Genomic DNA, 144,179 nt, shown 5'->3' with positions numbered 1-144,179 from the left:
ACTTTTGTACTTATTTTGATGTTACTATAAGTTCAGTTTTGCCGTGCCATTTTGTAGCCATGCATACCAAACATAGAAAAAAAATTAAGTAGTGTGCATTTTGAAGTTTACAGAAGTGTTTTAGGCAATTCTAGCATAAACAGATGGAATGAAGAAGGTCAGTATAGTAAGCATTGTTTGATTTGGGGAATCAGTAAAAATAAGAGATAGAAAGCATACCCAGGAGCTACACCAACAGATGGAAATCCAAAGCAACTGGGAATGTACTGAAAAGCCACAAGCAGTTTACAAGAATGCAAATTATTGGAGTTACACAAGTACATAGAAATACATATTTCATAACACTGTAGAACAACTAAAAGAAATCCTACCATTTATGATTCAAGAATACCAGAGTTTTTCTACATCTTAATTTAAAATAAAAAGGAGATCTGTAGTCACATCACGCACATTTTTTAATAAAAGCAGCACTGTAATAGTATTACAAACAATATATACTATATATATATACACACACACACACATACATATATTTACACACTCACCCACTGGTCACTTTTTTAGGTACACCTGGTGGTGAAGACTACTTGCTGCAGTTCAAATCGAGCATCAAAATGGGGTAGAAAGGGGATTTAAGTGACTTTAAATGTTGCATGGTTGTTGGTGCCAGATGGGCTGGCCTGAGTATTTAAAAAACGCTGATCTACTGGGATTTTCACGCACAACCATCTCTAGGGTTTACAGAGAATGGTCCAAAAAAGAGAAAATATCCAGTGAGAGGTAGCTGTGTGGACGAAAATGTCTTGTTGATATCAGAGGTCAGAGGAGAATGGGCAGACTGGATTGAGATGATAGAAAGGCAACAGTATCTCAAATAGCCACTTGTTGCAACCATGGTATGCAGAATACCATCTCTGAACTCACAACACGTTGAACCATGGAGCAGATGGGCAACAGCAGCAGAAGACCACACTGGGTGCCACTTCTGTCAGCTTAGAACAGGAAATGGAGGCTACAATTCACACATGCTCACCAAAATTGGATAATAGAAGATTGAAAATGTGATGCCTGGTCTGATGAGTCTCGATTTCAGCTGCGATATTCAGATGGTAAGGTCAAAATTTGGCGTGAACAGCATGAAAGCATGGATCAATCCTGACTTGTATCAACAGTTCATGTATGTGCAGCCAACAAATCTGCAGCAACTGCGTGATTCTATCATGTCTATATTGTTGTGGACCTTTTGAATTATGTCTCAAAAACATGACTTTATCAAGACATAACATTATATGACAAGCAGCTCAGTATAGCCGGATGCTAAGAGTTAATTTTGTCTTGGTTGAACCCTCAAGGATTCTAGTTAAGGAATGGATAGAATGGGGGGAAGTGAGACTTTTCATAAGACAATAAGACTGTTTGGACTGTCAACAAGTACTATTTGTATATTGAGGTTGAGAAGAATGCATATACAAAAAAGTCAAACAGATAGCCAGATAGGACTTCGACTTTCAAACATTTTAACAATAATGAGACGGGAACTCAACTGGTTGAAAGCTTACCCAAACCTTGCAGAGTGTGATGAACCAACAGACCTCTGAAACTATCACAATATACTATTGTCCACCAAGGGTGAAAGCATTAACAGTTGTTTACCATGATTCCAATACAAGAGCCAGGCAAACAGAGAGTTTTTCCCTACACATAGAAAATGTTGATTCTAAAACAAAGAAGTGAAATTCAGGACATTTAAGTCTAAAAATTGACTGTATATAATTACAAAGATATACTACAAAAACATATTATAAATAAGATGTTATAGATTTTACACACCACTAAATATTCAGCAATGGGAACTATATATCACTAACTTGAGTATTGAGATGATGGAAAGTAAGATGTATTATAAACTAGCATTAGTTACATGTCTTATCAGGAAACAAACAGGATGGTATTTCAAGAAGGAATAACTGAAAAAGACGTATATTTGATCCCTGAAATTACCTTAAGATTCCACCCGAGGTATGAGTCATCTCAAATACTCAAATTGTTCTATGATACATGACCGCCACCTGGCGGGCAGGTGAGAAATAGCTTATGTACACACATTTCTCAACTAGCCAATCAAGAAGCCTGGTGGGAAGGTATCTTAGAACAATGGATTTGTGGATATAAAAGCCCTTGTACCTTTAAAAAAAAAAAAAAACCTCATCAAGAAAAAGCTCAAAAAGAAAAACTCATCAAAAGAAAAGACCTCATCAAAAGAAGACCCTGACATCTGAAGAAGATCTCTGCTGAATAACTACTCTTCCATCCTTTCAAACTTCCTAAAACTTTAAATTTCTAAACCTCTAACCTTATAACTTCCTACATTCTCCCATACTGAATATCTATCACTTGCCCTATAATATCAGTCTAAAGGCGTTCCACTGCCAGCTAAATCCACGGGAGAGTTGCCTAGTCTGAATGCCGGGTGCGGTGAGATTGTTTATTTGATTTTGTATTACCTATTTTCTCTGTTGTGTGGAATCATAAAATTACCTTAGTGTATCACAACAAATTTGGGTAGTTAGATATATGTAGAGAGATCCCGTTTTACTGTTAAAAATTGTTTGTTGCCATATTATAATTTTGTTTTTCCATATTTCATAATTTATTGAATATTAATAATCAGAGTATAATATATCAAGGGCCAGCTTCTTGCAATCCTATGGCCACGGCTTGTGAGAATATAACCTTTGAGATACTCGAAATTATTAATTATTAATAAATTTAATAAATAATCAGATCATTTAAAAAATTGTGATATTGATGTAATTAGTTAGAAACCTTATTATTGTGTCTTACATTGGTAGGATATATTTTTGATTGTGTGTACCAATATTCATTTATCACCAGTCTTTTGCGTTTTGTGTTAATATATATATAATTTTTGTACATAAATAAATTTTTATATTTATCTATTATAAGGCAAATTTTGTGTGTATGGTACGAAATCATATTGGCTAAAAGAATTCAAGGTATAATAATAAGTGGTGATCAAATTATCAAGGTGTCCAAATTATTGGTTTACTAAATATTTGCCGTATTTTAACGGCTGGAGGCACTGTAATATTTCATCTAAGGGAAAGGGACACGCCCTTTATAAATAATATATATCCTTACATAAACCACCACAATATGGACCAAAATCTCTGAATGTTTCCAAAATCTTGTTGAATCTATGCCATGAAGAATTAAGGCAGTTCTGAAGGCAAAAGGGGGTCCAACCCAGTAATAGCAAAGTGTACAGTACCTAGTAAAGTGGCAGGTGAGTGTGTGTCTTTATCTGTATGTAATTAATAAATTCACAGATGTGCAACACCTACAGGTGAAACTCAAAAAATTAGAATATTGTGCAAAAGTTCATTTATTTCAGTAATGCAACTTAAAAGGTCAAACTAATATATGAGATAGACTCATTGCATGCAAAGCTTGTCAAAGGATTGTCAGGAAAAGGCCATTCAAAAGTGTTGGGGACTTTCAGAAGGAGTGGACTGAGGTTGGAGTCAGTGCATCAAGAGCCACCACACACAAACAGATCCTGGACATGTTCTTCAAATGTCGTATTCCTTTTCTCAAGCCATTCCTGAACAACAAACAACGTCAGAAGCATCTTACCTGGGCTAAAGAAAAACAAACAAACCAAGGATCCAGAGTATGGAGGAAGAATGGAGAGGCACACACTGCAAGATGCTTGAAGTCCAGTGTGAAGTTTCCACAGTCTGTGTTGATTTGGGGAGCCATGTCATCTGCTGGTGTTAGTCCACTGTGCTTCATTAAGTCCAGGGTCAACACAGCTGTCTACCAGGAGATTTTGGAGCACTTCATGCTTCCTTCCACAGACGAGCTTTATGGGGATGCTGACTTCATTTTCCAGCAGGACTTGGCACCTGCCCACACTGCCAAAAGCACCAAAACCTGGTTCAATGACCGTGGGATTACTGTGCTTGATTGGCCAGCAAACTTGCCTGACCTGAACCCCATAGAGAATCTATGGGGCATTGCCAAGAGAAAGATGAGAGACATGAGACCGAACAATGCAGAAGAGCTGAAGGCCGCTATTGAAGCATCCTGGTCTTGCATAACACCTCAGCAGTGCCACAGGCTGATAGCTTCCATGCCACACCGCATTGAGGCAGTAATTGCTGCAAAAGGGGCCCAAACCAAGTACTGAGTACATATGCATGCTTCTACTTTTCAGAGGTCCGATATTGTTCTATGTACAATCCTTGTTTTATTGATTGCATGTAATATTCTCATTTTCTGAGATTGTGGATTTGGGGTTATTATGAGCTGTAAGCCATAATCATCACAATTATGACAAATCACGGCTTGAACTATCTTGCTTTGCATGTAATGAGTCTATCTCATATATTTCACCTTTTAAGTTGCATTACTGAAATAAATGAACTTTTGCACGATATTCTAATTTTTCGAGTTTCACCTGTGTTTGTCAGGGATCCCGGCCGCTCAGCGTCGCGCGCATGCGCAGATCGCCGACTCTTCCTGGCCGGCGAATACAGAGATCGCGGCGGCGGCCGCACATGCGCAGTAGCGATCGCGGCCGCGCCAATGGAAACTCAGGGCGCCCTATTTAAATCTGCCCTGTGCATTTCCAAAGTGCCGCAAGGTCTTGTTCCTGTTCCTGTGTTCCTGCTAGTACGTTTCCTTGTTGCCAAACTCTGCCTGTTCTGATTTCGCTAACCCTCTCCTGCTCTGACCCCGGCTCGTTCCTGACCATCCCTCTGACCGACTCTCTGTACCACGCTGCCCGCTACCTGTTGAACCTGGCTTGTGACCCCGGCCATTCTCCGCTTGCTCCCTCTGTACCACGCTGCCCGCACGATACCGACCCGGCTAGTCTGACCTCGCTCACTCCTAGCAGTCGTCCGTCCATCCCGCTCGGATCAGGATCTGTCATCCCATCCATCCCGCTCGGATCAGGGTCTGTCATCCCCTTCACAGCAGACTCATCCCGGGCACATACCCTCAGCGGGACCCCTCTGCCACCGCCGGGGGTGCCCAGGGACGCGACCTGGTTCCAGTCTTGCACCAAGTCCATCCCCACCATCAGGGGCTCTGGTGAAAAGGCAGACTGGGACTTAGACTCCGCGTCCTGGGAAACCCCGTGCCGTGGACCACTAGAGATCCCGCTGGGCGGAGCCTGACAGTACCTTGCGGCCATGACTGAGTCTGGAAGGGGAACCTTCCCCCTGGACGATTTGTGCCAACACATTGCCACCCTCACAAAGGGGGTTAGGCTCCTCCAGGAGGGCTATACAGAATTAGGTGACCGTTTGCAGACCTTAGCCACCCCTACCGGGCAGGTTAAAGAGCGCCCTGGGGAAACACTAGTTCTGACATCTGCACCGGAGCCCCGAGTTCCCTTACCGGAACATTTTTTCAGGGATCGAGGTAGATTCAGGAGGTTTCGTATTTCCTGCCAGTTATACTTCGACCTCCAGCCTCGAACGTTCTCATCAGAAACCATAAGGGTCGGGTTCATTATTTCTTTATTACAAGAGGAACCCCAAGCCTGGGCCCACCGACTACTAGAAAACCGAGACCCTCAGTTGGGTTCAGTAACAGCATTTTTTAAAGCGATGGCGCTCTTATATGACGACCCAGATACGGCCACGACGGCCGAAATGTCCCTACGTACCCTAAGGCAAGGTAATCGGGCAGTGGAGGAATATGCCGCCGAATTCAGGCGTTGGGGTGGTGACACCAAATGGAATGAGGCGGCCCTGTCTCACCAATTTCGCATGGGGTTAACCGAACCACTGAAGGACGAGCTGGCCCGAGTTGACATGCCTGAAACTCTTGAGGGCCTAATAACCTTATCTATCCAGATTGACCGCCGGTTGCGGGAACGTAGGAGGGAAAGGTCCAGCCAAGAGCAGGGATCAGCCAGGCGACTTCCAGTCCAGACCAAGTCTCCACGGGTCAACCGGAACCAGGAATTCACGAATACGTCAAATCTCAGGTCAGCAGGATGGGTTCGGTCTCCACTAACGTCTGAGGAGCGCCAGAGGCGTCAGGTAAACCGGCTTTGTTTTTATTGTGGGGAGGCGGGCCATATAGTACATACCTGCCCTGCCAAGAGGAGGAGGTTTCCTGCGATATTTTCCACGGTTACTCCTAAGGTTAAGAACGACACCAGTTATCTAGCAGTATCTATCTCCTTGCAGCTGCCAGGGAGAACTGTGGTAACTACCGCAATTATAGACTCTGGAGCATGTAGTTGCTTCATAGATCTGGATTTCGCAGCTCAGCAGCAGATTCCTTTACAGTCAAAGGAGACAGGGTTAAATATCTTCTTAGCTGACGGGTCCCAAATTAGGTCAGGGGTAGTGGACCGTGAAACTCCACCTATTTTTACTACCGTGGCCAACCATCACCAGGAGCTTCTCCGCCTGGATGCCATCGCATCCCCCCTGTTTCCGGTGATCTTGGGCCTCCCTTGGTTACAAGCCCATGACCCGCAGATTAATTGGAAGTCTGGCTCAGTTCACTTCACGTCATCCTATTGCCAGCAGCATTGCCTCCCTAGTGCGTCTCCGGCACCGCAGGCTTTGCTCTGTCTGGATATGGAGGCAGAATTGGCTCAAGCCATTCCTTTAGCCTACCATAGTTATTTAGATGTATTCAGTAAGCGGGGGGCAGAGGTCCTGCCCCCGCACCGAACATATGACTGCCCGATTGATTTGCTCCCAGGCTCGGAGATACCTTTTGGGCGAATATTTCCGTTAACTGAACGGGAATTAGGGGTTCTAAAGGAGTATATTGACGAGAGTCTCCGCAAGGGGTTTATTCGGCCCTCCACTTCACCAGCTGGGGCTGGTATCTTTTTTGTGGAAAAAAAAGACAAATCCCTACGACCCTGTGTAGACTACCGAGACCTGAACAAAGTAACTGTCAAGAATCGTTACCCGCTACCTCTAGTCCCTGAGCTCTTTCAGGGATTAAAGTCAGCTTCTATCTTTACTAAACTGGACCTGAGGGGAGCATACAATCTAGTCCGCATCAGAGAGGGGGATGAGTGGAAAACAGCATTCCGCACTAGATTCGGGCATTTTGAATACTTGGTCATGCCCTTCGGCCTATGCAACGCGCCCGCCACTTTCCAACACTTCATTAATGATGTATTTAGGGACTATCTGGACATCTTTGTTGTCGTATACCTAGAGGACATCTTGATCTTTTCCCCATCCTTAGAGGTCCATAGGGGGCATGTGAGGTACGTTTTGGAACGACTCCGCCAACACGGTCTATATGCTAAGGCAGACAAGTGCTGCTTTGAGCAGCATAGCATTTCCTTTTTGGGTCTGACCATTTCCACTACAGGTATAGCCATGGATCCCCAAAAGGTGTCAGCTATCTTAGATTGGCCTATACCCACTGACAAGAAGGCGGTCCAACGATTCATAGGCTTCGCAAACTTCTATAGAAAGTTCATTAAGAACTTTTCAGGTTTAGTTTCCCCGATTACTCAGTTAACCAGACAGGGGGTCTGTTTCCAGTGGACACCAGAAGCGCAGGAAGCGTTTACCACTTTAAAGAGGTTATTCACTGAGGCCCCTATCCTGAGCCATCCTGACTCATCTATGCCCTATATCCTGGAGGTGGATGCGTCTGAAAACGCAGTGGGGGCGATTTTGTCGCAGAGGAAGGGCGTTAAAGAGCTCATGCACCCAGTGGCCTTTTTCTCTAGAAAACTGACTTCCGCAGAAAGGAATTACGATATTGGGGACCGGGAGCTTCTAGCAATCAAGGTGGCACTAGAGGAATGGAGGTATTTATTAGAAGGGGCAGTACACCCAATATTGATATTCACAGATCACAAAAACCTGGAATATTTGAGGACAGCAAAGCGCTTGAGACCACGTCAGGCTAGGTGGGCACTTTTTTTTTCGCGATTTGCTTTTCACATTACCTATAGACCAGGATCAAAGAATACTAAGCCCGACGCGCTTTCCCGTATGTTCGGGGACCCTGAAGAGACGCCCCGACCCGACACAATCTTGTCCTCAGGGAACTTTTTGATCCTACAATCTGAGCTCCGCTCCAGACTGCAGACCGCATCCATAGGCATGCCAGGCACACCCGGTATTTCCTTAGTGAATCGGGAGGGGCTTCTTTGGAAAGAAGGCCAGATTGTAGTTCCCGAGGAGACCCGTACCTTGGTACTTGGATACTGCCACGACCACCCGTTAGCGGGACATTTTGGAATACGCAAGACCCTGGAACTATTGCAACGCACCTTTTGGTGGCCCACTATGGCCAGGGATTGCGAGAAATATGTTAAGACTTGCACTGTGTGCCAGAGGAATAAAACTACCAGAAACAAGGCCTGGGGCCTATTACGCCCACTACCAATACCTGACAGACCTTGGAGCATGATCTCCGTTGACTTTATTGTAGAGCTTCCCCCCTCCCAGGAACACACAGCAATCTTTGTGATCGTAGACCGGTTGTCCAAGATGGCTCATTTTGTACCCTTAAAGGACACACCGACAGCCCATGAGACCGCACAGGTTTTTATCAGGGAGGTGGTAAGACTCCACGGAATCCCCAAGGATATTGTGTCAGATAGGGGGGTTCAGTTTACGTCTTGATTTTGGAAAGCTCTATGTGAGACGCTTGGGATTAAACTGTCATTGTCCTCTGCATATCACCCACAAACAAACGGCCAGACAGAACGAACGAATCAGACACTTGAACAGTACCTCAGATGCTACACTACCTTCCTCCAAGACGACTGGTTGACCCTCCTGCCGCTAGCGGAGTTCGCCTATAATAACGCGAGTCATTCTGCTACAGGCCAGGCTCCTTTTTTCGCAAATTATGGGTTCCACCCCACTTTTTTGCCGGATTTGATTCCGGAAGTCACGGTTCCGGCTACGCAGGACATGCTGAGCTTTTTATCCTCTAATAGCAAATTGCTCCAAGAGGCGATGGCAAAGGCCCAGGAGAGCAATAAGAGGGCTTTTGATAAAAAGAGAAGAGGGGAGTTGAGTTTGCGGCCGGAGGACCAGGTTTGGTTGTCCACCACAAATTTAAAGATGTCCTGCCCATCGAAGAAATTGGCTCCCAAATTCCTGGGTCCATTTCGGGTCAAACGCAGGATCAATGAGGTAGCATACGAGCTCGCTCTGCCTGAATCCATGAAGATTCATCCGGTCTTCCACGTATCCCTACTGAAACCAGCAACTCCAGACCCCTTCCCGGACCGAAGGTCTAAACCACCGGAGGCAGTAAACGTGGATGGGGAGGAGGAATTTGAAGTTGAGGCTATCCTGGATTGTAGGAAAAGGGGAGGCCAGACTCAGTTTATGGTGAAATGGAAAGGGTATGGGGCGGAAGAAAATTCGTGGGAGCCGGCCCAAAATGTGCACGCCCCAAGACTTGTGCAGAGATTTTTTCGGAACCAGGCATTAGGAAGGGGTCGGTTGGGCATCCGGAGGCTGCCCGTAGGAGGGGGGCAATGTCAGGGATCCCGGCCGCTCAGCGTCGCGCGCATGCGCAGATCGCCGACTCTTCCTGGCCGGCGAATACAGAGATCGCAGCGGCGGCCGCGCATGCGCAGTAGCGATCGCGGCCGCGCCAATGGAAACTCAGGGCGCCCTATTTAAATCTGCCCTGTGCATTTCCAAAGTGCCGCAAGGTCTTGTTCCTGTTCCTGTGTTCCTGCTAGTACGTTTCCTTGTTGCCAAACTCTGCCTGTTCTGATTTCGCTGACCCTCTCCTGCTCTGACCCCGGCTCGTTCCTGACCATCCCTCTGACCGACTCTCTGTACCACGCTGCCCGCTACCTGTTGAACCTGGCTTGTGACCCCGGCCATTCTCCGCTTGCTCCCTCTGTACCACGCTGCCCGCACGATACCGACCCGGCTAGTCTGACCTCGCTCACTCCTAGCAGTCGTCCGTCCATCCCGCTCGGATCAGGATCTGTCATCCCATCCATCCCACTCGGATCAGGGTCTGTCATCCCCTTCACAGCAGACTCATCCCGGGCACATACCCTCAGCGGGACCCCTCTGCCACCGCCGGGGGTGCCCAGGGACGCGACCTGGTTCCAGTCTTGCACCAAGTCCATCCCCACCATCAGGGGCTCTGGTGAAAAGGCAGACTGGGACTTAGACTCCGCGTCCTGGGAAACCCCGTGCCGTGGACCACTAGAGATCCCGCTGGGCGGAGCCTGACAGTGTTACTCCAGGTGCAATCCCACCACATACTGGGCTGAAGCTCTCCACATCAAAAGCACCCTGAGTTTAGATTAGATTCAACTTTATTGTCATTGTGCAAAGTACATGTACAGAGCCAATGAAATGCAGTTAGCATCCAGTAATACCATAATCGGTGCAATGAGTAGTGCATTAATGGATGAAATATTCAGTAATGCAATGGTGAATAAAATATACAGTAATGCAATATTGTCTAATGATTAGCTGTTCAATAATTTAACAGCCACAGGGAAAAAAATATTTTTCCGTCTATTTGTACAGGCTCTGAGACACTTGTATCGTTTTCCCAATGGAAGGAGTATGAACAGTCCATGGTTAGGGTGGGAGGCATCATTAATGATGCCCCTCGCCGTTTGTACACAGCGTTTTTTGTAGATATCCTCAAAGGTGGAAAGCTGAACACCAATAATTCGTTGGGTGGTTTTCACCACCCTCTGAAGGGTTTTGCAGTCTGAAGCAGTGCAGCTGCTGTACCACACTAAGATGCAACTTGTGAGGATGCTCTCAATAGTACAATAAACATTCTCCAATATCCTGTAGCACAGATGGGATTTTTTTAGTTTTCCTCAGAAAATATAGGCACTGTTGAAGAATTCAGAGACCAGATGAGATCCTCAGAAATGTTGATTCCAAGAAACTTAAAGCTGTTAACCAGGGGCGGACTGACAACTCATGGGGCCCCTGGACAATCAAATTGGTATGGATCCAGACTAAGTGGCAGACAGCCACTTAAAAGCTGAGCTGAAATCAACAAACAACATCCTTACATGAGTGTCGGGATTGTCCAGGTGAGTCAGAGCAGAATTAAGTACTGTAGAAATGGTGACCTCAGTTCATCTATAGCTGATAATCAAATTGGTATGGATCCAGACTAAGTGGCAGACAGGCTTTAAGATGGATAAGGACCAATCTTTCAAAGCACTTTGCAATGACAGGAGTGAGTGCAACAGGACGAAAATCACCCAAATCTGTTGCATTTGAGTGCTTTGGCACTGGCACAATGGTAGCAGACTTGATGCTAGTGGGAACAATTGACTGGGCCAAAGACAGATTGAAAATATCTGTAAAGACCTCAGCCAGCTTCACTGCACATGCTCTGAGTACACAGCCAGGGATGCCATCAGAGCCAACTGATTTCCATGCATTCACCCTGCCCAATATTGCACACACTTCAGAGGTGGAAAGTGTGAGTGGCTGCTCACCTGGTAACAGGTCAGCTTTGAGCATGGGCTCTGTATTCCCCTTTTCAAAGCGAGCGTAAAAAAGATTGAACTCATCAGGGAGCAAGGCAGAGCTGGTTGAAGGTGTTCTGTTGGGTGAATTGTGGTCAGTAATAACCTGTATTCCTTGCCACATGCATAGGGGATCTGCAGAGTTGAAATATTCCTCAATCTGCTGTTTGTATGTGTAATTTGCCTTACATATTCCCCTCCTCAGATTGGTTCTGGTGACACTGTAAGCCTCCCGGTCTCCAGACCTAAAGACTGTGTTGCGTTCTTTGAGCAGGAGGCAAACCTCCTGGTTCATCCACGGCTTCTGATTGGGAAACACCATGATGTTCTTTTGTGTATTCACCTTATCCACACACCAATTGATGTAATTAAGTTGGTGTAGGTGTTGATATTGGTGACTGAATCAATGGTGGCCTGTGTAGCAAATTTCCTCCAATCTGTATGTGTCAACTGCTGCTGGAGAGTTTTTTTTATGCCCAATTCATGCAAAACTCCACGTAATCCCAAGGGGTTCACATACTTTTTCTTGCAACTGTAGATCAGATGGAACTATGATCGATTATTGTTGCTTCAGTAAGCATTTACAATAATAGAATAAATAACTGGCGTTTCACTTACATAGTTCACCTTTTTTATTAACCAGTGCAGACTCACATAAAAATATAAAATTTTTAAAGATTTAAAGCTCAGTTTTTATATCTGCAATTCAAAGTTATAGAGTATTTTTTACATTTCTAATTATACGTTTACTTTGCAGCAGTTCCAGATGGATTATAAATGTAATTAACACACAATCCAAGGTTGTAAACAGTCTGCAGGTCCCTAAATAACAATTTACTTTGTAGTAGTTCATATAATGATAGTCTTACCACTCTTTGGATCATTCATGTATTTCCTGAAAAGCTCAGTCTCTCCTTCGATTTTCACAGAGGCTCAACAGCGCCTGATCATTAGCGCCAGATACATTGAACAGTTCTCCATTTCTTCAGTTCTAGATACTCAATCTGCACTCAGAAACACTTCACAGCAACTTCAAAGTTCTTATTCATTTTACCATCAACTGAATTAATTAAAAGCATATAACAATATTTACCAATTAAAGTGAAACGTTGGACATAGTGTTGCATTTTGTAATATCAATATTTTATTCAAATCATATTATGCAATTGCAAAGGAGGCTTGTTTTGAAGCCTGCTGGCATTAACCATATAGTATATAAATAATCCACAATATAGGTAGCCAGCAACTCGGGAACTTCTTAATGTACAGTGGGGATCGAAAGTTTGGGCACCCCAGCTAAAAATTTGTATTAATGTGCATAAAGAAGCCAAGGAAAGATGGAAAAATCTCCAAAAGGCATCAAATTACAGATTAGACATTCTTATAATATGTCAACAAAAGTTAGATTTTATTTCCATCATTAACACTTTCAAAATAACAGAAAACAAAAAAATGCCATCTGCAAAAGTTTGGGCACCCTGCAGAATTTATAGCATGCACTGCCCCCTTTGCAAAGCTGAGACCTGCCAGTGTCATGGATTGTTCTCAATCATCGTCTGGGAAGACCAGGTGATGTCAATCACTGTATATCTTTATTGGTACACAAATACAAGATCCACAAAACTAACATGTTTCGGCTTTGCAAAGCCTTCCAAGTATTAAAAAGTGAAAGTTTGATTTCTGATTATTATTCTGTCCCATTACTTTTGGTCCCTTAACAAGTGAGAGGCACATATGCAAACTGTTGTAATTCCTACACCGTTCACCTGATTTAGATGTAAATACCCTCAAATTAAAGCTGACAGTCTTTAGTTAAAGCACATCTTGTTTGTTTCATTTCAAATCCATTGTGGTGGTGTATAGAGCCAAAAATGTTAGAATTGTGTCCATGTCCCAATATTTATGGACCTGACTGTATAGCAATGGCACCCACTAAACTCAAAAGTGGGAGTGTAATAATTAAAAACAATTAAGATAATTACTGACACATGGAGAGAAAAAAACAGAAAAAAAAAAAGAAGGGGGAGTGGGAAGGAAAAAGCAACAATAATAGAATGGAATTATGTAACTCCAAAACAATGAAGCATTTTCAAGAGTGAAAACTGAACAGGGGTTACCAAAATATCTTTTCAAGATTATTTTAAAAAAAGGTTAACATTCAATCTATTGTTTTAACCATGTGGAGACCTGGTCTGAAGAATATGAATCCACGACACCACATGTTGAAGCAAGATGTATCTCCTCCTCTCACAGGTTTCTTAATCTGTTCAATGCTAAAAAAAAAAAGAAAAAAAAAAAAGAATCAAGGTTACCCTGATGCACTTCCCTAAAATGTTTAGATACATTTGTAATATTTTTGTATTACAATTATTGGTATCATTATAATGTTATGAAATCCTGATCTTTAGGGAACGAATTGTGCAAACAACATATTGAACATGGCAAGCGCTACATTCTATAACATACAGTATAATACCATTTTGGTGTTACAATTAATACAATGTTTCAAAGAATAAACATTATCTGTTAAAAAAGATGTCAAAAAAGATGTTACTGTAGTGCTTTTTTTAATGTCTTTTACCTTGATTTTTTTTTTTTTTGCATTGAACGGATTAAGAAACCTGTGAGAGGAGGATACACACATTGCATTTTGCTTCAACGCAAGGTGTGGTCAATTCATATGCTTCAGACCAGGTCTCCACATGGTTTAACCACTTTTCCGCCACCCTATAGCATATAATCTTCTCATGTGTTTATGCAATATGCCTCCTGTGTATCATATACCATCAAGCAAGTGTCCCAAAACAAAAAACAAAAAAAAAATTATATATATATTGTGGGAACTCGCTTCAAAGTGGTAGAGCTTTTAAAACGCACACAGCTACTCGCTTATTTTTCAAGGCCTTTTTGCCCAATTTTATTTAAATGAAAGTTCAAAACAGAACATAAAGCTTCCCACGCAGGGGTATCCACCATCAAACAAAACAATGATTCAGCCTCCTGGCTTACACTCAGCTTGATGTCTGTCTCCTGCAGACTTCTTCAAGAATTATGGCCACTAGCACACAGCTAGTCTCTAGCAGCCCCTTGCTGCTTTTGGCTTCCACCTCTCCTAGGTGAAGCCCACCTGACTCCTGTCTTCCAGGTGGAGCCCTCCTGACTCCTATCTGCGGGGGTGGAGTCCAGAACTCTGGTCATGACTCTATCTAAAGGCCTGCACACACCTGTGCAATCAGTCTCCTGGCCTATCCCAAAACCTGGTCCCAGGATTGGAGATTTCATCCCTCCCAAATCGCTTCGAAATCTCCCGGCTCCAGATCCCAAAACAGACCTTACAAACAAAGGAGGAAAGTGAAAAGCCACTTTCCTCCGTATCAAACACTTACCCTGGAGCCCCTCAACCTGCCTTGTTGAGAATCCAGGGTGACAGATCGCCACACTGTCACATATCCCCCCCCCTTTGCTTTGATCCCGTAGGGGGCAGAACACACAACTTATATCTTCTAGCACCTCTGTGCCAGCTCTCACTTACAGGGGTCCAATCTGGTCTGACCTTACTTTTCCTAAAGGGGAACTCTACCCAATGACTCCTTTGGTGTCTCTCCCCAAACCCCATTGTCACTCTGCTATGGGCTCTAATCAGACCTTGCCTACTCTTTTTCCGGGTGCACTTCCATAAACACTTTCTCTCCTGAGATCTTAACGGGGTCCCCCTGGCCTTTTTATCGACCTTTCTGCCACTTTGCTTTAGGGGCTCAAGTTTCCTAATACCTCTCCCAGTATTACTGTCCCAAGGCTGTAGGGGAACTATTTCTACTGTATTTGTACCAGGACCACCCCCCTGATTTCTTGTACCTCTAGCTATCAAACCTGCATGACTCATCACCACAACATTCAGTTTACCATGAATGGTTATATTCCAGTCAATATTACACCTTTCAATATCTTTTCCAGCATTAGTTAGGACAGTGTCTGTAGAGGACACACACATCATAGGGCAGCCATCACCCACGTGAACCTCACAAAATGCCACTTGGTGTCATGCAATCTGCAGGTGGCTGTCCCACCATTTTAACTTTTTCTACACCACTTGGATCTGTATCCAAACCCGGTACAGATGAGCTCTCTTTTGATCTATTTTGCCAGTTTTCACATACCAATTCTCCCTGTATTTCAGGTGTCTTATCAGAACTGCTACATAAACCTCTTTTTGGCCCAATGACCCTGATTTCTTTATGCATATCCGTTTGAGCCCTGGTCAGGATCTCTGCTGTTCTCTGGTCCATGCTTGGCCCTTCCATCTCATGGGGTTTGTCCAATGGTGCAGTAAACACGCCCTTAACTGACAACTGACCAGCACCATCCTGGACCATAGCAGCAGAAATGCTTCCCACCTGGCTGTTAGGAGGTGAAAGCTTTGACTCATTTTTCATTTCTCCAAAACATTTCTCATCTATCACATTTACAGGTAATCCAGCGGCATACCCTGATACCACTTTTAACACCATCAACAAATTCAGAAATAAACAACTTTCTTGGTCCCGTTTGATCTGTACAGCCAGCCATTCGGTGCTCCACCTAGTGGTACTCCGCAGTACCAGACCATCCGACTGTGGAGGAGACACCTCAATATACATTGGTTGTACATTCCAAAGTTCAAGCATCTCCTTTAATACTTTGGTTACAACCCAACCACTTGACTCTAAACCTAAGACCTTCCTGACCATATTTAGGACACTGGAAATGCTGAGAGACTCACCTGCTGAGACTTGAGAAGTTGAAACTTTTAAAGGGACCTCCTCCAAGCTGGAGGTAACCACATCCTGGTGCTCCACCAGAGCGCTGCCATGTGCTGGGTTTACTCTCAACATCTCAGACTCAGCATCCACAAGCTGCCCCTGATCATTCCCAGTGCCAACATCATTTTGACACTCCATGCCAACATCACTTTTGTGGGTCACAGACAAAGTCTCTGCTGTATGCACGCCCTTATCTATAGGCTGTTCCATAGATCCTCCTGCTGGCACAGCAGAAACAGTGTCCACCTTATTTTGCATAAAAGCCTCATCTAACAACGAGATTAGCCTTTTACCCCAACTATCCCAATCCATTGTATATGTGCTCAATTCACCAGTGCTCCTCAGCACCGATCCACCCGCCCAAGGAGACACATAAGAATAGACGGGCTTAGTTGCAGATCCATTGCACAAATCACTCTGGATCACGTCAGACTTGGGTAACACCTGGTTTCCCACTGCAGGTTGCAATACCTCACATCCACCACTTTGCTCTGGTGGCGCTTCCTGAATTACCCACACACTTGCATTTTTGCCAGGCTGCATTAACCCGCTGTTCACCTGAACACTTTCAGTATTGTTAGGCTGCACCAACACACTCCTATGACAAGGTGCAGTTCCACTCTGCTCCACCAGGGTGACATCGCAGTTGTCCAGGGCAACCTCCGGCTCCAATACACGGAGACCCCTGGAGATGTCTAAGGACACCTGTGCTGTCTTACCACCAGTTGCTATGGGAAATGACCCATCTTTAATTACCGCTTTTGCACTGCAAGAGCTCAGGGTTTTCCCAACAGCAGAACATTTCACAACAAAATCATCAGCATTTGTAGCTCTTGTGGGCTGTACTAGCCTACTACCAACCTGTGACTGGCACACATTAGTGACATCACTTTCTTTTTGAGAACCATGCACAGGTTTTACTTCAACCCCTAACTCCCCACTGTACAAGGCACTGCACAGGGAAAAGTCACTCTCAAAAGCACATTCAGTGGCCCAACTAACTGGGGTCACTCCTACATCAGAATGGACAGTCTCATAACCAGTCCTCAACATGACAGTCTCAGCCATGGTTTTATCACACACAGTCTTACCCACCACAGTAGTAGGTGTCGCCATCTTCATTTGAGTGCGTCGTCCCATAAACGCATCCTCAACTGCACTTTCCTTGGCAACTTTTCCTTTGCCCCAAGGTAAAGTAACAGATGCCACCATAGGCTCCATGGACTCTCTGGCACCCCCTGCAGGCCCAACAGGAACTTTCTCCCTGTTGCCAGAGGCGGTCGCCAACATTTTCAAACAAGAATCTGGGCTTGATGTTGTAGACATTTGCCCAGTATCAGCGGTATTCCAGAGTCTGGGACAGGAAAAGATCCCATGCCCCCACTGACCACATTCCACGCAGGGTATATTTCTACCTTTCTCTTTATTGGGATACTGAGCCACATCTCCAATGCAGCTCCTCCTTCCAGGCACTACTTTTTCTCCGGTCGCCATGGGAGATTGCACTCTCCAAGCAGAACTTTGTTGGCTAACACGCTGTATTGGCTCCTCTTGATGCCACTTGCCGTGATCCTTGTACGACATAGCCCCCCGTACACAGACAGCCCATCTGGCCTCCTCTGTGTTGCTATGGGCCTTCACGCTTGGTCCTGGCCTCTGGTCAGCTCCTCTCCTTGCACATAGCATAGGCTTCTCTCTGCTGGACCAACTCTCAAGCCGTAACACATTCACATTTTTCACAACAGCTACTGGTTTAACTGCAGCAGCGTTGCCATGGGTGACAACACCCCTCTCCCCGGTACGGACATCCTGCAGCTCTCTCCTTGCACTGAAGGTTGGCTTGCTTTCCTCTGTAGGTTGGTTCAATGCTGCCAGATGCCGCTTGCACCAGTCCACAGCAGACTCACCCACATCTAAATTTCCCGGCTTGGCTGGGGCATGCGGTATATAACCCCCTAGCCACAGGGCTCTATCTCTCGGTTCAGCAAACATTGCTTCCTTTTTCTGTTTTGACCGCCCCATCTTTGCAGTCATGCACACGGCAGTGTGTTTCACAGTTCAGCAACACCATGGAACACTGTCTCTTTAAGGCAAAGTCCTTTCCTCTGGCAGGTTCTCCTCACTTGCACACACAGATAGTGCAGACTTATGCCAAACAGTTCATATAGCAAATGAACTTACTTCATCGCAGGGATCTCCAATTCTGCCTGGATCCTCCACCATATGTGGGAACTCGCTTCAACGTGGTAGAGCTTTCAAACGCAAACAGCTACTCGCTTTCTTTTTCAGGGCCTTTTTAGCCCACTTTTATTTAAATGAAAGTTCAAACATAATGCTTCCCACGCAGGGGTATCCACCAACAAAACAAAGATTCAGCCTCCTGGCTTACACACAGTTCAATGTCAGTCTCCTGCAGACTCTTCCCAAATTATAGCCACTAGCACACAGCTAGTCTGGCTTCCACCTGACTCCAAGGCAGAGACCTCCCGTCTGCCGGGGTGGAGCCCTCCTGACTCCTAGCTGCCGGGATGGAGCCCAGAACCCTGGTCCTGACTCTCTCTAAAGGCCTGCACACACCTGTGCAATCAGTCTCCTGGCCTATCCCAAAACCTGGTCCCAGGATTGGAGATTTCATCCCTCCCAGATCTCTTTGAAATCTCCAGGCTCCAGATCCCAAAACAGACCTTACAAACAAAGGAGGAAAGTGAAAAGCCACTTTCCTCCGTATCAAACACTTAGCCTGGAGCCCCTCAACCTGCCTTGTTGAGAATCCTGGGTGACAGATCGCCACACTGTCACAATATATATATATAAATATATTACAGTGTGTGTGTATGTGTGTATATATATATATGTAATAGAGTGACCACACATATTCACTTGGAGCACAGCGGTCTTAAAGGGACAGTTCATCTGCAATTTGATACAAATATATATATATATAATATATATATATATATATATAGTGACAGTGTGGCGATCTGTCACCCTGGATTCTCAACAAGGCAGGTTGAGGGGCTCCAGGGTAAGTGTTTGATACGGAGGAAAGTGGCTTTTCACTTTCCTCCTTTGTTTGTAAGGTCTGTTTTGGGATCTGGAGCCTGGAGATTTTGAAGCGATTTGGGAGGGATGAAATCTCCAATCCTGGGACCAGGTTTTGGGATAGGCCAGGAGACTGATTGCACAGGTGTGTGCAGGCCTTTAGATAGAGTCATGACCAGAGTTCTGGACTCCACCCCCGCAGATAGGAGTCAAGAGGGCTCCACCTGGAAGACAGGAGTCAGGTGGGCTTCACCTAGGAGAGGTGGAAGCCAAAAGCAGCAAGGGGCTGCTAGAGACTAGCTGTGTGCTAGTGGCCATAATTCTTGAAGAAGTCTGCAGGAGACAGACATCAAGCTGAGTGTAAGCCAGGAGGCTGAATCATTGTTTTGTTTGATGGTGGATACCCCTGCGTGGGAAGCTTTATGTTCTGTTTTGAACTTTCATTTAAATAAAATTAGGCAAAAAGGCCTTGAAAAATAAGCGAGTAGCTGTGTGCGTTTTAAAAGCTCTACCACTTTGAAGCGAGTTCCCACAATATATATATAATTTTTTTTTTGTTTTTTGTTTTGGGACACTTGCTTGATGGTATATGATGCACAGGAGGCATATTGCATAAACACATGAGAAGATTTTGGAGCATTTAAGGGACAATTCACCATTATATTATTCATTTGGTATTTGGATACATTATTATTCGGTATATGTAGTTTATCTATATATATATGTGCTGATATTCATTTTATGCAGCACACATTATTGTCACAAAGCACGATTGTATTGTCATATGTATCTTTATTTATTTTAGCACTTTATTATAGTACTGGGCTGCATTTTTTTGATTTAAAACAATAGAATGGATGTTATTTTTTTTTTATTTCAAATGATTTTTATTGAAAAGTTTAAGTACAATACAATATATATCATAAATCAATCATCAATGCGGTTCACAGTTGGGTACATATAAACATCCAGTTAAGGTGATAAAAGGATTCCCCACCAATTGGCTGGGGATGTATGGGCAAAAATCAAGTTTCTTAAAAGGTGCTGTTTGTTTAGTGTGAACCGAACTGGTGTGAGATGTTATAAAAAGTGGAACAGGACAAGGGGGGGGGGGAAGGGGGCACCAGTCTAGGATAAGGGGGTCGGAGGATTATATATTTATGTATATTTTATCAACGTATAAAACAGTTGGGGTTTTGTAACCATCAAGACCATTGGGTATTACATTTATGATAGGAGGAGTTATTGAGAGTCTATCTTCTTTCCATTTCGCATTGGAAGTTCAGGTCCGCTATAAGGGCAGAGAGGGAAGGAGTTGTGGAAGATTTCCATAGTTTAGTGATGTTAAGTTTAGCAGCTGCTAATATGTGGATAACGATGGTTCGGGATTTAGTACTAAATTTGTCAATTCCTACATGGAGGAGTGCAAGGGCAGGATTTAGAGCCACTTGGGCTCCTTCAACTGACGAGATCAAGCGGAAAATGCTATTCCAGTACGATCTTAGGGATTTGCTACATATCTTTGCTAAAAAAATATCCCAAAACGTGTAAATGAATTGGTTTATGTGAAAGTTATAGAGTCTACAAATGGTGGTATATATACTGGAAATGTAATTTTTATACTAGTAATGGTGGCGATCGGTGACTTATAGCAGGACTGCGGTGGGCATTCTGACACTGGGTGGGAACTGACTAACTGCCACTGATATCCCCAGTGACACAAATATAGTAATCCATGCTAATAAAGAACACTGACACTACTAATGACACTGGGCAGGAAGGGGTTAACATCTGGGTTAACAACTGTGTGCTGTGTGTGTTTTACTAGGGAGACATGCTGTTTTGTATCTCTCTGCTGTGCAGAGATACAAAGCAGCATGTCCATGCTAAAATAAAATAACGTAGTGCAGCGCTAAAAATAAATCTGATAAATTGCCTTTATAATATAATAAATTAATTAAAGTTCATGAATATCTGATCATAAAAACTAAAAGTCCCAAAAGTGACAATCGTGATCTGGAGGTGACTACTTCAAAGGTATTTCGGTGCTCGTGCAGATGGAAATAATAAAATTGCGCACTCACTCTAGTGACTAGCATCCCCTCTGAAGAGTTGGGTGCACACGAAACGCATTAGGCGGAGCTGGTTACATCGTGATGTCACGCCGCCGGAGCCTCGTGGAGGTCCAGCGGCCATCTTGGATTAGGGATGGTCAGTCCATGTTTTATTTTGCTGTCATTGCGATTGATGCACCAATTTTATTACTCGTTTTTGGGAAGTAATATCCCTCAATAAATTTTCATCTATATACTACACTATGAGCACCCCTTTCATTTAACTCCTTGGTGGAGTGAATTTATTTGCAAAAGCCCATCTAAGGTCCATCTCAGCACCCAGAGAGGGGATCTCCTGTCTACCAAGGATACTGCATCCACCATACCCTGTAAGGGACCTGGCTGTTTTGGATCAACTTTAAACCCTGGAATCACCCGCTGTGACATCTACCCTTCAGAGGGAGGATTACTTTTCATCCACTCTACCCTGATCCCATTGAGAAGACATCTATATCCATATATATATATATATATATATATATGCACATTAAAATTGTGCATCTGGTGAGTGTGCAAATTTATTATTTCCATCTGCACAAGCACCAAAATACCTTTGAAGTAGTCACCTCCAGATCAGGATTGTCACTTTTGGGACATTTAGTTTTTATGATCAGATATTCATGAACTTTAATTAATTTATTATATTATAAAGGCAATTTATCAGATTTATTTTTAGCGCTGCACTACGTTATTTTATTTTTGATTTTTAGGTTTTATCTGGTTACCTATTGTGTTCAGCTGCTACTTGTAGTGCGCTCACATACTTTTATCTATTGGGCATGTCCATGCTGACAGGCGAGAGACCTGTGTTGTTTACATACAGGTCTCTTCCCTGTCAGCTTTGCCCGATGATCGCCGAGTGCTAACTGGGAATCACCGGCCGGGACCCAGTGATTGGCATCTCTAGCCGCCAATAGTAGCGCAGGTAGAGCGGCTCATGTGCGCTTGTGCACCCTACCTGAAAGTGCAAATCACATATATATATATATATATATATATGTATGTGTGTGTGTGATTTTGTGCAGCCCTTCTGCCCTGTAGCAGTACTTCTGCTATAGGGCAGAGGGCAAGTGGTTAAGGAAATGCACCCTGACCACACTCCAAAACTATTAGGTAAGCGTAGGACATTTCCACCAAATAAGAAGGAATGTGCAGCACCTCTCTTACAATTACCTCACAGCAAAGACCTAATGTTTGCAGGTATATATTTTTAATTTTAGCAGGGACTGGGTACTACTGAGTCATCAGTTTATAACAAGATAGTTGGAGAAGTTTGTTTAATTGGTGGGAAGAAAGTGTCCTGAGTTTCTTTCTTCTGCTCATTATTATGAATTTTGACTTTGAGGATGAGTGTAAGAGTAATTCATACATCATTGAGAGTGTATGCTTGGACTTTGTTTTCTTCCTACAGGTGATTTCAAAGTGGGGTAGTAAGCTCAAAGATCTTACTGGTGGCAGTGAAAAAAGTAGTTGTGTTGATCTCCAATGGTCCATTGGGCACTGCCTAGACCAGGGGTCTGCAACCTTTAAGACATAAAGAGCCACTTGGACCCGTTTCCGAAGGGAAAAAAAGACTGGGAGCCGCAAAACCATTGCAACATTTAAAACAAATCCGACACTGCATATATTGTTTCTTACCTTAATGCAGTGGTGGGCAACCTTTTTTTTCAACTGAGCCAAATCTCGCCAAAACCACGATTGAAATTTATTTTGAGAGCCACATTTTTAAAACTGAAAATACATCCCCCATATAGTAATTCATCCCCCATAGTAATTCATCCCCCATATAGTAATTCATCCCCCATAGTAATTAATCCCCCATAGTAATTAATCCCCCTGTCAGGGCTCCCAGGTATGACCAGAGGTGTGTGACTGAAGCAGGGAAACGCAGACCTCAGATATGTTATAAACAATATAATTTATTAACACTAACAGTACAAACATAAACGCAGTGCAATACTAAAACATAATACAGTGCAAACAAACCAAACCAAACCACCCACAGATAACAGTACATACAAGCAAGCGTCGTCAGGCAGGCCGGGTCAATATCAATTGGGCAGGTAGGTACAGGGGGAGCAAGCAGAGAATGGTCGGGGTCACAGGCCAGGTTCAGCAGGTAGCAAACAGCATAGTACAGAGGGTCAGGCAGAGGGATGGTCCGGGTCACAAGCCAGGGATCAGAACAGGTAGCAAGCAGCGTAGTACAGAGGGTCAGACAGAGGGATGGTCAGGGTCACAAGCCAGGATCAGAGCAGGAGAAGTCAGCAAAGGAACAGAAACAGGATGCAGGACAGATACAGGGCCCAGGACAAACACAACACCAAGGCAGAGTCTGTGGGTCTGGCCATCCCTTAAATACCCCAGCATCATCAGTTACAGGTGTTAGCTGGCTGCAGAGTTGAGTCTCTGATTGCTGGGAACACCCGCTGGCCAGCCCTGGTACTGCAGATCAAAAGGCAGGTGAGTCCCACCATTGCTGGCCAGTCCATTCCTAACAGTACCCCCCCCTCAAGGAGCGGCCTCAGGACGCTCCAAACAGTCCTAGCTGGGCAAAATGTTCCACCGCCCGGGTCTGGCAACTGGCGGGATATCAAAGACTGGCACACCGGGCAGGACTCCGGGCAGCGGCACACCGGGCTGGACTCCGGGCAGAGGCACATCGAGCAGAGGCACACCGGGCAGAGGCACACCGGGCAGAGGCACATCGGGCAGGACTCCGGGCAGAGGCACATCGGGCAGAGGCACATCGGGCAGGACTCCGGGCAGAGGCACACCGGGCAGGACTCCGGGCAGAGGCACACCGGGCAGGACTCCGGGCAGAGGCACACCGGGCAGAGGCACATCGGGCAGGACTCCGGGCAGAGGCACATCGGGCAGGACTCCGGGCAGAGGCACATCGGGCAGGATTCCGGGCAGAGGCACATCGGGCAGGACTCCGGGCAGAGGCACATCGGATTACCAGGCGAAGCAGCAGGCAGCGGGCCACCAGGCGGAGCAGCAGGCACCGGGCCCCCGGGCGGATCGGCAGGCACCGGGCCCCCGGGCGGAGCGGCAGGCACCGGGCCCCCGGGCGGGGCGGCAGGCACCGGGCCCCCGGGCGGAGCGGCAGGCACCGGGCCCCCGGGCGGAGCGGCAGGCACCGTGCCCCCGGGCGGGGCGGCAGGCACCGGGCCCCCAGGCGGGGCGACAGGCACCGGGCCCCCAGGCGGGGCGACAGGCACCGTGCCCCCAGGCGAGGCGACAGGCACCGTGCCCCCAGGCGGGGCGACAGGCACCGTGCCCCCAGGCGCGGCGACAGGCACCGGGCCCCCAGGCGGGGCGACAGGCATCGGGCCCCCAGGAGGGGCGACAGGCATCGGGCCCCCAGGAGGGGCGACAGGCATCGTGCCCCCAGGCGGGGCGACAGGCACCGGGCCCCCAGGCGGGGCGACAGGCACCGTGCCCCCAGGCGGGGCGACAGGCACCGGGCCCCCAGGCGGGGCGACAGGTCTCGGGCCCTCAGGCGGAGCGGCAGGCGCCGGACCCCCAGGCGGAGCGACAGGTCTCGGGCCCTCAGGCGGAGCGGCGGGCGCCGGACCCCCAAGCAGAGCGACAGGTCTCGGGCCCTCAGGCGGAGCGGCGGGCGCCGGACCCCCAAGCGGAGCGACAGGTCTCGGGCCCTCAGGCGGAGCGGCGGGCGCCGGACCCCCAGGCGGAGCGACAGGTCTCGGGCCCTCAGGCGGAGCGGCGGGCGCCGGACCCCCAGGAGGAGCGACAGGTCTCGGGCCCTCAGGCGGAGCGGCGGGCACCGGACCCCCAGATGGAGCGACAGGTCTCGGGCCCCCAGGCGGAGCGGCGGGCACCGAGTCACCAGGCACGACAGTGGGCTCCGAGTCAACTGGTATGACCGCGGGCACTGGGTCAGACATTGGATCGTCTGACCGGACAGCGGGCATCGGGTCACCAGGCATCAGGTCATTTGGCTCGACCGCGGGCACCGCGTCATCTGGCAAGGCAGTGGGCTCCGAGTCAACTGGTATGACCGCGGGCACTGGGTCAGACATTGGATCGTCTGACTGGACAGCGGGCATCGGGTCACCAGGCATCAAGTCATTTGGCTCGACAGCGAGCACCGCGTCATCTGGCAAGGCAGTGGGCTCCGAGTCAACTGGCATGACCGCGGGCACTGGGGCAGACATTGAATCGTCTGGCTGGACAGCGGGCATCGGGTCACCAGGCATCAGGTCATTTCGCTCGACAGCGGGCACCGCGTCATCTGGCAAGGCAGTGGTCTCCGAGTCAACAGGCCCGACAGTGGGCACCGGGTCATCAGGTACCGGATTGTCTGGCTCGACAGCGGGCATCGGGTCATCAGGTATGACAGCGGACACTAGGTCACCAGGCATCAGGTCATTTGGCTTGCCAGCGGGCACCGCGTCATCTGGCAAGGCAGTGGGCACCAAGTCACCAGGTACGACAGCGGGCTCTGAGTCAATTGGCACGACAGCGGGCACCGGATCAGGTACCGGATCATCTGGATCAACAGCGGGCATCGAGTCAACTGGCCTAATAGGATCGTCAGGCTGGATCAGTTCATCATGCTGGGTAGAGGCATTAGGCCGAGTAGAGGCATCAGGCCGAGTAGAAGCATCAGGCCGAGTAGAGGCTTCAGGCCGAGTAGAGGCTTCAGGCCGAGTAGAGGCTTCAGGCCGAGTAGAGGCTTCAGGCCGAGTAGAGGCATCAGGCCGCGTAGAGGCTTCAGGCCGAGTACAGGCATCAGGCCGAGTACAGGCATCAGGCCGAGTACAGGCATCAGGCCGAGTAGAGGCTTCAGGCCGCGTAGAGGCTTCAGGCCGCGTAGAGGCTTCAGGCCGAGTAGAGGCTTCAGGCCGAGTAGAGGCATCAGGCTGCGTACAGGCATCAGTCTGAACCACGGAAGGCAGGTTCACCGGTTTGGATACTGGCAGGATGGTACTGGTTGGAAAGAATTTTCGCTTTTTTCTGGTTTTAACTACTGGAGCACTGCAAGTAAACGCAGGTCTGCAAACGAATGGAGCAGCTGGAGACAGAGAAGAACTGGAGGATGGAACAGGAGAGGGAGCAGTTGCTACAGAGGGCTTTTTTACAGGGTTAAAGGCAGGATAGGTGCAGCGAGTGGGAACAGGGTACTGACATGCGGTAGATAGCCAAGTATACTGGGCTGTAACTGGAGGAGCTGGTGGGAATACAGGAGTAGAGTTAGAAGCAGGACTGGGTCTTTGTAAGCTGACTGAGGCTGGGTGCAACAAATCTGTCCATGTCTGCAGTATGGGTTGAACAAAGCTGAGCTTACACAAAGTCTGTCTGGTCAATGACTGCACTGCGTTTATACAATCTCTTAGTGTCTGTGGTGAACATGTGGAATAACGCTCCAGAAAGTAACCCACATCATCCTCTAATAACCACACCAGGGATTCAACCTGGTCTGCACTAAATGGTGGCAAAAATTCATCCCTGCATTCGGGGGAACCAGATGAAACCAACTCTGCACAAACCTCAATCAATGGCTGCACCTCAGAGAACACTGTGCCCTGATCTACTAGAACATGAGCGAGCCGTATACATTCTAGCAATTCATCCCGGGTATACTCCTTCAGAGTTTGATAAGCATACTCCCTGTCATCAAACACTAGCAGATATAAATACTCAACCTCATCAAGATCCATCCTTCCCATCAACAAGCCAAGATGGCTTCCCTGTGCAGCCACTTCTGGTCAGGATTGGCCTTGGTGTAATGTCAGGGCTCCCAGGTATGACCAGAGGTGTGTGACTGAAGCAGGGAAACGCAGACCTCAGATATGTTATAAACAATATAATTTATTAACACTAACAATACAAACATAAACGCAGTGCAATACTAAAACATAACACAGTGCAAACAAACCAAACCAAACCACCCACAGATAACAGTACATACAAGCAAGCGTCGTCAGGCAGGCCGGGTCAATATCAATTGGGCAGGTAGGTACAGGGGGAGCAAGCAGAGAATGGTCGGGGTCACAGGCCAGGTTCAGCAGGTAGCAAGCAGCATAGTACAGAGGGTCAGGCAGAGGGATGGTCCGGGTCACAAGCCAGGGATCAGAACAGGTAGCAAGCAGCGTAGTACAGAGGGTCAGACAGAGGGATGGTCAGGGTCACAAGCCAGGATCAGAGCAGGAGAAGTCAGCAAAGGAACAGAAACAGGATGCAGGACAGATACAGGGCCCAGGACAAACACAACACCAAGGCAGAGTCTGTGGGTCTGGCCATCCCTTAAATACCCCAGCATCATCAGTTACAGGTGTTAGCTGGCTGCAGAGTTGAGTCTCTGATTGCTGGGAACACCCGCTGGCCAGCCCTGGTACTGCAGATCAAAAGGCAGGTGAGTCCCACCATTGCTGGCCAGTCCATTCCTAACACCCCCATAGTAATTCATCCCCCATAGTAATTCATCCCCCATATAGTAATTCACCCCCCATAGTAATTCATCCCCCATAGTAATTCATCCCCCATATAGTAATCCATCCCCCCCATAGTAATTCATCCCCCATATAGTAATTCATCCCCCAAAGTAATTCATCCCCCATATAGTAATTCACCCCCCATAGTAATTCATCCCCCATATAGTAATTCATCCCCCATATAGTGTTTCATCCCCCCTATAGTATTCATGCCCCATAGTAATTCATCCCCCATATAGTAATTCATCCCCCCTATAGTAATTCATCCCCCATATAGTAATTCATCCCCCCTATAGTAATTCATTCCCCATATTGTGTCAATTCACTTACCTTTGCTCCGCGCGTTCCTCTCGCCGTGTTCCCGCGCTGTTCCGGTCTTCAGGGCGGACTGTGAGAGGAGAGGAGTTCATCACGCTGCCCCGCCTACATCCTGACAGCCAATGTTTGCCACGCTCCGCGGGCCGGATTAAAAGGTCCGCAGGGCCGTAGTTTGCTCATTGCTGGGCTAGCAGTCCTGACTTTTGGGGTGGGAGAGGAGGGAGGGGAGCGGGCGCCCGGCACACAGAAGACACAAAATGTGTAAAGAGGCCGCATGTGGCTCGCGAGCCGCGGCTTGCCGACCACTGAGCTACGGCAACCCTATTGCCTGTCACCTGGTGGGCAGTGTGCTCCGGAGCCGCAGCAAAGGTGAAAAAGAGCCGCATGCGGCTCTGGGGTTGCCGACACCCGGCCTAGACCAATGTCTTTAATGATTTAGAATCAAAATGCTTTCCCTGGGGCATGAACTAAAATAGCAAATCTCTCTAAATCTATTCTAAATCTAAATAGCAAATCTAAGCTTTAGAGAGATAAAGGCCAGAGAACCATTGATACCATCCTAGAGGTATTATTGGGGAAGGATACAAAAACATAATTCCAGACTTATTAAGACAGTCCATTACATCTATTGTATTATATGTTAGAAGTGACTCAATTTCTGAAAAACTTCTATATTGTTTTGGGACCTGGGTAACAAGTTCCTGCATGCCAATAATTTTTCAAGAGGCACTCATACTTTATCTAGTATGCTTTAAAGCCAGTTGAAGACTGTGGACAACCCTGCAGCATTATAATAAAGAACGATATCTGGCAGACCAAACCCTTCAGTGGATTTACTGCATCTGAGGATGGATATTGTAAGCCTGGGCTTTTGTTGAACCATATAAACTAAAACAAATAAGCATTTTTGCTGGTGGAAAAATAACCTCTTCGGGAGCCTAAAATGAATATTCTGTTTTAATAGGAATATCTGTAAATTTTTGTTTATTTAAAAATCTTGCAAACATTCAGCTTGTTATTAAAAAATATTACATAAATACAAAATAAATAAAATTATAATATATACATAAACAAAAACAAGCTTACATCAGTAGATAAGAGCTTTTTTTTTCCAAAAAGCAACATAAATATAACTATATACAAAGAAACATAATTTTATTATCAGTAAACTACTAATTTATGCAAAACAAAACCCTACCTCAACCTAAACACACTGTCAGGCTAAGAAATAAACATTTAACCCATTCATGCAGCCTTTATTAAAAAATCTGATCTTATCAAACTCTAGAGGACATGAAAGGCCAGAAAGAAAAGCTATGCACCCAGAGACTGACAGACAGCTACAAAGACCTGACATTCCTCCACACCTTTGTCCAGGCCTCCCACCGCCACCTGTCCTTCTCAATTTTCCCAACCACACCCAGAATTTTGTGTACCACCACCTTGACAGGAAGGATTTTTTTCTGGAAACCTGACACCAAGTATTCCACATGAAGTAACAAACTACTAAGCTAACTAGAAAAAGTGTCTCAAAATCTAAATCCTGGTAGGGGCTAATGCACTCAGTTGAACATAGCGAATGTGTGAATTCTCAACTCCGCCATGTCCAGCGGCCTCCAATAGAGCCGATGGACCCAGAAAATCTACGACCCCTCCATCAGCTTCCTGCCACCTACTGTACCTCTCCATTTCAAAAGGAAAGCCAAAAGACGTGGTGCCGAAAAGGCAGAACTTAGGCTTTCCTCACTCAGCAACATGGTAGTCATGGCCCAGCATGCTCTTCCATCGCCGGCTGTGTCTGCCTCATCAGGCTGGTCACCTGAGCTCGACTTGGACCTGTGTGAGTGCAATCCCACTCCTGACGCCCCCAGACACCTTTTATTGAGGGAACTGAGCCCTCAGAGAACTCTGTTCTCTGAGGGCTCAGTGATGGACAGGACGATGGGGGAGATCCTAATTAGCCAGGGCAGCCTGCAGACCTCACCTGAGCCTTCCAAGTTACAGTCAGTTCTTCCTTCTGCCGAATATTCCGGTGACCCCATCATCCTGGCCCGCTTTTTTCCTTTACTAGAACAAGGGCTAGAAAAAGTCAGCAATAAGATTACAGTGCAATTAAAGCAAACATTTAGAGATCCTGGAGATTGTATTAATATTGTTGAGTGAAAATTAGATGCGACTGTCCACAGAACAAACCAGAACACAGATCATGTTAGTGACCTTCAGATACAACTTGAAGAAGCTCTGGCAAAAATAGTTGATCTAGAGAATAGATTGTGCCACTACAATTTCCATATAAGGGGGCTCACCGTGTTGGTGACAGATGTTCAGACTGCCACTACTAACCTTTTGACCTCCCTCTTACTGGACTTGCCCACCCATAAGTTTGAATTGGACAGAGCTCACAGAGCTCCCACCACCCGGCACTCTGATGGCCCACCTAGGGACACTATTGTGAAACCTCATTATTACCATGTGAAAGAGCAAGTCTCCCTTCGATCCAACTACTAGGCCATGACATTCAAATTTTTGCAGATGTTTCCCCAGAAACAGTGCAAAAGCACCACGCCTTTAAACCTCTTCTGCTTGCACTTCAAAATAAGGTGATCAAATTCCACTGGTCATTTCTATTTTGCCTAATGTTCTCATACCAGGGGAAATCTTACTCCTTTCTCTACCTTCAATGACAGTGATGCACTTTTCAAACGCCTGGCACTTATCTCAACGTCTCCTTCCGACCTCCCAACACTCCCAATCCTCCGCATCCTTCAACAGGGGCCGACCAGTGTTGAATAGTCCTGTGTCTCTGCTCTGGCAACCAGCAAGAAGCACGAGAAGCTGTTCTCACTATCTAGACCACTATAAAAGCTCCCATTGGACTTTCCAGGCTCTCACCATTATGATGGAAGTCCTCTCTTCTTTCCCATTTTACTGGGTCCCTCGAACAGTTTATCTACATTGGTTATATAGCAGTGTTTTAATTATGTTGATATTTTCTGGCTTACCCAGTTACCCTGGGTTGATTTTCCTCTCTCATATGTGACAGGGTGGTGTTCCCCCAACCATTTTTTAATGCGGAACTATAACATACCATACCAGTATAGCAACATCGGCAACATTGCTCTATTAGTGGATGTTAATACGTCAAGGAATTTATAGCTACACTGTTTCATGGTTACATTTTTTAAGGCTGTATATTGCTTCAAAATAGTGAGCTCAGGCCGTCGCGCCCTATCCTGGTTCCACCTCCACTTTTTTATTTACCTGGATATGGACTCAGATGACTAACACCCTTTCGTGGGTCCATGTTTTTCCTTAAGGCGGTTTACCCGCCCCTATGTGCTAGGTTTATTAACTTCATACTTAGCCTATTGTGTAATGACATTTTTTATCTATTGCAGGAATTAGCCCTTTTAGGGCCACTATTTCTATGCATTTCCATTTCTTGCCTTTTTCTCCTTCTTTCTTCTACCACCCACCTGGGATCCCATTGCCTTCTGTTTGTGATTGATCTGTTTGCCTGCAGAGTATGAAATGTCGGGGTAAGTGATTTCTGCTTCTTTCATGACCATGGCTAGTCCACCTATCGTGAGGCCTGTCTCAATTTTAACACACAATGTCCAAGGTCTTAATTCTCTAAGACCTTTAACTACTTTCGCTCATTTTGAGTGGAAATAGTATTTCTTACAAGAAACTCATGTTCCTACCTCATATCAGCCTACCTTCATACATAAACATTACCCTACCTTTTTATGGCTAATGCTCCGGACAAAACATGGAGAGTTGCAATATGTATTTCTAGACACCTGTCTTACACCATCACAGGTAATTTCCGACCCTGAGGGCAAGTTGCTATTGGTACAGGGTGATTTGGAGGGCTCTAGTCACATTGTCGACATATTACTCCTAATTCAAGTCAATTTGGCTTCTTTCAAATGCTCTTGTGCTCACTATCCCTTCACTTCCAGGGTGTGCTCCTGAAACCCTCCAAAATGGGTACCAAGGTTGCTAAATTATTGCACACACATGATTTGATAGACGTTTGGAGGGAATTTAATGTTTCTGGGAGGGACTACACATTTTTCTTGCACGTCCATTCCACTTATTCAAGGACTGACCACACCCTCACGTCCTAGAGTTACTTACCATTATACCCATCCTCTAAAATTCTGGAAATGGCCTGGTTGGACCATTCTCCTGTCATGTCTCCTTCTCTTCCCTCCATAGCCCAACAACTACCTATTCCTGGTGTCTTAATGAATCACTCCTCAGCAACTCATCCATTTGCCTGGATATAGAATTGCAATTGAATAAATACTTTTCTTTAAATTATCCCATCCATACGTCACCCATGTGCACATGGGCGGTGCACATGGGCAGCACACAAAGTCGCAGTGCGTGGGACTCTGATTCAAATAGCCACCAGATATAAGAAGTTCTATGAATCAACTCTTAAACAAAAAAAAAAGGTTCTGCCTGACTTATTTAAGGCTCACAACCAGGATCCCCGGGTTGACTTACATAGCCAGATAGACGCTGCTAGGCTTGAACTAAGGGGGGTGTTGGTCGGTGTCTGTGGGGGCAGATGATTTTTGTGTTGCCTAGGGCAGCACAAAATCTAAATACACTACTGCTCACAGACATACGGCGGATTAAGTGCGCCGAGCAGTTGAACTTATCTCTCTTTTGCACTATTCTTAGGATGGGGAGGGTTATAGACATGTGATGTTACTATCCCTGGATATATACGTAAGGCATTTGATTCCCTCCTGTGGTCCTACCTCTTTCGGCTACTAGAACAATGGAAATTCGGTCCCAACTTCTTGGCCTCTATCCACGCACTATATAGCAATCTGATCGCACAGATCTCTTTGCGAGGCCATAAATCGGCACCATTTGCTATCTCCTCAGGCACTAGACAGGGATGCCTGCTGTCACCCTTATTGTTTATCATAGCGATAGAGATCCTCGCTATTGCTATCCATCAGCACCTGAATAAACTATGGATCACAAGTGGGGACCAACATCATAAATGTGCACTTTTGCAGATGATCTGCTAGTATTTTTCACTTCACCTCATACTACTCTTCCACACTTACTCTCCTTATTGGACCGCTTTGGTCAGATTTCGGGTCTCTTGGTCATTCAGCCCAAATCTAAAGCCATGAATGTCAATTTATCAGAAACAGTGCATAGAAGCATTGAAACTTAGTTTCCATTTATGTGGCAAACGGCTTCCCTTTCTTATCTTGGAGTTAAGTTAACTCCTCACATTTTGTCTCTCTATAAGGCAAACTACCTCACACCCTACCTATTTTAGTACCAGTGGAGGCCTTAAGACTGTTCCAATCAAAAATTTGTGAAGGGTAGCAGGTTAGCTCAAAACACTATGTACAATCCTAGAGATATGGGAGGACTAAGGGTACCAGATTTTCAGAAATACTATACTGCAGCTCAACTCACTCAGCTCATCCAATTTCATTGTACATGCTATAAACTGGATTGGGTATCTGTAGAAGCCCAATCTTGTTCCCCTGTGCCAATAGACATGGTCCTGTGGCTCTCTTCAAAACACCGAAGGGCAATTATGTGTCCTATGCTATCCCATTTGCTAGCTATATAAAACTTGACATGCAGACGTTGGTCTCTCAGTTTCCCCCACACACCTGTGGCTACTCTCTTTAACAACCCGTTATTTCCACCAGTTATGACACCATTCTGCTGGTGGACAAATAAAGGCCTCTATCGTATAGGACAATTTATAGATCATAAGGAGATATGTTCTGCCTCATACTACATATGGGAGTTGCAGATGCCCCCCTCAGAGAGTTTTCTTAGCACTCTGCAACAGAAGAGTCCTGATATTTGAGTTCGTACACAGTTGGAAAGCAAATGTATACAGGGGACTCTCACGAGGAGCTGCATCTCCATGCTGTATAAATCCTTTGTCTCCCCGTCGTCAAAACTTTCCTACCAAATTGCTTGGGAGAGGGATTTGGGCATGTCTCCTGATGTGACAGAGTGCCAAACATGGTCCATGTGAGTACATAAGGGCATAATGAATGTGGCCCTTGCTGAATCAGGATACAAAGTGCTCACCAGATGGTACTTGGTACCCAAGCATCTTGCTAAAATGCACCCGGGTTCGTCTCCCTCATGTTTTATGGGATGTGGCCAAATAGGCTCAGCTATAAATGTATGGTGGTCTTGAGACATTAACTGGAAGAAAGGGGAGAGGGAGATCTGTATGTACAGTGGTCTCACCCCTTGTTGATGGATTTTACTGGTGCCGCACCCTTTATCGGCAAGGAAAATATGACATCTGTAACATTCAAATATTCAGGTTTACCAGATGATGGCATCAAGATATTCATAAAGAGCCACAAGAAGCCATGACCATTTTAATCCAAAATGGTGTCCCTCCATCAAGGGTGCAGGTGGAAAAACCACATGTCCATAACAAAAAGAAAGCTGAGAAAACAGATCAAATCATCTGAATATTCACTGTGTCCCAGATCCATCCAAACTACACACCTACTCCCCAAACTGATTTTAACATAACCAAATTAGTAATTTGGGACAATAGGGAGGTATTCTATGCATAGACCTCGGCTAGGTACATATTAGAATTAACTCTTTCCAAAACTAATGCACATCCAAATATTTGGCTTTCCAAGATGAAGAAAAAGTATACACACTGAAAACACATCAGATCTCAATGGGGAAAAATATCATGCTTGATATCCATACTGATATGGATGGGGTAATGTATTAGGAACATAAGTATTCCACATAGTTTGTTGGAAATGAAAATTATCAAGCTATAGAGAACTGAATTCAAAGACACCCCAAAAATCAAAGTGAAAAAATGGTTCAGCAGGCTAGTCTATTTTGCTGAAATTTCATTGCAGCAACTCAAAATGGTATATAGTAGTTTGTATAGCCCTCATGTGCTTGTATGCATGCCTGACACCATCGGGGCATGCTCCTAATGAGACAACAGATGGTGTCCTGGGGTATTTCCTCCAAGATCTGAACCAAGGCATCACTGAGCTCCTGGATAGTCTGAGGTGCAACCTGGCGGCGTCGGATGGACCGAGACATGATCTCCCAGAGGTGTTCTATTGGAAAGGGTTAATTTTAATATGTACCTATGCATAGAATACCTCCCTGTTGTCCCGTTTTACTAATTTAGTGTTAAAATCTGTTCCCGGAGTAGGGGTGTAGTTTGGATGGATTTGGGATACTCAGATGATTTCATCTGTTTTCTCAGCTTTTTTTTATTATGGACATGTGGTTTGTCCGCCTGGCCCATCTCTGCACCCTTGATGGAGGGACCCCTTTTTGGATTCAAATGGTCAAATGGTCATGGCTCCTTGTGGATCTTTATGAACATCTTGATGGTATCATCTGGTAAACCTGAATATTGGGTTGTAACAGATGTTATCTTTTCCTGGCATTTTTTGATATGTTGAATGCTTATTCTGGCTTTGTTTACATAATTTTAGAACTATATATTATATCTCCCTGAGGAAGCGAGCTATTGTCCTGCAAAACATGTCAGAGAAATAAATGTCAACTATTCTAGTCAAATCATCTAGGGTTATTTTCTGCAATGTTATGAAATAAGCCTGTTACTTTGCACAAGCTACACATGACTTTTAATATAAGCTATGTGAATGCTCAAAACCCTTAACACAACCGTGGTTTTAACATTGTTCATTAAAGCTTTAACTTTTTATACTTTGAGTATTGACCTTCTTTTTGGTATGATGCCTCTAAAAGCCCCATTCGTTTTTTCAAGTTAGGGTCCATGTGTTTTTCAGTGTATGGTGGTCTTGCCCTAAGGTCCGACAATTTTGAATACAGGTTCACTCATTATTCTACTCCATAACTGTGATTAATATTCCCAAAGACGCTCAGACCACAATACTCAATGAACCTGTGCATAATGTTCCAAGACCCACACAGACCTTGATACATTTCATGTTCCTAGCCACCAAGATAGCAATTGCTACTGCTTGGAAAAGTCCTGTGATTAATTTGGCCTTAATAAAATGGAAGCTAACCTGGATCATGTTACATGAGAAACTAGTTAGTGTTCTAAGGGATAAACAACCTCTGTTTGAAAAAATATGGAATCCCTGGCTATCCTAGCTGCAGGTACCAGACATTTAAGATCGCCATTAAATCGACAGACTTCCTGGATGGGTGTAGACTTCCTTTACTACTCTTTTTTCTTTTCTTTCTTCTCAGCTTTTTCTCTCTCGACTTCCCTATGTGTATTTTTGGTCTGTATTACGGACCTCTACTCAGGGTTCAATAATATAGTCTAGATTATATGGGTGCTCCACCCTCCAGGAGGAATAGAGGATGCTATGCTTAAATTTATTGTAGTGTTATTATCTCCTCTCCCCCTGTTATCTTTTGAATCCCTCATTTTGAGGTAATATCATTCTGGTCACCTATATATAAGACTTACTTCTGTAAACGCCTCATTTTTATCACTGTTTTGGTGCTTTTGTACTGTTTTGTCATTTCAAATTCAATAAAAACATTGCAACAGAAAATCTAAATCCTGGTGAGTCTGAAAGGCCCTGCATAACCACTCCACCCAACTCAAGCAGGGAATGAAAGGGATACCCAGAGCCCATACCCAGAAAAATAGTCCATCATCTCCTCCACCCAACCACACAAAGAGCGATGCTTCAGGTTGCCCTTCACATACAGTCTGCCATGGAAAGAGCACCAGGCCAAATCCTGAAATTTTAAAGGGATTCTCTCCAGATTAATCAAACACAGAACCTCCCTCATTACAGGATCTGGGCAATTCCTCAAAGCTAGTGGCTTGCTAAAGGCAGATTCAACAACCCTCCTCTCCACAGCCTTCCTAGGAAGATACTTAATTTTCTGTGCCATCACTTGCTGCTGCCAAAGCATTTTCAGGCACAGGACAATGTAAGATGGGAGCCTACCATGTCAGACCCTCAGTCTTTTCACTAGGCCACCATTCTCCCAACTTCACAGAAAAGGCCTAAACCATAACTGGAACATACCAACCCACCCAGGCGGAAATGCATAGGGTGGGGCCAGGAGCTAAGTCACCACACACGCCGGGGTTGAGTCTTGTGGATTTGATTGCTGGTGGAGACAATTTAGTTTGCAATTATATGCTAGTTTACTTGTGTCAGTGGAGACACGAACAAATGTGAGTGGTTTTCTGCTTTTTATATGAATAAACTTGGTGAATGGGTTTACGCTATGGAAGCTCCCTTCTTTTTCATTCTATGAGTGAATATGATATATGGGTGTGCTGTTCTGAGAAGCCTCTGGAGACAGAACCACAAGCTGCAGATCGTTACTCCCAGAGCAACAGACTTTTATGCTGGTTTATGATTTGACCAGCATATTGCTATCGTGAGTTTATGTAATCTATTCAGTGGTGAGCACTTTGTTGGTGGTGTCATCAGAATGGTTTAATACTCACAAAGGAAAGGATTTTTTTATTGGTGTATATTTTTATTTTGCATGGACACAAGATTATATGTTAGACTTTGTGGGACATTAGAGAGTGTTTTGAGTTAATTGTTTTACCATCAGCATGATTTATGTTATATAATTCCTTGTACTTTTATATGTGTTTGGACACTTTTTTATTAAGAACATATATGTATATATTTATATAGTAATTAACGTTTGCCCATGACAGATGTGTACTTAATGATTTTAAATTAAATTAAAAATTAACATAAAATAAAAATAAAAAAAGTGAATTGGTAGGCTGCTGCTCTTACAAAGGTATAACCTTCTCCAATAAACAATTTACATATGAAAGCTCTGCCCAAATACAATTGATAAGAAATGGCATACACTAGATAACCATTATACATAAAGTGAAAAAATAAAGTCCTTGATGTGAAATTAATAAACTAATGCATGTGCTTCTTCCACAAACAATAGGTGATTCATGCTCTGTGCTCCCCACCTGTGTGCCCACTAACTCACCAGCTGTATTGGACTCTTATAACGAAACAAGTGTCATTCGTGATTTGGTGGGGCATTTGGAGTTCTCCTGATTTGAATGATGCTTATCATCCTCAATCATCCTGATATCGTAACATAATGTGCATGCAAAGAATGGAGAAAGGCATCCAAATAGCGTGATTCCATTTATTAAATAGAAGTAGATACCGTATTTTTCGCTCCATAAGACGCACCTGACCATAAGACGCACCTAGGTTTTAGAGGCAGAAAACAGGAAAAAAATAATTCTGAACTAATGGACTGCAGACATAGTACAGGAGATGACCAGAGACTGCGGACATAGTACAGGAGATGACCAGAGACTGCGGACAGCACAGGGATGACCAGAGACTGTGGACAGCACAGGGATGACCAGAGATTGCGGACAGCACAGGGATGACCAGAGACTGCGGACAGTACAGGAGATGACTGCTGACCTTTGGGGAGGGGGGGAGCGGGTACCTGAATTTGACAGGTATCCGCTCTTACTTCCGCGGAGTTGTTCTTTGATCTTACCTGTTCCTCTATCCAGCCACACGCTGTCTTCCCGGCTTCTGTAATGTCGGCGCTCGGCATGACAGCCGGGTGCCCAGTGCGCATGAGCGAGAAGCACTTGCGCTTTGTGATTGGTCCGGCGGCTTCTGGGATCTGTCATGTGTCCCAGGTACCGCCTTACCATTCACAAAAAGCACCGCTTCTTGCGCATGCGCACTTGGCACCTGGCTGTCATGCCCAGCGCCCACACTACAGAAGCCGGGAAGACAGCGCACCGCTGGATAGAGGAACAGGTAAGATCAAAGAACAACTCAGCGGAAGTAAGAGCGGGTACCTGTCAAATTCAGGTACCCGCTCCCCACCTCCCCAAAGTTCAGCAGTCATATCCATAAGGTCCCGCTGCAGAGCTGAGCGGCCAGCCCGGTATTCTGACACGGCGGCGGTGGAAATACCGGACCGGCCGCTCCATACTCGCTTCATAAGACACACTGACATTTCCCCCCCCCTTTTTTTTGGGGGAAAAAAGTGCATCTTATGGAGCGAAAAATACGGTACATATATGTTGCACTGACATGTTTCCAGAGTAAAAATAGTATAAATATTGGCTTGGAAAGCAGTACACCGCTTGTGTGCTCCAAACACTGGTAGTGACGTCACTACGGTCCGTACTACACCCACTGGGTGTCCTCAGAGATTTATGATTTGACCAGCATATCGCTATGGTGAGTTTATTTAATGCATTCAGTGATGAGCACTTTGTTGGTGGTGTCATCAGAATGGTTTAATACTCACAAAGGAAAGAATTTGTATGGGTGGACGGTTTTATTTTTCATGGACATGGGAATATCTGTTGGACTTTGTGGGACATTAGATATATATATATATATATATATATATATATATGAGAAGAGGTTATATATGGGAAAGTTCATACATACAGTTGGTTTACACTTTATGAAAGGGTTGGTCACATAATATGATATATTTGCACTGTTATTAGCACATTACACTTTTATTCAGAACGAGACACAGATTAGAGGTAGCTGGGCAAGTTCAGGTAGTGCTGTTTTATTTCTGAGGATCAATCCACCCGGTTGCCTATACCTAAGCCACTCACCTGCCTGGGAAGGTAGGTTACACACCTCTTAACGAGGTTCAGTCTGTTCCCTCATAACAATTGTAAGAAATAGCTGTAGATCTTTGCATATAGACACACTGGCAAAACACAGACAAAGCTGACAAAGAAATACAAGGATGATTCAAGTTTTAATAAGGTAAATCCTTTCCCTGTAAAAGAGTTTCCAATCCTTCTAGCTAGCAACCTTCACATCGGCATCTTGTAGCCTGCTTACCCAATTTGCAAGACCGTAAGAGCTGGGAACAAATTTGATGCCTAAAACTTTAATTTCCTGTTGGGGCTCTGGAAAGGCATCCAGAAGCTCAGAATCTTCACCTTCTTCTCCCATCCAGAAAACTTCACTCTTATCCTAGTTGATCTTTGAGCCACATGCTCACCTCTTCCGCCTCCTCTGTCCCACAGATGAAACAGACACATCATCAGCATAGGCCACGACCCTCAGAAGAGGTTCACCAGGATTTCCTAAAGGCATGCCACACAACGGTCCACTTGCATATAGCAGAGGACTCAAAGGACATCCCTGATGCACACCTAAGCCAACTCCAAAGAGCAGTCTGATCCAACCATTCACAAGCATGAAGCTATCAGCCCCCCTGTATAAATTTTTTAGCCAATTGATAAAGGAACATCTGTAGTAACCTCTAAAGCAGTGGTCTCCAAATTGGCCAGATGTGGCCCTCAGCTTGCCTTTATCTGGCCCTTGGGGCACACTTCCTCCAACTGACACCAACAATGGGGCATAATTCCTGTCGCTGATATTGACAGTTGGGCACTATTCCTACCACTGACTCCATCAATGGGGCACTATACTTCACACTGACACCAATGATGGGACACTATCCCTTCCACTGATACTGACAATGGGGCACTATTCCTCCCACTAATACCAATGATGGGGCTTTGCTGTCATTGACACCAAGGCATTTTCTACTCCCACCAGCCACAGTCCAGTCCCCACCAAGTCTGAAGGACAGTATATTGGCCCTTTGTTTGGAAAGTTTGGAGACGCCTGCTCTAAAGTATGGGATAGCAAGAGGAGCTTTATATTCATATCCAGCATATGTTTATTCTAAAAATTAATTTACCTACAACATATTTTCCATGAATGTCCCATTCTCTTTTTCAACATAGAATATTGATGTTTTTTCTGTACCTATCCTTTCTTGGGAAATTGGAGAGTCTGGTAAAGTTAAAGCATATCTAAACCCCAGAACAAAAACATATATAAATTGCAGTTTACCAGTCAGTAGATTTTGTTGGATATTTGTTTTCTTTTTCAAAATTTTTTCTCTGTATTTTCATCAAGTAATCCTGTGAATACCTTGTCTTTGGGTGGCTGTGCTCTCTCCTCCACTGTATCTCTACAGGAGCTGTGGTTGTCATCCTGCTCTCCCTATATTGCACTACAAATGAGTCTCCCTCTCTTCTATTCCTCTGCATTGCATGGGATTAGAGCATTAGTAGTTTACAGAAGACAGCTTGGAACACAGATAAATATATGTGTGCTTTCAATTCATCTTACAGAAATCATAAGGACATTGCATTTCTGGCAAGACCGACAGGAATTTTCTGTTCATGTTGAAAAATGAAAACTATTGTGACCATCCTATTTAATGATTGGTAAATTGCAATATAGTACTTTTTTTATTTTTGTGTTTAGACATGATTTAATTTTTTTTTTCTACTACTTTCCCACAAGCAGGTAGACCTTCTGTTGGTAGTGAATCTACCCCTATATACTACTGTACTCAAAGATTTGTCAATTTATTAGACACCACTCCCTGTCTGACACAAGGCAAATGCAGCATCTAAGAAACAGAAAATGTACATCCCTACATAAAATTCTTATTCAAACCTTTTATTTTGTGTTTGTTTATTCATTTCAAATTCACCTAAAAAGTTAGATATCTTCTCTAAGACAATATTATAGAACAGTATTCATTGGACATTGGAATGCCTTCCTACCAAACTCATGTACATGATGCTAAAATATGGTCTAAAAAATACTGCTATTCAAATTAATAATAATTAAAAAAAAAAGGAAAAAAATCAAAGAAATCCCAGGATTTATCACTATATTGCAAAAAAGATCTATAAACTAGAACAAGACAAAAAAATTATGCCATTCAGTAATAAAGCACATATACTACAGTACAAGAATGCAATATTTAGATTACGTTTCCTCCTATGTTCTTAGTGCTACGACTACACTATCACTGACAGCTGCCAGTTGCTGCTACCAAATATTTGCAACCATTCTTCATGGTTTTCAATTTTGTGATCACCATGTCAAATACCTCATGCTGATCATATGAAGTTTGTAGTTTGTGAGTAAATAAACCTATATTGCTCAAATGGTCAGTTTATTTCTTTATCAGTGCACTCACTGTGCATAGAAAAATACATTTTAAAGAAGACGCTACAGTGTTAAAAAATTATTTAATACAAGTTTAAAAAGTTAATTTAAAAATGTTTTGGATTAGGGCTCTTGCATGCAGACATATTAAGTGATGTTTATACTCAGGATCTTGTTGACAGAGGGATTCCAAGTAAAATGTTCCATAAAGACCTTGCATAAATGAGCTTAAAGGTGCATAAACATGCAAATGTGTATACATAAGTAAAAATATTCTTCATCTACTTCTAGTTGCCAGTGTTGCAATATATATATATACACACACACACAGTATGTGTGTATTCATAAGTTATAGAACAAATATCTTCATTTGAGGACATGTGTATACACCAGAAGAAAATGCGTTCTGATATTAAATAAACACACGGGACAATTTTACATTTTATTGGATGGATTATTTTTATGTATTGAAGGATCCAGAATAAAGAATTATAATTTTATTTCATACCTTGTTGGTGCTGGACTTTTACTTATGCTATGGCTTTCTATGGTATGCACAACTTTGTATTGGCATAGACTGCTTATTTGCCTCTTCATCCTATAGTAAATATAGTCACGGTTTGTAGCACCATAATTTTTTATTTGGACAGGACAATTTTACACATTTCAAAAATAGATCTACTGTAAAAGTGTCAGAAACCTGGCTATGACCAGAGATGTGTGGATTGACATAGGGAATACCAGGCTTCAGGATTAATGAAAATACCATTTATTTGTGATACACAGTAACAACGCACAGCACAAACAACAACTCAATACAAACACTACACCCAATACAAACAGCAACAAGAGTAGTCAGGCCAGCCGGGGTCATACACGGGAGATCAACCATAGGGAGCAGGGGAAGCCGGGACACAGAGCAGGTAGCAGGTTTAGCAAGAAGCAGGTTTAGCAGGTAACAGGGGCACAAGGACAACACCAAGGCACTGATCGCAGGCCTGGTTGCTGTTTAAATACACCTCCTGCAATCAGCCTCAGGTGATAGCTTGATTGCAGGAGTTGAGATCCTAGCTGCTGAATGGCACTCTCTGGTAGGAGCTGGTACTGCAGCCCACAGAGCAGGTGAGCCACAGCACCACCAGTGGTGAGCCCTTTCCTGACAAAAAGCAAGTATCTTTTATACAGGAAATTTTGTTCCAGAAATATCAGCAACATTTTTACAGCTAAGTGAATGTAACCCTATTTTCCATTAGTCACTCTATAATAATAAGTTTGAGCAGAGTGTAGAAGACTTACAGCACTGCTCAAAAGCCAGACATCATAGAGTTACCCTGCGGGAAAAACAAAGTGGGAGCCAGCCAGCATTTCAACACAATCCAGGAGTGTAAATGTACAAGAAAGATAATTGCCGCTCACACCAGCCCAATAGAATCGGCATGAGTGTTGGCCTCAGCCACTACTCCAGGCACGCCCCCTGACACATTTTGCCCCATCCACCAGGAGTTTGGTCACAGAGCTGGGGAGAATACACAGAGCTGGTTAAGCATGCATTATTGGCTGTGATGAGGAAGTATGAACAGGTGTAAGTGTATAATGCTCTGAAAAGAGTGTATGGTGAAAAAAAATTGAAAGTGAACAAAACAGAAAAGGTAAAAGGTATAAGATAAACACCCAAGGTATATAAAAAAAAAGAGGAAAATACACCCAAGGTATATTAAAAAAAAGAGGAAAATACAGAAAGAATGTAAAAATAAAAAATGAACATGAAAACAGAAGTAAATAAAGATAAAAATGAAAGTGGAAAAATTAATACAAAAATAAGAAAAAAAAAGGAGAAAATAATCAATAGTCCACAAGAATAATAGTCTAATTGATAAAAGAGAAGAGAAGAGTAGATAAATTAAGAAAATAAGAAGTTATAAGGAAAAATAAAAGATAAAAAAAAATAAAAATGAGATGAAGCAAAATGAAAAATCATAATATAGAAATGAATATTGAATATACTGTATGATGCAACCAATGATGATGTGAAAACATAGAATGAACTACTATTATAGAAAAGAATTATACAAATGAGTAGATCTAAATAAAAAATATGTAAGTGTGTCTGTGTAAAATAAGAATTAAAAAAATATATAAAAATCAAAACATATAATAATAAAAAAATGTAAAAACATAGAAGACTTTGTTGTCCTAATCATGGACATCATTTAGGACAAAAAGTAAAATGAAATATAATAAGGAACATTATTATTAGAGATGAGCGAATCGAACCAGGCGAAGTGGAATTCGTTTCGAATATCAGGAAAAATTCGATTCGCATCGAATCCGAATTTTAGCAAACTTCGGGTGCACGAATCAAATTTTTCCCGATCAGCCGGCAAAAGTGTCACTGCAGAGAGCTCCGCTATTTCTGACAGTTCTGACAGTTCATTTACAGCGATTGAAACATTGTATCTATTTGTTTCCATTTAGGATACAGATGTTTTTATTCGGAAATAAATAGATACAATGTTTCAACCGCTGTAAATGTGAAGGAACTGTCAGAGAACTGTCAGAAATAGCGGAGCTCTCTGCAGATACACTTTTTGCTGTACTGGAATACTTCTTCTTTTCATTCTTCTTCTTCTTTTCATTCTTCTTCTTCTTCTTCTTTTCATTCTTTTTTTCATTCTTCTTCTTCTTCTTTTCATTCTTCTTCTTCTTCTTTTCATTCTTCTTTTCATTCTACTTCTTCTTTTCATTCTTCTTTTCATTCTTCTTCTTCTTTTCATTCTTCTTTTCATTCTTCTTCTACTTCTTTTCATTCTTCTTCTTCTTTTCATTCTTCTTCTTCTTCTTTTCATTCTTCTTTTCATTCTTCTTCTTCTTCTTTTCATTCTTCTTCTTCTTTTCATTCTTCTTCTTCTTCTTTTCATTCTTCTTTTCATTCTTCTTCTTCTTCTTCTTCTTTTCATTCTTCTTCTTCTTTTCATTCTTCTTCTTCTTCTTTCCATTCTTCTTCTTCTTCTTTCCATTCTTCTTCTTCTTCTTTTCATTCTTCTTCTTTTCATTCTTCTTCTTCTTTTCATTCTTCTTCTTCTTCTTCTTCTTTTCATTCTTCTTTTCATTCTTCTTCTTCTTCTTTTCATTCTTCTCATTCTTCTTTTCATTCTTCTTTTCATTCTTCTTCTTCTTTTCATTCTTCTTCTTCTTCTTTTCATTCTTCTTCTTCTTTTCATTCTTCTTCTTCTTCTTTTCATTCTTCTTTTCATTCTTCTTCTTCTTTTCATTCTTCTTCTTCTTCTTTTCATTCTTCTTTTCATTCTTCTTCTTCTTCTTTTCATTCTTCTTTTCATTCTTCTTCTTCTTTTCATTCTTCTTCTTTTCATTCTTCTTTTCATTCTTCTTCTTCTTCTTTTCATTCTTCTTTTCATTCTTCTTCTTCTTCTTTTCATTCTTCTTCTTCTTCTTTTCATTCTTCTTCTTCTTCTTTTCATTCTTCTTTTCATTCTTCTTCTTCTTCTTTTCATTCTTCTTTTCATTCTTCTTCTTCTTTTCATTCTTCTTTTCATTCTTCTTCTTTTCATTCTTCTTCTTCTTCTTTTCATTCTTCTTCTTCTTCTTTTCATTCTTCTTCTTTTCATTCTTCTTCTTCTTTTCATTCTTCTTCTTCTCATTCTTCTTCTCATTCTTCTTCTTCTTCTTTTCATTCTTCTTCTTCTTTTCATTCTTCTTCTTCTTTTCATTCTTCTTCTTTTCATTCTTCTTCTTCTTCTTTTCATTCTTCTTTTCATTCTTCTTCTTCTTTTCATTCTTCTTCTTCTTCTTTTCATTCTTCTTTTCATTCTTCTTCTTTTCATTCTTCTTTTCATTCTTCTTCTCAGTTTTCTTTTCATTCTTCTTTTCATTCTTCTTCTCATTCTTCTTTTCATTCTTCTTTTCATTCTTCTTTTCATTCTTCTTCTTCTTCTTTTCATTCTTCTTCTTCTTTTCATTCTTCTTTTCATTCTTCTTCTTCTTTTCATTCTTCTTTTCATTCTTCTTCTTCTTCTTTTCATTCTTCTTCTTCTTCTTTTCATTCTTCTTTTCATTCTTCTTCTTCTTCTTTTCATTCTTCTTTTCATTCTTCTTCTTCTTCTTTTCATTCTTCTTCTTCTTCTTTTCATTCTTCTTTTCATTCTTCTTCTTCTTCTTCTTTTCATTCTTTTCATTCTTCGCATTCTTCTTTTCATTCTTCTTCTCATTTTTCTTTTCATTCTTCTTCTCATTCTTTTCATTCTTCTTTTCATTCTTCTTTTCATTCTTCTTCTCATTCTTCTTCTCATTCTTCTTTTCATTCTTCTTCTTCTTCTTTTCATTCTTCTTCTTCTTCTTTTCATTCTTCTTTTCATTCTTCTTCTTCTTTTCATTCTTCTTCTTTTCATTCTTCTTTTCATTCTTCTTCTTCTTCTTCTTCTTCTTTGTCGTGCCCCGTGACTGCCCAAATGAGTGAAGTGTGCGGTGATTTTAAGATCGACGGCACTCATCTGCATGTCATACTGACTGACAGTATTATTCTTATTATTTTCATTCTTCTTCTTTTCATTCTTCTTCTTTTCATCCTTCTTTTCATTCTTCTTTTCATTCTTCTTCTTCTTCTTCTTTTCATTCTTCTTCTTCTTTTCATTCTTCTTTTCATTCTTCTTCTTTTCATTCTTCTTCTTCTCCTTTTCATTCTTCTTTTCATTCTTCTTCTTCTTCTTTTCATTCTTCTTTTCATTCTTCTTTTCATTCTTCTTCTTCTTCTTTTCATTCTTCTTTTCATTCTTCTTTTCATTCTTCTTCTTCTTTTCATTCTTCTTCTTCTTCTTCTTTTCATTCTTCTTCTTCTTCTTTTCATTCTTCTTCTTCTTCTTTTCATTCTTCTTTTCATTCTTCTTCTTCTTCTTTTCATTCTTCTTCTTTTCATTCTTCTTTTCATTCTTCTTCTTCTTCTTTTCATTCTTCTTCTTCTTCTTTTCATTCTTCTTTTCATTCTTCTTCTTCTTCTTTTCATTCTTCTTTTCATTCTTCTCATTCTTCTTTTCATTCTTCTTTTCATTCTTCTCATTCTTCTTTTCATTCTTCTCATTCTTCTTTTCATTCTTCTCATTCTTCTTTTCATTCTTCTCATTCTTCTTTTCATTCTTCTTTTCATTCTTCTTTTCATTCTTCTTCTTCTTTTCATTCTTCTTCTTCTTCTTTTCATTCTTCTTCTTTTCATTCTTCTTCTTCTTCTTTTCATTCTTCTTTTCATTCTTCTTCTCATTCTTCTTTTCATTCTTCTTCTTTTCATTCTTCTTCTTTTCATTCTTCTTCTTCCTTTCATTCGTCTTTTCATTCTTCTTCTTCTTCTTTTCATTCTTCTTTTCATTCTTCTTCTTCTTCTTTTCATTCTTCTTCTTCTTCTTTTCATTCTTATTTTCATTCTTCTTCTTCTTCTTCTTTTCATTCTTCTTCTTTTCATTCTTCTTCTTCCTTTCATTCGTCTTTTCATTCTTCTTCTTCTTCTTTTCATTCTTCTTTTCATTCTTCTTCTTCTTCTTTTCATTCTTCTTCTTCTTCTTTTCATTCTTATTTTCATTCTTCTTCTTCTTCTTTTCATTCTTCTTCTTCTTTTCATTCTTCTTCTTTTCATTCTTCTTCTTCTTCTTTTCATTCTTCTTCTTTTCATTCTTCTTTTCATTCTTCTTCTTCTTTTCATTCTTCTTCTTCTTTTCATTCTTCTTCTTCTTCTTTTCATTCTTCTTTTCATTCTTCTTCTTCTTCTTTTCATTCTTCTTTTCATTCTTCTTCTTCTTCTTTTCATTCTTCTTCTTCTTCTTTTCATTCTTCTTTTCATTCTTCTTCTTCTTCTTCTTTTCATTCTTCTTTTCATTCTTCTCATTCTTCTTTTCATTCTTCTTTTCATTCTTCTTCTTCTTTTCATTCTTCTTCTTCTTCTTTTCATTCTTCTTTTCATTCTTCTTCTTTTCATTCTTCTTCTTCTTCTTTTCATTCTTCTTTTCATTCTTCTTCTTCTTTTCATTCTTCTTCTTCTTTTCATTCTTCTTTTCATTCTTCTTCTTCTTCTTTTCATTCTTCTTTTCATTATTCTTCTTCTTCTTTTCATTATTCTTTTCATTCTTCTTCTTCTTCTTTTCATTCTTCTTCTTCTTTTCATTCTTCTTTTCATTCTTCTTCTTCTTTTCATTCTTCTTTTCATTCCCCTTCTTCTTTTCATTCTTCTTTTCATTCTTCTTCTTCTTTTCATTCTTCTTCTTCTTCTTTTCATTCTTCTTCTTTTCATTCTTCTTCTTTTCATTCTTCTTCTTCTTTTCATTCTACTTTTCATTCTTCTTTTCATTCTTCTTTTCATTCTTCTTCTTCTTTTCATTCTTCTTTTCATTCTTCTTCTTCTTTTCATTCTTCTTCTTCTTCTTTTCATTCTTCTTTTCATTTTTCTTCTTCTTTTCATTCTTCTTTTCATTCTTCTTCTTCTTCTTTTCATTCTTCCTCTTCTTTTCATTCTTCTTTTCATTCTTCTTCTTCTTCTTTTTATTCTTCTACTTCTTCTTTTCATTCTTATTCTTCTTCTTCTTTTCATTCTTCTTCTTCTTTTCATTCTTCTTTTCATTCTTCTTCTTCTTCTTTTTATTCTTCTTCTTCTTCTTTTCATTCTTATTCTTCTTCTTCTTTTCATTCTTCTTCTTCTTCTTTTCATTCTTCTTTTCATTCTTCTTCTTCTTCTTCTTTTCATTCTTCTTCTTCTTCTTTTCATTCTTCTTTTCATTCTTCTCATTCTTCTTTTCATTCTTCTTTTCATTCTTCTTTTCATTCTTCTTCTCATTCTTTTCATTCTTCTTTTCATTCTTCTTCTCATTCTTCTTTTCATTCTTCTTTTCATTCTTCTTCTTTTCATTCTTCTTCTTTTTCTTTTCATTCTTCTTTTCATTCTTCTTCTTTTCATTCTTCTTCTTCTTTTCATTCTTCTTTTCATTCTTCTTCTTCTTCTTCTTCGTCGTGCCCCGTGACTGCCCAAATGAGTGAAGTGTGCGGTGATTCTAAGATCGACGGCACTCATCTGCATGTCATACTGACTGACAGTATTATTCTTCTTATTTTCATTCTTCTTATTTTCATTCATCTTCTTCTTTTCATTCTTCTTTTCATTCTTCTTCTTTTCATTCTTCTTTTCATTCTTCTTCTTCTTCTTCTTTTCATTCTTCTTCTTCTTCTTTTCATTCTTCTTCTTCTTCTTTTCATTCTTCTTTTCATTCTTCTTCTTTTCATTCTTCTTTTCATTCTTCTTCTTTTCAGTCTTCTTCTCATTCTTCTTCTCATTCTTCTTCTCATTCTTCTTCTCATTCTTCTTCTCATTCTTCTTCTTCTTCTTTTCATTCTTCTTTTCATTCTTCTTCTTCTTCTTTTCATTCTTCTTCTTTTCATTCTTCTTTTCATTCTTCTTCTTCTTTTCATTCTTCTTTTCATTCTTCTTCTTCTTTTCATTCTTCTTCTTCTTCTTTTCATTCTTCTTCTTCTTCTTTTCATTCTTCTTCTTCTTTTCATTCTTCTTTTCATTCTTCTTCTCATTCTTCTTTTCATTCTTCTTCTTCTTCTTTTCATTCTTCTTCTTCTTTTCATTCTTCTTCTTTTCATTCTTCTTCTTCTTTTCATTCTTCTTTTCATTCTTCTTCTTCTTCTTTTCATTCTTCTTCTTCTTTTCATTCTTCTTTTCATTCTTCTTCTTCTTCGTCATGCCCCGTGACTGCCCAAATGAGTGAAGTGTGCGGTGATTCTAAGATCGACGGCACTCATCTGCATGTCATACTGACTGACAGTATTATTTCTCTTCCCCAGCAGACTCCAAGGGCATTTAAATTAAAGGTACAGTGTTCTGCACTAATATAAAGGCTCTCTGAAGCCTAGAAACCCTTTTAATAAGTTAAATTTGCGGCGAATAAATTTGCATCGAATCGAATTTCTCCCGCAAATTCGGCGAATCAGCCGAATCGAATTTTTGAATAATTCGCTCATCTCTAATTATTATAGTTACAATATATCCATGATGATTTTTTCAAATTATCACAAAAAAAATATGAAAGAAAAAATTGCAGAATAGGAACAAAGTAATGACAAAAAAGATCACTGCAGGAAGAGAGGAAAAAGGGGAGGGGGGAGGGAAATGAAGAGGGGTGGAGGGGGGAGGGGTGGGAAAAGGAAAGAGGAGGGGGAAGGGAGAAAGAAGGAAAGGTGAGAGGACTAAGGATAGGGAGGGAAGAGAAGGAAGGAAAGGAGGAAAAAGAAAAAAGAAGCTAATTCATAATAGTGAGTGACATCCCGCACAAAATTAAGTCCCTTTGGGATACGGGTCTCTAATTTAAATATCAGAATACTTTGCTTTGCAGAGGAGGGAAAACTCCTCTGGTGGGGATGTCTACTCATTCTAAGATCTGTAGTTTAAGAGAACTGGTATCTGAATTGTGGTGCAATCTGAATGTTTGGCGATTTTTGTATTTTTATATGTTCTTTTATTGGATATATGATCCTGCATTCTGTCGCAGTGATGTCTCATTGTTAGACCGACATATTAACCTTTACATATTAGACAGGTGATTACTTATATTACATACCAGGTTTGGCAAATAATGAGTGGTTTAGTATGATACTCTTTATTGTTTGTGCAAGACATGACAGTATGAGGATCCCCAGTATATTGACAGCTGGAACAGTGAGTTGCATTACATTTGAAGAAACCCATGGTATGCAACCAAGTGTGTGCAGATTGTTGGGAAAAAAATAAACTTGAAGAAACCATTTTCCATAAGTTCTTGTCCTCCTAGCCACAAACTTCACGTTTGGACAAATTATTTTGTAATCAGGATCACTGTATAATATTGGTAAATAATGAGAGATTATCCATTTTATGCTTTAGTACTTGTTGTTGTATTGTGTTGAGAAAACCAAAGGTGTTGTGACCCCACTCATTGCTCAAAAGGTTCTTTCTAGGTATATTGCTGACTGAGTAGTATGCTTGGTTGACCACGTGTTTGCTATAACCGTGTTCAAGGGAAATTGTTTCCATGATTTTGGCTTCAGTATCAGTCTGTCACGGTCTGGGTCAGGTTCAGAGACCAGTTGCTATAGCAGTGTAAGGCTTACCTGAAACCAGCAGGGTTGGTACACCAGCAGGTCACCCTGGGAAATCACACAGGCTCACCTGAGGTGCGGGGTCTAAGCATTAACTGGTTTTCACCAGAGCTCCTAATGGTGGAGATGGATTTGGCTGCATGTCAATACCAGGTCGCAGATCTCAGGATCACCCCACCAGGGAATGAGCAAGCTGGTAACTGATAGCGGATCAAACAGATTAGGGATAAGCAGAAGCAGAGTCAAACAAGCCAAGGGTCCGTCACAGATGGTAGTGGATGAGGATGAGACAAAATCGTGGTCAGGAACAAGCCAAAGGTTGGTAGCGGAGATATAGACGGCAGCGGGAACAATAAGCAGGATATTGGCTGGTAAGGCACAATAATCTGGCAACCAGGAAGTGCAGAGACATGGCTTTTATAGGAAGTTCATGGGAGGAGCAAGGAGTTCAAGGTTCAAGACAAAACAGGGAAAAGACAGGATCATCCAAAGAATTGTCAAGGGAGCTGCCCAGCATTCCAGGTGGCTCACTGAGAAGAAACACTGTCTCTCACTGCAGAAGGCCCAGGTTCGATTCCAGGCTCTGACACAGTCCTTAGAGCAATTTCTTTTTTTAAACAGGTAAACTGACCCTTCGGAATGGCATGAATGACATGTTGAGGGGGGCACCTGGATGTGTGGAGTATAGAATTTTTGGATGTTGGTATTCCAAATGCTGTTATATTGTGACATTATGTTGTTGAGGAGAGCCATTTAAAGTGATATCCAAGTTTTAAAATGCCAGGCTTTTGTCTACAATGAAGATCAGATCATCTATATAGCAAAAGTATGCTTTTGTAAGATGTCTATAAGCGTTGTGTGTGCTATAGATTAACTTTTCTTTCCAGCTGCCCGTGTAGAGGTTGGCATTTGTGGGTGCAAACCCATTGATGCTCCCTGTTTCTGTAGATAGAACCTCTAGTTAAATAGGAGATAGTTGTGTTTCACTAGGGAGGTAACACTTTCTAAGATAAAACCTTTCATTTCCTGATTTGATGTTGTAAGGCCTGAAGGCCTAAAGTGAGTGGAATACAAGAGTACCATGACTATACATCACAGGTGAGACATTTTAAGTTGTTCTTCCAAGGGAAGTTCTCCAATGTTTGAATGATGTTTTTAGTGTCTCAAACATAGGATGGTAACCAAGTAAGCAAAGGTTCAAGCAGATTATCAATAAGATTTCCCAGGGGTTCTCCGAGGGAGCCAATTCTGGCCACTATGAGCCTTCCCTTTAGAGGGAGTCCAGGTTTATAAGCCTTTGCTAAGTGATGGGAAACCAGAATAACTGGTGATGAATAGAGATGAGCGAATCGAACATGACGAAGTGGAATTCGTTCCGAAGATTTGGAAAAATTCTATTCGCGACGAATCCGAAGATTAGCAAACTTCCATTTTGTCATAGGGTGCTGTATGGCCTCCCATTGCTGCTGCCTCCACCGCCACACTGTGGCTCCACACTCTGGTTTTGGCCCCGTGACTGCCCAAATGAGTGAAGTGTGCGGTGATTCTAAGATCGACGGCACTCATCTGCATGTCATACTGACTGACAGTATTATTTCTCTTCCCCAGCAGACTCCAAGGGCATTTAAATTAAAGGTACAGTGTTCTGCACTAATATAAAGGCTCTCTGAAGCCTAGAAACACCCTTTTTATAAGTTAAATTCGCAGCGAATATATTCGACTCGAAGCTAATTTATTCGGCGAATTCGGCGAATCAGCCGAACCGAATTTTTGAATAATTCTCTCATCTCTAGTGATGAAGGCACTAGTTTTTTGGCTTCATCTGGTTTTAAAACGTAGCTTTTTTCATGATACATTCTAATTTATATTTATTTAACAGGATGGGATCTGTTGTTAGACTTTCATATACTTGTGGATTAGACAGTTGTCGGAGTGCTTCTTGATGGTAATCAACAGCACTACTACCGCACCACCTTTATCAGCTTCTTTGATCGTGACAGTTGAATTAATTTTTAGAGATTGAAGAACTTTTATTTCTTTTTTATTTAAATTAGATCTATAGAGCTTAAAAGACCTCTCTGTATCATCATCAGTCTTCTTCAATAAGCTTCTGAAATAAATCAAGATTTTTGCCTTTGGATTGTACCAGAGAGAAATATGAGTGTTGAGCTGAAAAAATATAAAGAGGGACTAGGGTTTTTATTTTATCAGATGTTAAGAAGCCCAAAAAATCATTGGTGTCAAGAAAACTAGTATCATGTATGAAGCAGAAATCTTGGAAATCAAAATCACTCTGATTGTAGTCAGTAGTGTGTGAGGATTATTGTGAAGAATTTGAAGATTCAGTGTGCAAGAAATGTTTTTTGAGGGTTAAACGATGTGAAAAATTATTAACATCATTTAATGTAGAAACTAAATCAAAATCTTGTGAAGGGGCAACATTTACCCCTCAGAAAGAACAATTTGTTCTATAGTTGATAAAATATGATTAAAATAATTCAAAACTAAATTAGTGAAAGACTGGAGTAATTTTTTGGAGTTCTGGCATTTTTTTCATTCTTTTTATTTTTTTATTTTGGATGAACACTTGTGGCCCCCCTTGCCCTTGGGAGATGGTACTTTTTTGGCTACAGTAAGTCACTATTTTCTGAGAAGGTGTCTTTCAATTTTCTTTTCCTGTCTTTAGTACCAGGCGTGGATGTAGAAGAAGAGGCTGCTGTGGCGTCCCCTTGTGTATCTGAGAGGCTAACCCTCTTTGGATTATGCACTGGTGTAGAAGATGTCCTGAGGGTTGAGTGTTTGGATCTGCCTGAATTTACTGATCTGTTATACAGTCCTGGAATTATCCATCTTTATCATACCCTCCTCGTAGTTTTGTCTCTGAGAAATTTTGACCTTTTGGATTTTATTATGTCTTCTAAGATATTTAAAAATTTTGTCATCTTTGTTACTCTCACATTAGTCTAATTGTGGAACCTGTCCAGATTTTGTTGGCGCTGTGCATTTCATTAGTCAGAGTTGCAAGACATTCTTTTTTGTATTTAACCATAAACTAAATTAATTTGAACAATGTTTAATCTAGGATGGGTCCATCGAGTTCTGAAAGCGTCATCTTCTACCTGCAAGGAAGGATTTTTTTTTTCTATTCTGAGGCCTCTTGGAATCCTTTTCTCTTTTGGATTTTCTACAAGGGATGCAACATCCCACCATAGGCGGGTTTCTGTCGCTACTAACCATTGAAGTTTCTGAAAGGACATTTTATAGACTTCTTTATCATTGATATTTTCAACTGAAAAAAAGTCTTGCTTCTGATATTCTGTTCTATTGTCCTATTTGTTGTGAAATTTGACAAAGAAGGGGATTGTGCTATGGTTTGTTCTATAGATGGTAATGCTAAAACGTATAGACTAGTTATAGAGCATACACTGCTAACAGGAAAAAAATGAGAATTTTTTTTCTAATATGAGGGGTGAAATGTAATGTAATGATATTATATTGTGAATTTTTAGTGAATAAACAAATGAACCCTCCACAACTGTAGCAGAGAACCAAGGCAATATAAGGCCAATAAATGATCAAAAAAAGAAAAAGTGGAACTGTAGTCAAGAAGAACGTAGTTCCTAACTGAGAGTAAGACTAATAATTTTATTATAAGGGTATTGTTGCATTTTAGTTGTTCAAAATCTAGAAGGTTCAAATATCTAGATCCCCCATAATAGACCAATGCTATGAATAATTCCTTGAAGGATCAAATTCAAAGAAGATATTAGTAATATCACTCAAGAAAAATTGATATTAGCATGAAAAGGTAATTACAGGAATTAACAAAACACTGAGTAAGAAAGTATGTTTCAAATTAGTTCATACATGTATTCAGAGTGTGTGTGTGGGATTGCTCTCTGTATTAGGATTAGGAAGGGTTATTCATTCAGAACCTGCATGAGCCTGTTTTTTTACATTAACCTCCCTAGCGGTATTCCCGAGTGTAGCTCGGGGTAAAATGTCAGTACCAAAAGCGGTAACCCCGAGCTACACTCGGGCTTACCATGCAGTGCTGCATAGGGAGTCCCTGCAGAGCTTACTTTGTCCTTCGCTCCCGCGATGTGTCCCCTGCAGTGTCCCCGGCCATCTCCTCCGGCCGATCCGGCTTCTGTGTTTCGGTCCCTGTGACGTCGGGACATACGGGCGCCGCCGGCGGCGGGAAATTTGAAAATTTTAAAAAAAATTTTTCCAAACAAATTTTACATAGTAAAACATTGCTGTTTCAACCCATTTTACATACATTTTGTCCCGAGTGCTTTGTCCTGCGCCCTGCCTGCATTTTGTCTGTTCTTTCTGCCTGGAAACTGAGAAAAGTCCATGGCGTCCAAAAAGCGTCCCTTTAGGTCAAAATCGGTTTTAGACTGGCTAGAGAACAGCGATAGTAAATTAGAACCACTTGCAGAATTCAGTGATAATGATTCGTGGGGGAAATTTGTCATCAGACACTGAAAACGATTTTGCGACTTTGCTCAGTGATGTGCGAACTTGGCGCTCTATTTCAAATTTCAGTGTTTTTGGTTTGATTATATTATTGAATTAAATGTATTATTATTATATTATTATTTTTTATGAATATTTCTTAAATTATAAATTATGACTTCGTGTTTCAAATTTTATCATACCCGGGATGTTTAATAGACTCTTGTTCGGACAGATTTCAGTGAGTTATTCCTAAAAATTACAGCCTACAATAAAAAAACTACATATTTCCATGCAAAATAATGGTACCGCTTTCAGCACCAAAAATCTGAAATAATCATACCGCCAGGGAGGTTAAGAGTTAGGTGACAGATGTTCCAAGTAGGCTAAAGGAGCTTAAAATGTTGTTTTTTTTGCAGTAGTTTTGCTATGTTAGTTGATATGCTCAAAAATGTTCATATATACAAGTCAACAGTTTTGGGCTTTTCAATTTTTCACACTAACCCAGGAACCAAAAAGCTTAGCACTGCTAACAATGCAAAGCAGATGGTGAAAGACTCAAGAACACTATTTGCCCTGAAAGCTTGAGCAAGGTATTTACTAAAACATTACTCAAAATGAGAGTAAAAAAATGTAGTTAGACAAATTATTGACACATAATAATACTGCTAAATTCAGTCTATGTATCTATGCATCAAAGACTTCTGAACATGAAAGGGTTAAAGGTTTTGCCACCTGTATGCCAAGCTTAAATATACATAAGCCTAAAAGAAATTGAATCATATAGACTTACCTAAACAAATATTTAAGGAATTAAATCATGATTTTATGTTATCTCCATAAATCAATTATAATTCTATTAAAAAGCATCCATAAATATTTAACTTTGCTTGCCATACTTCCAATTAACCTAAATAGAAGTAGCTAGTTTTAATCATCCTATAAGCAAAGATGAAATATTGGAAGCTGTTAAATCCAAACGTTAAATTACCAGGACCAAACCTACGCTTGTCATGAACTTTCAAATATATCCCTCTCTATGTAGAAAGCTGCTCTTGGCATTCTCCAACTCCATACGTCTGAGAGGAAACTCTAATCTTAAAGTTGAACTACAGTTGCAAGAAAAAGTATGTGAACCCCTTGGGATTACGTGGAGTTTTGCATGAATTGGGCATAAAATGTGCTCTGAACGTCATCTAAGTCACAACAATAGAAGAACACAGTCTGCTGAACATAATACTACACAAACATTAGATGTTGCCATGGTTTAATTGCACATAACATGTAAACATTCACAGTGCAGGGAGGAAAAAGTATGTGAACCTTTGGACTTAATAACTGGTTGACCCTCCTTTGGCAGCAATAACCTCAACCAAACATTTCCTGTAGTTGCAGATCAGACCTGCACAACGATCTGGAGTAATTTTGGACCACTCCTCTTCACAAAACTGTTTCAGTGTAGCAATATTCTTGGGATGTCTGGTGTGAATCGCTCTCTTAAGGTCATGCCACAGCATATCAATCGGGTTGAGGTCAGGACTCTGACTGGGCCACTCCAGAAGGCGTATTCTGTGCTGTTGCAGCCATTGTTTTGTTGAATTACTTGTATGCTTTGGGTCATTGTCCTGTTGCATCACCCATCCTCTGTGGAGCTTCAGTTGGCGGACAGATGGTCGTACGTTTTCCTGCAAAATGTCTTGATAAACTCTGGAATTCATTTTCCCATCAATGACAACAATCCGTCCAGGCCCTGAGGTAGCAAAGCAGCCCCAAACCATGATGCTCCCTCCGCCATGTTTTACAGTGGGGATGAGGTTTTGATGTTGGTGTGCTGTGCCTTTTTTTCTCCACACCTAGTGTTGTGTGTTCTTCCCAAACAACTCAATCTTGGTTTCATCTGTCCACAGTATATTTTGCCAGTAGTGCTGTGGAACATCCAGGTGCTCTTTTGCAAACTTCAAACGTGCTGTAATATTCTTTTTGGACAGCAATGGCTTCCTCCGTGGTGTCCTCCCATGTACTCCATTCTTCTTTAATGTTTTCCTTATTGTAGATGTGTCAACAAAAATGTTAGCATGTGCCAGAGATTTCTGTAGGTCTTTAGCTGACGCTCTGGGATTCTTCTTTACCTCATGCAGCATTCTGCGCTGTGCTCTTGCAGTCATTTTTACAGGACGACCACGCCTAGGGAGAGTAGCAACAGTGCTAAACTTTCTCCATTTGTAGACAGTCTGTCTTACCGTGGACACATGAACATCAAGGCTTTTGGAGATACTTTTGTAACCCTTTCCAGCTTCATGCAAGTCAACAATTCTTGATCGTAGGTCTTCTGAGAGCTCTTTTCTGCGAGGCATGGTTCACATCAGACAGTGCTTCTTGAAACCAGTAAACCCAAAACAGGTGTGTGTTTTTTAACGGCAGGACAGCTGTCAGCAACACATCCAATATCATCACACTGATTGGAGTCAAGGTTGGCTCACTCCTGGCTCCAATTAGCTCTGGGAGAAGTCATTAAGCTAGGGCCTCACATACTTTTTCCTCCCTGCACTGTGAATGTTTACATGTTATGTGCAATTAAACCATGGAAACATCTAATGTTTGTGTAGTATTATGTTCAGCAGACTGTGTTCTTCTATTGTTGTGACTTAGATGACGTTCAGAGCACATTTTATGCCTAATTCATGCAAAACTCCACGTAATCCCAAGGGGTTCACAAACTTTTTCTTGCAACTGTATAGGCAATAAAAATAATATTGCAGTATTGTACTAACTAAAAAAATTACATTTATTTTAAATTGAAACTTGTTTATACCGTATACCCATATTACTATTTAATATACATCTCTTGTAACTCCTTGCACAGCAACACTAACATTGGGAAAGAGAATGTCAATACTCTCGGCCAATCATGCCCTACTATGTGCACTTGAAAATGTGTCAGTCAGTTACTACTTACATACAGTAGTTACATAGTTGGTAAGGTTGAATAAAGACACCAGTCCATTCAGTTCAACTTGTGTGTGTGTATTTGTGGCAATATCCCTGTATATTGTGTTTCCTAAGATGCCCATCTTAGAGGTTTTTTTTGCTTTTTATTTATTGAATTGCTGCCTGGAAGCATCGACAAATCTTAGGTCGCCAACCTGGATTTGCTATCCGGTAGAGCTCTACAAAGCTGATAACTGGATGAAAAAAGCCTTTGAACAAATAATAGGTAGGCCAGCCATAGCAGAAACTGGCCGAGGTTTGAACCATGTATGGGCAGGCTGAATGTACCCAAGTTGGTTGATTGATCATGAGAATCATGCCTGCCAGATTTTACATGTGATTATATCACTATGTTCTATATCTATATCACTAATAATCACTGTTTTCTCCCGGCGGGTACAGCTTCACACTTCCCCTACTGGAAGAACACAATAGCTCCTCGGGAGGGATTCCCATGTCAACCCAGTCTGACCTATGGTTGCAGAAAATAAATTTTCTCCAGCTATGACCTGCCTTAGCCGTCTTGAAAAAATATGCATGCTCATCGCGTTAAACTAATTGAAAATTTTACAACTGAAAGCCTGTATCTACAGAACCCTAAACCCACAGAAAGGTAAAAACCCTTATAGGACTGAGACCTATATTTCAGTGTGGGACATCTGCAATACCACACAGATGATGTAGCATGGAGGTGAGTATACATATTTGTTTTTTAATGCTCCATGACCATATTTGATCAATGACACCACTGGGTATACTTTGTTTCTTTTATTTACATTTAGTGTGGTGTGTTTATTTACATTGACATTTTTTTTCTTGTGAACAAATAGGGGTACAGTGTATCCCTTACTCTTCCACATGGGGGGTGGTATCTGGTTGCCCCCTTATTTTTAACCATTCCAATACCAGGCACTTTCATCCCTTTAATGCCCAAATTTTCAGCTTTCAGCACTGTCTCACTTTGAATGACAATTGTACGGTCATGCAACACCGTACCCAAATGAAATTTTATTCATTTTGCTCACACAAATACAGATTTCTTTTGGTGGTATTTAATTACCACTGGGCTTTTTTTACATAAATGTTTGCAAAACAAACGAAAAAGGCCGAAATGTTTCAATTCTTCATACATGTAATAAATAAAATAAAAAAACACCCAAAGCAGTGTATATTATGTAGTCTGTGTGAAAGTTATCGAACCCACAAACTATGGTCTATATATATATGAAAATCAATCAATCCTGATGTACTGATAGCTTCATCTCATTTCTTGAGGCCCGAAAATGCCAGGTAAGAACAAATGAAATACAAGAAAGGATTTTGCTCGATTTAGAAACTGCACCTTGGCATTGCATGCCATTATTAAGCTTGTGATATACCAGAACCCCCAGATCCTTCTTCACCATTGATTCCCCCAGTTGTACCCCCCCAGTATGTATGATGCATGCATATTCTTAGCCCCCAAGTGCATAACCTTACATTTATCAACATTAAACCTCATTTGCCACACAGTTGCCCAATTAAACAGTACATTGAGGTCGGCTTGTAAATTGGAGACATCCTGTAAGGACATTATTCCATTGCACTGCTTGTTGTCATCTGCAAAGACTGAAATGGGATTTTTAATCCCAGAGCCTATATCATTTATAAATATATTAAAAAGTAAGGGTCCCAACACTGAACCCTGTGGTACACCACTGATGACCCTAGACCATTCAGAGTATGAATCATTAACCACTACTCTTTGAATACGATCTTTTAGTCAGTTTTCTATCCATTTACATACAGATTTTTTCAAGCCTGTAGACTTTACCTTACACATTAGCTGTGTGTGGGGAACTGTGTCAAACGCTTTTGCAAAATCCAAGTATACCACGTCCACAGCCACCCCTCTGTCCAAGTATACCACGTCCAGCCCCACCCCTCTATCCAAGTTTTTGCTCACCTCTTCATAAAAAAGAAATCAGATTTGTTTGACAACTTCTGTCTTTAATGAATCCATGCTGTCTATTGCATAAAATATTTTTTCTCAGCAAGAATTATCTATGTGGTCATTTATTAAACTCTCCAGTATCTTCCCAACTATAGATGGTAAACTAACAGGTCTATAATTATTTGGTAAAGATCTTGATCCCTTTTTAAATATAGGCACCACATTGGGCTTACACCAGTCCAGTGGTACTATGCTAGTCATTAAAGAGTCCCTAAAATTGAGAAACAATGGCTTTGAAATGACAGAGCTCAATTCTTTAAGGACCCATGGGTGTATGCCATCTGGTCCAGGTGCTTTATTCACCTTTATTCTGTCTAAATATTTCTGGATCATATCAGTTGTGAGTCAATGTGGATCATCTGGAGCTATGTCAATGCCATGCCCATTAAGGACAGAGCTCCCCCATGCTCCTTCATATATACAGAGCTGAAAAAGGTATTTAATAAATTTGCCTTCTCTTTGTCCCCAGTCACCCACTCTAAACTATTTTGTAAAAGGCCTACATGCTCAGACCCAACCTTTTTACTATTAATATATCTGAAGAATATTTGGGGGTTGGTCCTGCTATCTTTTGCAAACTTAATTACAAAAAACCTCCTGCGCTCACAAGGACTCCTACCCTATAACCATAAGCTGCTGACACTAAGCTTATACCCAAAATAAGTGAATGAACAGTGCAAAAATTATGAGTGCAGCGCTAATTAGTATCTAATAAAACCGTAATACAATATATACTCAATTCCCAAAATAAATCCAAGATACTCAATACATATACAGTGTCATGCATGTATTCCCTCATGGGGAATATCTCGTGCAAAAACGTGAAAATAAAGTAATATATACTATAATAACATGTATACTAATAATAAACAGTGCCACACAAAAAGTGCACAAAGGAATAAACGATAATTCAAATACAAGAAAAGTCCAAAGTTAATAATAATAATACTGATGATGCTGTGCTTAATGATGAACTTCACACTCCACTCTTCATGCAAAATTATGTGCAGTGTACGTGATGCACACGTGACAATCCTTAACAGCCAAAATGCCCCCTCACCTCCTTCCTTAGACCCCAAGGGGCCAGCACGCTTTCAGGATCACACGATCCTATCAGTATGGATCACTCTCTAGAAAATATCTTCCTCCTCCAGCGTCCACCAGTTTAGCAGCCAGCTCCTCCCAGGGTCATAGTAAGACACAAGCAGAGACCCTCCATAGTGCAGCCAGTAATTTTATTGGTAATAGGTATAAAAAGTAGATTTCCACTCACAAAACGATGAATCTTCCAGCCTCCTACCACATGCTATGGGTGTACTGCATGGGTAATACACAGGGTGTTCCAATATGGCCCCCACGCCAGAAATGATGTCACCGCGATTACCAGAAGCTCCTCCCCACGTACCGACTAGTTGCGTCACGCCCACTTCGGGACTTCATCAGGGAATACATGCATGACACTGTATATGTATTGAGTATCTTGGATTTATTTTGGGGATTGAGTATATATTGTATTACGGTTTTATTAGATACTAATTAGCGCTGCACTCATAATTTTTGCACTGTATCTTTTGCAAACTGTCGTTCGTTTTCAATTTTTGCGTTTTTTTTTCCTTTTTGCATATTCTGTTATATTCTTTGTAATATTTAAACAATGATAGCATTCCTTCATTTATATATTTAATAAAAGCTCTTTTCTTACTACTTATAGCTTCTTTAACTTTGGCCGTAAGCCACATAGATTTGATTTTTAGACTTTTAAACTTGTTGCCCATGGGAATATACAGTATTTTGCAGTGTGTTCACATAGTCTTTTTGAAGAACTCCCATTTCTGCGTTGTGTTCATTGATGCCAATATTCACTCCCAGTCTAAGTCTTGGAGAGCAGCTCTCAGCCTTGGAAAATTAGGTCTCTTAAAATTGAGCGTAAGTTGTATTAATCACATTGTGTTGCATTGAATTGTAATATATTGTACTTTGTTGATCATTCCACTCTTGTAGCGATGCTCACTATTGGGCTCTTAGGCTCCACCCCCAACAGCATCTGACACACCTGCCATTCCCACTCATGGGTGAGGCCACTGAATACCCACCCCTTAGAAACCAGCATATTAAAGAGAGGACACTGGCCGTGCAGGTACTGGCTCTAAGGAAGAGGCAAGGCCTCGAAACGCATCAGTATGGAGGTCTAAGGCTACGTTCACACTAGCCTTGTGTGCAGGCGGCAGAGAGGCGTTTGGGAAGCGTTTTTACCGCTTCCCAAATGCCTCTGCCAACTCTGCACATTACAGCACATGGTGCTGTTCTAACAGGAGCGTTTGCGTCGCGGCAAAACGGACGCCTCTGGTCGAGTCAGGAGGCTTTGAAGCCTCCTATTCTCATCTATGGTGCCGCTCCGCAAACGCCCGGCCGGCGTTTGCGGTGCGGTTGCGACGCGGTTGCGGGGCGTTTGCGGAGCGGTAACACCACTCAAATGCATTATAGGCGTTTGTGGGGCGTTATTAACGCTCGGCAAACGCCTAGCAACCGCCGCTAAACCGCGCATGCGGCGTTTGCGGAGCGTTTGCCGAGCGTTAAAAACGCTCCGCAAACACCGGACCAACGCTTGCCAAACGCTATAGGGGCGTTTGGCAAGCGTTGGCAAAACAGCCTAGTGTGAACGAGCCCTAATAGTCCCCATAAAGACACCATCTAGGGAGATTGGACCATGCTGTATGTCTTATGATGTGCCTTTGATATTTTATCCTTTTGTGAGCATATTACTTTTTTATATAATAAATCAATATTCATAGGTAATGCACTAGGCCCATGCGCCCTCTGTTTGTTTCTTTGTATGGATGAACTTAAACCCCAGCAGCTTTGTTTATGGGCTGTCATTTATGGTTATATACAACTTCACAGGAAGGTTAAGGGTATCCTCCAGGCACGTTACTTAAAGGAATTTTGTGTGTTAATCTTTAACTTTAAGCATTACTAAAATTGCTGCTCTCTGCTGAGCTTAATTTTTTTTTATTTTTTTGTGCTTTGGTATACGTTTCCCTGAACAGTGGCCTGCCCCCAATGTCATTTGTTTTTCAATCTTTTGCCCATTAGCCTAGAAAATGTCCATTTTAACATTTAGCTCCAATTGACTACAATGTGTTTTGGATTAGTACCTACAGTAAAGTTCACCAAACTCACTTTGAAGCGAATCCAGGTATGTGCAGCTTGTCTCCACTTTTGTCACTTTAAATAGTGAAAAGGAAAATGGTTATACGCAATAAACTCTGTGTCCACTATGTATTATTTTATTTTGCTCTACTATGTAATGTTTTATCAAGCAAGAGTTACATCTAATGTAGCTGAATTGCTTTCTTATTTTTTTTTTTTTTCGTTTTCCTGTATGATTTTTAAATTTTTTTTGTATGCTTTAAAAAAATAGCAAGCATAGGAATGACAGCTCCAGAGCTTCCATTACTCTAAGTCTGCGGTAGAAGTTCCCATAATCTTTTGCTAAGAGGTGACTTTGCTATGAGGGAAATGTTTCCCTCATAAAATACTGTATTTCCTAGTTACACAAGCAATGCAAAATACAGTAGTGTATCCCTTATCACTGCACAACACTGAAACACTGTTTTGAAATGGCAATATAATAATCATGGGAAATAAAACACTGAAGAAATTCAGTTAGTTACAGAGTAAATACCATATTGCCATAAATAATTTTTCTAACTAAATAATCCCTTTGAAATCCTAGAATGCATAATAAAAGTCATAACGTTGCTGATCCCCTTGAAAGAATCCAGGAGTGCTCATAGCTAAGCACTTCTAGATTATTATTATTATTACATCGAGTTTATATAGCGCCAAATGGTTTGCTCAGCGCTGTACAATAGAGGGGGGGACAATACATGAAACAGTACAGCAACTACAAACAGCACACGAGGGGTTAGAGGGCCCTACTCTTTCAAGCTTACAATCTAGGAGGGAGGGGGTAGTGGTACAGGTGGAAGTGGCTGTGGGGGGTGGAGTGGTAGGAGGAATGAAGGAGAATGGCTGTTAGGTGAGGGTGGGGTAGGCTTCCCTGAAGAGGTGGGAAAGTGACAGTCTGATGGATTGGGGTAGTGAGTTCCAGAGGATGGGGGAGGACCTGAAGAAGTCTTGCAGTCGTGTGTGGGAGGAGGAGACCAGGGAGCAAGATAGAAGGAGGTCCTGTGAAGAGCGAAGGGTATGGGTAGGCTGGTACCTGGGAATCAGGTTAGTGAGGTAGTTAGGGGCAGTGTTGTGAATGGCTTTGTAGGTCAGAGTGAGTAGTTTGAATTTGATGCGTTGGGCAATAGGGAGCCAGTGGAGGGATTGGCAGAGGGGGTTGGCAGAGGTGGAGCGGTTGGTAAGGTGGATGAGTCTAGCCACTGAGTTCAGGATAGACTGGAGTGGGGAGAGCCTGCACTGGGGAAGGCCGGTGAGGAGGGAGTTGCAGTAGTCAAGGTGCGAGATAATCAGGGAGTGTACGAGTAGTTTAGTGGTGTCTGGGGTAAGGAAGGTGTGTATCTTGACGATGTTGCAAAGTTGGAGCCTGTATGTGTTTGTAAGTGATTTGACATGAGGTTGGAAGGACAGGTTTGAGTCCAGAATGACGCCAAGGACTTTCGCTTGTGAGGCGGGATTGATGATGGTGTTGTTGGTAGTGATGGATAGGATGGGGGGGGGGGGTGCGGGCAGGGGGAAAGACGAGAAGCTCGGTTTTGGAGAGGTTAAGCTTGAGGAAATGGAGCGACATCCAGTCTGAGATGTCGTTTAGGAGGTGGGCGATGCGGGCGGAGAATGTGGGGGTGAGGTGAGGGGTGGAGAGGTAAATTTGAGTGTCATCAGCGTAGAGGTGGTAGTTGAAGCCGTGGGAGCGTATGAATTTGCCAAGGGAGGAGGTGTAGATGGAGAAGAGAAGGGGTCCAAGGACAGAGCCTTGGGGGACCCCAACAGAGAGGGGGAAGGAAGGGGAGGTAGCACCGTTGTAGGAAACGCTGAAGGAGCATCGGGATAGGTAAGAGGAGAACCAGGAGAGAGCGGTGTCTCTGATGCCAAGGGAGAGTAGTAGGGAGAGTAGTAGATTCAGAGCTTCAGAATATAATATTAGAGACTGTCGAGCAACTGTCTGTCGTATGTATGGGCCAAAGGCGGAGAAGGGTCCATAAAGAGAACATGTTACTTCCTCAATATAATCATTTGTAGGGAACAGTCATCTCCTTGTGTTAGTAATAAAGTAAAAGCATTAGAAATGTATTTAAAAAATGAAAAGACCCCCAAACACAAATTTATGAACATACATACACACAGTTCTGAAAATCATGAGAATAAACACCTTGCACACAACACATTTTTAGGAAACCTCATTTATGCCAGGGGTAGAAGAATCATTTTAGGGTCACTTATTGTAGGTTTAACTCTAAATTGATGAGCTGTAAAGTTTTAGTGTGTCACTTTTAGGTTTTGGTAGTTACACAAGAGTATAGGATTTTGAGGTATATTTGTTATTTATTAATCTGACGTTTCATCTTAAATATGCAATTGAAATTTTGCGGATGAAATGCCTTTTGTGAGCACTAAAAGGTGTAGTAGATTTGTAATTAAAATTTAGTTTTAGATTTAAACATTTTCCAGGAAATATAAAGCAACAGGCAAAAATGCATTTTAATGGTTTTCAACAAATGTTTTTAAAAAAATAAAGAATTTTGTAGGAGAAGGTAAATCAATGAAACTTTCCCTAAATTATACGGATTGGAAAATAAATACAACAATGATCCAATGTATAAGGGGCTTGTCTGCTTTTTATAAAATCTTATCTGCAAAATTATTGCTTCCTTCTCTAAACATAATTATAGTACAATGAGAACTAATCTATAGGCATGGTTTAAATGCAAAAAATAAAAATATGGATTAGTGTATATAAATATTTATCAGCTTTAAAACAAGCTCCAACTGACCCTGAAGCTATATGCATTTTTGGAATAATTTTTCCCTAAAGTTCAAATGCTGAAGTTGTTCAAGAGTCACTGGTCTGTTAACAGAATTCAATAGCTCAGGCTTCAGTTTCCATACAACCAAATTGTCTTTTCACACAACTAACTGGCATTCTCTGCAAATTCATGCCCCTTTTTCCTCAGGAAGGATCATATGGAGTTTAAATCAGAGACAGAGTCTATAGGAAAACCACTGCACTGTCCACTATAAAGAAAACCCATAGTGATATGTGAATCATGTGTTACAGAAGTGTTTTGAGGTGAGGAAAGAAACTCTGAAAGCAAAGTGGCAACAGTGGACATATTTGGACAGAATACTCCACAGGTCCAGGGATACATATATATATATATATATATATATATATACACACTATATATAGTGCACACAAAAATCTCAAAAGAAAATGGTATAAATCCACTCCTACTGTACTGATATATACACTGAAATGTTACCACTGAGATAGTTACAAAAGTATCAGTCATGAAAGGGAGCCATGGCGGTACTTAACAAGAAAAAATGTAAAGAAAATTTTCACTTGTCAAGTTTCTGTAGTAGTGAGCCCTTAGTAGTGAGCCCTTGTAGAATGCCAACCTGGGGTTCCCCAGAGCGTGAAGTCTAAGCCCCAGCCTGCTTCTTCACCAGAGCCCTTGATGATGGGTATGGACTTGCAGCAAACCGGAACCAGGTTGCGGTCCCAGGTACACCCAGCTGATGATATGGAGACCACTCGTGTATGCAGACAACTGATGGCAGGAGACAGAAAAGGATCCAGGACACAAGCCAAGGTAAAGGTAGGCAGAAGACTAGCACAATTGAAAGATGAAGCTGGGGTTGATACACAGGAGATCAGACACAGAATACACAAAATGGCAAGGGAACAGAAGCTCAGAGAACTGTAAAGCTGCTCAGCTGAGCAGCACTGCACTGGACATGTGTATATATAGGGAATCAAACAAGGAGGCAACCCAGGAAGTGATAGAAGGGAAAAGGAAATAAATCCACAGTGCAGCATGCAATGACCATAGCAGGGGCGGACTGACAACTCATGGGGCCCCCGGGCAATAGGGGATCATGGGGCCCCTGTGTCATTGCCCAAACTCAAAAAAGCCTATGAAAAAGGTACCAGGGGCATCTCATGGGGCACCCTACTGACCCCAGGCCCTCGGGCAGTGCCCGAGTTTCCAAATGATCAGTTGACCCCTGGCCCATAGGTGAACTGAGATTCCAGCAGCACATGTGAATGGAAACAGATCTGGCAGAACCCCTGCAGCAAGAAGGTAAGAAATGCACAGATAAATCTGCAGGCTACACCGTGACATCAAGCCGTGGGAGGGTATGAGTTTGACAAGGGAGGAGGTGTAGATGGAGAAGAGAAGGGGTCCAAGGACAGAGCCCTGGGGGACCCCAACAGAGAGGGGAAGGGAAGGGAAGGGGAGGTGGCACCATTGTAGGAAATGCTGAAGGAGCGTCGGGATAGGTAAGAGGAGAACCAGGAGAGCGGTGTCTCTGATGCCAAGGGAGAGTAGTAGGGAGAGTAGTAGATTCAGAGCTTCAGAATATAATTTTAGAGACTGTCGAGCAACTGTCTGTCGTATGTATGGGCCAAAGGCGGAGAAGGGTCCATAAAGAGAACATGTTACTTCCTCAATATAATCATTTGTAGGGAACAGTCATCTCCTTGTGTTAGTAATAAAGTAAAAGCATTAGAAATGTATTTAAAAAATGAAAAGACCCCCAAACACAAATTTATGAACATACATACACACAGTTCTGAAAATCATGAGAATAAACACCTTGCATACAACACATTTTTAGGAAACCTCATTTATGCCAGGGGTAGAATAATCATTTTAGGGTCACTTATTGTAGGTTTAACTCTAAATTGATGAGCTGTAAAGTTTTAGTGTGTCACTTTTAGGTTTTGGTAGTTACACAAGAGTATAGGATTTCGAGGTATATTTGTTATTTATTAATCTGACTTTTCTTCTTAAATATACAATTGAAATTTTGCGGATGAAATGCCTTTTGTGAGCACTAAAAGGTGTAGTAGATTTGTAATTAAAATTTAGTTTTAGATTTAAACATTTTCCAGAAAATATAAAGCAACAGGCAAAAATGCATTTTAATGGTTTTCAACAAATGTTTTTAAAAAAATAAAGAATTTTGTAGGAGAAGGTAAATCCATGAAAGTTTCCCTAAATTATACGGATTGGAAAATAAATACAACAATGATCCAATGTATTAGGGGCTTGCCTGCTTTTTATAAAATCTTATCTGCAAAATTATTGCTTCCTTCTCTAAACATAATTATAGTACAATGAGAACTAATCTATAGGCATGGTTTAAATGCAAAAAAAATAAAAATAAAATAAAATTGGATTAGTGTATTTAAATATTTATCAGCTTTAAAACAAGCTCCAACTGACCCTGAAGCTATATGCATTTTTGGAATAATTTTTCCCTAAAGTTCAAAGCAGAAATGCTGAAGTTGTTCAAGAGTCACTGGTCTGTTAACAGAATTCAATAGCTCAGGCTTCAGTTTCCATACAACCAAATTGTCTTTTATCACAACTAATGGCATTCTCTCCAAATTAATGCCCCTTTTTCTTCAGGAAGGATCATATAGAGCAGTGGTTCTCAACCTTTCTAATGCCGCGACCCCTTAATACAGTTCCTCATGTTGTGGTGACCCCCAACCATAAAATTATTTTCGTTGCTACTTCATAACTGTAATTTTGCAGTGGGAGGACTAGCGCCCCATCACTGATGTCAGTGGGATGAATAGTGTCCCATCGTTGGTATCAGTGGGAGGAATAGTGCCCCATCATTGGTGTCAGTGGGAGGAATAGTGCCCCATCATTGGTGTCAGTGGGAGGAATAGTGCCCCATCATTGGTGTCAGTGGGAGGAATAGTGCCCCATCATTGGTGTCAGTGGGAGGAATAGTGCTCCATCATTGGCGTCAGTGGGAGGAATAGTGCCCAATCATTGGCGTCAGTGGGAGGAATAGTGCCTCATCATTGGCGTCAGTGGGAGGAATAGTGCCCCATCATTGGCGTCAGTGGGAGGAATAGTGTCCCATCATTGGCGTCAGTGGGAGGAATAGTGTCCCATCATTGGCGTCAGTGGGAGGAATAGTGTCCCATCATTGGCGTCAGTGGGAGGAATAGTGTCCCATCATTGGCGTCAGTGGGGGGAATAGTGCCCCATCATTGGTATCAGTGGGGGGAATAGTGCCCCATCATTGGTATCAGTGGGAGGAATAGTGCCCCTCCATTGGTATGAGTGGGAGGAATAGTACCCCATCATTGGTATCAGTGGGAGGAATAGTGCCCCATCATTGGTGTCAGTGGGAGGAATAGTGCCCCATCATTAGTATCAGTGGGAGGAATAGTGCCCCATCATTGGTGTAAGTGGAAGGAATAGTGCCCCATCATTGGTATCAGTGGGAGGAATAGTGCCCCATCATTGGTATGAGTGGGAGGAATAGTGCCCCATCATTGGTATCAGTGGGAGGAATAGTGCCCCATCATTGGTGTCAGTGGGAGGAATAGTGCCCCATCATTGGTGTCAGTGGGAGGAATAGTGCCCCATCATTGGTGTCAGTGGGAGGAATAGTGCCCCATCATTGGTGTCAGTGGGAGGAATAGTGCCCCATCATTGGCGTCAGTGGGAGGAATAGTGCCCAATCATTGGCGTCAGTGGGAGGAATAGTGCCTCATCATTGGCGTCAGTGGGAGGAATAGTGCCCCATCATTGGCGTCAGTGGGAGGAATAGTGTCCCATCATTGGCGTCAGTGGGAGGAATAGTGTCCCATCATTGGCGTCAGTGGGAGGAATAGTGTCCCATCATTGGCGTCAGTGGGAGGAATAGTGTCCCATCATTGGCGTCAGTGGGAGGAATAGTGTCCCATCATTGGCGTCAGTGGGGGGAATAGTGCCCCATCATTGGTATCAGTGGGGGGAATAGTGCCCCATCATTGGTATCAGTGGGAGGAATAGTGCCCCTTCATTGGTATGAGTGGGAGGAATAGTACCCCATCATTGGTATCAGTGGGAGGAATAGTGCCCCATCATTGGTGTCAGTGGGAGGAATAGTGCCCCATCATTAGTATCAGTGGGAGGAATAGTGCCCCATCATTGGTGTAAGTGGAAGGAATAGTGCCCCATCATTGGTATCAGTGGGAGGAATAGTGCCCCATCATTGGTATCAGTGGGAGGAATAGTGCCCCATCATTGGTATGAGTGGGAGGAATAGTGCCCCATCATTGGTGTCAGTGGGAGGAATAGTGCCCCATCATTGGTGTCAGTGGGAGGAATAGTGCCCCATCATTGGTGTCAGTGGGAGGAATAGTGCCCCATCATTAGTGTCAGTGGGAGGAATAGTGCCCCATCATTGGTGTCAGTGGAAGGAATAGTGCCCCATCATTGGTATGAGTGGGAGGAACAGTGCCCCATCATTGGTATGAGTGGGAGGAATAGTGCCCCATCATTGGTATGAGTGGGAGGAATAGTGCCCCATCGTTGGTGTCAGTGGGAGGAATAGTGCCCCATCGTTGGTGTCAGTGGGAGGAATAGTGCCCCATCGTTGGTATCAGTGGGAGGAATAGTGCCCCATCATTGGTGTAAGTGGAAGGAATAGTGCCCCATCATTGGTATCAGTGGGAGGAATAGTGCCCCATCATTGGTATGAGTGGGAGGAATAGTGCCCCATCATTGGTATCAGTGGGAGGAATAGTGCCCCATCATTGGTATGAGTGGGAGGAATAGTGCCCCATCATTGGTGTCAGTGGGAGCAATAGTGCCCCATCATTGGTGTCAGTGGGAGGAATAGTGCCCCATCATTGGTGTCAGTGGGAGGAATAGTGCCCCATCATTAGTGTCAGTGGGAGGAATAGTGCCCCATCATTGGTGTCAGTGGAAGGAATAGTGCCCCATCATTGGTATGAGTGGGAGGAATAGTGCCCCATCATTGGTGTCAGTGGAAGGAATAGTGCCCCATCATTGGTATGAGTGGGAGGAATAGTGCCCCATAATTGGTATCAGTGGGAGGAATAGTGCCCCATCATTGGTATGAGTGGGAGGAATAGTGCCCCATCATTGGTATGAGTGGGAGGAATAGTGCCCCATCATTGGTATCAGTGGGAGGAATAGTGCCCCATCATTGGTGTCAGTGGAAGGAATAGTGCCCCATCATTGGTATGAGTGGGAGGAATAGTGCCCCATCATTGGTATGAGTGGGAGGAATAGTGCCCCATCATTGGTATGAGTGGGAGGAATAGTGCCCCATCATTGGTGTCAGTGGGAGGAATAGTGCCCCATCATTGGTATCAGTGGGAGGAATAGTGCCCCATCATTGGTGTCAGTGGGAGGAATAGTGCCCCATCATTGGTATCAGTGGGAGGAATAGTGCCCCATCATTGGTGTCAGTGGGAGGAATAGTGCCCCATCATTGGTGTCAGTGGGAGGAATAGTGCCCCATCATTGGTGTCAGTGGGAGGAATAGTGCCCCATCATTGGTGTCAGTGGGAGGAATAGTGCCCCATCATTAGTGTCAGTGGGAGGAATAGTGCCCCATCATTGGTGTCAGTGGAAGGAATAGTGCCCCATCATTGGTATGAGTGGGAGGAATAGTGCCCCATCATTGGTGTCAGTGGAAGGAATAGTGCCCCATCATTGGTATGAGTGGGAGGAATAGTGCCCCATCATTGGTATGAGTGGGAGGAATAGTGCCCCATCATTGGTATGAGTGGGAGGAATAGTGCCCCATCGTTGGTATGAGTGGGAGGAATAGTGCCCCATCGTTGGTATGAGTGGGAGGAATAGTGCCCCATCGTTGGTGTCAGTGGGAGGAATAGTGCCCCATCGTTGGTATGAGTGGGAGGAATAGTGCCCCATCGTTGGTGTCAGTGGGAGGAATAGTGCCCCATCGTTGGTATCAGTGGGAGGAATAGTGCCCCATCGTTGGTATCAGTGGGGGGAGGAATAGTGCCCCATCGTTGGTATCAGTGGGGGGAGGAATAGTGCCCCATCGTTGGTGTCAGTGGGGGAGGAATAGTGCCCCATCGTTGGTGTCAGTGGGGGGAGGAATAGTGCCCCATCGTTGGTGTCAGTGGGGGGAGGAATAGTGCCCCATCGTTGGTGTCAGTGGGAGGAATAGTGCACCATCGTTGGTGTCAGTGGGAGGAATAGTGCACCATCGTTGGTGTCAGTGGGAGGAATAGTGCACCATCGTTGGTGTCAGTGGGGGGAGGAATAGTGCCCCATCGTTGGTATTAGTGACACAAATGATGGGGCACTATCCCTTCCACTGACACCAATGATACTTACCTTGCTGACTCCTGCTCCAGCCTGGGCTCGCTCTCTCCCTCTCCCATCTACAGCCTGCATACCTGGCTGCAGCAGCGAAATTTGCACTTACCTGTCAGCTGTCTTCCTTCTCTGGCCTCTATCTTCACTCGTTCCTGCAGCTCCCTCAATCTTCTTCGATCTCCGCGCGCTGCCGCTCGGCTCCTCCTCTCCAAGCTCCACCTTCTCGCCGGTGATTGGCCGCCTGTGTGCCTCTCCTGAGCTACAGTTCCGGTGGCCAATCAGCGGCGAGGAGGCGGTGACAGGGGCAGCATATCATCCCGCCCACACATCGCCGGAGACAGCAGCGGTGTCTCGGTTCATAAGACCATCGGAAATGTGTGTTTTCTCAAGGGTGCCACTTTCACCATAAATTATAACAAATACACATTATATTTAAAAAGAAAACACTCTAAAAGTAATAAAGCATAACCAATATCTAGGGAGAGAGAGAGAGAGAGATTGAGAGACACATATAAAAATGTTCAGTATTAATAAATATTCCTGACCAGGCTATTTTTTTCATTATGGCGCTGCATTACTTTAACTGACAATTGCACGGTCATGCTATCCCATATACTGGGATTTTGTTTTTTTAATTTTACATTTTTACAAGTAATGGCAGCGATCAGCAACTTATAGCGGGACTGCAGCGGGTATTCTGACACTGGGGGGGAACTGAGTTGGTGTCACTGACTTCCCCAGTGACACAAATACAGTGATCAATGCTAAAAAAAGCACTGACATTGTACTAATAGCACTGGGCAGGAAGGGGTTAACATGAGGGGTGATCAAAGGGTTAACTATGTGCTGGGTGTGTTTTACTAGGGGGCGGTGTCTGTTTGCTTCACTGTAATCATACTGCTTTGGATCCAGAGCAGTATGCCCGAGCTGACAGGGAGAACTGTTAGTAAACAAAACAATTCTCCTCCCCGTCGGAGATCCTCGGAAATAACCTGCGAGTAATCACTGTCTGGGACCCGGTGATTGACAGCCGCGGCCGCGAATGACAGTGCAGGTAGGGTGTGCGCTCTCTACCCGGGACTGCACCTGTGCCACCCTGTAGCAATATTTCTTCCATGTCAAGACAGATTTTTAAATTGTGGTTCCTAAAGTAGGACCAAACCATTTACAAAAGAATACTTTGTGCTTTGTAGAACACTGTATGTAAAGTTTTGTTGTTACAAAACACATTTTACCATTTTTTATGTATGTTTACTCTCTCTGTGCAGTAAATATATTGTAGTTGCCTTGTAAGAACTTCTTGTAAATATGTTGACCAACCAGGCTCCATGTTGTTGAGGACATGGGCCCATCTGTCTCCACTTTGTTTACAAAGAGAAGCCAGTGAAGAAAGAATTGTCATTTATCAGCATTCATTCATTTTACTTTTGCTGGAATACATTCTACAGATTCACAACTGCATTAAAAACCCCACTCACAGATAAATGTAAAAACTGTTTTGCATTGGTACATGTCCCCATGGCAGTGCCCTGCTACCCATTCACTTTTTACCAAAACCTTGCAAATTGGCCTTAAAATATGTCAGAACAAAATGACAAGATTCAGATTCCAGTAAACTTAGATATAATTCAATGAGAATAATGGGTGCATAAAAAAGACAGGTGTCAATATGTTACTATGGTCTGGTTCACATCAAGAGGTGCAAACAAGCATGGGAGAATTTCAGCACTTTTTTTGAAGTTCCCACATGGCACATGTAGGGCAGCCCAATCATATTAATGAACTGCCCTACATGCGAGAAATGTAGAAAAAAGTCCCTTGCTCTTTTCCCTTGCTCTGGCACTGCACTGTGATGCAGGTAGAAGCAAGCATGTTTGCAGATGCATGGAGGTGCCATTAACAATTACTGACACCACCTTGTGTCTGCTAAAGGGCAGCATGCTTCTGCAGGTGTCAGGAAACCAGGGGCGGACTGACCATTTGGAAACTCGGGCACTGCCCGAGGGCCCGGGGTCAGTAGGGGGCCCCATGAGATGCCCCTGGTACCTTTCATTGGCATTTCATAGGCCTTTTTGGGTGTGGGCGAGGACACAGGGGCCCCATGATCCCCTATTGCCCGGGGGCCCCATGAGTTGTCAGTCTACCCCTGCAGGAAACTGTACAATATTGCGCTCATCCCTAACACACATAGATGTGAATATAATGTAATGCATACTCCAAATAATTTCCACACTCCAATTTGCTGCTGCAGTTTTTAGAGTCATTTATTCATCAGGTACACAGCTAAGTAAACACAGCAGTTTCAAGCACACCCCACTCTTCCACAAGTATAGAGTAGCGTACAGTAAAACAACAAGGTAAGTGAGCGCTAAAGTCAAATAATCCAATAGAAAATAAAACCAGCTGCTGAACACCAAAAGGCACCATATAAAACCTTCCAAATAATTAAACAAAATAGGGTGCAGCGCTAAAATGATCAGCTAAGTAAAATTCATGTATAAATGCAATATAACACATACAATGAATCACATAAATGAAGTGACAAAGTGCAGATAAAAAAGTCACTGAATAGTGACAAATGAGTGTTGTGCGCTAAAACAAAAACAGTCCATAGTGCAAGTGCAGTGCAGCTAGCTTACTAACCCCCTATGACTACGTGCCATCGCACGAAACGCGTCAGTTGGGGGCTACTGCGGTGTGATGTCACGCCGACCGGCGCCACGAGGGCCCCGGCGGCCATCTTATGCATTCTTATGGTCTTATTGTATTTAGTGTACATTTACGTGGAATAAAATACTCCTAAGGATACTACACTACACTACACTACTACACTATTTGGCCTCCTCTGTTTTTTGAGCTCCCTTTGGGAGCCATCTGCATTCACAGAGCAACCTTTCCCAGTGTGGCAACACTTCCTAGCAGTGAGGGGTACCTGACTGCTGGCTAGACTTCATCAGCTCTCATTTTTTTAGATATGGCTGAATTTATATAATTTTTTGTCATTTTTTAATGTAATTTTACATCGGAAACATTAGATTCTAAAGTGTAAGTTATTAACTATATTACAGTTATGGTCGTATAAGAGGTGTGTGTATAATGCCACTCATTAAATTTTATTTCAGCAGATTGAGCACAGTAGAGGTTATGACTACTTTTTATGTGTTTCTTTTATGCTACAAGGAGATTAAATAAAACACTATATCAAAATATCCTGATTTTTTATGGGTGACCAGAGTGAAGAGTGGTATATAGCATTTAACCATTTCAATACCGGGCAATTTTACACCTTCCTGCCCAGGACAGTTTTCAGGTTTCAGCGCTCTCACACTTTGAATGACAATTGCGCGGTCATACAACATTGTACCCAAACTAAAATTGTATCATTTTCTTCACACAACTAGAGCTTTCTTTTGGTGGTATTTAATCACCGCTGGGGTTTTTATTTTTTGCTAAATTAACAAAAAAAGACCAAACATTTTGAAAAAAACACGTTTTTCTTTGTTTCTGTTATAAAAGTTTACAAATAAATAATTGTTCTTCATAAATTTAGGCCGAGATGTATTCTGCTACATGTCTTTGGTGAAAATAACCCAAATTAGGATGTATTATTTAGTTTGTAGGAAAGTTATAGAGTCAATCCTGAAGTACTGACGGCCAATCTAATTTCTTGAATGTCAGAACAGTACAGATATCCCCCAAATGACCCCTTTTTGCAGAGTAGACAGTCCGACGTACTTCATAAGAGGAATGGTGAGTTTTTTGAAGCTGTATTTTTTTTGTCATAATTTTTCGGAAAATGAAAAAATTAAAAAAATTATTTTCACTATTTTTTTTTTTACATACTGTCACCAGTGCAGTACAGCATCATCATATAACTGGCATGGCGGTGAACAGGGACACTGACTGGTGACAGTATGAAAAAAAATATATATAATTTTTTTTTTTTTATTATTATTATTTTTAATTTTTTATTACATTTTTTTTTTTTTAAGATTTTTTTTTCATATTTTACTATGACCAAAGTAGTACAATGTTACCATCGTAACATTGTACTACTTTGGGGAAGTGATCAGTATTTTTTTTTTTTTTTATTACACAATTTGCCTATAGCAAAGAATTACTTTGCTATAAGCAAGCATTTACCTGAATGACATCGATTCATTCAGGGTTTTTTTTTTTTATGCTTAGCTGTGATTTGGCCACAGCTAATCACATGACATGTGCATGTGACCTGCTGTGACCATTCACAGCTAGGCACTGGTATACAATGGATGGCATGAATGAAGCCATCCATTGTATACAACTGTCATGTGACCTGCTGTGATTGGTCACAGCAGGTCACATGGCACCAGCAACGGGAGCCGGTACTCAGATCTGTCATCGGCCGTGTCCGAGGTACAGGGCCGGTGAAAGATCGTGCCGCTGCGCGGCTCTGCAACCTTGCGAACTGCGTATGTGCGGGAGGACGCCAAATGGCGTGCACCCGGAAAAGTAATACATTTTTGCCGCCGCCAAACGGCTATAGGCTGGGCGGCTAATGGTTAAGCTGTATCTCAAAAACTAGTGCTGATAGGGGAAAATGGGTGCCATTTTTGGAATCAGCTGGTCAGACATACCCAAGAACAGGTCTAACATTTGAGGCACTGAAATTTGTGTTGGCCTGTGAATTAGACACCTTTATTTTAATACCTGGCCTTCCAGTGTTTTGTCTGTGGCCTGCTGTGTCCCTAATTCAGGATTGCAGCACAGCAGGCTGCGTAGTAAATGCTAGTGGCTCTGGGACATTTTAGTGCAGACAAGTGCTCCTAATGTGAGATTAACCATTTACAGCACAAGGGAAAATTGCTTTCTTAAAAACATACCACTTGTCATATAGCCAGGGAAGGAACGGTGTAAGAGAACTTTGCAAGAACAGAATTATAGAAGAGTGTTAATTTTTTTTTTTTAAAGTGGAACACTTATTTTAATACATTATTAATTCTATTCTAACAATTAGTAATAATAAATGCACAAAAAGTAAAAAATGATTCGATCTTTTGGTTAAATTGTCTCATTGGGGGTTATTTACTAAGAAAGTGAAGAGTGTAAAATCTGGTGCCACTCTGCATAGAAACCAATCAGCTTCCAGGTTTTATTGCCAAAGCTTAACTGAACAAGCATAGAAGCTGATTGACTGCTTAGAAACATTTTAATTGCACAATAGTAAATGAGTTAAGGTAGAAATGGTCCCTCTACTACTTCAGTGGAGTAGGCGTAAAAATGTACTTACAGTATGTCAGCTGATGCTTCAAAGGGAACCCATTTTTCTTGGGTTCTCCTCCTAAAGGGCCTATTCCATGCTAAAGGAAATACAAGCTGGTCTCAACATAGCAGCCTCTTCGGGTTGAGGAGGTAATTTTTATTATTCTATTAAAAAGAGAAAAAAGGAACTGAAAAACTTGCAGCCTAATGCACATAGCTATCTCTATTTATGGACAACCACTATCAATTAACCATTTGCCGCCTGCCCTATGGCCGAATGGCGGCCGGCAAATGTCATCAGCGTTCCAGGTGGACGCCATATGGCGTCCTCCCGCACATGCGCAGATCGCGCTCCTGCAGAGCCACGCAGCGGCGCGATCTGTCACCGGCCGTGTACCTCGGACACGGCCAATGACAGATCTGAGTATCGCCCCCCGTTGCCGGTACCATGTGACCTGCTGTGACCAATCACAACAGGTCACATGACAGTTGTATACAATGGATGGCTTCATCCATGCCATCCATTGTATACTAGTGTCCAACTGTGAATGGTCACAGCTAATCACATGCACATGTCATGTGATGTGATTAGCTGTGACCAAATCACAGCTAAGCACAAAAAAAAACCTGAATGAATCGATGTCATTCAGGTAAATGCTTGCTTATAGCAAAGTAATTCTTTGCTATAAGCAAATTGTGTAAAAAAAAAAAAAAAATACTGATCACTTCCCCAAAGTAGTACAATGTTACTATGGTAACATTGTACTACTTTGGTCATAGTGAAATATGAAAAAAAAATCTTAAAAAAAGAAAAAACAATAAAAAATAAAAAACAATAAAAAAAAAATATATTTTTTTTTTAATACTGTCACCAGTCAGTGTCCTTGATCACCGCTATGCCAGTTATATGATGATGCTGGACTGCACTGGTGACAGTATGTAAAAACAAAAATAGTGAAACAAATTTTTTTACTTTTTTCATTTTTCGAAAAATTCTGACAAAAAAAATACAACTTCAAAAAACTCACCATGCCTCTTATGAAGTACGTCGGACTGTCTACTCTGCAAAAAGGCGTCATTTGGGGGATATCTGTACTGTTCTGACATTCTTGGACCTCAAGAAATTAGATTGGCTGTCCGTACTTCAAGATTGATCAATATTCAGATCAATACCATAGTTTGTGAACTCTATAACTTTCCTACAAACTAAATAATACATCCTAATTTGGGTTATTTTCACCAAAGACATGTAGCAGAATACATCTCGGTCTAAATTTATGAAGAACAATTATTTATTTGCAAACTTTTAGAACAGAAACAAAGAAAAACGTGTGTTTTTTTCAAAATTTTTGGTCTTTTTTTGGTAATTTAGCAAAAAATAAAAACCCCGGTGGTGATTAAATACCACCAAACGAAAGCTCCAGTTGTGTGAAGAAAATGATAAAATTTTAGTTTGGGTTCAATGTTGTATGACCGCGCAATTGTCATTCAAAGTGTGAGAGCGCTGAAATGTGAAAAATGGCCTGGGCAGGAAGGTGTAAAATTGCCCGGTATTGAATTGGTTAAATGCTATATACCACTCTTCACTAAAAAATCAGGATATTTTGATATAGTGTTTTATTTAATCTCTTTGTAGCATAAAAGAAACACATAAAAAGTAGCCATAACCTCTACTGTGCTCAATCTGCTGAAATAAAAAAAAGTGTGAGAGCGCTGAAACCTGGACTGGGCAGGAAGGGGTAAATTTGCCCAGTATTGAATTGGTTAATGTACTCAATCCATAGTACCTGATGGATCAGTCTGCTCATTTCTATATCTGGCATGTAGATTATGCAAGCATGATAAGCCACCTTCATGGGATAATTGGGCTAAGCCTCTGACCCTTTTTTAATTTAAAGTGAAACTAAATTCTCCTATCCTTTGCAGCCAAGGGAGCTGCCTCTGTTTGACCTGCAACTGCCATGTGATCAGTTAGGAGACCAACCAATTGATGGTTTGACAGATTGTTTGAGAGCTCAAGCAAATATGACAGTCACCATTACCAGCATGTGCCTATGTAACTGTTTTTTTAAACTGTTAATTTGATGGGTTTAGTTCTTCTTTAAAGACTGCCGGATTTGACATTATAAATGAAATCACTGCCATTTGGCAATATGAATTTTTAACAGACAATGTAGATTCAGCTCAGAACTGTTATTCATTTTGCAGTAAAATGAAAAAGAGAGAATGTGAAATCTCATTAGTAGGGGATTTATGAGAAACAGCAGGTATCTCCCTTACTTGACCCCTTTTCATCTGTTGTCAGATGTTTAAAGTGGAACTAAAGCCATCGATTTAATGGTTTCTTAAAACAGTTACATTCCAAACATGCAGCGTATGATAATGGTCACAGATACTTAGGCTCTAAACTGACAAGCTATCAAATGGCTGGGCTAAGATGGCAGCTGCCTTGGCTTTAAGGCTTGGTTCACATCTGTGTGGGTGGTGCTGCTGTGGGACCCACACAAATACCTGCAGCTGCACCACCCACATGGAGGAATGAGGGACCCGCAGGCAGGTGCCATTAACCACTTGACCTCCTGAGGATTTACCCCCCTTAATGACCAGGCCTCTTTTTGCTACTCGGCGCTGCACTAATTCAACTGATAATTGCGCGGTCATGCAATGCTGCATCCAAACGAAATTTACGTCCTTTTTTTCACACAAATAGAGCTTTCTTTTGGTGTAATTTGATCACCTGTGCGCTTTTTATTTTTCACGCTATAAACAAAAAAAGGCCAAAAGTTTTGAAGAAAAACAATATTTTTTATTTTCAGCTTGAAAAAATATATAGTAAACTCAAAGTTGGTTATAAATTTAGGCCAAAATGTATTCTGCTACATGTTTTTGGTAAAAAAAATCCCAATGAGTGTATATTGATTGCTTTTTGTGGAAGTTATAGCGTCTACAAACTATGGTATAAATACTGCAATTTACGCCATTTTTCTGCTATACAGCGCTGCGCTAGTTTAACGGACAATTGCGTGGTCATGCAATATGGTACGTAAATGAAATTTACATCCTTTTTTCCCCACAAATTGAGCTTTCTTTCAGTGGTATTTGATCGCCTGTGTGGTTTTTATTTTTTGCGCTATAAAAAAAAAGGCTGACAATTTTGAGGAAAAAAAAACAATATTTTGGACTTTTTGCTATAAAACATGTCCAGTTAAAAAAAATGCAAAAATCAAATTTAGTCTTAAATTTCTGCCAGAATGCATTCTGCGACATGTCTTTGCTAAAAAAAAAACCCCAATACTTGTAAATTAATTGGTTTACGTGAAAGTTATAGCGTTTACAAATGGTGGGAAAAATACTGGGATTTTTAGGTTTTTTTTTATACTAATAATGGCGGCGATCAGCGAATTATGGCGGCGATCAGGGACTTATGGCAGCAACCAGCGACTTATGGCGGGACTGCGGCGGACATTTTGACATTGGGGGGTACTGACTTGGGGTCACTGACATCCCAAAAAACACTAATACAGTGATCAGTGCAAAAAAAAAAAAACACTGACACTGTACTAATGGCAATGGGGAGGAAGGGGTTAACTTTATTTTGCAGGGAAGGGTTATAGGAGTGAGGGGAGTGTTTTACTAGGGGGCGGGGTGTGTACTGGGCGGGACAAGGCTGATCGAGAAAGAAACTGTTCTTTCTCGATCAGCTCATCCTCGAGCTGAGAAGGAAGTGACAGACAGCACAGCTACTGCAGCTGTGCTCTCTGTCACTGTTTGCCGCCGATCGCCGGGACATAGCCGCTAAAGAGCGGCTGTGACCCGGTGACTGACATCTGCGGCGGTGATCCGCGGGACAAATAGGGCGGCGGCGCGCCTCGCGTGCGCCCCCTATTTGTTTACAAAACACACGTCTTAAAACGTGGTTTTGCCTGTGAGTGCCGCCCTGCCGCCATATATGTACAGTGGCTGGGCGGCAAGTGGTTAATTCATTAATTTGCCCGCGCAAATCGTGGCTCGCACATATGTGAACAAGCGGTAAAGGATAGGAAAGTTTAGTTCCACTTTTAGAGTAGTTTCAGGGTGGCTAAAACTATTGATCCCCAGAAGTGATTATCTCACTCAGAGTTGCTTTCAGATAATCATGTTCTTGTTGTAATTTTAACCACTTCAGTACAAGACACTTTCACCCCCTTCCTGCCCAGGCCAATTTGTATTTCTTTCACACAAATATTGCTTTCTTTTGGTGGTATTTAATCACCATTGGGTTTTTTTATTCTTTGCTAAATAAACAAAAAGAGGACCAACATTTTGAAAAAAATAAGTTTTTCTTCATTTTTCTTTTACAGTTTTTCCCAATTTTTGACTAATCACAGAGATTAACACAATATTACAAAATGAATGAATACGAATGGAATCTGTTCATTATGTTCAATTGCCATGCGACCTGCTGTGATTGGTCACAGCAATTACATGATACTGGCTTGGTACACTGATCTGTTATCCGCTGTGTCCAGTGGACACAACTGGTGACAGATCATGCCCGTGGGGTGGGTGTGAGGCACGATCCTTGGAGGATGTCATACGATGTCCATCTAGGATAGTAGCTCTCTTGCTTGGCCGTCATTTGTCTATAGGCCGGGTAGGAGCCAATTAAATACTATGTAAACCCAACATTTCATATTCTTGTTATGTGCCTGCTGTATCATGTAATGAAAATGTATCCTGTTTTCTTTGCATTGCTTCCTTTGGGTGAAATCCCTGGTAGTCCAGGGACTGGTGTTCCTGCCAATCCCTCTGATTTCCTATTAAAAACTGACTACACTAGGCAGGAGAGGGTGCCGGCTCCCCCTCACGGTGGTTGGCTGCTCTAACTTGATTAAAATGATATGGGCCCCTCAATTATTATATATCCTGAATAATTCCCCCACCTGGATATCTCAAAAATGGTATAAACAGATTCTGAGAACTAATCTGGAAGAAAAAATCTCCCCGAATTGAGCTCTCCATTTCTTGGGGTGGGATACACTTGATTTTACAGATCCTATTCAAGCAATATTATTATCCATTAGGTCTGACTACTCTGATTTCTCAGGTGGAGGCTGCAATGTTCGCTCCCTCCCAATGTTCTCCCACTTTGGACCTATTTCATCAAGTCTGGTCTTCTGTTAATAGGTTGCTGCAAAGGGAAGGTTTTACTGATAGCACCTTGTTGTGGAATAACTCCCACCTTCTGGAGGTTGGTAAGTTGAAGGGTTTTGGGATCTGGCAGGATGAAGGGGTGAGGTATTTGTCCCAATTGTACGTTGGCCCGGTTTTGAAGTCATTTCAAGCCCTTCAACTAGAATTTAATATCTCAATGCAGAAGTTTTTTCAGTATTTGCAGTTGAGACATGCGCTGGCTGCCCAGGCCCATACCTATAAAATAGTGGAAAAAAAAACATCTCATTCTACGGCTGCTTCAATGGGTTGACTCTAAAAATGGGCTTATCTCTCAGTTATATGGTGCTTTAATGGCAGAAGTACACTCTAGTACATCAATCCTGGCTAGGAGGGGTTGGGGGAAAGATTTGGAACCTTTTATAGGGGAATTGTGGGAGCCGACGCTGGTATCCTTGTCACAAACGCAGTACCTTACTCAACTTTTCATACTTCATAGAGTTTATTATACCCTGGCTAAATTCTTTGGCTGGAATTGTAGGAATTTGTGGATTTGTTGGATGTGTGTCCTAGATGTGACAGAGGCCCTGCAGATCTTATTCATATGTTGTGGAGATGTCCAAAACTTCATAGATATTGGCTGGATATTGTTTCCCTTATTTCCTCCATTTATCAAATTCCCCTCACTGTGGAGCCTAAGCTATGTCTGCTTAATATAGATGATGCTCTAGTATGCCGACTGAGCTGAAACCTTCTGTTACTAGAATACTTTATATAGCACAAAAATTGATAGCACAGAAATGGATATCACCTAGTGTCAAGGTCCTACCTTTCTTCAGAGCTTGTGCATTTCCATGTGCTGGCATCCATCTTGGGTTTCTGCAAAGCATGGTGGGAACCTTTATGCCTTCAGGCTTCTGCGGCTCCTCCTCAGAAGGGTGTGGTTGAGCACATTTAAAACTGCTGTCTGCAAGTGCTCTCTGCATTAGTGTCCTGTATGTTTCCTTGTTGCAAGCTCTTGTTCTGTTCTCGTTGCTCTCCTGGTAACCAACTCGGCTTGGACAAGACTATTCTTTCCTTTAAACCTTTACTTGACCTCCCGTTGCTGAACCCGGCCCGTGACCTGAGTATTCTTTGCTTACCGTCTACTACTGTCTGCTCCGTTGTTATTGACCCGGCCTGTCTGACTACGCTACACTATGCTACAGCTGTACTCCATTGGTGGCGGTCGTTACCACAGCTGGGGTAACTCGGGGGCCGCGACCTGATCTCAGGCTGCATCAAGTCCATCCCCACCATCAGGGGCCCTGGTGAAGGGTAGCCTGGGGTTTAGACTCCGCGCCCTGAGGGACTCTGGTCTGTAGGTAGTGGCTGTCGTCTGTCACGGCGTGACCGTACCATAGGCCTGCCTGCCCATTCCATCGCTCCTGCCCTGACACCTAGCCCACCTTCTGTAATAGAGTGGAAATCTCAAGTTAATATCATAATTTCAACATAGAAATTGTATTAGAAAATTTGAGGTTGGCTGGCTATCCTTGGCCTGGCTCTGCTCCATAGGATTACAAATCGATTGTTTTCTCTAAAATTATGTAAAACCCTTCATAATTGTGTATCTTTAAAATGTGATGACTGGATTTTCTTTGTTTGGAGGGGGGATGGGTGTAGCTGGAGACATTAGGAAGAAGAAAATATACTATCTGGTCAACTTGCATTATTTTATAGTTTATTGATTCATTTGTTGTAAGTCATATATCCACATGATGTGGATTTTTTTTTTACTGTATGATTACTGTCTTTGTACTACTGTAGTGTGCTGCGCACATGTTGTGCGTTTGTCTGTGTGTCTGTTGTTGTAAAGAAGAAAAGTTGTGTTTTTACACTAAATAAAAAAAGATCTGATTTAAAAAAAAAACACTAGGCAGGAAAGCACAGCATGGTCAGTTCTCTAGCGGTGCTGGGAACTCAGTGTGTTCTCCTCCAATGGCACATTCCCCCTATTCAGCCTTTCACCGGGAAGATCAGTGTCCTTCTGTTTCTCCTCCCCAGGCCTTAAGCAGCTGAGAGCACAGGGAATGTAATCACTTATAAAAAAGGGAAAAAGTGTATGTAATGTTTTTTTATATGTATACAGAAATGTTTTGCATTTCATTTCCATTATAAACTGAATGGGTTGTTTTACACGGTGAGGGCTAACAATCACTTTAATCCATTGTCAGCAAAGAAACCAACTAAAGCTTCAGTGGACTGCCTGTTATATCACTCCTTGCACATTTACTTGTATCACATACTGTTTTTGCATGCCCAAATGAAATCATCATACAGTTTAGACGAAATACCTTTTTTCATGGTATTCAAGTATTTTTAACCATAGATAAATCCTCACATTTGGCAGATGGTTAAATAATAATATCGTGGGCTGCAAAAAAAAGAAAAAATAGAATAATTATCATCATCTTACGATATGAATTGTCATACATTATATATATGAAGAATTAATTGGATTTTGTAACTTTACATTTATTAACTTCTGAATTTAATATACTTGGACACACATGCAGTATATAGTACTATTTTATTCACCACAATGCAAGAAATATTATATTACAAAATGATCAGAAAATGTTGTTTCCACATTGTAGTCTGTAAATTAAACAATATTATTTACACTTAATTTAAATGTACTGTAATTGTATACAAATGCTCTTTTTAAGAAAAACTGAATTTTAAAGAGTATAATGGCTGAAAACCTCAGAAAAAAGTACAGTATTTTCTGGCGTATAAGACTACTTTTTATACTTAAAAATATACCCCAAAAATTGGGGGTGGTCTTATACGCGGGGTATAAAATGTGAACCTTGAGTTTGTTTGGGTCAAGCTGGCTGGATGTGCGGTAATGTACATACAGTATACCGCGCCGAGCCAAGCTGGCTCAAAACAAATGTCCCTATGAGAGATTAATCTGTCAGCCCTCTGGATGTGCGGTACATACAGTATACTGCGCTGAGCCAAGCGGTTTCAAAATGTACCGGTATGTCCCTACTGTAATCAGCCCGCTGGATGTGTGTATGTACGGTAGCTGAGGCTACATACAGTATACACTGGGCCAATCACAGCGAGTGATGTATTCTCCTAATGAATACAAAGCCTGCTCGGATTGGCTGAGTCAGAGAGGTGGGCTGATGATGTCACAACCTCAGCCAATCCGAGCTGGCTTTGTATTCATTAGTAGAATACATCGCTCGCCGTGATTGGCCCAGTGTATACTGTATGTAGCCGCAGCTACTTTACATACACGCATCCAGCGGGCTGATTACAGTAGGGACGTACCGGTATGTTTTGAAACAGCTTGGCTCAGTATACTGTATATACCGCACATCCAGCGGGCTGTATATATACTGTATACTGTATGTAGCCGAAGATACCGTATTATCGCACATCCAGAGGGCTGGCAGATTAATCTCTCATAGAGACATTTGTTTTGAGCCAGATTGGCTCAGCGCGGTATACTGTATGTACATTACTGCACATCCAGCGGGCTGTATATATACTGTATACTGTATGTAGCCGAAGCTGCCGTATTACCGCACATCCAGCGGGCTGTATATATACTGTATGTAGCCGAAGCTGCCGTATTACCGCACATCCAGCGGGCTGTATATATACTGTATACTGTATGTAGCCGAAGCTGCCGTATATACCGCACATCCAGCGGGCTGACAGATTAATCTCTCATAGGGACATTTGTTTTGAGTCAGCTTGGCTCAGCGCGGTATATTGTATGTACATTACTGCACATCCAGCGGGCTGTATATATACTGTATACTGTATGTAGCCGAAGCCGCCGTATTACCGCACATCCAGCAGGCTGTATATATACTGTATACTGTATGTAGCCGAAGCCGCCGTATTACCGCACATCCAGCGGGCTGTATATATACTGTATACTGTATGTAGCCGAAGCCGCCGTATTACCGCACATCCAGCGGGCTGTATATATACTGTATACTGTATGTAGCCGAAGCTGCCGTATTACCGCACATCCAGCGGGCTGTATATATACTGTATACTGTATGTAGCCGAAGCTGCCGTATTACCGCACATCCAGCGGGCCGTATATATATACTGTATACCGTATGTAGCCGAAGCCACCGTATTACCGCACATCCAGCGGGCTGTATATATACCGTATACTGTATGTACATTACTGCACATCCAGCGGTAACCATCTGATTTGGAATTTGATCCATATGATGACTGTCTTACAAATGTATCACAAGATGTCATTCATGAACTTATGATGTCAGAGGATGAACATGAGGATTTTGAAGGATTTTAAGTACCGGTAAGACATAACCATTTCAATTAAAAAATCTGATGTTTTTAAATGGTGTTGCCTCGGAAGGGGGGTAGTCTTATACGGTGAGTATTGCCCAAAACCTATGTTTTAACTGGAAAATTAGGGGGTCGTCTTATACACCCAGTCGCCTTATACACCGGAAAATACGGTAGATCAAATGAATACTAGTACAGTACAGACACATCAGTCAGGAGATTAATTGACAGAATATGAAATGTACACTGAGGAATACATTCATGGAGCCATATACAAATCAGTCAACAGAGGGGAAGCATATTAGATGCAATTCATCACTCCACAGTAATAGTAAAATAGCAATCAGCAATCTTATCTCAACATGAAAGTAATCAAGAACATGCAGTTAATGACTCACGGAGAGCATGCAAAGTCAAAAATCTTGGATCTTTATTTGGAGTAGGTGGAAATGTGTATCACCTACAGTGAGTTTAGTACAATAAATCAAGGCATAATGTTGAATGACACATTAACATAGGATGTATGAGGAATTAGCAAAATGAAAATCATAACTAAAAGAAAATGTTTTTTATATTATGCACATATATCTTACTAATGTTCTTACTAATTTTTAAGGTTATTTATTTATTTATTTCAGGTACTTATATAGCGCCGTCAATTGACACAGCGTTTTATATATATATTGTACATTCACATCAGTCCCTAACCCTCAAGGGGTGTACAATCTAAGGTCCCTAACTCACATTCATACATACACATACTAGGGACAATTTAGACAGGAGCTAATTAACGTACAACCAGAGTGTCGGAGGAAACCAGAGTACCCAGAGGAAACCCACGCAGGCACAGGGAGAACATGCAAACTGTTGTGATCATTGATGTACAGGACTGCTTTGTGCAGTTACATTGCACTGTGAAGTCATTGGAATGAAGTGTTTTTCAGGTAATATTTCCAAACAACCTAAATGTTTCAGTTTTCAAGGGAGAGAAGTACGTGGCTTTAATGACAGAGGCTCATTGGTATATATAGTGGATAAAGAGGTGGTAGAGCTGCACAAAAATTGCAAGATGGTTTAGTTTTGTTTGAGGTGCAGGTGGCATTAACCACTTGCCGCCCAGCCACCGCATATAAACGGTGGCAGGGCGGCGCTCGTAGGCAAAAGCACGTTTTAAAATGGCTGCCTTCAAAACAGGTAGGGGGCGCGCGTTAGGCGCGCGCCCGCCCTACCCATCCCGCGGGTGTCAGCAGCGGGTGTCAGCTCGCTGACACGGAGCAGGGCTGCATTGTTTACACACAGCCCTGCTCTGTGTCAGTTCTCTGACAGCTTGTGAGAAGCTGCAGAGTTTCTCTCCCTCGATCAGCTCCCCCCTCCCTCCCCCCGTCCAGTACACACCCCCGCCCCTTAATAAAACACTTCCCTTACACTGTAAATTCTAAAAATGTTAACCCCTTCCTCCCCAGTGACATTAGTACAGTTTCAGTGTTTTTTTTTTCACTGATCACTGTATTGGTGTCACTGGGGATGTCAGTGACCCCAAGTCAGTTCCCCCCCAGTGTCAAAATGTCCGCCGCAGTCCCGCAGTCCTGCCATAAGTCACTGGTCGCCGCCATATTTCGCTGATCGCCGCCATTATTAGTATAAATAAAAATTAAAAATTCCAGTATCTTTCCCGCCATTTGTAAATGCTAAAACTTTCACGTAAACCAATTAATTTACATTGGGATTTTTTTTAGCAAAGAAATGTCGCAGAATGCATTTTGGCAGAAATTTATGACTAAATTTGATTTTTGCATTTTTTTTTTTTACTGGACATGTTTTATAGCAAAAAGTCCAAAATATTGTTTTTTTTCCCTCAAAATTGTCAGCCTTTTTTTTTATAGCGCAAAAAATAAAAACCGCACAGGCGATCAAATACCACCGAAAGAAAGCTCAATTTGTGGGGATGTAAAAGGATGTAAATTTCATTTATGTACCGTATTGCATGACCGCGCAATTGTCCGTTAAACTAGCGCAGCGCTGTATAGCAGAAAAATGGCGCATAAATGTTTACAGGCATTTAGAGGCAGGAGCATTTAGAGGCAGAAAAAAATAAAATATCTCTTGTGCATTTAGGAGAGGAGTGTTTGAACAGAAAAAAAACTCCTGATGTGTCTAAACGTTTGTAAATGCATGTAAACTTACTTAAATGTGCCTAAATGAACTACGTATTTAGCTCTTGAGCGTTCGTTCATAAATTAATATTCTGGCCAATGGAATGAATAAACGTCCGAATGCTTTGTGCACCTACAGTGAATCTGCCTAAAAGCATTTTTTAAAGCTGCTTTTCTCCTGCTAGGAGAAAAAACATTTAGAACAGCTGGGCAAACTCCCAGTGTGTATGGGGCCTAAAAATGTTTGAAATAAATATAACTGAACTAATTATGTTTTCTGAAGAAAAGGTTTTCCTGTGATTCAGTTTCATATGCCTAGTTATTTGGTTACACGATCTCTACTGAATCGTAGGATTCAGTAGAGAATCCTTGATGTAAAGGATAGGTTCTTTTTCATAAACAATTCCATTATCAGACTTCAAAACTCACAAATGTCCACATCCTTACTGTATAGGCTATTTGTATTGCATCCTCTGGTGTTGTTAAAATATGTTATGTTTTGAGAAAATAAATATATTAATATTAAATATATTTAAATTTATACATAAAAAATATATAGTGCAACATTATAAATAAGATGCAAATTATAATACAAAGTATAATCCAAATGACTGAACGGACAATGGAGCAGTCAATATGTAAAATGATCTAAAGTATTGTTAACCAAATGTTCCGTATTGTCACTAAAGGCTACTAGATAGTCTATTATAGTGCTCTCCTTAAAATTGGTGGTGGTGTTCCAAGCAATGTAGAGAGATTGTGCACTCACCAGATGCACAATGTAAATGTGCATTAAGTAAAATCCACAGAAGCCTCCTTTAAGGGTTTGGTCTGGGATGGGGGAAGATGTCCTCCCTCTGGGTGGTTGATCTGGTCAGGAACACGCGGAGATAATCCTCCCTCTGAGTGGGTGGTAGTGGTGGAAGCACACAGGATGATAAGAAGATCCAGCTGGACAGAGGTCCCTTTAAGGGATAGGTGGGTGCAGGTGCCTGGATACAGGATCTCCCTTCTCTGGAATCCTTAATGTTGCTGGATCAGGCAGGCGCTATGAATAAATAACTCCTGTTGTGCTGGTGACAACCCTAAAATTAGACAGGAGTTATTTATTCATAGCACCTGCCTGATCATTCAATATTCAGTTGGCCCGCCCTTTGCAGCTATAACAGCTTCAACTCTTCTGGGAAGGCTGTTCACAAGGTTTAGGAGTGTCTATGGGAATGATTGACCATTCTTTCAGGAGTGCATTTGTGAGGTCAGGCATTGATGTCAAACAAGAAGGCCTGGCTTGCAGTCTTCACTCTAATTCATCCCAAAGGTGTTCTTTTGGGTTGAGGTCAAGATTCTGTGCAGGCCAGCCAAGTTTCCCCACCCCAGACTTGCTCATCCCTGTCTTTATGGATCTTGCTTTTTGCACTGGTGCGTAGTCATGTTGGAACAGGAAGGGGCCATCCCCAAACTATTCCCACAAAGTTGGAAGCATGGAATTATCCAAAATTATCCTTAAGAGTTCCTTTGACTGGAACTAAGGGGCCAAGCCCAACCCCTGAAAAACAACCCCACACCATAATCCCCCTCCACCAAACTTTACACTTGGCACAATGCATGTTCTGTTGGCAACTCCCAAACCCAGACACACTCATTAGATTGCCAGACAGAGAAGCATGATTTGTCACTCCAGAGAACACATCTCCACTGCTCTAGAATCCAGTGGCAGTGTGATTTACATCACTGCATCCGATGCTTTGCATTGCATTTGGTGATGTAAGGCTTGAATGCAGCTGCTCAGCCATGGAATCCATTCCATGAAGCTCTCAATACACTGTTATTGTGTTAATCTGAAGACCACATGAAGTTTGGAGGTCTTTAGCTATTGACTCTGCAGACAGTTGGAGACTTCTACGCACTGTGCGCTTCAGCATGTACTGACCCCGCTCTGTCATTTTACGTGGCCTACCACTTCATGGCTGAGTTGCTGTTGTTCTCAGTTGCTTCCACTTTGTTATAAAACCACTATTCCATGACAAAAAACAAATTAAATATAAATTAATCTTTTATATTTAATTAGTTTTTTTGTCACTATACTCTCATTATTCACTTATGTTCTCACGCTCTGCACTTTTTATATATTTTGTTAACTGATATTTTTGTCACCATCTCTTGTGCTAGCTGCTCCCATCTCTATAGTGCTCGCCGTTTCCTTCTGAAATTGTATAAAACCATGAGTTGACCATGGAATATTTAGTAGCCAGGAAATGTCACGGATGGACTTATTGCACAGGTGGCCACCTATCACTGTACCACGCTTGAATTCACTGAGCTCCTGAGGGTGACCCATTCCTTCAGAAATGTTTGTAGAAACAGTCTGTATGCCTAGGTGTTGATTTTATACACCTGTGGCCATGGAGGTGATTGAAACACCTGAATCCAATGATTTGGAGGAGTGTCCCAATATTTTGGGCAATATAGTGTATATCTGTTTAGGTACACAGCAAATAAATAAATAAATAAATAAAAAAGCAGCTCTCTGAAATCCTGAGTACCAGACTTGCATATGTTAAATGAAATATGTACTGTATATGAAATATTTCATATTCCTTCAAATTAAATACAATTTGTAATCTAAAACTTTATTTTTTATTCATGAACAAAATTCTTTAACACATTATATGTTTCACGGTTTTAACCATTCCTGTGAAATGAATTTGGCTTCATCCATTCTAAGTTTGTTTTAGCTTGATCTGTAGTATTTATAACTGTAGGCCTCTATTATTTTGTTATCTTATAGTTAATGAAACTCAGTTTTTAGGATTTTTGCATCCTTCTATGACCTTATGAAGAAATATACACATTATATTCAGGAGAACTGAAGAGGCGCTTTTCTCTGCAATGTATCTGAGATGAGAGTTTGCATTAATTTTCAGATCAGTTTGCTCATCTTTAGATATACATAACACTTATATATTTTTTTTGTAAACTTTGCTAGTATCCTGTTTTTCAGAGATCAATGACCCATTGCCAAAGAAGAGCATGTAAGTATGAGATGCATTAGTGTAAAAAAAAAGCCTACATATATAAAAAGCAGGTCAGTTTTTCTTCTAAAAGGAAAAAGCACCTCATTAACTGCCCCTACAAGAGCCAATTAGTTGGGGCTTGGAATAATAAAAAAGATGCATTATGATATTTAGCAGAATTCTGAAGAGTTTCTTTTGCACTGAAGAGTCATATAACAGTCTTTATCTACACTGCCTACACCAAGTTGAATTAAATATGCATATTGAATCACAAAAGCAAATGTATCAGACAAAAGCTGATAAAAAACACCATGTTATCAAAACCCTTTCATCTCCATTTTCTTATTATCATAAATTGGTACTGTGATCAGCTTTCTTAAAAAAAATGGTGTGTGTGTGTTTAACCGCTTGCCTACCAATTTTTTATTTTTTTACATGTCATATGATATGTCAGTTGATATTTGTGCATTCTTTTCTCAAACACAAGTTTTCAGAAAAAAATACACAAATAAATTTTAGTACATTCAATATAATACCCATTTTTTTTTTTTGTAAAATATAATGTTGTGTCGAGTAAACAGAAACCAAATATGTCAAAATTTAAATTTGTGCATGCCTGTGAAATGGCAACAATCTACAAGACCTAAAACTGTCCATAGGCAATGCTTTAAAATCCTTTACAGATTGATTATCAGTTTAGAGTTAAACATGAGCCATGTCATTAAAATGATTGCTCTCACTGCAATGTTGGCTACAACACCTCACATATGTCATACAATCACCATTTTCATACGCAAGCTTTGCCTACGCACATTTTTGCATTTGTGTGCAAGCATAGGGGGACGGGAGCTTTTTGTATTATTTCATTTATTATTCATATTTATTTTATTATTATAATTTTTTTTTACACTTTTTACATTTATTTAATTTAACTTTATTGCCATCACAAAGGGAGAACAAGCCCCTTGTGATAAATGTGGGCAGTGACAGGTACTCTTTATTAAGATATCAGGAGTCTATTAGTTCTCTGATATCTCCCCTGCCCGTCAAAGCATCTGATCATACACCGACCGTGTTTGATCAGATGCTTCCCTGGCTGTACCTGCCAGGGAATTACAGCATGAAACCTGAAGTAATAAATCCTTGTCACTTCCAGTTTCAGTCCTCACAGAGGATCTGTGGTGTATAGATGTTACTATGTTCCTTCATTTCCTCTGTGGGCAGTCAGCCCAACTGCTTATAATGTAAGTGGGTGGTGGTGGAGGCCCCTTCTGAGCACTGTAAAAATGATTGGGCAGCTGTAAAGCCTTGTGATCACTTTAACTGAAAAGCCAATAACCAGCTCTAAAAAATGCTACCAAGCTGCAGCCATGATCCTAATATTTATTTATTTATTTCAGGTACTTATATAGCGCCGTCAATTTATGCAGCATTTTTACATATATATATTATACATTCACATCAGTCCCTAACCCTCAAGGGGTGTACAATCTAAGGTCCTTAACTTGCATTCATACTGTAACGGACCGCCTGACAGTACCTCTATCAGTCCCCTGATAGAGCCTCCCCAGAGTGCGGAGTCTAAGTACCGGAGCACTTGTTCACCAGGGCCCCTGATGGTGGGGATGGACTTGGAGCGCTCCAGGACCAGGTCTCAGCTGCTAGGTATCTCTACCAGAGGTAGAGGAGTCTGCCAAGGGCTCCAGCGGGTTAAGAGTCTGATGTGAGGGAGCCCAGAGATCCCTGAGGGATGGATGGACGGATGAGCAAAGTCAGAGTTAAACAAGCCGGGTCGGTAACTAGCAGGTCGGTGAGGTACAAGACGATAGGCAAAGGATACTCGGGTCACACGCAGGGTCAATACCAAAAGATCAGATCTATAAGGGAACATCCAGGAGCAGAGTCAGGCAAGCCAAGGGGTCAGGACAGGAGAAGGCAACAAGGTCAGACAATCCAGATCAGAGTACTCACTACACAGGCAACAGGATACAAAAGACCATTCGGCAACAAGCGTCTGTGCAGGGCTGGCTTAAGTAGCCCGCCCTGCACCTGACAAGCGCCGCCTAGGTCCCAGTGCCTGCCTAGTACTGTCAAGGCAACGGGTGCGCCTGGGTCCTAGTGCCCTGCTACCTGCACGTCTTGACAGATGCCTACGCATGTGTAGACCCGTGTGTCACGATGGTCCCTGACACATACATTCACATACTAGGGACAATTTAGACAGGAGCTAAGTAACCTACCAGCATGTCTTTGGAGTGTGGGAGGAAACCAGAGTACCCAGAGGAAACCCACGCAAGCACAGGGAGAACATGCAAGCTCCAGGCAGGTGGTGCCGGGGTTTGGATTCGAACCAGTGACCCTAGTACTGCCAGGCAGAAATGCTAACCATTTAGTCACTGTGCCGCCCCATAATATAACCGCTTGTTGCATTAATCATTTAATTGGCCACAATAATAATTTATTCTGGTCATTGAAATAAATAAATGTTCAAGCGCTAAACACTCCTAGCATTTATACACATTTTTGCCTCATCAGGCATTTTTCTGCCAAAAATCTGCTCTCCTGAGCAGGATTCTTCTACATTCAGAAGAGGAGCATTTACTGTCTCTAATTGCTGGTTCTCCTAAACTCTGGTAAAAGCATAAGAGTAAAGCAAGTAACTTACTACCATTGCATTTGAAGCTATTTGAATATAGCTTATATCCATATAACAGTCTGGCTAGGCACTAAATAAGCAGCCATTAATACACTATATTGCCAAAAGTATTGGGACACCCCTCCAAATCATTTGATTCAGCTTTTCCAATCACCTCCATGGCTACAGGCATGCAGACTGCTTCTACAAACATTTGTGAAAGAATGGGTCGCTTTCAGGAGCTCAGTCAATTCAAGCGTGGTACTGTGATAGGTTGCCACCTGTGCAATAATTCCATCTGTGAAATTTCCTGGCTACTAAACATTCCACAGTCAACTGTTATTGGTATTACAACAAAGTGGAAGCAACTGGGAACAACAGCAACTCAACCATGAAGTGGTAGGCCACGTAAAATGACAGAGTGGGGTCAGCACATGCTGAAGCGCACAGAAGTCTCCACCTGTCTCCAGGATCAATAGCTAAAGACCTCCAAAATTCATGTGACCTTCAGATTAGCACAACAACATTATGTAGAGAGCTTCATGGAATGGGTTTCCATGACTAAGCAGCTGCATTGAAACCTTACATCACCAACTGCAATGCAAAGCATCAGATGCAATGGTGTATCGCATGCTGCCATTGGACTAGCACAGTGGAGACTTGTTCTCTGGGCTGAATCATGCTTCTCTGTGTGGCAATCTGATGGAAGTGTCTGGGTTTGGCAGTTGCCAAGAGAACGGTACTTGTCTGACTGCATTGTGCCAAGTGTAAAGTTTGGTGGAAGTGGATTATGGTGTGGAGTTGTTTTTCAGGGGTTGGGCTTGGCCCCTTAGGTCCAGTTAAGGGAACACTTAAGGAGTCAGCATACCAAAACATTTTGGACAACTTCATGCTCCCAACTTTGTGGGAACGGTCTGGGTATGGCCTTTTCCTGTTACAACATTACAGTGCACCAGTGCACAAAGCAAGCTCCATAAAGACATGGATGAGTGAGTTTGGGGTGGAGGAACATGACTGGCCTGCACAGAGTCCTGACCTCAACTCAATAGAACACCTTTGGGATGAATTAGAATGAAGACTGCAAGCCAGGCCTTCTCGTCCGACATCAGTGCCTGACCTCACAAATGTGTTTCTGGAAGAATGGACACACATTTCCATAGACACACTCCTAAATCTTTTGGACAGCTTTCCCAGAAGAGTTGAAGCTGTTATAGCAAAGGGTGGGAAACCTCAATATTGAACCTTACAGACTAAGACTGGGATGCCATTAAACTTCATGTGTGTGTAAGGGCAGGTCTCCCAATACCTTTGGCAAGATAGTGTAAGTAAACAGTAATTAACCTTTCTAAGGTCTAACGTTTCTAAGCAATGTGCAAAAAATAAACAAAAGATATACAAAATAAATATTGCACAGACGTTTAAAAAAAAAAATCTAAGAATTGATGAAAAAATAAATATTGAATATAAAGGTAGTAAATAATGAAATAACCAATAATGATTTGACATTTGGCATCTAACAGTAATTTTTTTTTAGAATATACATATATATATGATCCTGAATACGGCTGCCAGACTCATTCACCTTTCCAACCGCTCCATTTCCGCCACCCCCCTCTGCCAATCCCTACACTGGCTTCCGATTGCGCAACGGATCAAATTCAAAATCCTAACACTGATGTACAAAGCTGTCCACCATACTGCCCCAAACTACATCACTGACCTAATATCCAAGTACCACCCAACACGCACACTCCTCTCCTCACAAGACCTCCTTCTCTCTAGTTCCCTGGTCTCCTCCTCTCATGCCCGCCTCCAGGGTGTCACCCATCCTCTGGAACTCCCTGCCCCAACCCATCAGATTATCACCTACTCTCCTCTCCTTTAGGCGCACCCTGAAAACCCATCTCTTCAGGGAAGCCTACCCCACCCCCTGCTAACTTGCCGACCTCCTCCACTCTTCCTACCACTCCATCCCCCACAGCTATCTCCTCCTGTGCCACCATCCCCTCGCTCCTAGATTGTAAGCTCGAAAGAGCAGGGCCCTCGATCCCCTCATGTTTTGCATTGTATTGGCATTGTTCTGTCACATGTTCTGTCCCCCTTTGTAATGTACAGCGCTGAGCGAACCATTGGCGCTTTATAAATACTGTATAATAATAATAATATATATACACCAAGACAGTTGTGGTAAGAAGCAGAAGGGTGAGTTCTTAGTGCAATGCAATCTGGCCATCCCACATGCCATATAATTAAAAATTCAAATGGGATTGCTGCAGTTAAAATGTATTAAATAAACAAAAAATACAAAATCTTACAAAAACCAAATCAGAAGTATTCCATTTCAACAGTCTGGCGCTAATCTGATAATGCCCTTCTTCAAGTAGGAACATATCTAAATATTTCCACACCGTTACACATTTATAGATAATTTAACCAATATGGAATCAATTAAATAGTTATCTCACAATTAAAGCTATACAACTAGAATACAACATATATTCAAATGGCAGAGAGTAGAATGATGAATTAAGCTCACTTCCCAACATCACTCCGAGGGCATTCTAGTAATGACCTAGTATTAAAAATATAATCTGATTACTTCAATCATATAGAAAGTAAAATAAAAAAAAATAATACATTATCAACAATGCAAACCCTCCCCACGCTATGAAAGTTGTAAAGTTCATAAAAAAAAGATACAAATCAAAATCAGAATTAAGTCCCTTGGGGTGCAGTGTGTCCAAACAAGGACCTAAAAAAGTAGTAATAGGAGTAGGTGGATGATATTGGTCTGTTCTCACAAGTCTATCATGTATGATCCTCCCCCTCTGATATGATGTTTCTCAGTCACCCCTTTAAATGGAAAGCTCAATTTCATAATAGATATTCTAGCTTTGGGAATTGTAAGACTTAGTACTTCAGATTTTCTGAGGTTAATATTATAATTTGAGAATTGGAAATAAAAATCTAATTCTATAGCTGAACTAGGTAAAGACACTTCTGGACTGGCAACAAAAAAAGTAGATCATCTGCATATGCGGTGACCTTGTGGGGCATCTTTCCGACATTTACACCTATTAAATCCAGGTTAATCCTAATGTGTCATGGCTCCAGGATACGTTTAAAGATAAATAGTAATGGGGGCAACCCTGATGGATACCATTTGCTAAAGTGAAATTCATAGTAGATCTCCATAGGCTTAAACTGCAGCCGTCGGAGGATCATACAAAGCATCTATCCACTTCATCACATTTGTCCTGATCCCAATGGAGGGTGCACCTCATAAATCTCTGGCTTACCCTGTCAAATGCCTTCTCAGCATCTGTGGAAATAAGAAGAAGCACAGGTAACAAGGTGGACTGGCAACAATGGATAAGATTAAGAGCTCTAGTAGTATTAACACTCACTTCTCTGCCTAGTACAAAACCTGACTGGTCCAGATGAATAACTCTCTCCAAAAAGTAGAGAAGTCTTGATGCTAATATTTTTGTAAACAACTTCAGATCCGTATTCAGTAACTGGCACAAAGTGAGAGATCTTTATCTGATTTAAAAAGTAGTGTAATATGAACATGAGAGGTGTCTTTCAGGATAGGATTTCCCAGCAGTATTGAGTTCCCTCTCCGGCTCAATCTCTACCAGGTACGCAACAAATACCTTGCATCTCTTAACACTGGATGCCTAGTATGCATAAAATGAGTCAATTGCAGGAACACAATACTGGCACACATCCGCCAGCACTCCCTAAGAACCTGTGTCCATTTCTCAGGGACTCATAGGCCCCTCACATTGATAAATACAATCGTAAGTGTATTTGTACTCATGGTGCACCAAAAAAAGAAAATAGAAAGAGAAGTAGAAAAGTTTTGAAATCAGAAGAAGAGTAGAAATACAGGGAATAAGAAAACGAGATCTCAGTCAAACAACTGACTGGACCAGTGCTTCCTATAGAATGGTTATAGGACATATATGCAAAAAGACTCTAACGGTGCCAAGCACCAATATGTCCCTCTCCCGCCAGGGGTAGTGGACGTTTCCTAAATGGGGAAAGGGTTTATCCACAGAGCAGATCAGACCCAGTTGGCCAGGCCAAGTGGGCCCACCATAGTTTCCTTTCAAAAATTATATAAAAATGCGCACAGGAAAAAAAAAACGATCCCTGTGCATAATGAGCCCATATTAGTTGTGATAATAATACTGCTAATAATGTGTATATATAAGTAATCACAATAAGTATACAGTATCTCACAGAAGTGAGTACACCCCTCATATTTTTGTAAATTGTTTTTATATCTTTTCCTGTGACAACACTGAAGAAATGACACTTTGCTACAATGTAAAGTAGTGAGTGTACAGCTTGCATAACAGTGTAAATTTGCTGTCCCCTCAAAATAATTCAATACATTAATATCTAAACCACTGGCAACAAAAGTTAGTACACCCCTAAGTGAAAATGTCCAAATTGGGCCCAATTAGCCATTTTCCCTCCCTGGTGTCATGTGATTCATTAGTGTTACAAGGTCTCAGGTGTGATTGGAGAGCAGGTGTGTTAAATTTGATGTTATCGCTCTCACTCTCTCATTCTGGTCACTGGAAGTTCAACTGGGCTGCAGGGCACTATTCCAACATGATAACGACTCCAAACACACCTCCAAGACAACCACTGCCTTGCTAAAGAAGCTGAGGGTAAAGGTGATGGACTGGCCAAGCATGTCTCCAGACCTAAACCCTATTGAGCATCTGTGGGGCATCCTCAAATGGAAGGTGTAGGAGCTCAAGGTCTCAAACATCCACCAGCTCCGTGATGTCATCATTGAGGAGTGGAAGAGGACTCCACTGGCAACCTGTGAAGCTCTGGTAAACTCCATGCCCAACAGGGTTAAGGCAGTGCTGGAAAATAATGGTGGCCACACAAACTATTGACACTTTGGGCCCAATTTGGACATTTTCACTTAGGGGTGTACTCACTTTTGTTGCCAGCAGTTAAAACAATAGTTGGGGGCGCGTGCGTGGCAGCTCCGGGATGACAGCTCTGTGAAGAGAGCACCGTATCCCCGCCAGCCATAACCCGGCACTTACCCGACCCAGCGACTTCACAGACCTCTCCCCGCACAGATAAGGGGATGCAGGTCTCCTCTGGGTCCCCAGGGAGATGCCCAGATGCCGCAGATCACCAGGGAAGCCGGGGAAGCTGACAAGCTTTTTCCCAGCTCTCAGCCCCTGCAGCCAAGATGGCGCCGGCTCCTCACAACATGATGCTTCACAGGCAGAACGGAGCACAGAACAGACCGCAGACCCCAGGTTCAAAGCATCCCTGTACCCTGGAGATCCTGGCGAGTCCTCTTTGCCCCTGTCTCCCACCACAAGCAGCCGTGCTAAGTCCCGACCTAGGCTGGACGTAGAGAATCCTCCTGTATCTCAGCCTTCCTATTCTGCACTTAATTCTGCTATATCTGCTCCATCCTTAATAGAAAATTTTCCTGCTTCAGACCAACCTATCACTGAATTGTCTATGAAAAATATGCTTCTCTCAATACGACAAACTTTACATGATGACCTGACGACGACACTATCCCAAATTTCATCCGCGGTACAACGACATGACCACCGTATCCGCCATATTGAAAATAAAATGGGTGAAATGTTCACAGCTCATAACGACCTAATAGATGCACACACCGACCAGAGCACCGACATAGAACAGATCAACCTCAAACTAGCGGACCTAGAAGACCGCTCAAGGCGGAACAACATCAAATTCCGCGGAATTCCAGAAACCATCAATTCGGATGCCATAGTGCCATACTTACAAACAAACATGAAAAACCTCATCCCCTCCCTATCAGATGTGGAACTCGCTATAGAACGTTCACATAGGCTACCTAAACCATCGTTCCTATCAATACCTAGTGCAATACCTAGTGCTGCAATACCTAGTGACATCCTGGCACGCATCCACTTTTAGCATGTAAAAGAAAAAATTATGATACACTACATCACTACTACCTGACCAAGCAAAACAAAATACAGGAGATGACCAGAGACTGTGGACCTTTGGGGAGGGAGGGGGAGCGGGTACCTGAATGTGACAGGTACCCACTCCCACATCCACGGAGTGTTCCTCCCTTTAAGTGTGGGCACCCAGCTGTGACAGCCGGGTGCCCACTGCACATGCGCGAGAAGAGCTGCACTTTGTGAATGGCTCGGTGTCTTCTGGGACACATGACAGATGCCAGCGCGGGAAGACTACAGCGCTGGACCGAGGATCAGGTAAGGTCCTGCTGCAGAGAAGAGCTGAGCGGCCGGCCCGGAATTCTGGCACGGTGTCGGCAGTGGAAATGTGGAGGTAGCAGGTGGCTGGTAGAGTCGGTGGAATTGGTAACAGGAGGCCCAAGTAAGCCCCTGAGCCTAACCTGGATGGCTGGGGGCTGAATCAGCTCCTGCTAAGGAAAAAAGTGGAGATATGCCACTCAGCACTGCTAAAATGGGATTTTGGTGTTAGATATGTTTTATTGGTTGATACTCAAATAATAAAGTATCTTTGTTGTCAGTGTAGTTATTTTAGTCAAGGAGAAGTGAGCAGTGTACCAGTCATGCCTAGAGATTTAAAAAATAAAACTTTACATCTATGGTCAGTGTTGTTCTAAGCCAGTGGTTCTCAACCTTCCTAATGCCGCGACCCCTTAATACAGTTCCTCATGTTGTGGTGACCCCCAACCATAAAATTATTTTTGTTGCTACTTCATAACTGTAATTTTGCAGTGGGAGGACTAGTGCCACATCATTGGTGTCAGTGGAAGGAGTAGTGCCCCATCACTGATGTCAGTGGGATGAATAGTGTCCCATCGTTGGTGTCAGTGGGAGGAATAGTGCCCCATCGTTGGTGTCAGTGGGAGGAATAGTGCCCCATCCTTGGTGTCAGTGGGAGGAATAGTGCCCCATCATTGGTGTCAGTGGGAGGAATAGTGCCCCATCATTGGTGTCAGTGGGAGGAATAGTGCCCCATCATTGGTGTCAGTGGGAGGAATAGTGCACCATCATTGGTGTCAGTGGGAGGAATAGTGCACCATCATTGGTGTCAGTGGGAGGAATAGTGCCCCATCATTGATGTCAGTGTGGTGGAGGGGGGAATAGTGCCCCATCATTGATGTCAGTGTGGTGGAGGGGGGAATAGTGCCCCATCATTGGGGTCAGGGGGGGGAATAGTGCCCCATCATTGGTGTCAGTGGGGGGGGGAAATAGTGTCCCATCGTTGGTGTCGGTGGGGGGAGGAATAGTGCCTTATTCTTGGTGTCAGTGGGAGGAATAGTGCCCCATCGTTGGTGTCAGTGGGGGGAGGAATAGTGCCCCATCGTTGGTGTCAGTGGGGGGAGGAATTGTGCCCCATCGTTGGTGTCAGTGGGGGGAGGAATAGTGCCCCATCGTTGGTGTCAGTGGGGGGAGGAATAGTGCTCCATCGTTGGTGTCAGTGGGGGGAGGAATAGTGCCCCATTGTTGGTGTCAGTGGGGGGAGGAATAGTGCCCCATCGTTGGTATTAGTGACACAAATGATGGGGCACTATTCCTCCCACTGACACCAATGATACTTACCTTGCTGACCCCTGCTCCAGCCTGGGCTCGCTCTCTCACTTACCTGTCAGCTGTCTTCCTTCTCTGGCCGCTCTCCTCTTCACTTGCTCCGGTAGCTCCCTTGATCTTCTTTGATCTACGCGCGCTGCCGCTCGGCTCCTCCTCTCCAAGCTCCACCTCCTCGCCGGTGATTGGCCGCCTGTGTGCCTCTCCTGAGCTACAGTTCCGGTGGCCAATCAGCGGCGAGGAGGCGGAGCTGTTGAGTGATCCCGGAGGTGTGGCCAGGTGACAGGGGCAGCATATCATCCCGCCCACACATCGCCTGAGACAGAGGAGCGGTGTCTCGGTTCCTAAGACCATCGGAAATATGTGTTTTCCAATGGTCTTAGGCGACCCCTGTGAAATGGTCGTTCGACCCACAGGTTGAGAACCACTGTTCTAAGCAAAAAAAGGAAGATTTATATTGTCCTGCTGGTGCTCAAGAACAGGGGCGGACTGATCATTTGGAAACTCGGGCACTGACCGAGGGCCCGGGGTCAGTAGGGGGCCCCATGAGATGCCCCTGGTACTTTTTTCATAGGCTTTTTTGAGTTTGGGCAAGGACACAGGGGCCCCATGATCCCCTATTGCCCGGGGGCCCCATGAGTTGTCAGTCCGCCCCTGCTCAAGAATGTGGTGCCACCATAAAATATCACCATCCAATAGCTTAGTATACCTAGAAAAATTGCCTCTCTCCCAGTCCAGTCTGTGTTATTAACACAGGTCCTCTATATCTGAGCCCTGGTGGGCTGGGAGAAACCGGTTACATATTCAGGGTGTAACATGTTACAATTGTACTGGCCCCTTCACCCCTCCCCGATTCCCCATTGTGACAGCTAGAAGGGATCTTCTCTCCTGACTAGCTGTCCCAATTAAAAAAAAAAAAAGTGGCTGTGTGGGGCTCCGCCCACCAGAGTGCATCATTCATTCATCTGAGTTTTGTGAATGGAAAACTACAAGTCCCAACAGCTTCTCTGGGGGAGGGGTTTGCTGTGGTATACAGGGGTCATAGGTGGGGGGAATGGTGGGTAGCGGTAAGGCTGAGGTTGGTGGCCAGGGTGTGATCCCTCTCCTCCAGTGCAATGAGGCTGCTGGCTGGTCTGTGCCTCACACTGGCTGCTCTTGCCTCTCGTGGCGGTGCACCGATCATTGGTATGAGACGGACTACTGGAGACACCGGGACCGGTGCAGGAAGCCATGGGGGGGGAAGAGGAACAATCTGGGATACATTTACACCCCAGAGCAGCAGCTCCCCCCTCCAGGGGAAAAAAAAACCCAGGGAGGAGAGCCACTGTTCAGTGGTGTCTGCCTGATCTCCAGGGTGGGGGTAATGTCACACTAGGAATACTGGCACCAAGATATCACCTCCCCTCACCCGTACATGGCCATGGGATAGTTATAACTTCAGTTGCTCTGGAGGAGATGTCACCGGGAGAGTGGGGGGGCAGATTTTTTTTGTGTTGCCTAGGGCAGCACAAAATCTAAATACACTTCTACTATCACCAGTAAACCTCCTTTTGGCTTGAAAAGGTTAACAACATAGAAGAAGCAGAACGGCAGACTTACATACAATGTCAGGTATCTGAAATTCATTTACTAATGGACATCTTTATAAATATTAGTAAATGTATTCACTGGCTCGTAATACTATAGCAACAAATAAAAAATGACCTTGTAACTAGCATCATGACATAAAATTGAAACAGATGACTTGTTATGGGTAATTGCGCTTTGCACTTTCACATTGCACTGTCTTATTAAATAAGTCCGAAAACCACAGAAAAATAAGAATGATTTACAGCACATAAAGCAGCCGCAACATTCAGAACGTCAGCTGGCTTCCATTGTAAGAATTTATTCTTATTTAAATGATCAAATTCCCAGACAGGATATGTTGCTGGAAAAAAATGTGAAAAGTGTACGCTGGGTAGTATAATCGAGAGGGCACAGAGCCAGTTTAATCATCATAGGGCACTGAGGAGATCAGAGATGCAAATACCAAACCTGATGTCATCCATAACTTAAGCTGTGTAGCTCTTGTGCTTTAATCCTTTTATCTAAGCATGAGAGAGTAGAGCAAGGCAAACATTAAAAAACTGCATCTGAAGAATATGTGGCAGTCACTTGTATCATATCTGTGTGGTGTTAAGAGTTCACTCTAACGTTTCAGATATCTGTGAAAACTGACAGCATTACAGCAAATCTGTCATACCCAAAAATGTAGAACCCACTACACTCATGCAAGCAGCTATGTCATAACCTGCTATTACATATCCCATGTTTACAATCCACACCACCAGAGTGCTCTGAATAGCAAATTCTTTTTCTGTTATTCTATTTTTGCATATATACAGTCAGGTCCATAAATATTGGGACATCGACACAATTTTAACATTTTTGGCTCTGTACACCACCACAATGGATTTGAAATGAAACGAACATGATGTGCTTTAACTGCAGACTGTCAGCTTTAATTTGAGGGTATTTGCATCCAAATCAGGTGAACGGTGTAGGAATTACAACAGTTTGCATATGTGCCTCCCACTTGTAATGGGACAATTGGCTTCTCAGCTGTTCCATGGCCAGGTGTGTGTTATTCCCTCATTATCCCAATTACAATGAGTAGATAAAAGGTCCAGAGTTCATTTCAAGTGTGCTATTTGCATTTGGAATCTGTTACTGTCAACTCTCAAGATGAGATCCAAATTACAACAGTTTGCATATGTGCCTCCTACTTGTTAAGGGACCAAAAGTAATGGGACAATTGGCTTTTCAGCTGTTCCATGGCCAGGTGTGTGTTATTCCCTCATTATCCCAATTACAATGAGTAGATAAAAGGTCCAGAGTTCATTTCAAGTGTGCTATTTGCATTTGGAATCTGTTGCTGTCAACTCTCAAGATGAGATCCAAATTACAACAGTTTGCATATGTGCCTCCTACTTGTTAAGGGACCAAAAGTAATGGGACAATTGGCTTCTCAGCTGTTCCATGGCCAGGTGTGTGTTATTCCCTCATTATCCCATTTACAATGAGCAGATAAAAGGTCCAGAGTTCATTTCAAGTGTGCTATTTGCATTTGGAATCTGTTGCTGTCAACTCTCAAGATGAGATCCAAACAGCTGTCACTATCAGTAAAGCAAGCCATCATTAGGCTGACAAAACAAAACAAACCCATCAGAGAGATAGCAAAAACATTAGGCATGGCCAAAACAACTGTTTGGAACATTCTTAAAAAGAAGGAACGCACCGGTGAGCTCAGCAACATCAAAAGACCTGGAAGACCACGGAAAACAACTGTGGTGGATGACCGAAGAATTCTTTCCCTGGTGAAGAAAACACCCTTCACAACAGTTGGCCAGATCAAGAACACTCTCCAGGAGGTAGGTGTATGTGTGTCAAAGTCACCAATCAAGACAAGACTTCACCAGAGTGAATACAGAGTGAATAATCCTGCTGAATGAAAGCCTCAGCTCTGCTCCTGTGTGCTGTGTGAAGGGGGGGGGTGTCCCTTCCCTCCAATCAGCTCTCAGAACTCTCCTCAGTGATGTAACTCCAGCTCTCCACCCCCCTGCTTTTCAGAGCTGAGAGATCCTGAGTAAATTCTGCACTTTGGATGGATGTACGGGAAAGACAGCTGCAGTCAAACAGGTACAACTTATGTAGGAGGATTTTTTTCATCTCTGTGCATCACCTGAGGCTGGTCACTTCACAAGGTATATGGAAGGGTTTACAATCACTTCAACCATTGTTTAGTTTAAATAGACAATTGTGTTAGAGATTTTTTTTTATGTATTTCAATTTGTTTTTTACTGAAACATGACAAACAAAGCAGGAGGGTTGTTACAGAAGACAATGTAAAATGACAGAGCGGGGTCAGCGCATGCTGAAGTGCACAGTGTGCAGAAGTCACCAACTGTCTGCAGAGTCAATAGTTAAAGACCTCCAAACTTCATGTGGCCTTCAGATTAGCACAGCAGTGTGGATTCTAGAGCAGTGGAGACATGTTCTCTGGAGTGACAAATCACAATTCTCTGTCTGGCAATCCGATGAATGTGTCTGGGTTTGGCGGTTGGACTGACCATTTGGAAACGTTTTTTGGCTCGGTTAAAAACCCAGGACTAGTGGGTTTCTAGAAGAGTTTTTTAGCTGTAAAAACGCTCTAACTCTGAAAAATGCAACAAAACGCGGTAAAACACCGCAAACCGGTAAAAATGTTTCTTTTGGTAAAAAAAAAAATGTGGCAAAACGCAAATGCGGGAAAATGCCGCTAAACGCGGAAAAACACCGCTAAACACTAATGCAAAAACACTAAAAACGAATGCAAAAACTCTAAAAAAACTCACATTTTTTAACGTGACTTTACACAGCTAACATTACCAGTGTTATCAAAGTGTCCAGTGTGCATGAGGACTAAGTAGTGACCACTCTTAAATGCCATGCTTCCTAGGCTATGAAGAACAAAGACTCTTGTAAACTGAAAGATATGTACATTTTGTGCCTTAGATATGTATGAATTGGACCCCATGTTTGATCGTAAACATATCTTAATATTATAAATGAGATTGGAGTAAACTAACATGCCTTAGCCATATACACCTTTGAGGCCTTAATAGCTCACAACAGACATCACACCTAAAGATTCTCCAGACCCGACTAACTCAGAAGCCCCGTAAGTGAGACTCTTTGCTCCTTTTGGATAGATTAGACCTATTTAAGGTGAGATGTAGTTGCATAGTAGCCAGGTGCGGACTGACCATTTGGAAACTCGGGCACTGCCCGAGGGCCCAGGGTCAGTAGGGGGCCCCATGAGATGCCCCTGGTACCTTTCTCATAGGTTTTTTTGAGTTTGGGCAAGGACACAGGGGCCCCATTATCCCCTATTGCCCGGGGGCCCCATGAGTTGTCAGTCCGCCCCTGGTCAAAACTGGTCAACTGTAACTCCCATTTTATTAATTACTGTGTTTGTACAAAGGGTCCCCCTCGCTCACTTACATTCATCTTGCCAGTTCTCCCCTCTCTGTCACAGCCATCACTAAAATCCCCAGAGTTGGCTGGTTTTGGATGTGAAAGGGAGCAGTGATATCATCCCTCAGTCATGTAACAGTGCTCTGGCATTACAACTGGCTGATAGGGAAACCCATTGCACAGACATTGTGACTCTTAGGGGTTGATTTACTAATGACACATAGACTTAGCAAAGTGCAGCTGCATGCTGCAAGTGTAGGTGCTCCAGAGCTTACTGAATGAGATAAAGCTTCACTGTGCAAAGAATACCGAATCATGTGCAAGGAAAATTTTTTTTTGCTTGCACATGATTGGATAAGTCAGCAGCAGGGGCGGACTGACAACTCATGGGGCCCCCGGGCAATAGAGGATCATGGGGCCCCTGTGTCCTTGCCAAAATTTAAAAAAGCCTATGAAAAAGGTGCCAGGGGCATCTCATGGGGCCCCCTACAGACCACGGGCCCTCAGGCAGTGCCCGAGTTTCCAAATGGTCAGTTTGCCACTGGTCAGCAGAGTATCTGCACATTTACTAAAAAGTGGAGCAACTGCACTTTTCAAAATGCACAGTCTATTTGCCTTTAGTAAATCAACTCCTTTTATCTTGTAAAGAGAAACAAGGGGTGTAGACTCCATCAAATATCTGCTCTAAATTCAGATTATATGCATCCTGTTCCTTCTGACTTTGTAACTCTTGAATTACCAAAGCAAAGTACTCTGTTGTGCTCTGTAGAAATATATATATATTTCATCAGCACTTGCTATATGCTCCTTTACTTGTAGCATTTTCCTGGAAATCGCTGAGGCCTAAATACATTCACCACTTCTCATGCTTGCATCATATCAAAGTGATTCTACTATGTGATAATTGTTTCTAATAATATTCTATATATGGCTGTTAAAATACTTGACTAACTTTTCTATAAAATGCCTGTCAAGTAATTGTCTTCTGATTTTATCAAAATATAATGGCTTTTGTCAGGTGTCTGTCTCACATTATTAAATACACTGATGTCTAAAGATAAACTACGAGAAAGTTCTGTTAGTAACATTCACATTCTGAGGAGACATTGCAGAAAAATTGTTCTATTGCAAAATATTAAGTTTGGTAATTGAGCAAGGTAAATGAACAATATGAAAATAAAAGACAAGGAAAAAAAGTTAGTTCTTCCTATTCAGTGAAACTAACCTTAAATAAATAGCATAGCAGATAACTTGGCCCATTTTATACCTGGGCCCATTTTAATAATGTAATAACATTTATGCTCCTATTCAATAAAGTTGTATCTATAAAGTATTATTAATCACTTGAGTCCCAGAAACTGTTTAGAAACAGTACTAAATAAACAAATAGAAAAAGCGCCACACTGTATAACGAAATTAAACTGTGTGCTAGCAGCAACACCCAGCCAAAAAAATATGTATAAATTATTTTGGCAAAGTAAACAATATCTAATAAGGGCATGCGTTCAATAAAAAAATATATATCACCATATAATTAAGTGTCCATAATAAATTGTGCAAGTCCAAAAACAAAACTCAAAAAATCCTCTGTGAATTCATAGCACTGTGAATAATCCACCACCAAATGAATTAGATGGACTCACCAGAGCTATATGCCGATCAAACTATAGACCAGCAATAGCGCTTGTGCTCTGGGAGTGATGGGTGAACGATATGCAGGGTATTAGAAGTAGTAATTTTCAATAATAGTCACGTCCAGGTGATCAATAATGGCAATCAGCATAAAGAACAGCATATCACTACCAGAAGCAATACTCTGCAGCCAAAGATCTCATGATGAATCTCTCCCTTTAACTCCATATCTCCATAAATGAATGAGTCCCACTCAGGGACAAAAGAAAAAACATAATGGTGCAGTATGTTTGAAACACATATATATTTAATAAATATATATTAATTGGTACCGCCCCTTGATGACGTCGTGGTGATGAAACACATTGGGCGTGGCCTACTCGATGTTGACGTCAGGATGCTCTTTTCCGGTGTGTGTCGGAGGTGATCCGCGATGAGCGGGGATCGTCCACTATTTCAGTGCTGTGCATTGCTGTTTAAGCTGGTGTCTGTCTGGACACCTCTCTTGTGAGTTGTTTGGCACTTTATTAAATATATGTGTGTTTTAAACATACTGCAACATTATGTTTTTTCTTTTGTCCCTGAGTGTGACTCATTCATATATGGAGATATGGAGTTAAAAGGAGAGATTCATCATGAGATCTTTGGCTGCAGAGTATTGCTTCTGGTAGTGATATGCTGTTCTTTATGCTGATTGCCATTATTGATCACCTGGACGTGACTATTATTGAAAATTACTACTTCTAATACCCTGGATATCGTTCACCCATCGCTCCCAGAGCACAAGCACTATTGCTGGTCTATAGTTTGATTAGCAAATAGCTCTGGTCCATCTAATTCATTTGGTGGTGGATTATTCACAGTGTTATGAATTCACAGAGGATTTTTTGAGTTTTGTTTTTGGACTTGGACAATTTATTATGGACACTTAATTATATGGTGATATATATTTTTTTATTGAGCGCATGCCCTTATTAGATATTGTTTAGAAACAGTGCTGGCATAGTGGCCCATATTTGACCCAAGTGCACCTGAATTTACATCTCCTGCAGGTCCTTGCCAAAGTCAGTGATGGGACATGCAGTTGTCAGTTCCGTAAGAGTGCTCTGAAGCAAAGCCTTGTAACTCAATGCAGAAACTTTTAAAAAAATTCTACGATGTTGAATATGACTTCCTGATAATCATCTAGCTAGAGTAGAGCTGATTCAGCTTTGCCATGCCTTCTTTTGTAGTAATAGATTATTGAACACAGTAAACAGTAGTTCACTATTAGAAGTGATCTGTTGATAAATACCTCCATGTTGGCTGATTCAATTCATCTAGGGCTGAGCTAAAGTTCAGGCCTAACTCAATTTGACCAGAACCTTCTAGAAATCCATTACGCTACCATGCCAATCCATGGCCATTTAAAGTGGAAGTCCACTTTAGAACTTGTACCTACAGGTAAGCCTGTAATAAGGCTTACCTGCAGGTTCAGTGAACACCTCCTAAACTTGCACTATTTAGGAGATATTCACATAACATGCAGCCGGATATGGTATATCGTGCTAAACCTTCAGAGCTCCAGGCCGTAGCCGAGGACTCCCACGTGTATGCGTGGGAGTGACATCATCGTGGCCCTGGACATTCATATGGTCAAAGTCTGCAAAACCCAGAAGGAAGGCTGGGTGAGGATGGCAGGGCCGTTGAGCCGTGACAGTGCTCCACTGGAAGGCTCCGTATAAAGTCTGTCATACTGTACTAGTATGCGGTGCATACTAGTTCATTATGACCTAAACCTGCAGGGGCCCATTGATTTTTTTTCCTTGCGGTTTACTAATGCTTTAATTTGCTGCCCTGCAACTGCACATAACAAAGGGACAGGGATGCTGATGACATCATTGACCTAATATGGCCGCATGGTGAAGTTTGGACAATGTCATTGTCTAAATATGGCCATCTTAGGACAATGGTGTTATTAGCATCCCCATCTCTTTGTTACATGTGCTGCTGGCAGAGGAATTCCACAGTCACTGCTGACTGGGATGGCAGCCTGCTGTCATGTGACTGTTTCCTGTGGGTTTGTGTTGAACTGAGTTTGGGCCAAATCTTAGCTCGTCCTTAGTTTCCACGGATCTGATCCAGAAAATGTAAAAAAAATATATGTGCAAGTTAAATTCTGGGAAATGTATTTTTACTAATTCTTAACTAATTCTTTCTAATTAAAAGTTAAATCAAGTTAAATCCCTATGGGGATGATTTACCAACAATGGAAAGTGCAAAATCTGGTGCAGCTGTGCATGGTAGCCAATCAACTTTTAATTTCAACTTGTTCAAATAAACTTGAATAAAAGACTGGAAGCTGACTGGTTTCTATGGAGAGCTGCACCAGATTTTGCACTCTCCAGTTTTAGTAAATCATCCTCTATGTGTGTTGAAAAAACAAGTAATGTTTTCTTTGCATATTTCAGCAATTTAAGTCTGCTCAGGGGCGAACTGACCATTTGGAAACTCGGGCACTGCCCGAGGGCCCAGGGTCAGTAGGGGGCCCCATGTGATGCCCCTGGTACCTTTTTCATAGGCTTTTTTGAGTTTGGACAAGGACACAAGGGCCCCATGATCCCCTATTGCCCAAGGGCCCCATGAGTTGTCAGTCCACCCCTGAGTCTGCTCATATGTAATAGTTCAATTTTAAATGGCCATTATAGGTTGAACTCCCTATTGACTTTTTAAAAACTTCCATGGCTCTAAGGTTTCCTACCTATGGGTGCCTATAAGGAGAGTGTATCAGAGTGACTTGCGAGCCACAGGTGTGATAATTACTAGAGGATCGCAAACATGAAACACATAACTACAACTGTGTTGGAAATATCTACAAATATATGTTGCGCTCCTAAATACTTCTCAATAAATAATAATTAAATTATTAACATTAAATTAATTCAAATTATGATACAAATAACTAATAAAAGTGTATACATACCAAAGAATATTTAAATAGATAATTTCAGCTAATCAATCTCCTCCAAATAAATATCAAAATAATTCCACATGAAATACTCCTCTAAAAAAATATTTTGCCAAGTGCTCATAAATCATCTATTAGTGACATGATGTACTTACTAATACCCTCAATTTCATTTATATTCATAATACCCTCATTTAATATAATAAAAATAGTGAACCAACTAATAACCCTCAACTAAAACGCATTTATATGATCCCCCATAAATAAAGATAACCAAATGCTCATAAATAATTAGTAGTGATTAGTATAAATCCAAATATCATCAAAATAATAGTCCCATTGAATAAACAATTGTTTATATATAGTGACTTGGTGCTTGTTGTTCTTCAATTTGTGACTTTTGTGAATCCTTCAAATAGTGAAGATGTGCGCTCACCTCCTTTGATGCCTGCAATTAGGCTATACACGCTTTCGGTTCACTTTCCCTGGAACCTGCTGGACATATACTTTTGCTGGTAAAATTGGGAGATCCTTCCTTTAGGAGTAATGGATGTATCCTCTGGTGGCTGATTATCCCCTCAGGCATTACACACTCCTTTTGTTATCTCAGACCTCCTAATTATCCTCTTCTTGTATTACTCCGTATGCAGGAAGAAATAGAGGACATAGTGCTTTACCTTTTAAAACTTTTACTCCCACCATCCAAGTATTAAACTCACATTAGACAGGTTTAAATAACGCAATATCCCATTGGAAATCCTCTGCTGGCCTCTGAGTCATACACCTGCCATCTATCGTGTTGTGCAGCTCCTCTCCGAGTGAAGACGTAGCCCCTCCCCTACGTGTTACGCCTCCAATCACGTGGCTTCATCGGGGGGTTGTGATAGGTCAATCACTCATCCATTGCCAGCTTATATATATCCCGTCCTCCATTTTCCCGTAGATGTACTCTTCTTTTACTATGCATTACAGTCTTTTTAATAATACATTTTTTTAATCCAGGCAGTCCGATGAGTCATATGCAAAGTATCTTTCCGAGATAGTAGCGTAGTAATTGAAACAAATGTGTCAAAAGGAAGGAGAGTTTGTGCTTCCAATTGACCCCAAAAACATGGCCGCCTCCAGTACATCTACGGGAAAATGGAGGACGGGATATATATATAAGGTGGCAATGGATAAGTGATTGACCTATCACAACCCCCTGATGAAGCCACGTGATTGGAGGCGTAACGCGTAGGGGAGGGGCTACGTCATCACTCGGAGAGGAGCTGCACAACACGATAGACGGCAGGTGTATGACTCAGAGGCCAGCAGAGGATTTCCAATGGGATATTGCGTTATTTAAATCTGTCTAATGTGAGTTTAATACTTGGATGGTGGGAATAAAAAATTTTAAAAGGTAAAGCACTATGTCCTCTATTTCTTCCTGCATGCGGAGTAATACAAGGAGAGGGGTATTAGGAGGTCTGAGATAACAAAAGGAGTGTGTAATGCCTGAGGGGATAATCAGCCACCAGAGGATACATCCATTACTCCTAAAGGAAGGATCTCCCAATTTTACCAGCAAAAGTATATGTCCAGCAGGTTCCAGGGAAAGTGAATCGAAAGCGTGTATAGCCTAATTGCCGGCATCAAAGGAGGTGAGCGCACATCTTCACTATTTGAAGGATTCACAAACGTCACAAATTGAAGAACAACAAGCACCAAGTCACTATATATAAACAATTGTTTATTCAATGGGACTATTATTTTGATGATATTTGGATTCATACTAATCACTACTAATTATTTATGAGCATTTGGTTATTTTTATTTATGGGGGATCATTTAAATGCGTTTTAGTTGAGGGTTATTAGTTGGTTCACTATTTTTATTATATTAAATGAGGGTATTATGAATATAAATGAAATTGAGGGTATTAGTAAGTACATCATGTCACTAATAGATGATTTATGAGCACTTGGCAAAATATTTTTTTAGAGGAGTATTTCATGTGGAATTATTTTGATATTTATTTGGAGGAGATTGATTAGCTGAAATTATCTATTTAAATATTCTTTGGTATGTATACACTTTTATTAGTTATTTGTATCATAATTTGAATTAATTTAATGTTAATAATTTAATTATTATTTATTGAGAAGTATTTAGGAGCGCAACATATATTTGTATATAAGGAGAGTGTGTTGTGCTTTCGCAGGGAATTGTATTAAGGCTGCTTATTCATTTTGAATCGGTCTAAATGTGCCTGAATGCATATAAAAGGGCACATGCATTTTTTACAACCTAGCATACTATAACATACAAAGTATTCACATCTTTGCATTATGGTATACTAAAGAGCAGGTGCTTTATTTGTCTCTATAGGTACATATTGATCACATTTCGAGTGGATGGCATCGCACAACAATGCTCATTACCATGCATTGCAATGAAACATTGTGTGCTTTAACACACATTTTTGTAACAAAGTATAAATCCAGCTCAGGTGGGTTTTTTTATATCAATGCAGCAGTTACAAAGCTACTTATCAGTTTCATTGTCTTTTATGAAAAAAAATTTGTTAAAATCCAGCAGAGAGACAATAAAAAAGAAACAGTTGTGTGGAGCTGGAATTTTGGAGCACATTTTTCATTGTTGTGGTCAGACATATATTTCTCTACTTACTACATATTAGCATTAGCAACTCTATGATATAACAAGGGATTATGCGAAATAAGACAGAGATTTCAGCCATGCTATGCAAAACATATAGATGTATGAAAGGAGCGTATGACTATGAATATTCAGTGTACGTATTGCTAACACAATGGATGTAACACTTGTCTGACATAATCAGCTCAATTACGTATATAAAATCAGGGTGCTGCTTCTCTCTAGCTTTTATGAATGGAACTAAATAGAGTATTCAGAGTATAAACTATAGAATATTGTCCAACAACCTTCTCTCTGTACCTCTTGATAGTTACATGGTAATACCTGAAAGGACATATACTGTAAGTCATGCACCTTATGATATGATATGAGAGGCCCCCCCCCCCGCTGTCATTGCAATAAACAGTCATGACAAGACACCATTTTCACTATCCACACATAGCTCACAACCAGGGGCGGACTGACCATTTGGAAACTCGGGCACTGCCCGAGGGCCCGGGGTCAGTAGGGGGCCCCATGAGATGCCCCTGGTACCTTTTTCATAGGCTTTTTTGAGTTTGGGCAAGGACACAGGGGCCCCATGATTCCCTATTGCCTGGGGGCCCCATGAGTTGTCAGTCCACCCCTGCTCACAACTATACTTATCTCTACGGGGCACTCCCCCCTCACCCAGGAGCCAGCAAAAAGCAGTTCATGTCAACAAATTATTAGTTCTTGCTAGCACCACTTGTCCAACATGTCCTGACCACAGACTAGAAAACCTTCTTGAACCACATGTATGCCTCACCCTGCTAAATAGCAACCTTAAGTCTTCATGCACACTTGACGTTTTTGCAGCGGCTGTTTTTGGCTTTTGATGTTTTTTTTCTACAGCTAGTAAATCCCCCAGCATGTTATCCTATGTGTCTATGCACACATAGACTGTAATCAACGTTTTTGGCAGGGAAAAAAGGACTAGTGGGTTTCTAGAGGAGTTTTTTTTAGCTGTAAAAACTCTCTAATGCTGAACAATGCGGTAAAACACCGCAAACCAAAAAATGCCCAAAAAAAGAAATGTTTGATTTGGTAAAAAAAACCTAAAAACCGCAAATGCGGGAAAATGCCGCTAAATGCAGGAAAACTCTGCTAAAAACTAATGCAAACACTCTAAATAAAACCTCACATTTTTTAACGTGACTTTACACAGCTAACATTACCAGTGTTATCAAAATGTCCAGTGTGCATGAGGACTAAGTAGTGACCGCTTTTAAATGCCATGCTTCCTAGGCTATGAAGGACAAAGACTCTTGTAAACTGAAAGATATGTACATTTTGTGCCTTAGATATGCATGAATTGGACCCCATGTTTGATTGTAAACATATCTTAACCATTAGCTGCCCGGCCAATGGCCGTTTGGCGGCTTCAAATGTGTCCCTGCATTCCGGGTGCACTCCATTTGGCGTGCTCCCGCACATGCGCCGTTTGCGCTAATGCAGAGCGGCGCAGCAGTGCGATCTGTCACCGGCCGTGCACCTCGGACACGGCCGATGACAGATCCGAGTACCGACTCCCGTTGCTGGTACCATGTGACCTGCTGTGACCAATCACAGCAGGTCACATGACAGTTGTATACAATGGATGGCTTCATTCATGATGCCATCCATTGTATACTAGTGCCTAGCTGTGAATGGTCACAGCTAATCACATGCACATGTCATGTGATTAGCTGTGACCAAATCACAGCTAAGCACAAAAAAAAAAAAAAAAAAAAAGCTGAATGAATCGATTTCATTCAGGTAAATGCTTGCTTATAGCAAAGTAATTCTTTGCTATAAGCAAATTGTGTAAAAAAAAATACTGATCACTTCCCCAACGTAGTACAATGTTACTATGGTAACATTGTACTACTTTGGTCATAGTAAAATATGAAAAAAAAATCTTAAAAAAAATATAAAAAAAAGTAATAAAAAATTAAATATAATAAAAAAGAAAATTAAAAAAATATATATATATATTTTTTTCATAATGTCACCAGTCAGTGTCCCTGATCACCGCCATGCCAGTTATATGATGATGCTGTACTGCACTGGTGACAGTATGTAAAAAAAAAATAGTGAAAATAATTTTTTTAATTTTTTCATTTTCCGAAAAATTATGACAAAAAAATACAACTTCAAAAAACTCGCCATTCCTCTTATGAAGTACGTCGGACTGTCTACTCTGCAAAAAGGGGTCATTTGGGGATATCTGTACTATTCTGACATTCTTGGACCTCAAGAAATTAGATTGGCTGTCAGTACTTCAGGATTGATCAATAATCAGATCTATACCATAGTTTGTGAACTCTATAACTTTCCTACAAACTAAATAATACATCCTAATTTGGGTTATTTTCACCAAAGACATGTAGCAGAATACATCTCGGCCTAAATTTATGAAGAACAATTATTTATTTGTAAAGTTTTATAACAGAAACAAAGAAAAATGTGGGTTTTTTTCAAAATGTTTGGTCTTTTTTTGTTAATTTAGCAAAAAATAAAAACCCCAGCGGTGATTAAATACCACCAAAAGAAATCTCTAGTTGTGTGAAGAAAATGATAACATTTTAGTTTGGGTACAATGTTGTATGACCGCGCAATTGTCATTCAAAGTGTGAGAGCGCTGAAACCTGAAAAATGGCCTGGGCAGGAAGGTGTAAAATTGCCGGTATTGAAATGGTTAATATTATAAATGAGATTGGAGTAAACTAACATGCCTTAGCCATATACACCATATTCACTTTTACACCTGGCCTTAATAATAGCTCACAACAGACATCACACCTGAAGATTCTCCAGACCCCACTAACTCAGAAGCCCCGTAAGTGAGACCATTTGCTCCTTTTGGATAGATTAGACCTATTTAAGGTGAGATGTAGTTGCATAGTAGCCAGGTGCGGACTGACCATTTGGAAACTCGGGCACTGCCCGAGGGCCCAGGGTCAGTAGGGGGCCCCATGAGATGCCCCTGGTACCTTTCTCATAGGTCTTTTTGAGTTTGGGCAAGGACACAGGGGCCCCATGATCCCCTATTGCGTGGGGGGCCCCATGAGTTGTCAGTCCGCCCCTGATAGTAGCCAATCATCTTTATACCTGTGACCTTCACTATTACTCACTAGCTGCATACCTGGAACCTTTTTTACCAAGTTGTACACCCTTCTGCTCCCTAACTAGCCTGCATGATGGCTATTAAAAATACACACCACTATCAACCTTATAGGTTGGTCTCATAGAAATTACTGGTCAAAACTGGCAATTCCTACTATAAATGGAGAGCCTGGATATGGCCTATACTCTGGAATGGGTAAAGAATTATCAACTGACTTCAATCACATGGTCTTAATCTGGCACTGAATGGGCATTCTAAGTGCTGACACATTTAGGCTCATTTGGTCCAGTATATCTTTTCCAGGAAGATTAAGTTTAATCTTTCAATTGTTCCTCATAACTGAGATCTTCTAGTTCACTTATTGTATCAGTGCCCTTCTCTGAACTCTATCTAGTTCAAGGACATCTTTCCTGAGGACTGGTGACCAAAATGGAAATGCAAGGTGTAGCTAAACCAGTTTCACACAAAAAGTGATTTATTTTATAGTTTTATATTTAGCTTAAATACCCTTTTCAGGTCAAAACATTTTTATTTGGTTTTCAGCAAATAAAACATTACAGGAAAAATATGTAACCAACTACAGGTTATCCAGCAACAGGTAAATGCTTCTGATTACAAAAGGCAAATTACATAAACCGCATTTAGTTAAACCCTCACAAGGCATAGGGCAGGGGCGGACTGACCATTTGGAAACTCGGGCACTGCCCGAGGGCCCGGGGTCACTAGGGGGCCCCATGAGATGCCCCTGGTACCTTTATCATAGGCTTTTTTGAGTTTGGGCAAGGACACAGGGGCCCCATGATCCCCTATTGCCCGGGGGCCCCATGAGTTGTCAGTCTGCCCCTGGCATAGGGTGTTTAGCCACATGCCCATGGCAGATAAACAATTAAATATAAGGCATTGTGCACCTAACATATGTGGTACTGGATAGAAACAGAACAACCAAAGAAACAGTAGGGTAGGAAGAAGTAGGGAGAGGAAAGAAACAGTCTGCACAGTAGTGTAAACAGTGATATGCTGCCTGTAGTAAACAGGCATACTAGCACAATTTGTTAGCATGAAACCACTGTGACCATGGCTTCCAAAATTGTCAAACCAGCTGGACTTGTGGGAGGCTAGCATTCTTTCATAGGTTTAGTGAGCTTGAACTAGATCAATAACTTCTGATAGACTGGGAGCGAGATCTTTTTTCCAATGTCTGGAGGTAACTTGACCTGCAGCCAATAAAATATGTGTAACAACAGCTTGGTAACACACTGAAAAGCTGTTGTCTGGATGTTTGCATGATTAATTAAGTCACCAATATTGATTGTTTAGTCGACTGATGTATGACAGTGATCCAATATGAAAACAAAATATTTACGATAAATCCACAGACCAATTAATTATTCCTAAAATTCATTGCTATATGCAGATATTCTATTAAGCACAATATAATTGTATTGTATTGTATAATATAAGTTACTAACAATCACAGATAACAGTCAGATTGATAGCTGAACACAGACACCAAACTTTATATTTGACAACAAATCCCTATTTTTATATGGCTAAAACAGATATAGATTTTATATAGATTTCCTCTCCACAACTAAAACTGTAACTAAACCTAGCAGACTATAATCTGTGTTTGACAGGCTATACTTGTTAATCACATGCAGTTGGATTAACCCTTTGAGGACCAAGGGACGTATTTGTCCCATGTTTTTAATTGCGTGTATCATCTGATTAAGGAATTAAAACTCTTTTTTTTTTTGGTTTGAGTCAAAATATTAGTTCTTATCAACAAACAACAAATGGATCTAGCTTTTTGCCAATTATTTCATGAAATGGCTTAGTTACAGCAACTGAAGTGTACGAACTTTAAAAACAAAAAAAATGTATTCTTTTGGCGTTTCAAAATCTTACGGACCTGAAAGGGTGGAGTGTGTCTGTGAGCTGTGCCAATACAGCAAAAATGAATTTATCTAATCTCTAGGGGTTATGATATTGTGAGCTGGATATTCATTCAGGCCAGCAAAATCTATTGCAATCAGAATATTAAACAGGTAATAATCATCTAGATAATAACACACTGTTAGTTATCCTCAGAAACATATGGTGGTAGATCGGTTCTATGAATTGATAAGGCCATGATATGGCTGCTGACCAAACCCTCAAAATGACTACTGATGGATGGAGGTGGATCAAGCCTAAAACAGAGTCTGTTTTTAAAGATGGAGTGGATCTAAGATGGAGTTGATATTCAATATGGAGACCCTGGATGGTGATTGTGATGGAGATAGAGATGCTGCTGCTGAGGATTATGATTATCATCCAATCTCTCTCTCTGAGCTCTCTTATTTATCTTTCCAAAAAACTATTTAACCTAGGGGGTGTACTTTGTAATATTTACACACTTCTGATTGGAGGGCAATATTACCAATTAACTATTGATTTACACTAATAGCTAAATTTGTTCACCAGATGACACTCTGAAACTAGAAATCCCTATATTCAGTTTTCTGGGAAGAGAATTAATTTATTTGATCTTTACAGGATAAACTAAGTTAAGACTTAGATTAATTTAAATGTTTTTTTTAATTAGAGGATATATGAATATATATCTTCGAGGGGTTGGTAGCATTATTTGAGATTTTAGAAGGTGGGGGCTGAATTGCTCCTTATAGAGCAGAACAAAGACTTTTTAGGCACACAATTTATAAGCCTAGAGATTCATATACACACAGATTCATACTATACACGCACAATTATATACCATTTTTAACCCCAAAACATAACTATATTTTTTAGACATTATCTAAACATTTTGTATTCCAATATTTTATTTCTAATTTTATGCAATATTATTATTAAATCAATTTTTGAGTTTATGCAAGAGTTGGAAGGACTTTCTATTTTGGACTTTTCTCACCAATACAAGTTAACAAAATATCGAGACAATACAATATCTTTACAGTGACAGTTTTTGCATTAACTCCGAAACGTTGATGAACAAGGTAGCTAGGATGATTGAAAGTTGTGTTAATATTTGCTTCCTATTTAATGAAAGGTAAAGATTTGGTAAATACCAGTTTATTTTGAAAAATATTCAAGAATAGGGATATGCCTATTGCCTTGTGAGGGGCTTATATATATTCTCCATTAGCAACTGTAAATAGATATTTGTATAACTATATTTTAACCATTTGATGCCCGGCCTATGGCCAAATGGCGTCCGTAAAAATGTATTAGCTTTCCGGGAGGCCGCCATATGGCGTCCTCCCGCACATGCACAGTTCGCACGCTTGCAGAGCCGCGCAGCGGCGCGATCTGTCACCGGCCATGTACCTCGGACACGGCCGATGACAGATCTGAGTACCGGCCCCGTTGCCGGTACCATGTGACCTGCTGTAACCAATCACAGCAGGTCACATTACAGTTGTATACAATGGATGGCTTCATTCATGCCATTCATTGTATACTAGTGTCTAGCTGTGAATGGTCACAGCTAATCACATGCACATGTCATGTGATTAGCTGTGGCCAAATCACAGCTAAGCACACAAAAAAAAAACCCTGAATGAATCGATGTCATTCAGGTAAATGCTTGCTTATAGCAAAGTAATTCTTTGCTATAAGCAAATTGTGTAAAAAAAAAAATACTGATCACTTCCCCAAAGTAGTACAATGTTACTATGGTAACATTGCACTACTTTGGACATAGTGAAATATGAAAAAAAAAATCTTAAAAAAAGAAAAAAAAATTAATAAAAAATTTAAAATAAAATTTAAAATAAAAAACAAATAAAAACAAATTAAAAAAAATATATATATTTTTTTTTTCACACAGTCACCAGTCAGTGTCCCTGATCACCGCCATGCCAGTTATATGATGACGCTGTACTGCACTGGTGACAGTATGTAAAAAAAAAAAATTATGACAAAAAAAATACAACTTCAAAAAACTCACCATGCCTCTTATGAAGTACGTCGGACTGTCTACTTTGCAAAAAGTGGTCATTTGGGGGATATCTGTACCGCCCTGACATTTGGGGGATATCTGTACTGTCCAGACATTTGGGGGATATCTATACCGTCCTGACATTTGGGGATATCTGTACTATTCTGACATTCTTGGACCTCAAGAAATTAGATTGGCTGTCAGTACTTCAGGATTGATCAATATTCAGATCTATACCATAGTTTGTGAACTCTATAACTTTCCTACAAACTAAATAATACATCCTAATTTGGGTTATTTTCACCAAAGACATGTAGCAGAATACATCTCGGCCTAAATTTATGAAGAACAATTATTTATTTGCAAACTTTTATAACAGAAACAAAGAAAAACATTTTTTTTTTCAAAATTGTTGGTCTTTTTTGTTAATTTAGCAAAAAATAAAAACCCCAGCGGTGATTAAATACCACCAAAAGAAAGCTCTAGTTGTGTGAAGAAAATGATAAAATTTTAGTTTGGGTACAATGTTGTATGACCGCGCAATTGTCATTCAAAGTGTGAGAGCGCTGAAACCTGAAAAATGGCCTGGGCAGGAAGGGGTAAAATTGCACGGTATTGAAATGGTTAAACAAGTTACAAGGTTAGAAATATTAGATATTGGTTTAATATAGGTATACTGTACACATATATGGAAACAAGGGTTCAGGTTTTAGTAATTAATGTACTAGATAGCTTTGTAGTGTAGGAATGTTTTGATGTACGGAACATGTGTATGCCACAGAGAATGCTCCATTATTTACCAATCCTAATACTGTATGAGAGAAGGGACAACTATTTAAATTAATTACAAGTAGTACAAATGTAAGTCAAAATGTATGTCTATGTATTTTTAATGTATAATAAGCAATAAAGATTATTAAAAAAAATGAAATGAATTACCTTATTTCAGATATACGAGGCACACATAATTATCTGGGCTGGGCTATTTAAATCTTTTTGTTTTCACTATGTCTACTTCAAAAGACCTTCTCCTTAGATATTGTCATGAACCACCTGGCGGGACCTCTAGTAACCCACAGGATAGGATTCCTCAGAGCGCGGAGTCTAAGTCCCAGTCTGCTTGTTCACCAGGGCCCTTGATGGTGGGGATGGACTTGGAGCAGACCGAGACCAGGTCGCGACCCCTGAATACACCCACCTGTGGTAGATGGGCCCGCCAGAGGTATCTGCAAGATGAGAGCCTGATGTGAAGAGGCGGATGGGCCCGAGCAGGACGGATGGATGAGCAGAAGCGTGGTCAGCAGGCCAAGTCGGTAACCGTGGGAGCAGCTAGGTACAAGGCAGCAGGCAGAGAATAGTCAGGTCACATGCCGGGTTAGTAACAGAAGATCAGATCCAATAGGGGGCATCCAAGAGAGAGGTTAGGCAAGCCAGGGGTCAAAGCAGGAGAATACAGCACAGTCAGGGACAATCCGGGTCAGCAATGATCAAATAGCAAGGAGTACAGGAGCAGGAACACAGGATAGACCAAACGGCAATCAGTGTCAGCGCAGGGCGGATTTAAACACTGCGCCCTGCGCTGTCATTGGTGCCAGGAGCGCACCTGCGGCCCCAAGTGCGCGAGTTCCGTCTCCACCGTGGCCGGCCAGGACTTAGTGCCCGCACACCACCGCGAGCCGGCACACTGCGCCTGCACCGAGCCACAAGCCGCGGAGGCCCCTGACAGATATGCAATGTGGGTGGCCATCTGTCTGGGTATGCACAATGTGCCCAGAATATGGTCTTGTATACCTAATGTTCCCTCCAAAAAAGGCTATGAACTGGCATTTATATAGTCTATTTGTGACGTCACCACGCACCATCTGGCCGACTGACACCACTGCTGATTTGTATTTGTTTCAATGCTTCCTTTGCACCTAATCTAATGTAAGTGCAATATTTTACCGTAATAAACAGTATTCTTTTGCTATGAAGTTTCTTCTGTTTTAACTCTTCATATACCATTGCAGAGAGTGGTTTGGAGTATTATATCGGCTCCTGGGGAGCTTGCAGCTGTCCATCCATCCCTTTTGGAATCAGTAGTGAGAGTGTCAGTGTGAAGTCGGGATATTATCTTATTGGATCACTATAGCTTGAGATCTATTTGGTTTGGTAAGAGGCTTGTCAGTTTTTTGTGAAGAGCACCACTGAGCACTACAGCACTTTTTGGAAGATTTATTCAGCACGCAGCACATTTTCTTTACTTTGGATTGGGGACTTTATATATCATTATTTGTTCATCTGTGCAATGTTTATTGATTTATATGATATATTATGGTGATTTGTGTATTATCATACACATATTAATTGAAAACACAGTCATTTTAGTATTTATACCAGTGGGGTTTTAAGTGAACTTAATACTTAATTTTCCCACCAAAATAAAAGAGGTGTTAGTGAGGGGCTGAGTTATGCTAAATACAGGGGATGGGGAAATGTCCCAATAATGGATGAGATACACCAGATTGGTGCACTTCCGTTACACCATTCAAATTTTTTATTTATTGATTGTAGAGTTGTGAGGTGATATGATTTGCTTGGTATAGGGAGCGTTCTAAAAACATATAGGATCTGGGGCAGTATAAACATTTTAAAGGTTGCCAACCAACCAGACCATGACAGTTCATGTTTCGCAAAATGTGAAATTTCTGTGTGGAGTTTGGCTATGAGTTTTGTGTAATTTTAGGTTGCCAAGGCTATGAGGGTACTAGTCACTGTTATACCTAGAAAGGCAATACCTGCATCTTTCCACATAAATGGCAATTCACTCTGTAGTTGCCGTTTAACATCTTGGACAGTACCCATATTGAGAATCTATGATTTAGTCAAACTGACATTATACTGTGAGATGCCACTAAACAGGGTAAGAGCATTACAGGCAACTGCCAGGGAGGTGGCCGGCTTAGAGACCAATAAATAATGTTGTCTACGAAAAGCATTAGTTTGTGCTGTTGTCCTGCTATCTTTTGAAATCTGTCATTTGTTTTCAATTTTTCCAGCTTTTATTTCCTTTTTGCATATTCTGTTATATTCTCTTTGATGATAGTGTTCCTTCATTTTTATATTTAATAAAAGCTCTTTTCTTATTATCTATAGCTTTTTTAACTTTGGCCGTAAGCCCCATAGGTTTGATTTTTAGCCTTTTAAACTTGTTTCCCATGGGAATACATTTTGCAGTGTGTTCACATACAGTCTTTTTGAAGAACTCCTATTTCTGTTTTGTGTTCATTGATGCCAATACTCCCTCCCAGTCTACGTCTTGGAGAACAGCTCTCAGCCTTGGAAAATTAGCTCTCTTAAAATTGAGCATTTTTATCTGTCTCGTATGTGCTTGCTGTTTACAGCTAACAATAAATGAAATCATGTTATGGTCACTGCTGCCCAAATGTTCTTTTATATGGACATAATAAGCTCTGCATGGTTTGAGATATTGCAGCAGGCAATCTGACACTGACACTTTCCGGGAACCAGTGATACTAATACAGTGATCATTGCTAAAAACATGCACTGTCACTGTACTAATGACACTGGCTGGGAAGGGGTTAACATCTAAGGCAATCAAAGGGATAAATGTGTGCCTAACAGTTGCTTGGTGTGTGTAGTGTGAGGTGTTTTTACTAGAGAATGAGCTGGATTTTATTATTTGCTTTGCAGGGAAACAAAACCCAGCACATTGCCACTGACAGGATACTCAGATGCCTCCGCCTGCCTCTGGCTCTCATCACCGATCAACATGTGCCAACAGTAATCTGTTGGAAGGCACACGCTGATCAGCTTCTGCTGTGATTTTTCACAGCAGAAGTGGTATACCCCCTATGCGAAAGTGCAGAATCACATAAATATATGTGATTCTGAACACAGAGGCCACCCTGTAGAAGTAGAACTGCTATAGGGCAGTCACCAAGTGGTTAACCCATTCCTACGCCCCTGTCTACCTCGTCTTTTGGGATTTTGTTTCACTTTGATTTTTGGCTATTACTGTAAACAGGCCAAACAAGGCCACAGACAGTAATAGAAACCAAAAAAAAGAAAAAAAAACAAGTATTCTAATGCCTCTCCGCTTCTTCCAAAACTAGTTACTCTTTAACATCCAACATTATACTGTATATAATGTACTTATCTAACACGTGAGATACAGTACATTCAGTACAGTAAGTGTTTTTTGTTTTTGCAGAGTGATGGGGACAGCAAGCTGGGCAGTCATTGTGCTGTGCAATTAAGACTTTTGCTTTTATTCTTCATGCTGGGAATTTTTGCTGTTTGTTTGCAACTGTTAAAGAAATTTACTACATTGTTACCACCAAGCATTTATACCTGAACTTTGTCTTGAACTACACACTCAGTCAGTAAACAAAACTTTCATTTCCTTGGGGTCCCCAGTACCTGATTCCGCTTCCAATATATATATATACACTATAATGCCAAAAATATTGGAACATGCCTCCAAATAATTTGATTCAGGTGTTCCAATGATCTCCATGACCACAGGTGTATAAAATCAAGCCCCTAGGCATGCAGACTGCTTCTACAAACATTTGTGAAGGAATGGGTCGCTCTCAGGAGCTCAGTGAATTCAAGCGTGGTACCGTGATAAGTTGCCACCTGTGAACTAAGTCCATCCGTGAAATTTCCTTGCTACTAAATATTCCAGGATCAACTCTTATGCAGGCCATAGATGGGGAGAAAAAACGGCAGATTTTTCTTTTAAAAAACGAAAATTCGGTCGTTCAAGCGGCCGACGTTACCATTAGAGATGAGCGAAGAAATGAAAAATTCGATTCGACTGATTCGGCGAATTCGTGGACAATATTCGATTCGAGTCGAATAAATTCGCTGTGAATTTAACTTAAAAAAGGGTGTTTCTAGGCTTCAGAGAGACTTAATATTAGTGCAGAACACTGTACCTTTAATTTAAATGCCCTTGGAGTCTGCTGGGGAAGAGAAATAATACTGTCTGTCAGTATGACATGCAGATGAGTGCCGTCGATCTTAGAATCACTGCACACTTCACTCCTTTGGCCAGTCACGGGGCCAAAACCAGTGTTTGGAGCCACAGTGTGGCGGTGGAGGCAGCAGCAATGGGAGGCCATACAGCAACCTATGACAAAATGGAAACCAGCAGGAGCGTGAGGAGACCTGAAAGTGGCACATGGCAGAGTGGGAGCAATGGGAGGCGGTACAGGGACCCAGGTCACACTGTGGGCCCAGCAGCAGCGTGACCAGGCGGTACGGGGGCCCATGGCCGATATGGGGCTTGGTGGCACCTATGGAAGGCCTGTAATCTGCCAGCAACCTATGACAAAATGGACAACCGCAGGAGTGTGAGGAGATTTCAAAGTGGCACATGGCAGAGTGGAAGCAATGGGAGGCCGTACAGGGACCCAGGTCACACTGTGGGACCAGCATCAGCGTGAACAGGCGGTACGGGGGCCCATGGCCGATTTGACCTCATTCATCCCATAGTCCTGCCGACTCACGAATAGCGTGGCCTCCTCAAAGGGCCTGAGCAAGCGCAGGTGTCACACATGAGCTGACAATGGCTGACATCTAAGTTACACAGGGAGTACCTTTATCCGCTTTTAACATCAGGAAATCTGTGATGGCCTTTAGCTGTTCGTAAAGGCGGTCTAACATATGTAGGGTTGAATTACACCTTGTTGCAACGTCACAGCATGAGGAGTCGGTACGGGGGCCCATGGCAGATTACATGTCTGGCAGCAGCAATGGGAGGCCCGTAATCTGCCAGCACCCTATGTCAAAAAATTTAACACACCAGCAGTGTGAAGAGACCTGAAAGTGGCACATGGCAGCAGAGTGTGGCGATGGAGACAGCAGCAATGGGAGGCCGTACAGGGACCCATGAGAGACTCTGGACTTGGCAGCAGCATGAGGAGGCGGTATATAGGGGCCCATGGCAGATTAGGGGCCTGGCAGCAGCTATGTGAGGCCCGTAATCTGCCTGCACCCTATGTCAAAAAATTAAACACACCAGCAGTGTGAAGAGACCTGAAAGTGGCACATGGCAGAGTGTGGCGATGGAGACAGCAGCAATGGGAGGCCGTACAGGGACCCATGACAGACTCTAGACTTGGCAGCAGCATGAGGAGGCGGTATATAGGGGCCCATGGCAGATTAGGGGCCTGGCAGCAGCTATGTGAGGCCCGTAATCTGCCTGCACCCTATGTCAAAAAATTTAACACACCAGCAGTGTGAAGAGACCTGAAAGTGGCACATGGCAGCAGAGTGTGGCGATGGAGACAGCAGCAATGGGAGGCCGTACAGGGACCCATGAGAGACTCTAGACTTGGCAGCAGCATGAGGAGGCGGTATATAGGGGCCCATGGCAGATTAGGGGCCTGGCAGCAGCTATGTGAGGCCCGTAATCTGCCTGCACCCTATGTCAAAAAATTTAACACACCAGCAGTGTGAAGAGACCTGAAAGTGGCACATGGCAGCAGAGTGTGGCGATGGAGACAGCAGCAATGGGAGGCCGTACAGGGACCCATGACAGACTCTAGACTTGGCAGCAGCATGAGGAGGCGGTATATAGGGGCCCATGGCAGATTAGGGGCCTGGCAGCAGCTATGTGAGGCCCGTAATCTGCCTGCACCCTATGTCAAAAAATTTAACACACCAGCAGTGTGAAGAGACCTGAAAGTGGCACATGGCAGCAGAGTGTGGCGATGGAGACAGCAGCAATGGGAGGCCGTACAGGGACCCATGAGAGACTCTGGACTTGGCAGCAGCATGAGGAGGCGGTATATAGGGGCCCATGGCAGATTAGGGGCCTGGCAGCAGCTATGTGAGGCCCGTAATCTGCCTGCACCCTATGTCAAAAAATTAAACACACCAGCAGTGTGAAGAGACCTGAAAGTGGCACATGGCAGAGTGTGGCGATGGAGACAGCAGCAATGGGAGGCCGTACAGGGACCCATGACAGACTCTAGACTTGGCAGCAGCATGAGGAGGCGGTATATAGGGGCCCATGGCAGATTAGGGGCCTGGCAGCAGCTATGCGAGGCCCGTAATCTGCCTGCACCCTATGTCAAAAAATTAAACACACCAGCAGTGTGAAGAGACCTGAAAGTGGCACATGGCAGAGTGTGGCGATGGAGACAGCAGCAATGGGAGGCCGTACAGGGACCCATGACAGACTCTAGACTTGGCAGCAGCATGAGGAGGCGGTATATAGGGGCCCATGGCAGATTAGGGGCCTGGCAGCAGCTATGTGAGGCCCGTAATCTGCCTGCACCCTATGTCAAAAAATTTAACACACCAGCAGTGTGAAGAGACCTGAAAGTGGCACATGGCAGCAGAGTGTGGCGATGGAGACAGCAGCAATGGGAGGCCGTACAGGGACCCATGAGAGACTCTAGACTTGGCAGCAGCATGAGGAGGCGGTATATAGGGGCCCATGGCAGATTAGGGGCCTGGCAGCAGCTATGTGAGGCCCGTAATCTGCCTGCACCCTATGTCAAAAAATTTAACACACCAGCAGTGTGAAGAGACCTGAAAGTGGCACATGGCAGCAGAGTGTGGCGATGGAGACAGCAGCAATGGGAGGCCGTACAGGGACCCATTAGAGACTCTAGACTTGGCAGCAGCATGAGGAGGCGGTATATAGGGGCCCATGGCAGATTAGGGGCCTGGCAGCAGCTATGTGAGGCCCGTAATCTGCCTGCACCCTATGTCAAAAAATTTAACACACCAGCAGTGTGAAGAGACCTGAAAGTGGCACATGGCAGCAGAGTGTGGCGATGGAGACAGCAGCAATGGGAGGCCGTACAGGGACCCATGAGAGACTCTGGACTTGGCAGCAGCATGAGGAGGCGGTATATAGGGGCCCATGGCAGATTAGGGGCCTGGCAGCAGCTATGTGAGGCCCGTAATCTGCCTGCACCCTATGTCAAAAAATTTAACACACCAGCAGTGTGAAGAGACCTGAAAGTGGCACATGGCAGCAGAGTGTGGCGATGGAGACAGCAGCAATGGGAGGCCGTACAGGGACCCATGAGAGACTCTAGACTTGGCAGCAGCATGAGGAGGCGGTATATAGGGGCCCATGGCAGATTAGGGGCCTGGCAGCAGCTATGTGAGGCCCGTAATCTGCCTGCACCCTATGTCAAAAAATTTAACACACCAGCAGTGTGAAGAGACCTGAAAGTGGCACATGGCAGCAGAGTGTGGCGATGGAGACAGCAGCAATGGGAGGCCGTACAGGGACCCATGAGAGACTCTAGACTTGGCAGCAGCATGAGGAGGCGGTATATAGGGGCCCATGGCAGATTAGGGGCCTGGCAGCAGCTATGTGAGGCCCGTAATCTGCCTGCACCCTATGTCAAAAAATTTAACACACCAGCAGTGTGAAGAGACCTGAAAGTGGCACATGGCAGCAGAGTGTGGCGATGGAGACAGCAGCAATGGGAGGCCGTACAGGGACCCATGACAGACTCTAGACTTGGCAGCAGCATGAGGAGGCGGTATATAGGGGCCCATGGCAGATTAGGGGCCTGGCAGCAGCTATGTGAGGCCCGTAATCTGCCTGCACCCTATGTCAAAAAATTTAACACACCAGCAGTGTGAAGAGACCTGAAAGTGGCACATGGCAGCAGAGTGTGGCGATGGAGACAGCAGCAATGGGAGGCCGTACAGGGACCCATGAGAGACTCTAGACTTGGCAGCAGCATGAGGAGGCGGTATATAGGGGCCCATGGCAGATTAGGGGCCTGGCAGCAGCTATGTGAGGCCCGTAATCTGCCTGCACCCTATGTCAAAAAATTTAACACACCAGCAGTGTGAAGAGACCTGAAAGTGGCACATGGCAGCAGAGTGTGGCGTTGGAGACAGCAGCAATGGGAGGCCGTACAGGGACCCATGAGAGACTCTGGACTTGGCAGCAGCATGAGGAGGCGGTATATAGGGGCCCATGGCAGATTAGGGGCCTGGCAGCAGCTATGTGAGGCCCGTAATCTGCCTGCACCCTATGTCAAAAAATTAAACACACCAGCAGTGTGAAGAGACCTGAAAGTGGCACATGGCAGAGTGTGGCGATGGAGACAGCAGCAATGGGAGGCCGTACAGGGACCCATGACAGACTCTAGACTTGGCAGCAGCATGAGGAGGCGGTATATAGGGGCCCATGGCAGATTAGGGGCCTGGCAGCAGCTATGTGAGGCCCGTAATCTGCCTGCACCCTATGTCAAAAAATTAAACACACCAGCTGTCAGGAACCATCGCGACGCATGGGTCTACACATGCGTAGGTGTCTGCCGAGACGTATAGGTGGCAGGGCACTAGGACCCAGGCGTACCTGTCGTCTGGACAGTACTAGACAGGCACTAGGACCCAGGCTACGCCTGTCAGGTGCAGGGCGGCCTATTTAAGCTAGCCCTGCACAGACACTTGTTGCCGAATGGTCTTTGTATCCTGTTACCTGTGTGTGAGTACTTCTGATCTGGATTGTTTTGACCTTGTTGCCTTCTCCCGTCCTGACCCCTTGGCTTGCCTGACTCTGCTCCCGGATGTTCCCGTTTAGATCTGACCTCCTGGTATTGACCCTGCGTGTGACCCGACTATCCTTTGCCTACCGTTTTGTACCTTACCGATCCTCTAGTTATCGTCCCGGCCTGCATGACTCTGATTTAGCTCATCCATCCATCCACCCCGCAGGGATCACTAGGCTCCCTTACATCAGACTCCTAGCTCTCTGGAGCCCCTGTCAGACTCCTCTACCCCTGTTGGAGATACCTGGTAGTTGCGACCTGGTACCGGAGCGCTCCAAGTCCATCCCCACCATCAGGGGCCCTGGTGAACAAGTGCTCCGGTGCTTAGACTCCGCACGCTGGGAAGGCTCTACTGGGGGACTGATAGAGGTGCTGTCAGGCGGTCCCTTACAGTACCATTCGGCCATGTCTGAGTCTGGAGGGTCGCCTTCTCCATGGGATGAGATGTGCCAACATTTGTCCGGACTGACCCAGGCAGTAACTAACCTGCAGGACAAGTGTAGTCGGTTAGAAAATCAATTTGACACCCTAATGTTATCTGGAGTGTCCCCTCAGAGTCAGGCCTCAGCTATTGACACTAGGGCGGTTTCTGAATCTCCCAGTGGGGCTGCGGCTGCAGCTCCACCAGCCGAACCCCGCGTTCCCATGCCTGAACGTTTTCAGGGAGATCGAGCACGTTTTAGAACGTTCAAAAACGCATGTTACTTGTTTTTTGAACTGCAACCACGTGCGTTTACCACAGAGTCGGTCAAGGTGGGATTTGTAATTTCTCTTCTACAGGATGAGCCCCAGGACTGGGCCCTTAGACTAAGGGAAACGCAGGACCCTCAGTTACAGACCTTAGACGCATTTTTTAAGGCCATGTCAGTTCTGTACGATGACCCCCAGCGGGCGGTTTCGGCTGAAACCACCCTTTATGCCCTACGACAGGGTCGTCGAGCTGTGGAGGAATACGCCTCCGAGTTCAGGCGATGGATGGGGGACACACACTGGAATGACGCCGCCCTACGTCACCAATTTAGGGTCGGACTCTCGGAGGGCCTAAAAGATGAGTTAGCTCGGGTTGGCCTCCCCGGGTCTCTAAAGGACTTGATCGACCTGGCGATTCAGATTGATCGCAGGTTAAGGGAACGCCGATCTGAGAGGACAGGTCAAGGCCAGGGTCAAGGAGTTACCTGGATACCCCCCAAAGGCACAGGTCATTCTGTCCCTGCTACTGTTCCACCAGTTGTCTCCACTGATGTGCCAGAACCGATGCAGCTGGGTTTGGCGCGGCAGACCCTTACTCCAGAAGAACGCCAGAGACGGCGGGCCAAGAACCTGTGTTTCTATTGCGGGGGAGCTGGACATGCAGTGCGAAACTGTCCAGTGAAGACATGTAAGTCTCGATCTTCGGTTCCTGTTTCCTTGAGTAATATAAGTCAGTCCAATTACTTAGCGGTACCCCTTTTGTTTCAGCTGCCAGAGAAAACCGTGGTAACCACTGCAATCATTGATTCAGGGGCCTGCAGTTGCTTCCTGGACCTTGACTTTGCCCGCCAGCAGGAGATACCATTACAGGCCAGGAAATGGGGGCTCAATTTGTTCTTGGCTGATGGTTCCCAAATAAAATCAGGTTTAGTGGACCAAGAGACCCCTCCCATACTCACCACCGTAATGGGCTCCCATCGGGAATTACTACACTTTGACGCCATTGCGTCACCCCTTTTTCCAGTGATCCTGGGGCTTCCGTGGCTGCAGGCCCACAACCCCCAGATCGACTGGAAAACCGGGTCCCTTAGTTTTTCTTCAGACTATTGTCAGAAAAACTGCCAGGCCTCTGGGCCCCGGGCCCCCCAGATCCTCTTATGTGCAGAAGAGGACGCTAACCTAAGACAGATTGTACCAACCGTATATCATGAATATTTAGATGTGTTCAGTAGACGAGGGGCTGATACACTACCACCACATCGACCATATGATTGTCCCATTGACTTATTGCCAGGTTCTGAGATTCCTTTTGGCCGTATCTTCCCGCTATCAGAAAAGGAATTAGGGGTACTGAAGGACTATATTGAGGAGAACCTCCAGAAAAAGTTTATTCGCCCTTCCACATCTCCGGCAGGGGCGGGTATCTTCTTTGTGGAGAAGAAAGATAAAACCTTGAGACCCTGTATTGACTATAGGGAATTAAATCGGGTGACCATCAAGAACCGCTACCCTCTACCTCTGGTCCCAGAGTTATTCCAGAGTCTGGGGACAGCGGTCTGCTTTACGAAGCTGGATCTGCGTGGGGCATACAATCTGGTCCGCATCCGGGAGGGGGATGAGTGGAAAACAGCTTTCCGTACTCGATTTGGGCACTTCGAGTACCTGGTCATGCCGTTTGGACTTTGCAATGCCCCAGCCACGTTCCAACACTTCATAAATGACGTGTTGCGTGATTTCTTGGACATTTTCGTTATCGTCTACCTAGACGATATTCTGATCTTTTCTCCATCTCTAGATGTCCACAGAAACCATGTAATCAAGGTTCTGGAACGGCTGCGCCTGCACGGCCTATATGCCAAGGCAGAAAAATGCAGCTTTGAGCAGCAAAGCATTGCGTTTTTAGGAATGATTATCTCCACTGCGGGGATCGCAATGGATCCCCAAAAGATCTCGGCAATTCTTGATTGGCCAATTCCAGCCGATAAGAAAGGCGTCCAAAGGTTCATTGGATTTGCCAATTTTTACCGTAAATTCATCAGGAATTTTTCAGGTCTGGTTTCCCCCATAACGCAGTTAACCAAGTCAGGAAATCGCTTCAAGTGGACACCAGGAGCTCAAGAAGCATTTGAGACTCTGAAGCGACTGTTCACCACCGCTCCCATTTTGGGCCACCCGGATACGGCTCTGCCTTTTGTGCTAGAGGTAGACGCATCCGAAAACGCGGTTGGATCCATCCTCTCCCAAAGAAAGGGTCCCAAGGAACTTCTACACCCAGTGGCGTTCTTTTCCAGAAAACTAACCCCGGCAGAACGCAATTATGACATCGGGGACCGGGAACTATTGGCCATCAAGACGGCATTGGCAGAATGGAGATATTTACTGGAAGGAGCTGCTCACCCAATCCTGATCTTCACAGACCACAAGAACCTTGAGTACTTGAAAACAGCTAAACGCCTAAGACCACGCCAAGCCAGGTGGGCCCTGTTTTTCTCGCAGTTCACCTTTCACATTACATATAGGCCCGGTTCAAAGAATACAAAGCCTGACGCCCTGTCTCGCATGTTTGAGGACCCTGAGGAGGAACTCAAACCGGATACCATCCTGTCTGCTGGTAATTTTTTGGCTCTGCAAACGGAACTAAGGGCTAGGTTGCAGGACGCATCTGAAACTTGTTCCACAATGCCAGACATGCCACTCTCCCGCCAGGAAGGGTTAATACGGAAAGAAGGACTGATTGTGGTTCCAAAGGAGGTGCAGACACAGGTGTTAGGGCACTGCCATGATCACCCCATGGCAGGGCACTTCGGAACGGCGAAGACTCTGGAGTTACTCAAACGCACCTTTTGGTGGCCTAAGATGAACCAGGATTGCAAAAGATACGTGGAATCTTGCGAGATCTGCCAGAGGAATAAACCAACCAGAAACAAGGCCTGGGGGCTGCTACGCCCACTACCCATACCTACACGATGCTGGCAAAAAATTGCCATGGATTTTATAGTGGAGCTACCCCCATCCCAGGGTCATACGGCAATTTTTGTTATCGTGGACAGATTGTCAAAAATGGCCCACTTCATACCGCTAAGGGGGACCCCTTCAGCAGAAGAAACGGCCAGGATCTTCATCAAAGAAGTAGTTAGACTACATGGGGTTCCTGAAGATGTGGTATCCGACCGTGGGGTGCAATTCACCTCAAGATTCTGGAGAGCCCTGTGCAAAGCTCTGGACATTAAGCTTTCGCTTTCCTCCGCCTTCCATCCTCAGACGAACGGGCAGACAGAGAGAACCAATCAGACGCTGGAACAATACCTGAGGTGTTATACATCTTTTGTACAGGACGACTGGCTGACACTCTTACCCATGGCGGAATTCGCATTCAATAACGCGAATCACTCGGCTACAGGGCAGTCTCCGTTTTTTTCAAATTACGGGTTCCATCCCACGTTCATGCCTGACCTGTTGGCAGAAAGTACGGTGCCAGCCACTCAAAGCATGTTGGAGTTCTTCTCGGACAACAACAAACGGCTAGAAGAAGCTATGACTAAAGCCCAGGAGGACAACAAGGAGGCATTCGATAAGAAACGAAGGGGAGACTTAATTTTGCAGCCCGGAGACAAGGTCTGGTTGGCAACAACTAACCTGAAACTACAGTGTCCATCCAAGAAATTAGGACCAAAATTCTTAGGTCCCTTCCCGGTGAAACGCATGATTAATGAAGTTGCTTATGAGCTGATCCTTCCTGAAACATTTAAGATCCATCCTGTGTTTCACGTCTCCTTGTTGAAACCAGTAGCCACAGACCCATTTCCAGATCGAGAAGCCAGACCCCCAGAGGCTATTACAGTAGGGGATCAGGAAGAGTTTGAGGTGGAAGCAATCCTGAACTGTCGTAGAAGGGGGGGCCAGACCCAAGTCCTGATAAAGTGGAAAGGTTATGGTCCTGAGGAAAATTCTTGGGAACCTGTTCAAAATGTTCATGCTCCTAGACTTATGCGGGAATTCGTGCGTGGTCACCCGCAGTGGAGAGATCAATTGGGCACCCGGAGGGTACCCATAGGGGGGGGGCAATGTCAGGAACCATCGCGACGCATGGGTCTACACATGCGTAGGTGTCTGCCGAGACGTATAGGTGGCAGGGCACTAGGACCCAGGCGTACCTGTCGTCTGGACAGTACTAGACAGGCACTAGGACCCAGGCTACGCCTGTCAGGTGCAGGGCGGCCTATTTAAGCTAGCCCTGCACAGACACTTGTTGCCGAATGGTCTTTGTATCCTGTTACCTGTGTGTGAGTACTTCTGATCTGGATTGTTTTGACCTTGTTGCCTTCTCCCGTCCTGACCCCTTGGCTTGCCTGACTCTGCTCCCGGATGTTCCCGTTTAGATCTGACCTCCTGGTATTGACCCTGCGTGTGACCCGACTATCCTTTGCCTACCGTTTTGTACCTTACCGATCCTCTAGTTATCGTCCCGGCCTGCATGACTCTGATTTAGCTCATCCATCCATCCACCCCGCAGGGATCACTAGGCTCCCTTACATCAGACTCCTAGCTCTCTGGAGCCCCTGTCAGACTCCTCTACCCCTGTTGGAGATACCTGGTAGTTGCGACCTGGTACCGGAGCGCTCCAAGTCCATCCCCACCATCAGGGGCCCTGGTGAACAAGTGCTCCGGTGCTTAGACTCCGCACGCTGGGAAGGCTCTACTGGGGGACTGATAGAGGTGCTGTCAGGCGGTCCCTTACACCAGCAGTGTGAAGAGACCTGAAAGTGGCACATGGCAGAGTGTGGCGATGGAGACAGCAGCAATGGGAGGCCGTACAGGGACCCATGACAGACTCTAGACTTGGCAGCAGCATGAGGAGGCGGTATATAGGGGCCCATGGCAGATTAGGGGCCTGGCAGCAGCTATGTGAGGCCCGTAATCTGCCTGCACCCTATGTCAAAAAATTTAACACACCAGCAGTGTGAAGAGACCTGAAAGTGGCACATGGCAGCAGAGTGTGGCGATGGAGACAGCAGCAATGGGAGGCCGTACAGGGACCCATGAGAGACTCTAGACTTGGCAGCAGCATGAGGAGGCGGTATATAGGGGCCCATGGCAGATTAGGGGCCTGGCAGCAGCTATGTGAGGCCCGTAATCTGCCTGCACCCTATGTCAAAAAATTTAACACACCAGCAGTGTGAAGAGACCTGAAAGTGGCACATGGCAGCAGAGTGTGGCGATGGAGACAGCAGCAATGGGAGGCCGTACAGGGACCCATGAGAGACTCTAGACTTGGCAGCAGCATGAGGAGGCGGTATATAGGGGCCCATGGCAGATTAGGGGCCTGGCAGCAGCTATGTGAGGCCCGTAATCTGCCTGCACCCTATGTCAAAAAATTTAACACACCAGCAGTGTGAAGAGACCTGAAAGTGGCACATGGCAGCAGAGTGTGGCGATGGAGACAGCAGCAATGGGAGGCCGTACAGGGACCCATGAGAGACTCTGGACTTGGCAGCAGCATGAGGAGGCGGTATATAGGGGCCCATGGCAGATTAGGGGCCTGGCAGCAGCTATGTGAGGCCCGTAATCTGCCTGCACCCTATGTCAAAAAATTTAACACACCAGCAGTGTGAAGAGACCTGAAAGTGGCACATGGCAGCAGAGTGTGGCGATGGAGACAGCAGCAATGGGAGGCCGTACAGGGACCCATGAGAGACTCTAGACTTGGCAGCAGCATGAGGAGGCGGTATATAGGGGCCCATGGCAGATTAGGGGCCTGGCAGCAGCTATGTGAGGCCCGTAATCTGCCTGCACCCTATGTCAAAAAATTTAACACACCAGCAGTGTGAAGAGACCTGAAAGTGGCACATGGCAGCAGAGTGTGGCGATGGAGACAGCAGCAATGGGAGGCCGTACAGGGACCCATGAGAGACTCTGGACTTGGCAGCAGCATGAGGAGGCGGTATATAGGGGCCCATGGCAGATTAGGGGCCTGGCAGCAGCTATGTGAGGCCCGTAATCTGCCTGCACCCTATGTCAAAAAATTTAACACACCAGCAGTGTGAAGAGACCTGAAAGTGGCACATGGCAGCAGAGTGTGGCGATGGAGACAGCAGCAATGGGAGGCCGTACAGGGACCCATGAGAGACTCTAGACTTGGCAGCAGCATGAGGAGGCGGTATATAGGGGCCCATGGCAGATTAGGGGCCTGGCAGCAGCTATGTGAGGCCCGTAATCTGCCTGCACCCTATGTCAAAAAATTTAACACACCAGCAGTGTGAAGAGACCTGAAAGTGGCACATGGCAGCAGAGTGTGGCGATGGAGACAGCAGCAATGGGAGGCCGTACAGGGACCCATGACAGACTCTAGACTTGGCAGCAGCATGAGGAGGCGGTATATAGGGGCCCATGGCAGATTAGGGGCCTGGCAGCAGCTATGTGAGGCCCGTAATCTGCCTGCACCCTATGTCAAAAAATTTAACACACCAGCAGTGTGAAGAGACCTGAAAGTGGCACATGGCAGCAGAGTGTGGCGATGGAGACAGCAGCAATGGGAGGCCGTACAGGGACCCATGAGAGACTCTGGACTTGGCAGCAGCATGAGGAGGCGGTATATAGGGGCCCATGGCAGATTAGGGGCCTGGCAGCAGCTATGTGAAGCCCGTAATCTGCCTGCACCCTATGTCAAAAAATTTAACACACCAGCAGTGTGAAGAGACCTGAAAGTGGCACATGGCAGCAGAGTGTGGCGATGGAGACAGCAGCAATGGGAGGCTGTACAGGGACCCATGAGAGACTCTAGACTTGGCAGCAGCATGAGGAGGCGGTATATAGGGGCCCATGGCAGATTAGGGGCCTGGCAGCAGCTATGTGAGGCCCGTAATCTGCCTGCACCCTATGTCAAAAAATTTAACACACCAGCAGTGTGAAGAGACCTGAAAGTGGCACATGGCAGCAGAGTGTGGCGATGGAGACAGCAGCAATGGGAGGCCGTACAGGGACCCATGAGAGACTCTAGACTTGGCAGCAGCATGAGGAGGCGGTATATAGGGGCCCATGGCAGATTAGGGGCCTGGCAGCAGCTATGTGAGGCCCGTAATCTGCCTGCACCCTATGTCAAAAAATTTAACACACCAGCAGTGTGAAGAGACCTGAAAGTGGCACATGGCAGCAGAGTGTGGCGATGGAGACAGCAGCAATGGGAGGCCGTACAGGGACCCATGACAGACTCTAGACTTGGCAGCAGCATGAGGAGGCGGTATATAGGGGCCCATGGCAGATTAGGGGCCTGGCAGCAGCTATGTGAGGCCCGTAATCTGCCTGCACCCTATGTCAAAAAATTAAACACACCAGCAGTGTGAAGAGACCTGAAAGTGGCACATGGCAGAGTGTGGCGATGGAGACAGCAGCAATGGGAGGCCGTACAGGGACCCATGACAGACTCTAGACTTGGCAGCAGCATGAGGAGGCGGTATATAGGGGCCCATGGCAGATTAGGGGCCTGGCAGCAGCTATGTGAGGCTCGTAATCTGCCTGCACCCTATGTCAAAAAATTTAACACACCAGCAGTGTGAAGAGACCTGAAAGTGGCACATGGCAGCAGAGTGTGGCGATGGAGACAGCAGCAATGGGAGGCCGTACAGGGACCCATGAGAGACTCTAGACTTGGCAGCAGCATGAGGAGGCGGTATATAGGGGCCCATGGCAGATTAGGGGCCTGGCAGCAGCTATGTGAGGCCCGTAATCTGCCTGCACCCTATGTCAAAAAATTTAACACACCAGCAGTGTGAAGAGACCTGAAAGTGGCACATGGCAGCAGAGTGTGGCGATGGAGACAGCAGCAATGGGAGGCCGTACAGGGACCCATGAGAGACTCTGGACTTGGCAGCAGCATGAGGAGGCGGTATATAGGGGCCCATGGCAGATTAGGGGCCTGGCAGCAGCTATGTGAGGCCCGTAATCTGCCTGCACCCTATGTCAAAAAATTAAACACACCAGCAGTGTGAAGAGACCTGAAAGTGGCACATGGCAGCAGAGTGTGGCGATGGAGACAGCAGCAATGGGAGGCCGTACAGGGACCCATGAGAGACTCTGGACCTAGCAGCAGCATGAGGAGGCGGTATATAGGGGCCTATGGCAGATTAGGGGCCTGGCAGCAGCTATAGGAGGCCCGTAATCTGCCAGCACCCTATGTCAAAAAATTAAACACACCAGCAGTGTGAGGAGACCTGAAAGTGGCACATGTTTGAGGCATGATTCATGGCGGATTTAGTCAGTTGTGTCAGGAACTGGTGGTTTGAAATCCAGACTAATCCACGCCTGATTCATTTTCACAAACGTGAGTCTCTCCACACTTTGGGTGGACAGTCGTGTCCTCCGCGGAGTTACAATACCTCCTGCCGCACTAAACACGCGCTCCGATGCCACGCTACTGGCCGGGCATGACAGCCTTTCAAGGGCAAATTCAGCTAGTTGGGGCCAAAGGTCAAGTTTCGTTGCCCAGTAGTCAAGGGGATTGTCTACCTCGGTTGGCAGGGTGCTGTCCAAGTAGGCCCAAGCCTGTTGTTTGAGCTCCTGCTCCAGGTCCACCTGATGCTGCTGCTGCTGCTGCGGCTGGTTAGTAGTTTCCTCACTGCGCTGGTGAAGAAAGCTACTCATCATCGACTGCAGACTGAGGCAGCCGCTGCTGGTGGAGCTGCCACTGCTCCTACCACCCCACCCCTCCCCTGCTGCCATGGCAGCGGAACGCGAGCGCACAGGGCCCACAGTGTCTGAGGATGGACGTTGGCGCACAAAGGCAGAGACCAACTGACTACATAGGTGGTTTTTATAGTACGTAATTTTGGCCTCCCTCTCAGCAGGTGTGAAAAAGGCCACCATTTTGGACCGGTAGCGAGGGTCCAACAAGGTGGACAGCCAAAAGTCATCCCTCTGTCTGATGGTTATTATTCGGCTGTCGCTACGCAAGCAACCGAGCATGCTATGGGCCATTTGTGCCAAGGAATGCGAGGGACTCCCTGCCTCCATCTCCACAGCATACTGCCACGGTGCGTCTGGGTCCTCTGTCTCCTCCTCCTCCTCCTCTACCAGATGCTCCTGCTCCTCCACTCCTGTCCGCTGAGTGGAAAAACCACCCATTTCACTCAATAATTCCTGAGCACAAATGTCCTCCTCTACCTCCTCCTCTTCTTCCTGTCCTGCCCCCACAGGGGTCATGTGGCGTTGAGATCTGTGCGCCACGTCTACCGCACCCTGACCAGCCATTGTTAACAGCATTTGTTCCAGGACGTGCAACAGAGGAATGACGTCGTTCATCCCATAGTCCTGCCGACTCACGAATAGCGTGGCCTCCTCAAAGGGCCTGAGCAAGCGGCAGGTGTCACGCATGAGCTGCCAATGGCTGACATCGAAGTTACACAGGGGAGTACCTTTATCCGCTTGTAACATCAGGAAATCGGTGATGGCCTTTCGCTGCTCGTAAAGGCGGTCTAACATGTGTAGGGTTGAATTCCACCTTGTTGCAACGTCGCAGATCAGGCGATGCTGTGGAATTCCGTTCTGCCGCTGCAGCTCAATGAGGGTGTTCTTTGCGGTGTAGGAATGGCTGAAATGCATGCACAGTTTACGTGACATTTTAAGGATGTCTTGCAGTGGGATGGTGGATTTTAGGAACCGCTTGACAACCAGATTGAACACGTGAGCCATGCATGGCGCATGGCACAACCTTCCTTGACGCAGAGCAGACACCATGTTCTTTCCGTTGTCAGTCAACATGGTTCCGATTTTTAGTTTGCGCGGAGACAGCCATCTGTCGATTTCTCTGTTCATTACACTCAGCAGTTCCTCCCCTGTGTGACTACGTTCGCCAAGGCATACCAGGTGCAGCACAGCGTGACACCGTTGCGCCCTGCACATGTGATATGCCGGTCGGGTAATGGGACTTGGCACGGGGGTGGCGGCTGAGGACACGGCGGAAAAAGAGGTGGTAGAGGCGGACATGCTTGCTGGACCAAGGACGTGCAAACGTGGAGGCAAAAGCGTCGTGACCTGTCCAAGTTGCTGGTGCGGCTGTGCCGGCACCACGTTCACCCAGTGGGCCGTAAATGACATGTACTGTCCCTGACCGTAGTTACAGCTCCACACGTCGGTGCTGCCGTGCACTTTGGCAGAGACCGACATGCTCAAAGACTGGCCCACCATCTCTTCTACATGTGAATGCAGGGCTGGCACTGCCTTTTGGGCAAAGAAATGACGGCTTGGCACTCTCCACCGCGGCGCGGCACAAGCCATCATTTCTCGGAAAGGTGCTGAGTCCACCAGTTGGAAAGGGAGGGACTGCAGCACCAGCAACTTGGACAGGAGGACGTTCAGCTTTTGCACCGTCGGGTGCGTGCTCGCAAACTGTTGTCTCTTGGATACGGATTCCAAGAAAGACTGTTGACGGAATCCGAGAAGAGGAGTAGCAGGAGAAGGAGCATCTGAACGAGCGGAAGATGCCAATGAGCGACAACTCCCCTCAGCAGAGGTGTTGGAGCCTTGACTGGCTGATAGAGGGCGATTGACGACGTCGGGTGACGGAGCAAGTAACGGAGCGGGTGATGGAGCGGGGGCTGGGGCAGGCAGAACCGCCGTATGTTTATCACGGTTTTCCCAGGCCACCGAATGGTGACGCTGCATATGCTGACGCAACGCTGTAGTCCCAACATGGGCCCCCTGGCCACGCTTGCATTTCTGGCCACATAGTCGACATACGGCTACGTTTACTTCCTCGGGCGGCTTGAGGAAAAATTGCCACACCACCGAGTAGGAAACTTTGCCCCCGCTACTCTTCACTGGCTGACTGCTACTTCCTCCGTGCGCACCGGCACCACTACTGGCCGTGGTGGTAGGCTGCAGTGGAGCTGGTGCTCTACTCCGTGGACGTTTGGCTCCACTGACACTGATGCGACCCTGCTGCTGTCTCCTGGGCAACCCACCGACTGTTTTGCTCGCTGCCAAGCTGCCACCCTCTTCTCCTGATGATGCGGAAGAAATTGCCTGATGACGACGAGGCTGCCAAGTGCGATCAACCTCCTCATCATCAAGTAGGGTCTCCGCCTCACTACTAGCCCCCTCGGCTGCGTCTGGGTCAGGAGACAGACCTGTCTCTAGACCGGCTACCGAGCCACTCTCCTCGCCAGTACTTGTTCGCTTGGCTGCTGAAAAGGCCGATGTCTCCCCCCGTTCCTGACCGCCCTCTGTTAGCTCTTCCTCACTGTACAGTGGGGCTGAGCCCACAGCATGCGATACTTCGCTTGGTGAGGGAACAGCAAAGGACAGGGGCAGGTAGAGGACACGTGATTTCAGTGGGCTTGGTCCCGGGCCATGCCAACTAACGGTTGTGTCTGACGTACCCACCGACCGTTGGCTGTAGGTGTCAGAGGTGA

Source organism: Staurois parvus, unplaced genomic scaffold, assembly GCF_062004578.1.
Source record: "Staurois parvus isolate SC_StPar_1 unplaced genomic scaffold, SC_StPar_1.0 ptg000148l, whole genome shotgun sequence".
NCBI lineage: Eukaryota > Metazoa > Chordata > Amphibia > Anura > Ranidae > Staurois > Staurois parvus.
The sequence above is the reverse complement of the archived record's forward strand: the minus strand, read 5'-3'. Positions refer to the sequence as shown.